The 140127-nt window shown below is 50.4% G+C and overlaps 2 protein-coding genes across 14 annotated transcripts in view; both read left to right on the forward strand.

Annotated features, from left to right (window-relative positions):
- Positions 1–14653: 14653 nt before the first annotated feature.
- CHD6 (chromodomain helicase DNA binding protein 6) lies at positions 14654–113611 on the forward strand. 8 transcript variants are annotated; one of them, XM_039699498.1, is made up of 38 exons: positions 14654–14887; positions 56394–56449; positions 68783–69276; positions 72976–73114; positions 73634–73783; positions 76552–76617; positions 77071–77129; positions 78175–78292; positions 79407–79493; positions 79713–79862; positions 80140–80261; positions 80879–81122; positions 81551–81727; positions 83308–83451; positions 84211–84466; positions 84921–85131; positions 85635–85830; positions 86348–86512; positions 86889–87068; positions 87778–87888; positions 89155–89357; positions 89744–89946; positions 93381–93540; positions 94127–94216; positions 95155–95258; positions 95847–95976; positions 96215–96275; positions 96946–97003; positions 97645–97864; positions 99764–99972; positions 101086–102639; positions 103200–103348; positions 103632–103847; positions 104447–104893; positions 105530–105718; positions 107424–107543; positions 108590–108694; positions 110654–113611. In XM_039699498.1, exons 2-38 carry the CDS (start codon positions 56417–56419, stop codon positions 111539–111541), a joined length of 8208 nt encoding a protein of 2735 aa, XP_039555432.1. In that variant the 5' UTR covers positions 14654–14887; positions 56394–56416; the 3' UTR covers positions 111542–113611. The 8 variants fall into 8 exon arrangements, with proteins under 8 accessions (XP_039555432.1, XP_039555433.1, XP_039555434.1 ...); XM_039699499.1 differs by having other exon boundaries at positions 89744–89943; XM_039699500.1 differs by having other exon boundaries at positions 79713–79847.
- A 3722-nt stretch (positions 113612–117333) lies between these two features.
- RBL1 (RB transcriptional corepressor like 1) overlaps positions 117334–140127 on the forward strand; it is a 25583-nt gene continuing 2789 nt past the window's right edge. For 2 of the 6 annotated variants that reach the window (XM_039699577.1, XM_039699579.1), the window contains exons 1-18: positions 117334–117519; positions 118561–118761; positions 120044–120108; positions 120200–120328; positions 120434–120594; positions 121351–121400; positions 123457–123640; positions 125077–125243; positions 127212–127324; positions 127860–127963; positions 128499–128636; positions 130181–130345; positions 130518–130653; positions 132624–132890; positions 134978–135156; positions 136997–137173; positions 138554–138625; positions 138806–138890. In XM_039699577.1, the coding sequence (XP_039555511.1) occupies positions 117467–117519; positions 118561–118761; positions 120044–120108; positions 120200–120328; positions 120434–120594; positions 121351–121400; positions 123457–123640; positions 125077–125243; positions 127212–127324; positions 127860–127963; positions 128499–128636; positions 130181–130345; positions 130518–130653; positions 132624–132890; positions 134978–135156; positions 136997–137173; positions 138554–138625; positions 138806–138890 (2446 nt within the window). In that variant the 5' untranslated portion in view covers positions 117334–117466. Of the gene's footprint in view, positions 117520–118560; positions 118762–120043; positions 120109–120199; positions 120329–120433; positions 120595–121350; positions 121401–121768; positions 121819–123456; positions 123641–125076; positions 125244–127211; positions 127325–127859; positions 127964–128498; positions 128637–130180; positions 130346–130517; positions 130654–132623; positions 132891–134977; positions 135157–136996; positions 137174–138553; positions 138626–138805; positions 138891–139798 lie in introns of all 6 variants that reach the window. The other 4 variants (XM_039699583.1, XM_039699580.1, XM_039699578.1 and 1 more) reach the window with 4 other exon arrangements.

Genomic DNA, 140127 nt, shown 5'->3' on the forward strand with positions numbered 1-140127 from the left:
ACAAACAAACAAAAAAAACCCCAAAAAAACTAAAAAACAAACAAACAAACAAACAAAACCCACAAAAACCCAAACCAAACAAAAAAAAAACCAACCACAAAAACCACAGGAGAAAGCTAAGTGTCATGCTGGAAGGGGGAAATCAAGGATGTGGAGCAGTTTTCTTTTCAAATCACAGTTTGAAAGTGGCTGTCAGGAACACAGGGCTGCAGGTCCCAGTGGACAGGACGGGTTTCAGCCTTTGGCTTTATGCTTCAAAAGGGACAGGGAGGACACAGGCCAGCCCTGCACAGCCCTGTTCAGCCCTACCCAGGGCAGTGTTTATGGAAACACAGAATCACAGACTGGTTTTGGTAGAAAGGGACATTTGGGTTTGGAGCCCCAGGTTTTTCCCCTGAGGCACCCCAGTAGATGGTGAGGGTCTTTTCCAGTCAGATTGGGATTTAATGAGGCCCCAGTTCACTGGCTGCTCTTTTGAGCTGAGGTTCACCCACGTAAGGAAGAGGCAGTGCCAGGCTGGACTCTGCAGTGACAGCAAATTCTCTCGTGGTAGCAGCAACTCAACCATTCCCCTCCAATCCCAAGAGTGAGAGAGAGTGAGTGAGAAGCTGAGCCCAGCCCCTCACCCCCCAGCCAAAAATGTCATGGTATCTCTGCCCTTCCCAAGAGAAAAGCCCCTGGCTAAGTGGCCGCAGCCAGCTGCACTCCTTCCCCCATCTTGGCCACTTCTTTAGTCTCTCTTTAGTACTGGTTATTATCATCTCTGAGGCAACATATGGGAGAAGAGTCCCTGACAGAAAGGAAAAATTCTAGCTTCCAACAGGACTCACTCCAGCAGCTCCATGTGCTCAGTGTTGGGGACTCCAAATCTGGAGGCAGCTCTGCAGGTGGGGTCTCACCTGAGTAGGGCCGAGAGGGAGAATCCCCCCTGACCTGATGCTTATGCTGCTGGGAAAGAAGTCCAGAACACGGTTGGTTTTCTGGGAGGTCAGCATATTCTGCCAGGAGCTGTTTTCCCTTAAAAATACCAGAGTTCTTCTGTCTTAAATCTCGCATCCACCACAAGTGTGGCTGGTGCTGCTGTTCCTGTTCATTCCAGAATAATTCCAGGCTGGGTTACCCTGGGGATGAGATTAGTTATTTGGTCCAGAGCCATCATGCACATCCATCTTATGCAGGTTTCTTGCAAGGCTGGGGACACTGGGGACATGGGGACCACCCAGAGCAGCTGTTTACAACCCACAGACCTGTCCTCATTCTGCAGAAACTTGTTGCAGCAAAACTCTGCTGAGATGTGTCCTGGTGCCAGCATAAACCCAGCACCAAAGCAGCTCCCTTTTCCAGGGAGAATAATACCCCAGTGAGGAGGAATTCACATCAGACCAGACCTGCTATACTCTAAAAATAAATTGTTGTATTGCACTAAATAGCTTATTTATTTGTTGTTTTGCACTGGGTGATTAAGGGTTTGCACTGACCAGTCTTTATATGGCACTGAATAGTTTGTTATATCATGTGGTTTGTTATTCCCCTCTCCCATCACATGGCCTCTCCCTCACCTCCCACCCCCTCCTTCTCATCTTTTGCTTTCATCCATGTAAGATCGTGTGGACTGGGGTCCACAGCTAGCCAGATTGGACCCAAACAGCCCATCTGAGACATAATCCTACAATAAATTTCTTAGTAATTTTGTCTAATTAAGTATTAATTCCCTCCCTAAGCAGTTGTTGGCCACTGGGATACAAAGCAACATTTATGGCTGATGACTGCCATGAAAGGAGCAGAGCCAGCGTGGTGGGGATGGGGAGGGGACAGCGGGGCTGGTGGGGGGTGGCTGGTGCCAGGCTGCCCTGGGCATTGTGGATGTCCCAAGGGGCTGCTCCTGCTTGCTGAGGTGCCCCAGTGCACCAACTCCCGCGGCCACAGGAGCCCCAGTGTGCAGCCAGGCAGTGCCTGTAAAAGCCACCAGTGTTTGGGGGCAGGGGAGCAGCAGCTGACAAGCCAATATTGATTCAGAGAGTGCTGCATGCCACTCCCTCCTGCACATCACAGAAGCCAGGGTCACTCGGTGTTAGGGGGACAGAGAAGATGGGGGCATCTTTGGCAAGTGGTGGGGCAGGGTGACAGCTGGGGACAATGCCAAGAATCACTTCCCTCACAGTGTTGCATGGTGTTCTCCTGCATGTGCTACAGCCCTGGGCTGAGGCTGGGGTCATCCTTCTGGGCCTCTCAGCCTGAAAGGATACTGGAGGCTCCCCAAAGCACACTCACATTCCAAGACCCTCCCTCCCACTCCCCTGAAGTTTGTACTTGCTGAAACTTGCTGAAAATGGCTGCTCCTCATGCCCCTATTCCTTCCCAGCTGCCTGACCCTTCCTGCAGGAAACTCACATTTTTTGCCCCAAAAAGATGTGCCTGAAGTTTTTCTTGTTGGCTCCTGTCTTGCCCTGTCCCTTTTTTCTTCTTCCCCCACAACTTGCCTGCTTTGGGCCTGAATAAATCTTGTCTGCCCCCTGGTGCAGCAAGAGACAAATCAGGGCGAGTGGGGCCCTTCCTCCATGCCAGCACCAGGCTCAGTAATGAACTGACACGCTGCTGGTTCTTGTGTTTGGGCTGTTTCATTGTCAGTGTTTCAGGAACAGCAGCACCAGCCCTTGATGTGGTGGATACAAAATTTAGTGACACCTGGCTGCTGCCTGACTCAGTTTCCTCATCAGTGACATCCAGCTGATGCCTCAGGGCCACATCACACACCTGCCAGGGCTGCACAGTGCCAAGAAGCCTTGGGGTGCTGCTCTAGGGACTGTCTGTTGTGGGACCCACCCTTCTGCCCACATAAGGGACTGGAAATAGTAACATTAATTCCCACTAAATAATTGTGCTGGGCTTGTAACAAAATGGTAAGGACTGGATTTTTTTTAGTTCCCCGAGTATTGCTCTGATATATCCAAATGTAGGAAATTATTTCATTGTGTCAAGGAAAATGAAACTGAGTTTTGCTTTCAAAAAGGAAACTTCCCTATTCCCACAGTATTCAGCTCCAGCATAGACCTTAAAAAATTCCTTTGTTTCCTTCTCTGTTCATCTTCAGTAGAGACCCTCATTTGGAACATTGCAGGATGACTCATGGGACACTGAAATCTGCCAGCCCCAGCCTGAGCTTTGTTGTCCCAGTGTCTGCCCCTTGTCCCTTATCCCCTCACTGTGGAGCAAAGAACTTTGTTCTGCCTCTGCTCCTGCAGCCCTGGGTGCTCCTGGCCAAGGCACCCACTCCTTCCAGCTCCCTCCTCCCACCCCTATTAACTCACATCCCCTGGGAAAAAAACAATTCCCCAGAAAGCTGTGGAAACAGCCTGGCTGGGGTGATGCTCAGGGAAACTGTGTTCCTCTCCTGGCGGGCCACCGTGTCCCAAAAGCTTTGTGCTTCTCTGCGAGGTGCTGGTCAAAAAGGGGCATTGGCAGCCACAGCCCCTGTGGTGGGAAGATGCTGCTTGTGTCTGGGGGTCTGGCAGGGCAAGTGGCAACTCTTGTGCCTGGTGCCCAGCCCTGACCCTCGTCCTGGACTGCTCCAGATGAACAGCTCCCAGAAGCTGCCCCACTCAGCCCTGGCAGGCCCACATGGGAGCTGGGAATACGGGGCAGCCCAGCATGCACAGCTCTTCCTGCTGCCAGCCTGGCAGCTGGGCTTGGCTCTGGCCAGATCCAGGCAACAGCTGGATGGATGCAGCAGGAAGACAGGAGGATCCTCGCATTGAGCTGATGCCGGTTTAATGAGCTCATTTTCCTTAGCACTATTGATTTCCCTGGGCTCTGCTGTGAGTTGGTTTGCCTCCAGGAAACAAGGACTTGGCACCTCTGAGCAAGGCTGTGCCTTAAATCCGCAGGATGCGCTGGAGTGGTGTGGGCAGGGAGCATCCTGCTGGTTGAGGCTGCTCCAAGCAGCACTGAGTGGGCTTGTTTTTCCACCCAGTGTTGATGACAAAGCACAAAGCTCCAGGAGAGGGTTCACACCCTTGGGAAGTATGCCTAGAATTTGGATTTACACCAGATATTGACAATGTCCAAGCACAGCCTTCAGCTGGAATAACTCAAACATGGCTTTTCTTGCCTCTGGTGCTCTGCTGCTGACTGAACTCACATGCACATGAACACATGGACCCCTTTCTCACACACCACGGGCTCTGCATCCAGCACAGAGGAGCCTGGGAGTCCCATCCCTCCCACCAGCCCCTTGCCTCGATGCCTGCAGTGCAGACCATTCCCAGCCAGTGGCACCCCTGCCCAAAGCTACCTCCAGCAGCTCTGGGGCTGCTGCATGGAGACGGAGGCTGTTCAGAGCCCAGCTTGGGTACTCACTGCTCCCCCATGCCCTGTTTCCTCCCTGGCCACCCTAGCTCACCCCCTGGCACCTGGGTGGAAGGGGAAGGGGTGCTAGCCTGCCCAGCCCCAGCACCACAGGCTGCCCCAGCACATGGATAAGTATGGAGATGCACACCTGCAGCCTGCAAAAGCCACGGGAGACCTGGGAGGGAGGTAGCATGCCCAGCACAGCCCTTGGGTACAGAGGAGAACAGAGGTCAGCCTACTGCATGCCCACCCTGTTGGAGCACTCCAGAGGGATAAACAAAAGGAGCTGGAAGTCTAAATGTGCAATCATGATTACGATTTAATTGGCATAACAAAGGCTTGGTGGGCTCGGGCTCATGACTGGAATATTAATATAGAAGGATGAAGCTTGCTCTGGGAAGACAGGCAGCGGATTAAGGGGAAATGTATTGTTTTGTATAGGAAGGCTGGATACATTTGGCTTGCAATCCAATGGGAACCTGGATGCTGTCCTGCCAAGCTGAGGGGCTTTCCATGAGCAATTGCCAGGCTCACCCAAAACCTGGGACATCAGGATGAGGGAGAGTGTCCCTATCCAAGCAGCTGGTGTGATACCAGAACAGCAGGGACAGACTGTCCAGAAAACACTCCCAAGGCTTTAAAACGGATTTTTTTTTTCTTTGAGAAAAGGCCAGTAGAAGAGAAAGGCTATGACTTTGCTTCTAACCTTAGGGCGTGGATGTGGATTGTGGGGGGAAATCAGTGGGATGAATGCCATCCAGACATGAAAGAATTCCTTGTCTGGCAGAGGGGAAAGGGCTAGAGCTTGGGACTGGGAACAGGAACCTCTGGGGTGTGGGAGCAGGATGCTCGGGGCTTTGTTTAGATATGGTTCAAATAGCTCCACATATGGACAGCCCAAAGCTCTATGAGCCCAGGGCCAAGGTCTAGCCACCCTCATGGGGAAAACCTTGTCCTTAGAGCAATTTCCCAATCCTGCTGGTGCTGCCCTGCCCCTCTCTGCACCTCAGGCATCTCCACCCCTCCAATACTGGCCATGTGTGCTGTTCACAGCTCACTAGCCCAGCTGAAGAGAAGCTGCAGGACACCACAGCAATGGCCACACCAAAGGCCATGTCAGGATGGGGAATGTCTCGTGCTGTTTCCAAACTCCAGAGCAACTGGGAAGCAGACAGGCAGCTTTGAGAGTAAAGGCATCTACTCAGACTGCAAGATCAAGAAGGCCAAAAGGAACAGAGAAAGGATTCAGCAGGCAAGGCAGTTGAGAGCACATGGAGAGGAAAGGGACAAGAAAAGCCAGGGCTAATGCTCTGGGGTGGAAAGGGGAATGATGGATACTGTGGTGCCAAGAGCACACAAAGTCCAAGTGCTTTAGCCTGAACCAGCCAGGGTGTGCAGTCAGCACCAGTGAGAGGCAACAATCCTGCCAGGAGCAGGGCTGGGGAGCCTGGAGAGACAGAGCAGCGCAGGCAGGCCAGGTCTGGCAGCCCTGTGTGGATAGAGGCACAGAGACAGCAGGAAAGCTGGGAGCAGGAGGGCAAAACTGGGGAGCTGGGACAGCAGAAGGGTGTGTGACTTTTTAAAAAGAGGAGAAACCTGGGTGCTCATTGCTGCTTTGGACTTCTGGGAAACACAAGGATAAGCAGCAAAGCAGCCTGGAACCCTGCAGGCAGGCACACTGGGGAGCAATTGCCAACTCCAGCTTCTCAGGGCAAATTGTGGCAAACATGGTCTGGTTCTCTCCTCTGACTGAAAACACAAAACACAGTGTGTATGCTTGATGTTCAAAAGACTTTGACACAGGTCCACAAAATCATCTCAGCAGCAAGCAGCAGATCATATCCAGCCTAACCCTGGTGTGAAATGAGTGCTGGTCCCAGCTCAGTCTCCAGGCTGTGGCTGTCAGCAGGTGAGATCATGAGATAGATACACAACTGCAGGCACAGTAGGAAGATAGGAAGTGTGGAGATTATGTTGGAAGGCAGATTCCTAACCCCAAACTCTCCCTACACACCACCTCACTGAGAAATTAGATAAACAAGCTTGGGGAGCAGGACACCATGGAGCACAGTTCCATACCAGCACATCCCAGCAGCAGCACAGCCAGCACATTGTATAAACAAAGAAATTACTCACTTGCAAGAAGCAATTTTTGGGGGAGGGACTGATATGCTAATTAATTACTGCAGAGCAGGGGGCTAACAGCAAAAAAAAGGGCAAGCACAATGCTGGGATGTGTAAGTGTGAAAGGGCTGCAGGGTTGCTCGAGGCAGCTCTGCCCTTCTCCACAGCATCTGGGAGCAGTGGCTGGAGAAGACAGCTATGTGTGGACATTGCCCTTTGGGCTGGTTGGAGAGGATCCAGATAAGGATGTCAGAGACCTGGAAAACATGACTGCAAAAAAACACAGCAAATGTGGAACTGTTTAATTGGTAGGAGGGAGTGAAGGGGGCTGCAGCAGCAGTCTGCTGGAATGTAAGTGATTCCTGCAACAAGGAATCTGCCCATGCCAGACAACACAAATAGAATCAGGCTCAGATTATGACAGGGAAAATCAAGATAGGCAGTGGGAATAATCTTCCCAGTCATAAGAAGGAGGGGCTGGAGACTCCATTGCTGAGGTTTCTGAGAGAGCTGGGTCCACAACAGCATGGTATTACCTGGTATTAGCATTAGCTGATCCCAAAGGCTCCCTTGTTTACAGAATTTAACCATTTCTGGGTACAAACATGTGGAAAGCACTTACAGCAGGAGGCTGGCTGTCCTTATGGCCTGTGAAGAAGCAAAGGTAGAACTGGACAAGAGACCTAAATGGTTAAATGGGTCTGTATGGGCCATGGGAGCATAGTCACCATCCCACAGAGCCACAGAGGTTGGTGCTGGGGACATCAAACCAGCTTCCCCCAGGAACTGACAGACAGAGAAGCCATAGGAATGAAATGTTGTGGTAAAACAAAGCAGATGAAGCTCATGAAGGCAGCAGAACTCCTGCCATACTGGGTGCTCAATGTGAGCCTGGGGAAAGAGGGGCCTGGTGAGAAAACCTATCTGGAAACAAAATCAATTGGGGACAGTGAGAGGAAAATGTGCCAGGTGAGAAAGAGTGTTTATAGAGACAAGGGCTGTGTAATTTGAATTTGTGAAATAATTTCTGTTGTCTCAGTCCAGGGGCGGTGATGGCTGATGCCTCTGCTTTAGTTGCACACACTGGATGAGCAGAGCTCATGCAGAGATGAGCAATAGATGGTCAGGGACCTGGCTAATGAAAAGCAGCATGTTAATCACCCTTCACTCTCACTAACTGGAGGGGTGCTCAGACCACCTCTGAGCTGGCAGCTCCGAAGTCATAATGGCCACAAAACTCAAACAAAAAATTAAATCCAGGGGATGTCACTGGGAAACTGCTGGTGATGGATCTTCCTCCACCCAGCTAAAGCTGCTGTGCACAAGGTGCCCCTGGGATTAGGTCTGACCAGATGAAGATGATAACTTTTGCCACCACAGCTGACCTTGGTAGCACCACGTGGGGTCCACAGGGCTGGTACAGCACAGGGCAGGAGGATGCAGAACACCACAGCTGCCTGCTCAGCCCTCTTCCTCTGTCCAGGACTGCAGCTGCAGAAGAGCAGCAGTAAAAGAAGATTAGGTATAAATTCTTCATAGATTTAAAGTTTTATGTGTAATTTTTGCTCCATACTTGCCTGCAGGATAAAGTGGGCTGTGATATTATGTTCTGGGGACAGCCTTGCAGCACTGTCTCCCCTGGCAGGGGTCCTGTGGGGAAGGAGTCCTCTCTGTGAGAGCCATCACAATCTTACACCCATGCCGTGAGCAGGATGCAGTGTTGGACAGACCCCAGGTTTACAGCACTGACAAAGCACAGAGCTTACATAGGGACAGGGTGAGCGACAGCCCTGTGCACAGCACCCCACCTTCCCTGACATCAATTATCTGCAGCAGCAAAACCCAGGAGACCATTTAATAATCCCAAATAATCCCACAGGATAATAAACAACAATGATCAGATAATTTACCTGATAGAAGCTCTTGAGGACAAGGGAATTTCCTCAAATAACCACATCCACAGAAACCTCTGTCCTTGAATGAGGAGTTTCCAGCTGCAGCCTACCTTGCCAACTCCCTAGACCAAGGCCAAGGTAACACCGGGGTCTCGTGCACAGGCTGGAGATTGACTGCTTCTGCCACAGCTGGGCAGCAGGAACACAGGCAGGATAACCCCACAGGCAACAAGCAAAACTGGGGCCAAGAGGCCTCTGGGCTGGAGGACCTCCAATCCTATGCACAGTTTGGTCACCCCTTCACCTGCCCATGGAGGAGCCTTCCAGTTCCTCACTGTTGGCTCCACTGAAGGGCACTTGACACATGAAAGTTTTCACAAACATCAAGCCATGATGACCCCTAGAGCTGGGGAGTCCTGTGGTGCCCCAAATGTGTCCAAGCATCTCACCTGGGTTTGGAGTGCTTTTCAGATCTCACACTGGACCTCACTCTGCCCTAATTCACTCTGCCACACCAGTCTGGAACATGTTGTATTCTGTCTTGATGGCATGGTTAATTACTCATGGCTGCTCACAGCTTCACAGCAGCTTTAAAACCTGATCCCTCCCCTCCAGCTGCCTGCAGGCTCTGTGTTTCACAGGGGCATAGGTGTGCTCCAACAGCAGAGAAGGGAAGGAGAGGTGCTGCAGCATCAGAGGAACTCCCTCTCCTTCCTGCTGTGTTGGATCTGACTGGAACTGTGGCTGAAGCTGGTGGAAAAGGGCAGCAAGAGCAGTTCTATCCTCTAGTTTGCATCACCACAGGCATTTGGCTGTTGAGCTCTGTTTCTTACCTGCTTTGCAGTGTGGCAGGGTTTGGGCTGGCACCCAGCCAGACCTGGTGGCTGGACCTACATGTCCCCCTTGACTAGGCAGCTGGGGGTCACTGCCCACTGTCAAGTGGTCCCAAGCAAATCCTCCCAAAAGCCCTTTGTAAATATAACTGATGCTTTCACTGCTGGTGTGACTACAGCCTCCATCTCCATTTCCTGGCTCCCATCTCTGAAATGGCCCTGACTCCTCCACTGCTGACGTGGACCTATGACAACAGCCAAGGGGCCTGTGCAGAGGGAGGGCAAGCAGCACAAGCAGCAGGGGTGCATCTCTTCCTGGGATGCAGCAGCATGAGCAACGAGGGCTGGTAAATGTTCGTGAAGCCTGTCTGCAGAGCCATGGCCAAGCCTTGCTGGGTGCTGGGTCACAAGTAGTTCTCCCTGTGTCTGACACTGGGCCATGGGCCCATGGATGCCCAGCTTTAGAAAACATCCCCTTCAAAGGTGTGAGATGGTTGATGCAGGCAGGGGTGGGTTTAGCCAAAGCATTTTCCAAAGGAATTGACCTTCACTTCTAGCAGAGCAAATCTTTCCCAAATCAAATGACTTCTGTGATACTCCTAAATCACCTTCACGGGGCTTGTTTGAGCAGGGAGCCAGATACATTGGGTTTTGCTCTAAAGGACATGATTTTATGTGACCACTGGTAATTACTCCTCATGCCCCTGTTTGAACCCCAGGCCAGAGACCATGTGCATCTCCAGACCCCGAAATGGTTCTGCACTGTCTGGTTCCCAGACACAGGACTCTTGTACTGGGGTATGTGCACAAAGCCCCTGGCCCACATGGAGGTAGCAGACAAGCAGAGGCTGAGCAGCCCAACAGCCCTGTCACACACAAACTCCAGTCTGCAGTGACAGATTGGAACTTGCTTATTGTGCCTGTGCTGTGTATGGGGAGAGTATGCTCAAGGACGCTTGAGCTGACCTGACTGCCAGCTGCAGCATGCTGGGGCTGGCTGTGACCCCATGCTCTGATGACCCCAGCACAATAACTCCAGTCATTTTGCCCATGTTTTTATCAGCATAAGCAATCTCTACTGAAATCTGAATCTAGAGAAGAAGCACACAGTAAAACCAGCACTGTGTGCTGGTGTACATCTTAACATATCTTATTTATGGTCCATTCAGAAACTATTGTGTGTGTCCACTGTAAAGTCTGCAGGACAGCTTCTGGACAAATGTACCCTTCTGCCTCGCTTACAAATGAATCATCAAAGATGGATGGGAGAACTGGAGCTCCTGGTCCTTAGTTCCTTCTGACCTTCATTTGGAAAACCAGGATGGAGACAGAGCACCTTGGTGGCAATGAGAGCCAAGATTCCCCTCCAGCCTGGACCTGGTGCTGTGTGGCCATTCATTGGCATGGGAAGATGCCCAGTAGAAAGGAGATGAGGGATCCTTATGCTGGGACAAACGTCACAGCCTGGCAAGACTACTCTTTATGTAAAAGCTCCACAGCTCCAACAATGCAACCGGCTTGTAAGGAGACCAGTGGAGACACACCAGCCTCCCCAGAACTGGACAAGAGAAGGATGCTCTGAAATGTGCAAACATATGGAAGGCCCAACAAGCCAGGGGTTCCTACATCAGCAGCTGAGACAAATTTACTGAGTTGGAAAGAACCCTGCATCCCTCTACCACAAGGTGCCTATGGCTAACAGCAGTTAGCTGCTTGTCTCTTCAGCCAGCTTCCAAAACCTGCCCTGATCCCAGGTGAGAGCTGCTACCACAGAGAAACCTTTGTCCCCCTGGGTTTGTGTCACAGGGTGGGAGATCAGTCAGAGGGGACACCTCTCATTCTGCCTGCCCTTGTAGAAACCCAGCCTGCCCTGCACGCATATCTGGAGCATCCCTCTCTGTAAGGGAATGAGACTAGCTTGGAAACACTTGGCATTTCTTCAGCCTTGAGGGACTCTGTCTTTCTGCTGCCAAAGCTGTCCCTGCAGCTGCCAGGGCATGTCCCTGTGGTGGCATGCCCAGCACTCTGCTTGTGGATGCCTGAGGATTGCCCAGACCTGCGTGTGCCAGCTGGGCACATGCACCTGCCTGGCCAAAGTGCTGCAGCCCCGAGGTTTGCCCGGGCAATCCATACTGCTGCTGCATCTTAAGCAGGGATTGGAAGTCTCTGGGGCTCCTGGCCAGGACACAGTGCCTTTGGCACTGTCTGCAGGCACGGCACAGAGCTGCAGTGCCTCTCAACCCAGCGCTCCTGGGGGAGGCTGCACCTTCTGCTGCAAAATACGAGCTTGAAAAAGTCAGTGACATTTGTGAGTGGCATGTGACGTTTGAGGTCCCCTGCCCCTGGTGGCAGCTCATCTCTTGCTGTTCCTCACAGAGCTGCACTCAGGGGCTGCCAGAGCAAAGTCACTGCACCAGTGACACAGGGAACATGATACAAGTCACAGCCACCCAACTGGGTATGGCTGACGCTGTGAGCAACCACCTTTGTTTGCATTTTACTTTTCCTGATTCCAGGTAACATTTGTTTCAAGGGAAGTACATAACAGTAATGAGTTTCTCTTTCAGGGTGGGGAACACCTGTAAATCAGGGCCACAGTGGATGCTTGTGCATGTGGTGGGCAGTAGCATCCACACAGCACATTGCAGGTAAGGATGCATGCTGGTGCAGGGCTGGCTGAGCTCCCTGAAAGGAGGCAGGTTCCATCTGGGCAGTGAGGTATGGAAGTATCCTGAGCCCAGTGGAGTTTTCCCAGGTAAGACTGCCACAATCATCCCTACTTGTAAATGATAAAATGTCAGATTATTATTATTATTATCATCATCATCATCATCATCATCACTACTACTATTACTACTACTATTATTATTTCTTCAAATCAGAAGAGAATTATCCCAAAGACTGTCTACAGTGATGGGTGCTGGCAGCAATGTTGTGTTCCAGGTAATATCTGACCCCAGCTCTGCTCAGCTGCACTCACAGAAGTTACAACCTGAGCCCAGGGGGATTTGGAAACAGCAAAACTCAGGATTTAATCTTGTTTTCCAGAAAGGCTGAGGGAGGCTCTTGTGCTGGCATCAAGGGATGCTGAGGTCACTCAAAACCAAAGCTCATGCTGGTCTTGTGAGGGGATCAGGTGGGAAAGGCCACACATTGGGCACACTCCTTAGTCCTGTGTGGGGGTTGCAAGCACAATGAATTACTGACTCTGGAAGAGTTCTCTAAATCACCTTGTCTAAAACACAGCAATCCCACTCTGTAAATAATAAACAGACATGGCCTGGATTAAGACTGAACTGGCAGATGAGTTTCTGTTATAAAATCATACATTCTTTTTTTTTTTTTTTGTCCAGTGTTGGAACCCACAAAATTGAGAAGCCGAGACAGACAGCAGTGATGGACAACCAAGGTGGGGACAGCGGGCCTTTGAATACAGCTGGAGAAGCTGGGCTGCTTTTTCCTGGTGAAGAGGTAGCAGGACCTGACCCAACATCAGTCTACTAGTACTGATAAAGCAATTTCAAAGATGATGGACTCCAAACCTTCTTGGCAGTGCCTGGTGGAGCAGTAACGACAAAGTTCTGAAAGCTTAAGGTGGAATATTGGGATGGTGTAGCCTTGTCAGAGGTCACTGGACGTGTGGGGGGATGTCTGGGCCATGGAAGGTGCTGTGGCTCAGGGAGGCAGAGCTGATCTCATCTTGTGCTGATCATCAATGTGGTGCTGGGAAGGGACCTCTTGCATAACCTCCTGTGGTCCCGTTCCATCAAAACTTTTGCAATTCTGTAAGAAAGGTGCTACAATGTCTTTCCAAATGATATTTGCCATGTGAATCTGGCAAGGGAACTTGTTTGTGCCTTGCTTCATTGGTCCCTAACCTCTAGCCAGCCCATTTTACTTGTACAGCAATGAGCCACACCTTTTGAGACCAACTGAGCAAAAAGTGGTTGATCAGCGAATAAGGTGTTTGGTTCCCTGGTCATAAAGTGCTAATTAATTCTGTGTTAACAGGCATGCTTCACTCTGAGGTTGAAGTGCTGCTTTGGAGATAGAGAGAAGATACAGCACGGGATGATGCTGATTGCCAAAGGTTGCCTGGTGCAGGATGAACACATCAGGTATAGGCAAGGCTGGCGGCTGGAGAGGGAGCAGGCAGGACCAGGGAAAGGAAAAGGCACTGGAGAGGAATACTTCACATGTGCTGGCCCTCTATAAGCAGAAAGAATTTGAACATGTGAGATCTCAGGAGACTCCACCAGTGCCATCCATGGGCAAGGAGTCAGACTGAGGGAGGAAAAAGGATGGATGGTGGAGATGTGGGTTGAAGCAATCAAGAAACAATAAAGGGGAATGCCATGGAAAAGGAAGACCTGCTTCACTGGGAGAGCACAGTATGCTGGTCTGTGCGGAGGACTTGGAGGAGCCCAGGAATGGAGTGGGTGTAGCTTTGTGATGGAGCCATGTCCCTTGGCTGTGTTTAATGTACAGTGTGCAGTGACAGGGACATGCAGGGGACACCAGCACTGCCCACAGTGTTGCCCAGCGGATCTCCATGACCAGTGGAAGAGCTCTACAGCTCCGGGGAGAGCACCCGGGGAAAGCCAGGAGGCAAGAAGAGAACATGCAAGTCAGATGGCACAAGACATCAGTGCCAGCTGGTGCTGAACAGTCCAGGATTTCAGCACAGGGCTGTGCCAGCTTCCCAAGGGGCCTGGCAAGCAGTATGGCTGCATGAGGACTCCCTTGTACTCAGTTCATCAGTCTGAGTCTCAGCAGAGCTAATTATCTTCAGCAGCATTGCTTTTGGTGCCACAGCACCTCTGCATCGCAGGGACGATGGAGTCAGCCCTGCTCTTCTTCCCCAGCTTTCCCACCTTCCCAGACAGAACAGCAGGCACGGCACTGCAGGCCACCAAAGCAAGAGTGCTGCTGGTCCAGCTGCAGGGTGCTGAGGTGGAGGGACTGTGGCTACTGTGCAAAGCCCTCAACACTGTGACCAGGAACAGGCATCCTAAGGAAGTCTGGCTGTGAGGAATTCCAATGGAAAACCCACCTCGGCGGGCTTGGCTCACCATTAACTGGTGCTGGACCCCAGCCTTGCCAGTTGCTCCACGCCAAGTTTCTCCTTGGAGAGTTGGGTCACGCAGCCCAAGCCCTGAGCCTGCTCCCAGCCCATCTCTCGGAGCACCCCTCTGGGGAGCGGCATTCCCTCCTTCCGGGCCTGCGGCCTCTGAGGCCGCTCCCGCGCTACTCCTCCGTGCGGGGCCGCCCGCGGGCGCCTTCGCACCTCGAGGATTCCGGCGGGCCTGGGCGGCGGCGCCGGCAGGGAGCGCGGCGCGGGGCCGGGCCGTTCACATCCGGGCACCGCTCGGCGGGCGCGGACGTGGAGCGGGCGGGCGGGGCGGCGGCGCGTGGGGGCGGCGGCGCGGCCAATCAGCGCCGCCCTCTCTTCGGTGCAAACAGGAGCACAATGGAGCGAGCGGCGGGCGCGCTGCAGCCAAGCTTGGCGCGAGCGCCGCGCGGCTGACGGGCCGGCCCGCCAATGGGCGGCGGCGCGCGGCTCCGGGCAGCCAATGGGCGCGCTGCGGGGGCGGGCCCGAGCGAGGTTAGGGTGTCCTTGCTGGGTGCTGGGCTAAACTTCACCAAATAAAAGCTGTTTGTGTTGGGGCGGCTGCGGAGCCATTTTGGGTAAGTTCTGCCTCGAACTTTGGGTTCGCCCGCCTGGCGGGGCCGGCGCGGCGGTGGGGCTGCGCTAGGGCGGCGCTATGAATGAACGCGGCGGCGGTGGCGCGGGCCGCGGGGCGGGCGGGGGCCGGGCGCGCCCCCGGCAGCGGCGGCGGGTCCCGGGGAGTGCGGGGCCGGGAGCGGAGGCGGGGCGGGCTCCCCACGGTGCTGCGCCGAAGCTCCTCCCGGCCGGGGAGGGGGCAGCGGATCCCCCCCCGAGCGCGGGGCACCGGAGCCCACCCGCCGGGCACAGTTCCCCTCTGGCATCCCGGCTGCGGTGCTCAAGAATATCAATAATTAAGTCTTTAAACTTGGCGGTCGGGGGGAAGCGGGTCCCTTTGCGCGCTGGAGGGCCCGGGGTGCGGGCCGCCCGCTGCCCGGCTCCGCCGAGCCGGGGTGCGGGGGGGATGCGGTGGAAGGGCCGCTCCCACCGCGCTGGGCCACGGGCCCGTCCCTGTCAGCGCCGTTCCGTCCCGCTGCGCGCGGAGCGGACGCGGATCAGTTGTGACATCGCAGCCATGTCACAGCCGAGGCATCGCGGTCACGGCGGAGCCGCGTCTCGCCGCAGTCAGCGCCCGCTGCGTGCCGGTGGCCGCGCCGCGGGGTTCCCCTGTGCTCGCCAGTGGCTCCACTGGTGATGGAGGTGGATTTTAGCCTTGATCAATGAGGTTTGTAGGGTGAAGGCTGTGAGAGACACGCACACAAATACGGGAGGAGGAAGCAAAATCGTCAGCTCGGGTTGCTGCTGCGAGCGCGCACCCGCCCGAGAGTGGGTCTCCCTCTGGTTATCAATTTGCCTGCTGACAACTACACTGAACTCGCAATGAAGTCGGGGACCGCGGGTCCAGGCCGGCTGCCTCAGCACATGCAGAGCTGCTTCTGCCTGGTCTGCTGCTGGCCTTTGATATGGTAGAGTATTTTGGTAATTTTGCTATGAAAAATGCTTGCTTTGTTTTTTCAGGGAGTCGGGATGCTTCTAGCCAAAAGCCCAGTCTTTTTTCTTGTTTACGTCCTGCTCAGGGAATGCAGCAAATGTTGTTGGTGTTGGAGAATGAGGGGAGACAGATGGAGATGGTTGGCTGTGCTTGTGTAGTGTCCGATGAGACTGGGTAGAAGCCTCCAGCACCCCTCAGCTGGCACTGCCTTCCCTGGCGTGGGGCTCCTGGGGGGCAGAAAGATGCTGTTGTCTTGTTAGATGTTTATTCCTGACCCCTTCATTTGCAGAGTATCTCCTTAAATGCTGTGGAGTCAGTTGGATTAGAGTGTTGCTGGAGGAGGGGAAACACTGAGTTCTCAGAGTGTTTTCTCTGCTGTGAAGTATTGCTGTTGCTTTTGGGCCCTGTTCAGGTGGTGGTATGGGAAGGGGTGCCGTCTTGCCTCTCTTTGTCTTTTGTTTACCTCCTTCATGCAGGAACTGTGCTGTGCTCCTTTGCAGAGGAATTGTAGTTTTGGTCAAACTGTTGAAGTATGAAGCAATAAAGTAATCTTCCTGGAGTAAATAGGTTGTTTCTCTTCCAAGGCTTTTGGCCTTGAGCTGGGTTGGTTTTGGTTTAGGGCTGCTTCAGAAACACTGAGCTCTCAGAGAGTGTTTTCTCTGCTGTGAAGTATTGCTGTTGCTTTTGGGCCCTGTTCAGGTGGTGGTATGGGAAGGGGTGCCGTCTTGCCTCTCTTTGTCTCTTGTTTACCTCCTTCATGCAGGAACTGTGCTGTGCTCCTTTGCAGAGGAATTGTAGTTTTGGTCAAACTGTTGAAGTATGAAGCAATAAAGTAATCTTCCTGGAGTAAATAGGTTGTTTCTCTTCCAAGGCTTTTGGCCTTGAGCTGGGTTGGTTTTGGTTTAGGGCTGCTTCTGGGTTCCTTTCCTGAAAATTGCTTCCTTTTCCACTACAAAGTAGAAATTTGGTTTTGGGAATGCTAATTCAGCCTGTGTCTTTGTATTGGTACAGCTGCCTGCTCTTGCAGGTCCTTCAGGGGTGCTGCACTGCCCTCACTGCAGAGATGGGCAGCATGACAGCAGTGGGGTGAAGCTTATTGAATGTTGCCCCTCAAGTGCTTCAAGCTGAAAAATACAGTAACTAGGAGAGCTGGATTCTGTCAAAATTTATGTGCGTGCCTTGTGCAGCAGAGTTGAAGTACATGTTTTTATTCTTCAAACAAAAGCTGAAGTCAAGGAGAGGACTTAGAGAATGAGTGATCTTGGTTTGTTTGCACTTCGATGAAGTTTGAAGCCCACCCCGCAGGCGTGGCTGTTTATTCCTGGCTGTTCCTTTATTTTCATTCTTCCCAGCAGAAACACAGGCTGCCCTGTCCCTGAGGAGGCAGTTGCAGCCCCTTGCTGCAGGCCACTGTGGGTACCCTGTGTGAATCTGACACTAAGGCAGCTCTTGCAGTCTTTATCCTTGTGAATAATGCACACCTCTAATGGTAGGTGCTGTCAGGCCTTGTTACTGTGTTCTGACTGCTGCTGTCTAGTTTAGTAGTATATGCCTTTTTAATGGCTTGAGTTTGCCTCTTCGTCTGTTGTCCTGCATGGTGGCCTTAGGGACCATGCTGCTTGTCTTTGAGCAGCTGGCCCTAAGTGTTCCAGTGTTAGACCCAGGGGTCAGTACTGTGGGTCTTTTTGGGGTCTGTTGATTTCTAGTGGCTTGGTGAATGAGGCTCTCAGAAGAGTGTCTAGTTTTCCTGATTGCTTTTTATTGCATTTCTTCAGCTGCAATTAAATCTCTACCCCCCCTCTCCACCTCAAAAGTGTAATCACAATAATTTTTAAGATCTAGTCTTCCTTGAGTGATCTTTAATATTTCATCAAGAGTTTCTCCAAACACATACATTTCTACAGGTGGATAATATAAAGAATTTCACTGTAGTGGTTTGTATTATTTCAAGAGGGCTTTGTACAAGCACGTGAACTTGTTTTTTGTTAGCCGAGTGACTTTGTGAGACTTGTTTTTTGAGAGGCTGCCAGAGTGGGCCTTTGTGTTTTGCTGTAGTGTCCTGCCCTGTCTGGGCTTTGCACAGATAAGAGCTGATCCCGTCCTCATCAGTGTGCAGGAGAAGCTTGCCCTCACTAAGGGGGAAGAACTGATCAGCCTGGTGCTGAGAGTGGCGCTTGGTGCGGGAAGGCAGACTCCTGCAAGCAGGCGTGGTGGGGAGGCTGCTCTGAGGGGGTCTTAAAGACACGTTGTCAAGCTCAGTGGTTGGATGTCTCACTGGGCCTTGGGCCGCTTGAGAGGGCTTTTATCATTGCTCCTGCAAGTAGCAGTGAATACATTTCTCCTCGCTTATGCCCGCTTTCCTGCTTGGGACAGTGGAGTTAGCCTCTGGTGTTGGTGGTCCTCCCTGGTCTGTGAAAGCAGAGGCAGAGTGGTTGTTGGAGGCCAACAAGCACTGTCAAGGGGAGAGAAGATGGTCAGGATGAAGGGCCTGTGTGCAGTGGGGCAACAATGTTTGCTATGGCAGAGTGTTCATGACATGCAGGGTTTGTGTGATGGGTTCTCACCACCCTAAAACCCCATGAAAACAGAATTACCCTTGACTATGGGAGAGATGTCAGTGCCTGTGTTGCCAAGTGTGGTGGGACCAAAATCCTCTAAGTAAGTGCTGTGCCCTGCACACCACCTACTACGAGTGCCACACTGGGCAATGCCTGTCCCAGCCTCCAGTGATCATCCAGCCCCAGCCCCTGGTGAAATAACAGAGCTGGGGAAAGCTGACCAATCCAGCGGCAAAAAGGGAAAAATGTGGTTCTCTGGTGTCAGCTTGTGACATGAGGAGACTCTGATTTTGTTCGTAATATCTCAGGCTGGTGTAATATGTTTTCCATGTGATAGGACAATGCCTTCAACTTTCCCTTATATGGAAAAATCTGGGATGCAGCCTAGCAATCCACCAATATGTGGCTAATAATTTTAAGTATTGTTATGTTGGTTGTGTCCAGTCAGACTAAGAATTAGAGTATACCTGAGACCCTCTGGCTGGGCTTTAATATTAAAGACCAGTTCCTGGCAGATGTCTGGGGAAAGGTTATGACTGTGCTCTAGGGAATGCCTGAGCACAACTGGCTGTTTTGGAAGTCAGCTAAAAGCTTGGAGAGTTTGTGCCTGAGTGTAGAGCTCCTGCTCTGTGCTGCCCTTGGGCCCAGTGCTTAGAGAAGTGCTGGGTTGTGTTAGCATCAGTTGGGGGGGTCACTCACAAAGCTTTTGACACATCCTTTGTGTGAGGACCTTCTCTCTGTGGAGGAAATACTGCCTTGAGGTGAAGGGGTGCATGCTGTTTCCGTACTGCAGCCTGTTGTCTCCAAGGTGTTCTCAGCCTGTAGTGAGTATAAATCTTGCTCCAACAGGAGCAAAACAGTCTTTCAATCCAGAAAAGAAAATGAGAAGCATGGGAACCAAGTCCCAGTCCCTCTTAGCTTTTCATGTGGGCACTGAAATGTGCAGAGGTGTGTTGAGTATGGTTCAGGGAGTGCGGGTGTTACTGTGAGGGTGAGATGTTGGCTTGGCCATGGGGTGGCCATCATATTTTCCAGCCCTGGTTTCCCCTTGAGGGATGCTGCTTCATGAGATTATGAATGTCTGCCCTCTGAGGTACAGCATACCTTCTGCAGTCTCACTTTTTCCAAAACTTTATGCTGGTTGTTTTGGGGTGGTTTGTTTTACTGTGGTGTTTGGGAATTTTTTGGTTTGTGTTTTTCCTGGCCAGATTAAGTTTAGATCTCTTCTGAAGCCTTTGGGCACTTGTCTGGTTCTCTCTGCCATTTGGCTCAGTTGTGAAGGGAAGTCTGGGATGAAATGCAGGTAATTCATTGTTTCCTTTTGGTATGACTGTGCTGAAAGCAGAGAAAAGTTATGCTTGGCAGTGTCAATTTTCAGAGTATTTTCTAAATGTTTCTATAAAAGTGGGGGATCTGTGGAGCCCTGCTTTGCATTAGAGTAGGAGACTGTATCAGAGGTCAGGATGGTATTACTCTGGGCACCTGATCTGGCTGCATGTCCTGTTAATGTGCCTGTTGTTGCAAGGGAGGAGCAGGTGGGCAGTGGATGGGCAAGGTTGTTTAATTCACTGTCTAATGTGGTTCTGAATTACGTGTTTGAATTACAGCCTGGGAGCTCTGGCACAGGAAAATAGGTGAGAAGGGCAATGGGCATGTGTGGGGGACCCCAGCCAAAAGCCTGGTGCGGAAGGCTGGGGGAAGCTGTGTCCCTGTGGCTGTCAGTGGACCCGTGTGAGGAAAGAACTTATTGCCTTTGGTGTTAAAACTCCCTGGGAAGTAAGACCCCCATCTCTTCTTCCAGGAGATACCTCATTTCCATTTCTTTGAAAGCAGAAGCAGGACTTTAACTAATTGAGGAACTTTAGGTATCAGGCCCTCCCTGTTAGCAACCACTGCTGGGAGTTGTGCTCCCTCTCTATTGCACTGGAAATAGGTATTTGTTTTGTGGACGTAGTTTCATTTTGCACTTCAACTTAGACAGTATGGCTGCCATGGAAAGTGAGTTCCAACACTTACAATTAGCTACGTGCACGAATGAGGGTGCTGCAAAGGGGAGTTCCACTTCTTTGATGTATAAGTAAGTGAAATATTGGTTCTTTAAGAAACATTAATGCCTTGTTATATATATGCATTGAGGCAGAATTAAAATTAGTCCTAGATACAAGAATAAACATTAGTGCTTTGCTATAGATGTGCTGTGAAAGCTGCTATTTTTATGTGAGCCACTGCCTTGAGTTCTCTGGGTCTTATGCACAGAGCACTTTTAACCCTCAGTCTTTCATCTGCTTTGGTTGAACTTAGAATATACTTTAGATAAAATGAAGTTTAAGTGTTCGATGTCTGTTAATTGAGGATCCAAAAAGAGCCATTTTTGATTACTTAATTAAATGCCTGGCTCATTCTTGCTGTGCACTGTGCTTGCTCAGCCTCGGAAGGAGTGCAGTGGGGTGTGCGATGCACAGCCCATCGCTCCTATTTGTATGCTTCTCTGCTTGTTGCTTTAGGGCAAGCAAAGCCCTGTTTCTCAGTGATCTTTCTCAGTCCCTGCAGGGTGCCCCTCACCAGAGTATCTGAGCCTTTCCCAGCATGCACTTTGGTGCATACATAAAAGCAGGTTTCTCTCCTCCACCGCAGACAGCAGAGACTGTGCTCTGTTTGCAGTGCAGTGATGTTGCGGGGAGGCTGGCTGAAGCAGGCTTGTGCTTTCTGTGAAGGTGCTGAGATTTGCAATTGCAGATTTGTGGGCCAGTCACAGTGACTTCTCCACCTCCTTGCTCTGGAAGGTGAGAGTTTCTATCAGAGAATAAAATTGCTGGTTTGGAGTTAGGTCAGTCCCACACTGTGCTTTGAGTGTGAGAACCAGGGTCCTGAATCCCAAAGGCAAAGGAAGGAGTGTGTCACTATGGGCACAGGCTGCTTGAGGCTTTGGTAGTTGTAATTTCAATTCAGGTGAATTGAGGTGTGACTCTGCAGGTTGTAGGACCTATGTGTTTGAATAGGTACAGCTGTACCCCCATCTGACAGGGCATGCTGTGTGTGGAAATGTGGTTATCTGCAGATACTGCTCTCCAGTTTCTAGACAGGCTCTCCATTGCGTGCTCTGCTGAGTGGAGCAGGGCATTAGGGCTGAGGACAACATTCTTAAACCCTTTCCTGGATCCAGCTCTATTTCCTGCTCTTTCTCTCCCCCTTAGCTGGAAGGAGGAGACAGACACAGAGCAGAATGGGTTTCTGGACCTTGTTGCATGGTTGTTCCTCCAGAGATGCCTGCTGAAGGAAGGGCTCAGAATATGAGTGGCTTATCCAAGTACAGAGGGAGAGAAGATATGGAAACCATTGTGGTTTGGACTTTGGACAGGTATGTGCAGGAAGAGTGGGCTAGGACATGGGTCTGTGGGAGCTGTGTTTTCCTGCTCTATCCAGGGTTTGCTGGCTTCCACGTTGCTGCATGTCAGAGGAGACTGATGTCTACAGACCTGCCAGGCAAACAGGGGCAAGAGTTTCTTGGTAGCTTGATGCAACTGATGCCATGTGCTTGCCTGCTGGCTGGCTGACCCTGTGATGATGGTGCTGGTTGGCCAGATGTGTCCAGGGCATCTCCTGTATCTGTGCCCCGAGTGAATGCAGCTTGAGTCCAGGAGAGATCCACAGCAGCTCTGCCTATGTGCTTTTGGAAGAGGCTTGGTGTGCCCTGGGGTTCCAGTTCTGTTTGGAAAAAAGGACATTGCAAAGATGGGACTTAGCAGTCAGTGTTAGTGACAGTGACTAGGCATCCTCTGGCAGGAAGCCTCCTGCCCGTGTGTTCCCTACTCGTGCAGCTGTGGCTCTCCAGCCTGGCAAGGTTGATGCTCTCTTCACTGTTCCCTGAGCTGGTCTCTGACTAAAGGGCTTTATGAGCTGAGGCAAAAAGGGCCTACCTCTCCATATGTGCTTTTGGTAGTGTTTTACTTGCAGTGTGTCTGGGCAGGTCTTTGTGTGTTCACCATTTAAAAGGGCTAGCCAAGTGTATTAAAGCATTGTCTGTAGCTGAGGAATTGGCATCACTGAACCCCAAGCATTTGCACAAGAGGAATTGAAGACTTTCTATTTGGCACTGCTCTCAGCCTCCCATACTTTAGTCTTTCTTGGGATGGTGTAAAAGATGAATGCAAGGAAACAGAGATGATTGAGATGCATGTCTCATTACGGATGGCATCTGAACTCTGGAGACTGTTCTCTCAAAGTACCTTCTCAGGCCTGGACAAGAGCAGATTTTGTCTGTTGCTATTTTGGAATGAGGTTTGCTAGATTTTGTTAGGATGTGCAGGCAGAACAGATGCCATGAGCTCTGGGACCTCCCTACAACATACAAAAACTCTCAGACTGTGGTTATTTAGGATGTTCTCTTTCTGGGTGCTGAGGAACAGCTTGGCTCCCCCAGTACCTGCCCTTGCTGCAGGCAGGGGTCTGCCAGCCAACCTTTCTGTCCTGCCCTGGAGTGGGTGGCCTGGTTTTGCAATGCTGGTGGGACAGGTACAGCCTGCGTGGGTGCAGGAGCTCTTCTCCAACAGGGCAGCGTCAGTCAGGTGGCCTCTGTAAGCTGGTGTTGGAGCTGTCCTGTGCTTGGGGAGTGAGCAGTGTAGCAAAATGTCCTTTTGCTCCTGGAGATTCCTTCTATGCCCCCCAGCCTTCACTGTGTGTGAGAGCACAGACCAAGCTGAGCTTCCTTTATCACCTGTTTTTTGAGCTCCCTAGGACCAGGATGAAGTGCTGCCTGGCCTGAAGAAGAGCTGCTCACTTTTCACACACTGAGATGCACCTTGGGATCAGCCTTCAAGGCCTGTGCTCATAAGCTGTGGTCTGAGATGTGGCCATGGTAGGCAAAGCAAGGCTGGCACTGTACATCCCTTGCCACTCTGCCACCTGTGCTCAGACGAGGCATTTGGCAAAGCAGAGGTGTCCATCCTGTTGTGAGGGCCTGGAAATTTGTTTGAAATGCTAACTCTGTTCCTGTGGCCCAGCTGCTGGAGTCTTGGCCATGTTTCATTCACTTCCTTGGATGTTTTTCCTTGGACACATTCCTGTGGGGTACTCATTAGATGAAGCAGGAGGTTGGCAGGGGGGCACCAACTTTTTCTTTCACCTTTTTTCTCTGCTGTGGTTATAACAGGAGACCAATGGGGAATTTCTTAGTCAGCAGATAACAGGAGCAAACAGGGATGTGGGGACATCAGGTGAATGACTGGCAGGGGTAAGAGTTATCCAGTGTCAAGGTCTGTGGCAGAGAGCTTCAATTGGAGCAGACTTTCCTGAAGTCTGACAGAAATTCCTGAAGAAATTATTTTCAGCACAATTGGAATCTGCAGTGGGGTCTCCATCACTATGTGGAGCTGTGGCCGGTGTTGCTGTGCCTTCTCAGCACAAAATCTGCTCAGGGTGTCAGATGTGTCTTTTGTATATCTCTACAGCCAAGTCTGGCAGTGCATTGTGTGTTCACTTTCTCAGTAGCCTGGATGTCAATGTTGATTTTTTGTCTCTATTCTAGCAGTAGAAAATAGAGGCACAAAGGGTTATGATTGCCTCTGAGAAGCTGTTTGCAGTGTGGCCAAGCTGTTTTCTGACAGCTGGAGTTCACTGTGGAGGATGTTAACAACAGCAAGAGGAGAAGATCTGTACTTTCAAGAATGCCATCTCATTTTTTGGCCATCTGCCTTGGGGTAGCATGAGTTTGGTGTAAAGCTCTCAAACCTTATAAAATGTTCTTTGAACTGGCTAGCTGTCAAGGCCTACTGGTTGGGCTGGCTTTTGCACACCTTTCTTACTAATAAAGGTTAAATTATGGGCCTGGTGGCTTCTTTGTAGGGACAGTGACCTTGGAGATGGACTTGGGCAGCTAAGTGAAGCTTTGAGCACTTGTGTGTGAGACATAAAAGGCAGCAGGAAAATGTGCAGAGTGCACACAGGTCGCTGGTTTTTGCTGAAACCTCTATATCCCTCCGGGTGGCTGGAGAGCAGCTGGATGTTTTGCCCTGATGCAAGAGGCCTCTGAAGCAGCTGACAATAACCCCTGTGCTCCCTTGAGTCCAGTTATTCATCAGAGGCTTTTTTCTTACACCACTGGGAAGTCTGGCTCCTCATGACTGCTGGTCCAGGAAGCCAGCAGGAGCCAAGCCTAGAATTCTCTGTACCCAGGGGTAACAGCCACGCACTTCAGGGAAGAGAGCCTGCTTCCAGCACTGAGAGTGTGTCCTCGCAGCTTCTCTGCCCATTTCCATCTAAAGTGTAGCTAGGGTTGTGTTGTCACTCTGACCAGAGGCCTTCCACAGCCTCCTTGGCAGCTGAAGCACACCTGCCTTGAGAGGCAAGGCTCTCTGCCTTGTGGAGGAGCAGGTTGGGTGAACTAATTGTCCCAGGCTAAGAGGAGTTGCCCACCAGGCATCTTTTTGGTTGCCAGCAGGCTGGTTATGCCACTGTGTTGAGCTGCTTTGAGCAGTGAGCTTCTGACTCCCACGGGCCAGGAGAGGCTTGTGAGCTGGCTGCTTCTGGCCTGCACGGGGGTGTCAGTGGGGTGGGAGAGTTGTGCAGGCTGCTGTGAAAGTGACACTTGGCCATAGGCTTTATTGGCTTTTGGAACTCGGGACTCCTGTAGCATGGGGGTACAGATATTGCATTTTTCTTATTTTAAAGTAGGAAATTAGGTGCTGGGAGTGTGATGGAAGAAGTGGGAAGGCTTTATGGCCATTGTCACTGTCTGTTCCCTGGACATTCCACTCGTGTCCTTTCTTGTTGGCTTGCTGGTCGGCATGCTGGGGCTGGTGAATAAAGTGGAAGGAAAATTTGGCACTGGTGATGGAGGAATGGCTTGTTAAGATTTGACAGACAGGGCAGTTAATTTGAGCTGTGTGGTGGCCTGGATTGGATGCCACACTGGACCGTGTTTGTGTTCAGTGGGTAGCAGAGGTCTGGAAAATGCTACATCACTGATGTGCAGTGGGCTTTGCTGATGTGTCAGGAGCTTGAGCTGAGGATGCTCTTTACAAGGCACATGAATTGTGCTGGTGGGATACTGCTCTGCAGGGAGCCTCCGTGGACCCCTGTGTGTGCAGGAATGCTGCACATGTTCTTGCACACCAGTGCACCCTTGCCCATGAAGTCCTGCCTCTTGGCACTGAGGGTGGTCAAATGCCTGTCCCTGTGGGAGTCCAGCCTGCTGGGTGCCAGCTATGAGTCTGGGCAAGCTTGGCCTGTCTCCTTTCTCTCTTGACTGTGTAGGTACTGCATTGTAGCGATTTGGTTTGGTTTTCCTCTGTTTTTTTGCCTTGCTGATGTTGAGGATTAAAATACACTGCCTGAGGCTTATGAGCAACTGTTTGGAATCAGACTTTTGGCCAGCAGATCAGAAGGCAACAGCCACAGTAGGTTTGAGAAACCTATCTCGCTCCTGCATACCAGGGTAGCAGGATGATGACGTGGGAAAGAGCACACAGCTGATGCTGAATGCATCCCCATGATGGGGAAGGGGGTACAGCTGACACTGGGTGCATCCCTGCTCTGCAGACAGCCACCTTGCAAGGCCTGTGCCACACGGGAGTAGTGTGTCCCCTCATTTCGGGCTGTTCATGAAGATTATGAGGGAAATACAATTTTTGGTGAGCTCAGATGTGGTTTCCCTCTCTCTAGCAGCAAGCTGGAGTGCTTCTCTTTGTGTGCTTGTGGAATGGCCAGGCATGGCTTTGTGTTCATGACATGCCTTCTCTGAACAAACCGAAGGGGTTTTAGCTGTTCTGCTGCTTTTTCTTCCCTTGTGCTGTTTGTCCCTCTCACTACTGTGTTCATTAGAGTCTGAGTGAGCCCTTGGTGCTCAGCCCTCTGGCACTGTGCAGCTGCTGAAGGTCACTGTAGTTATGGTCTTGGGTTAGAAGCTGCATTTGAAAACCCTCCAAAAAGGAGCTATTGCTGGTTTTGCCACGTGAGCTTGTCATGAGAGTCATGAAATGCAGCTGACTGAAGCTGCATTACCAGGGGCTGTATCCAGCCTGCGTGTGCACTCTTGCTTGTTGGGTGCCAACAGAGCATCCTGTGTGGACAGGCAGCAGCACGAGCCCGGGTGTCTCCCAGGGTCTCTGATGAGGCTGTCGCTGTAGGGCTGAGAGCTTGGGAGCAGAAGGTTGGTATTGAACAGGCTTTTTGGAGGGGAATGCTGTGCAGCATCACCATATTCCTTTCCAAGGGAGCAAGTGGCAAGGAGGTTGTGGTGATGTATTGCCTGCCTGTCAGTCTTGTTGCCTGTTTGCCTGTGGGGTGGCAGAGTTGGGTGTCTTGGGAAGGTACTGCAGGTTTGCCATGGGCTTTTGGTGTCCTTATCAGCAGATCTCTGGGCTCCCCTGGCCCCACAGAGAACACAGTTCATTCCCCCCACCTTCTTTTTTAAAAAATGAGAATATTTTGAGAACAGAAGATTGCTTGCAGCATGGCTGTGTCCCTTGGGCTGGCTGTTGGTGTGATGCTCTGCCTGTCCTGGACATGTGTACCTGCCTGATGGATGTTTGCTCCCTTACTTTGGGTTATTTGGACCTCTATGTTCTCTCCTTTTTCCCCTTGTTTCCTTCATCCTGCTCAGGAGTGTGGGGCCTATGTCCTCTTCCCCCATGGTGGAGTGTTATGGTAGCTCTGAAATGAAGATCACTTGGTGAAGCCTCTCCTGATGGGTTGCTGGAGGAGTCTTGTTTTCTGTAGCTGTGTGAGCAGAGCTGGGAAGCTGCTTCTCCGCAGCCTCTGTTTGGGAAGGAGAATGTGTGCCGTGCTGCCTCGCAGTGAGCTTGCAGACTGCACAGCCCCCTGCATCACTGCTGCTGCTTCTCTCTTGCTAAACTACTGGGTTATTTTTAACTTGGAAAAATTACAACCCGAGATTGGCATTCTCTACCCCCAGCGGAGGGCTGGAGGCAGGATGTGGGGGAGGCACTGCGGAGGCTGGGAATGCGGCTTGCTGCTCCGGCGGGCCCGTTTCCAGGGCTCGTGCCCCCCGCAGCCCCGTGCCTGCCGGGCTGTGCGGCGAGGGGATGGAGCTTCAGCCTGGATTCCCATGGCGAAGGCACAGAGCAGCTGCAGACACATAAACAAATCCTGCTGCAGCAGGCTGTGGGGAGAGAGCTGTGCTCTGCCTGCCAGGCTGCTTGCGTGATAGCCTGCAGACAGGTAGCTGCTGACGGGGACTGGGTACCTCCTTCCGAGAGTACCCTGCAGAGATGCTCTCGGGTGATGGAGTGTGCTGGGGAGGAGCAGCCAGCTGGGTTGCTGTTTCGCCTCCTGGAGGAGGCTTTGCCTAACCATGCAGCCCCCCTCCCTAATTCAACTTGCAGAGAGCTGTTGGGGAGGAGCCAGGGAGAGAAGTGTCACTCTTGCGTCCCTCCCCTAGCTCTGTCCCTAGTGTTTTGCAGGCAGTTGCACTGTCAGTGCGTGTCTCCCTTGCCTGGAACTCCCTGGGTGATGGAAGCACCTCTCTTAATCTGCTGGCAGGGAGATGTTTCTGCAGAGCCTCTTTTCCATGCAGCCCTCAGGAATGTAGTTTTGTATTTTCAAGCTCCAGCAGCTCTGCTGGCTGAGACGTGCCTGTGCAGCCCTGCTTAGGAACAGGAATTGATGAGGTAGTAAGGCTCAAACAGCACCAGAGGACTGCAGATATCTCTTTGCTCTTTGGTCTCAGAGAACACTGTTGGTCAAGACAAGCAGAAGAAGAACAGTGTAGGTTCCAGGTTCTGCTCTTGGTCCTCTGAGTCCTTTACTGCTGCTCACCTGCAATGTGGATGCATCAGGTGAGGAGGGTGGCTGGTGCTTGGGCCCTGCTTGATTGTCCTTGGGCTTTCTGTCTGCCTTACCAACTACAAAGCTGTTGAGGAGGTTCCTGTGATGGGGAGGTGCTGCCAGGGCCTGGGGCCTTCTCTTCCAGCTCACCTGGGAAAGCCTGCCAGTTCCTGTCAGTTCTGATCTGTTGTCTGCTACTCCACAGCTCTCAGTGATTGGCCAGGAGTAGCAGGGGAGCACAGCAAACCAGCAATGGCCAGTCCTTGTGTCCCTTAGCTGACTTCAGGCAGATGCAGGCACCCTTCCCGGCTCCTTTGGGAATGATTCTCATTTCTTTTTGGGGCTGGTCCCATACACCCAGCACTCTGATCCCATTTGGCATGACATGCTTTGGGCAGAAAGCTGGTGTGAGGCTCTCTATGCTGTGGGATGGGGTACACCATGAGATACTGAGGCTGGTCCTCTGCCTCTGAGCTCAAGTCAGGACTCTGAGAGTTCCTGCCAGAGCAGCAGTGCTGGTGTCTCAGCTCTACAAAGGGCCAGTGTGATGCCTGACCCTGACAGAGAAATGACACAGCTCATGTCATCCCTGTGTGGTAGGGCATGGCTACTGGCTACTTCCTTTCCTCAAGGCTGTAGGGTTTGTTATTAGGCATAAGACACTGCTCTGTGTTTGACCAAGGGCTGTTCCCACAATGACAGCAGGTGGTGGAGACCAGAACGACTCTAGGGCAGCCAGGCCTGGAGTAGCATCTCTTCCCCGAGAGAGCTGCTCTGCAGCTTATGTGAGGCAGTGGGGTGTCCCCACCACTCCAGAGTGGTGTGAACACACAAGGACAGTGCTGACACTGGGATTGGTGTGTGAAGCAAAAGACAGACCAGGACTCTGCTTGGAAGACAGGCTTCTGAAAGCTCTCAGTTACCCCATTGCCTGGTGCCCTTTGTTGCTGCCTTTGTCTGCCAGGGCTGAGCAGGACCCTTGTGCTGTGTCTGTGGGAGCTGCCTGCAGTTCTTATTTCTAAGACTTCTCATCAGTCTGTACTGTGACCTCTGCCAGTGTTTGTCAGAGCAGGTTAGTACATCCTCAGGTAACAGAGCAGCAAGGCAGTGCTGAGCCACCCAACTTCCCTGGGCTAGCTGCCATCCACGAGCCTGGCTTGCTACTGGCTTGCAGGCCTGGGCAGCAGGTTTGAACCTGGCACCCCTGACTCATCTCTTTTTCCTTCAAGCTGTGCTTGGCCACTGGGGAATGGAGCACTTCTTGAGAGGCATCAGCAGAGCAGACCTGCATGTCTGAAAATCAGTAATTTCATAGCATGGCTATACAATTCTTTATCTTCCTGCTTGTCCTTCAGGGCTGCATACAAAGTTCTGTGCCTGTTTGAGATCTCTATTTTCAAGGGATTCTTCTCATCAGAACTATAGGAGGAAGGAGAGAGAAGGGCTACATGATGTTGAGGAGGTGAGCGAGGCTTGCATCCCTCACCTTGAAGGAAGTGTGCCCAGAAATCTGCTGATAGATGGAGGTTGGACACTTTTTGATGCATCTATCTCAAAGGAGCTGCTTGCAGTGAGACCTTGTCCTTGGCACTTCCCCTCTCTGAGCTAGCTTTGATTGTGCCAGGTGCTGCTCCTGCACCTGGGAAGGGGAACCCTTTGGCTGCAGGGAGCTGGAAGACAAGGTCCTTCTGGAAAGTGTGTATCTCCAGTGGGCTAGTGCTAGGTAGTTTGGGGGACGAGCAAGCATGTGTGGAGCTAGGTGTACTGTATTAGAGCACTTCTCTGGTTTGTAATAAGCACAGGGGTCTCCAGCCTGAAGTGTGGGGTTCGTGTTCCTCTTAAATGTCACTGATGAGCCACCGAGGGGTGCTTCCATTCTGCCACATAGGAAAATGAGCTGGAAAAGCTGCTGATGTCTAAATCAAAGAATCATAGAATAGAATAAGTTTGAAGTAATCTTAGGTTATCTAGTTCCAATCCCTCTGCCATTGGCAGGGATACTTTCCACTAAATGCACTTTTAGCTCAGGGTGGACAGCTGAGGCATGGACCCCATTGTGTTTGCAGAATGTTGTGTGTCTGTAGTGTCATTTTGTGGTCCTGCCTCGCAGTGTGCCCTTATTTTCCAGGAAAAGTATCTGCTGCAGGACCTTGTCACTTCAGCAGAGGTGCAAGGCAGACTGTCATCCCACTGGACCCAGCTTGTTGTGCTTCAGGGGATCAGGGGCTCTCACTTCTGGCCTGGGACCTGAGTATTCAGGACACCTGCTGAGAAGCAAATTTGATCCCTTTGCTGGATTTTTATCACTTCATTGAGATGTGGAGTGTGTATGTGCAGGGTGCTGAGTGGCCTGGTTGTGTCACTGAATGTTTGCCACAGGTGTGGGCTGAAAATCAGAATTGAAGAGTAGTGAGTAGAGTCTCCTCTGGAGATACCTAAAACCCCCTGATCACAATCCTGTGAGACCTGCTCAAGGTGAAACCTGCTTTATCAGGGGACTTGGCCAAGGTGATCTCAAGAGATCCCTTTGAATTCCAACCATTATGAGATTTTGTGTAGTGGCGTGTGTCTGCTTACAAGTTGGCAGTGTCCAAGACTGTTTCCTGGTTCTGCTCTTTGCTGCAGCAGCTTTGGAGGGACTTGAATGCAAAATTCCTATTTAGCAAGGGCAAAGAAAGAGTGCAAGTTTTCCAAATGGGTTATCACTAGTGTTTTTGGCACATAGGTGGACATGCCCACACAGGCCTGTTGGGTGCCCCTTGTCCTTCCAGAGGTGGCTTGTGAGCTTTGCTTCTTTTAGAGTCCCAGGTCCTGTTGTGCTTGGAGAAAGCCACATGCCCCTTTTTATTTGTCCTTCTGAAGGGAATCATTAAGGGTGTTGATTTTTGTTTGAACTCCACTTGTTTCCTAGCTGCAGCCTATTTCCACAGATAAAATCAGTGCTTTTTCCCCTTTGAGGGAGGCTGTCACCTGCCTCTTGCAGGCAGCTGAACATGGCACTGTGCTGTAGGAATGTGCTCTAATAAAGTAAAAAATATTGCTGTCCTTCTGAATAAGGTGTGTTCTCAGGTAAATGCCATTAGTTTCTGCAGATGCTGAGGCCTCTGCTTTGTATGGGTTTGTGGCCCTTTTGCCTCTTGGTGACGAGCCTATGGACATGACCTGGGGGAACAGAAAGGGCTGTGCTCATGTTGCCCCAGGGCACCTCTGGGGCTGAGCTGCCCTGAGGGAGCTTCTGAGCTGCAGCCAAAGCATGTGGACATGTACACCTGTGCTGTGGCTTGGGGGACCTGGGTCATCTGAACTGTCAGAGAAGAGAAGGGAGGACAGGGCTTGAAGATAATACAGACCCTGGAAGTAAAGGCAAAACAAAATTAGGACTGCATTCAGAGCTGCTGACCCCCAACTTCATCACCATGCTGCAGATGAGATTTCCCTTCAGGAAATGAAAGTTGCTCTTCAGGTAAAAGCTATGAATAAAACTTCCTTTTTGAAGTGCCTTGATGTGTCTGTGACTGAGGGGCTGTTAGGACATCTTGAGACAAAGAATGCTTGAAGGGATATTGGTGGAAGTCTGCAATGGGAGAGTGCCAGAGATTGTGCTCAGAGATTGAACTGTGTGTGTCTGAAGTCATCTGTGAGCCCAGTCCTTGGCAGTGGTTGTGTGGGGAGCACATGTAGGTTTTGGAGAGAGGGAAAGGCTGAGACAAGTCTGAGTGTGTCCCCAGGGAAAAGATGGAGTAGTCCTTGACTGTGCCACATGCCTTACAGGTTTTGGGGGCTGTTTGACAGTTTCCTGTGAACCACAGAATCAAAGTAGTTTGGAAAAGATCATTGAGCCCAGCTGTAAACATAACACTGCCAAGGCCACCACTCAACCATGTCCCCAGGTGCTAAAGCCACATGTCTTGTAAATCCCTCCAGGGATGGTAACTCCAGCACTGCCCTGGACAGCCTGTGCTAGTGCTTGACAACCCTTTTGGTGAAGAAATTTTCCTTAATCTGTAACCTGAACCTCACCTGGTGCAATTTGGGGCCATTTGTTCGTATCCTGCTGCTTGGTAGAAGAGTCCGCTCGATCCGCACTCATGTCAGGGAGCTGTAGAGAGTGAGAAGGTCCTCTGTGAGCCTCCATTTCTCCAGGCTGATCTCCCCCGGCTTCCCCAGCCAGTCCTCATCAGACTTCTGCTCCAGGTCCTTCCCCAGCTCTGCTGCCCTTCTCTGGATTTGTTCCTTGAAGGTCTTTCTTGTTACAAGGGGCCCAACCACTGAATCCAAGCTCCATCTCCCTGCATCATTCCCCCCAAAAGTGGTCATCCTGTTGGGACCTTGGGAACTGGTCCTGTTTGACTGGCCCTCACCGTGTTATATTACAAGGAGTTATATTACCTCTTTGTCAGGTATTTTGGTGATCAATGAACTTACATTGGGGATGTAGCCTTTTTTGGGGATGCACTGCAAAAACCAGGTGGAGTTTGAGATGAGAGCCCACCAGCAGAGTCTTCTAAAAGGCAAGGAGGATGTAGCTTGAATGGTGCAGATGCATCCCCTTTCCTGCTCTTGGAATACATAACCTGTGGGCACAGTCCTCTTTGCTTGTTAACACATGCTATGTTTTCATCTTGCTGACTGGCAGTCTCCAGACTGTTGGATTTGTGGGCCAGTCTAATTTACGGCTCCTTTCCGCAAGATATGTTGTTTTAATGTAATTCAGTCTTAGGTGGTGTTGTGCTCTTTGTGATGAAGCTCCTCTGTGCAGCTGGAATAATCCTTGTCTAGCTCTCACTGTTTTGCAGTGCAAATCTGTGCAGTGCCTCAGGCAGGCTCTTTTTAAGGTTTCCATAAGAATGGTGTTGTTTTTGAGAAAGAGGTTACAGATTTCTGATCTTTTACCCGTCCTTGTAAAAATTCAGCCAGTCTCAGCACACCATCAGCCTCTGAAAACAAACATTTGATTTTTAAAAGTTCTGTTTGTTGCTCTACTCTATTCCCTTTGCACCTGAATGATGAAGGGCAGGAGCCTGACACCATGCTAGAGATGAGGATATTTTTTTTCTCCTCTTAGAGAACTTTCTTTCATTTGTTGTCTAAGAGATGATAACAAGGATACTTTGAGAGACAAAAGAAGTGGCCAAGATGGGGAGGAGGGGTGCAGCTGGCTGTAGGGCTTTCTGTTGGGAAGGGCAGAGGTGCTGGTGAGGGGCTGGGCTCAGCTCTGCTCACTGCCCTGGGATCAGAGGTGAGATGGGCAGGCTGCTGCTGGGCAGAATTTGCTGCCACCATGGAATTCTGTCCTGCGCTGCTTTCTGCTTAGCGGGGGTGAGCTGCTGCTCATGAGAGCAGCTGCTGAACTGGGACCTTTCCCACACCCGACCTCACTGGGACGGGGCCCCCGGCCCCCTCCCCATTCCCGGGGAGCGTCTGTGGGAGAAGGCCGCCCTGGGCTCTGCGTCTGCCCTCGGTGCTGCCGGACTGCTGCTTGTTTCAAAGTGATAATTTGGAGGGAAGGGGTTCATATTCTCTATTCCAAGGGAAATTCCCCCCTTTCCTTGCCAGACACCTGTCTTTGGAACCAAGACGCACCACCACAGGCTTTGTGTTGCCTTAAATGGAGAAATGTTTTTCTCTGATACCTCATCCTCATTCTCCTCCTGAGCCTGAGACATGGACTCCCAGGCATTGCACAGATAAAAACTTCTCCCATCCCAAGTGTTTGGCAGCCACCTTCTTCTACTCCAATGGCAGCTCTCATCCTTCAGTCTGGTCTCTAGCCTTCCTTTTCTTGGGAGTGGGTAGACATGGCCCTGAAGCCATGTAGACAGACCTGAAACTTTTTCTAGTGTGGGTCTCCTACTGTTTCTTTCTGGTAGCCCCTTCCTGGCTCTGCCTGCAGCTCCCGGCTTTCTCTCAAACCTAGCTCTTTCTTTCTGGGGAAGCTCTAGAGAAGGCTGCTGAGCCATTTTTCAGACTAAAGTTTTCTCTAAGCCCTAGTCTTTTTGCAGGCTCCCACTTTGCTTCGGCAGTCCATTGGCATCCCTGTTTCAGTTGTATGTCAAGGCTTCTTCTGTCCATCAATGTTACTCTCTGAACCTAATTTTCTACCTGAACCTTCTGACAAGAGCTGCTGTACAAAAGGTGATTCTCAGACAAGGGCTTCTGACAAACTAAAATAATCTCTGGTGTACCATTTCTAACCTTGTTCCAAATGCAACCCTAAGCTTTCACTTTTTGTCAGCCTCAGCTGTAGTTCTTGATTTCCATCTGAGCCTTAGAGCTGGAAATCCAGATAGAGTTCTTCCAGCCCATGAATCTTGGCAGCCCCCACTTGGTTTTGGCAGCCCTTTTCCTGCCACAGTCCAAGTGCAGCTTTAGGCTTTGTCCCTCTCACAGCCCTAACCCTAATGCTGGTACTGGCTCTCATATTTCCACAGAGCAATTGAAAAGGCCCCACAACCATTGCCTGGATGAAAACTGACCCAGCCCAGCTGTCCTGCCAGCTCCTGCTTGGCTTTTGAAGCCCCAGCTCAGCTGTAAGCTTTGGCTTTCACTCAAGCTTTTTATTTTTTGTGAAGAACTGCAGGGAGGACCCCTAACCCGTGGCTTATACTAAAGCTTTCGCTCATCCTGGGACTCTGAGCTGCTCTCACTTGTCTTTGGCAGCCCCTTTCCAGCTTTGCTCCAACAGTAACAGTAGGCATTCTGCTTCTGAGCCTGACCCTGTGTTTGCCTGTGGACTGTGAGGAAGGGTCCGCAGCCATTTCCTGGCAAAAGGTAATCCACATTGGGTCTCTTGACAGTCCCTCTCCCCAGGTGCTGTGTAACCTTTCCTTTCAGTCCAAGCTCTGACCTGAGCTGTTTTCCAGCTGAACTGTAGGGAGCCTTCTAAACCATTTCCCAGGCTAGCCTCTTTATATTTTGCCATCCCTTTTCAGCCGCACAAAAGTGCTAGACTCTGGATCCTTATTCTGGTTTTCCAGCAGAGCCTTAGCTAAGCTCCCCAGCCTTTTTCCTAATGAAGGCTTTTCCCCAGGTGAGGCTTTTTCAAGTCCTTTGCTCAGGTGAGCTCTGCCACGTCTGCATTTCTGGGTTTTCTTTTTCTTAGCCATAGCCCTTGTTTTCCTGAGAAGCTGTAGAGAAATTTTCTACCAGTTGCCTGGACCAGTGTTTTCTCCCAGCCCAGCATTCTTGGAAGCTGCTATGTACTTTTGCAGCCCCACTGCAGCTCTGGACTTGATTTATCTTAGCATTATCCCAACCCTAATTTTATTGCCAAGGTCATTCTTCAGGAAGGTGTCTGCAAACTCAGATCTGTAGCAGCCCCTACTTCCTTCTAGTGGCCCTTTCTGGCCCCTCTCAAGCTATGAATTTTGGCTTTCCTTCAGCCCAAATCTTAATTTCACATCTGAAGCCCTGCCAAGGGCTGCCAGGGGAGGTTTCTCCCAGGCCAGGTGTTCTGTGCCCTTGCAGTGCTGTTACAGCCCCACTCCCACAGTTGTCCTGTGCACATGGAGGACCTGTTCCCCAGGCTTGCCAGATGCAGAACAGGGTTGAGCTGCGGTTTATTAAAATTTTATGTGCATACTTCTGGATTTTTTTTTTAAGTCAGAAAGCTGCTGTTTCAAAGTCAGTCAGGGATTGGGCAACATTAACTCACTTTTCCCCTTGCTTCTTGTTTGCTCCACGGGGATGCCAGGCAGACGTGCCTTTTGTCAGCAGGGCTGTTGAAGGATGTTAGCACACACTGGCTGCTCCGTTCCAGTTTTGCATCCAACCTTCAGATTTGGATTCTGACGTTGCTACTAGCATGCAACTGTGATGGGCAGGATTATTCCTGTGGAACAGCTGCCTACAGAAGTTCAGTTAATAGTGCTTCTTAGGCCTTCACTGGGGTATTTTCATTTTGAATGTTTCCATCAGTGTCCTTTAAATATCCGCCTGAGATGTGAGATGGTGTGGTTGAAACACTACAAAATCCATGGGCACCCCAGACATCAGGCTTCTGGAGAAAGGGAGAGATGCTGCTTTGAGAGGTGGGCAGCAGATGCTTCTGCTGCTTCCCTGACGTGGAGGCAGTAGAGTCTGGAGCTGGCATTTTGTGCTGCCGTATGAAACTTCTTTATAGACACAAATAGTTTTTCAGCCTGTAAAACCGTTATAGGGATCTCATGCGGCTTTTAAAGGTACCCTGCAAAGATTTGATGGAAAAGGAACCAAGAGCACCTTGCTGAGTGCCTGTGGTGAGGGGTATGAGCTCCGATCCAGGCTGCCCCTTGAGCCTTGGCCAGCAGTGCTGCGTGCCCCCTGCACCGGGGCTGTGCCTGCTCCCCGCTGCTCTGCAGGGAGGGGTGGGACAAGTCAGGATCAAGCCTTGGGTGGAAAATCTGTGTATTTTATATTTTCCTATAAAAGCTGCATGGAAAATGGAAAATGGTTTCAATAAAGCAAATCTGAGGTTTAAACTTCTTGGAAACCTTTTCCTTTCCTTGGGATAAGCAACAATGAAGAGTGTATAACAAGCTGTCAGGCCGTCCTCCCCCCACGCTGGTGGCCAGCACCCTGCCTCCCCTGGCCCAACAGCACTCCCAGAAAACTGAAAATAGTTGGTATTTCCTATCCTCAGGGAAATTACTTGATCCTCTGCAGCTGATATGAGCTATTCTCGGAGCTAACAGCTGGCCTGGGCAGGGTGCTGTGCTGGGGAACCCAGGCTGGATTCTGGAGGGAGCTCGGTTAGCAGCCCTCAGTGCAGGACTGGCTGTGGTGGATACTCTCCTGCAGTTCCCATCCCCACCTCTGCAGGCTCACTTGTGGTGCCATTCCCCAAATGATCTGGATCTGTGCGACCTTCGCACAGAGCTCACTGTTACAGTCACACAAGGAAATAAATATTAGAAATTATTAATTCTTCTGTGGTAATTTAAACACTGGCAGGTTTGGTCGCAGGGTTGTTGGGCTGACGTGTTAGTGTTTGCCTAGGAGCTTTGTGCAGCTGGAGCTGTTCCATCAGGATTTTCTTCTGGCTGCTCTCAGCCTGCAGGCAAGGAGGTGTGTGTTGCAGCATCTTCTCAGCCAGACTGAAGTAGCAAAACAATGAATGCTACTTGCTGTGGTTACAGATTTCTAACTATGTTGTATGTAAATTTAATCAATATTTGAGAGTATTGTTTGAGATTATGTTGTCTTTAATGTTTCAAAACCTGGCCAAGAATATGCGTATCACATTAAATCAGGGGATTTCTTTGAGTTGTGGATTTGAGGCTGCTGTGGGATGTATCTGAGGTTCTGTGAGATCTGTTTGTGGGTCAAGGGGGACCCTGAAGAGCTGTTGTTTCCATGCTGTGACAAGTTGCAGGCACACTAACATTGTAACTATTTTTGCAAAGCACATATTAGGATTTCTTGGTATCCTGTGGCAATTTGTCTTAGGTTTACTGCTTCCAGCACTGTGACTTTACAATGCTTTTTAAAGGCTCATGGTCACAACAGCACTGAGGGTTTCTCTGTGGACCTCACATGCCATGGCAGTGACCGTGTGGGGCACACTGGGACCTGCTCAGAGGGTGCTGCCACAGATGCCTCTCACCCAGCCTGCTGTGGCCCAAGGACTTCTCAGATCAGATCAGAACAGTGATGTTTTGGATATGTTCAGCTCTTGAGGCAAATGTGGGCCTGAGAACAAAGTGTGCTGGATTAGCCTGGTGCTGTGGTAACACTGCGGGATGGTGGTGTGTTCTTCTGGGCTGGTCCTTACTCTGGGCAGGCAGTGTGGCCAGGGAGGCTTGTTAAAAAGACAGGGATACTTCTTCATTGGGAGAGCACAATTGGAGCTCAGCACGATTGGAGAAAAGAGGTTGAAAGCTGTTCTTGGTAGGGCTGGGTACCTCCTCTCAGCAGTGTGCTCTGAAGTGAGGTGCAATGGGTCCCAGCATGCACCCACTGCACCTCATGCTGGACCTCTTGTCTGGAGAGGAGCTCTTCCTTAGGGTACTGCTTATGCTGAGCCTTCCCCAGCCTCCTGAATTTGCCCCATTTGCTCAGTCATGCCAGCCCTTGCAAGCACTGGATGTGCTGTGGAGTGGCGGTCACTCCAAGCAGTTTTGGTTTGGATTTTTCTGAGAATTGAACACAGAAAAGGGCAAGTGCTGTGTTTTTTCCACCTTCAGCCCTCTCTGACCTCAGGCTAGCCTTCCTGAAAGCACAGCCCTCGGTATGCAGAGCAGCAGGAGGGCTGGGGTCCATCTCATGAAGCATTCCACCTGCTTTTGCACTGTGGGGCTGCCTGTCTGCTCGTGTTAGCCGCCTATACAGGGGGCTAATTTTAAAGGCTCATGGTCACAACAGCACTGGGGGTTTCTCTGTGGACCTCACATGCCATGGCAGTGACCGTGTGGGGCACACTGGGACCTGCTCAGAGGGTGCTGCCACAGATGCCTCTCACCCAGCCTGCTGTGGCCCAAGGACTTCTCAGATCAGATCATAACAGTGATTTGGATATGTTCAGCTCTTGAGGCAAATGTGGGCCTGAGAACAAAGTGTGCTGGATTAGCCTGGTGCTGTGGTAACACTGCGGGATGGTGGTGTGTTCTTCTGGGCTGGTCCTTACTCTGGGCAGGCAGTGTGGCCAGGGAGGCTTGTTAAAAAGACAGGGATACTTCTTCATTGGGAGAGCACAATTGGAGCTCAGCACGATTGGAGAAAAGAGGTTGAAAGCTGTTCTTGGTAGGGCTGGGTACCTCCTCTCAGCAGTGTGCTCTGAAGTGAGGTGCAATGGGTCCCAGCATGCACCCACTGCACCTCATGCTGGACCTCTTGTCTGGAGAGGAGCTCTTCCTTAGGGTACTGCTTATGCTGAGCCTTCCCCAGCCTCCTGAATTTGCCCCATTTGCTCAGTCATGCCAGCCCTTGCAAGCACTGGATGTGCTGTGGAGTGGCGGTCACTCCAAGCAGTTTTGGTTTGGTGTGTTTCCAGAGCCTTGTTAAAAAGACAGGGCTACTTCCTCATTGGGAGAGCACAATTGGAGCTCAGCACGATTGGAGAAAAGAGGTTGAAAGCTGTTCTTGGTAGGGCTGGGTACCTCCTCTCAGCAGTGTGCTCTGAAGTGAGGTGCAATGGGTCCCAGCATGCACCCACTGCACCTCATGCTGGACCTCTTGTCTGGAGAGGAGCTCTTCCTTAGGGTACTGCTTATGCTGAGCCTTCCCCAGCCTCCTGAATTTGCCCCATTTGCTCAGTCATGCCAGCCCTTGCAAGCACTGGATGTGCTGTGGAGTGGCGGTCACTCCAAGCAGTTTTGGTTTGGATTTTTCTGAGAATTGAACACAGAAAAGGGCGAGTGCTGTGTTTTTTCCACCTTCAGCCCTCTCTGACCTCAGGCTAGCCTTCCTGAAAGCACAGCCCTCGGTATGCAGAGCAGCAGGAGGGCTGGGGTCCATCTCATGAAGCATTCCACCTGCTTTTGCACTGTGGGGCTGCCTGTCTGCTCGTGTTAGCCGCCTATACAGGGGGCTAAAGCATACAATATAAAATAAAACATAAAGACAGTAGCAAGGTAGATGCAGAAAGCCAGGCTTCCCGTTCCAGCACTGTCCCTCACGGGAGCTTGGGACAGAGCTGGGAGAGTAGGCTTTCTGAAGCAGAGGAGCAGGACCATGCTGCGTAGCCCCAGTAGGAGCTTGGGTGTTGAATGGTGCCATGGCTTGGTTGTTGGAAGATGTCTGAGTAGAAGAATCATGAACTGAGTCTGGGGTGTCACCTGGACAGTAAATTTCAAGAGAACATAATGGTTTAGAACAATGGAGGAAGGTGTGAGGAGAGCTGCAGCTCATGTGAGCTGACCTCTTTGCGGGGGCTTGATGCTGTCAAGGTATTGTCTAAGCACCTCTTGCTTCATTTCTGTGCTTCAGAGCTTTATAGGAGCCAGGAAGGATGTGTTGCCTGTGTAGCTGTCAAATCCTTGCCTGGCATGTGAGGCTGTGTTTGCAGAAGTGTACACTGCTGTGGGTTGCCAGAGGAACCTGTGGGACACCCAGAACAGTGATAGCAAGGGGCAGGTATCAGGGCAGAGCAGGACCCTCTAGGGGCAAGTGAGTCCTACCAGTCATGAGTCCTGCTTGCCAGGATTCTGCACTTGGGGTGTGCATTAGTACCTGTTCGTTGTGCTCTGAACTGAATCCAGCTACTCCTTGGTTGCTGTACACTTGACACCTGCTCCCACCATGTGCAGAAGGGTGCTCAGAACATCTCCTAGCTTCGCTTCCTCTGAGTGCTCTCATTCTGCTGGGTGACTGTTGGAGCACAAGTTTCCTGGTCTAGTACTGGTGTAGTAGCTGCATGTACAAATGGAGTCCTTGGTGCTGTGCTTATGTTGCCCAGCACATGCTGGGCACAGTCGGGTTGCACTCGAGAGTAAGTGCACAAGTTTTGTTTGCTCAGAGCTAGATTTTCAGCAGGTGGTGTTGAGCAAGCAGGAAATTGGATACTTTGGTGTAGAGACATGTTGTATGGTGGAAAGTCTGGAAAGGCACTTTGGGTTTCATGCCAACATCCACCTCTCCTTCTGGCATGCAACAGGATGTAGGCAATGGCAGTCTGTCTTTCCATCAGGTGTGATCTTGAAAAGCATCCTCGGCAGTGGCCCATCTGTGATGGCTTTGTCCTGGACGGTCCTTGGGGCTGTTCACAGCTGTCTGTGACAGTTCCAGAAGGCAGTGCTACCTCCCAAGTGCTGTGGCTTCCCAATGTTATGTTCCTTCATCTCTGCTTTATGTGGATGAGTTAATGTCATGCAGGGGTGCTGGGCAGCACACCCTGGCCAAGGCTCTGCACTCTCAAGGCTCCAGCTCGGATGCCCTGCTAACACTGTGGCTAAGCCAGGCTGGGAGGAGTAGTTTGCACATGCCTTTGGGTATATATCCCTGGTACCCTGTTATCCCTGTTACCACTCTAGAGCTTTATTCCTTTTTCTTCATATGTTGACCTCCTCTCCCAGACTTGGCAAGCATGTTTTTGCATGTTAAAAGTTAAAAGTTCTTCTGTTAAAAGTTAAAAGTTCTTCTCAAGACCTGGAGATCTTGTCCCTTTGCAGGCTGACTAGTCAGAGTCATTGTGGCTTCTCTGTGCCTTTGCTCTCAGCTCATTTTCAGTGCCTGTTTTTCTCTGAAGATCATGTTGAGAAGCTCTTCTCCCATTTCTGAGGGAAAGCAGGTGAACCATTCAGCAGGACGTCTGCTGGATGGAGTGGTGTGTACACATGAGATAGATCACTCCTCCCAGGGAGCTGTGGTTGCTTTCACAGAGTGCTCGTGGTGCTGGTGTTGGGGCTGCATGGCTGGAGTACTGTGCATGTCCAGAGGACACTGGGAGCACATGTTAGTGAGCCTCAGCCTTTGAACTGGGAAAATCAGTCCTCCAGCTGCAGGGGAGACTTTGGCCACTCGTGTGGGAAGGCTGGTAGAAGAGGGAGAACACATGGTCATTTCTTAGTCTTGGATTGGTGTTGACTCAATTGTAGAATTTCAGATGACGTTCTTGGGTTCTGCACAGATGCTGCGACTCCTGGAGGAGCCCAGGCAGGAGCAACAGGAAATAATGGCATGATGTGGACTCAGTCTGGTGTCAGGATGGCTTGTGCTTTCAGAACAATAAAAATAAATCCAAGGGAGGAGGATAGTAACCTAATGTGCCTCAGATTGTGTAACTGAAAACGTCATTGCTAACAGCAGATTCTGTGTAGACGCTGTGCCACTGCAACTTGGGCTGCTCACAGAGAGGGACAAAGCACAGCTTTCAACACTGCTCTGCTTGTCTCTTGAAATGCAACAAGACAGTTCCTAGTGTGTGGTCAGCCTGTGCAGTGTTGGTGTGCTCACTGAGTGTGCGTGGTGCCTGGCACTATGGGCTTGTGAGGAGGTTGTGCCATGACCTCATGGAGGACTTGTCCTTGGCTGCTGAAAGTGCTTGATGCCTGCCTGGTGCAGGGTGTTGCGGGCTGGCAGCATGGGGGTGGGGCACACATCAGTTAAAAGATGTAAAAAACCATAAAAACTTGATCATGGAGAATGAAAACTCCCCACTTGTGCCTGTGGCCATAAACCTGCAGTGCTTGCATGATGTGCTGGTGAGAACATGTTGATCTCTGTATGAAAACCATAAGCTTATTTGGAAAATTGGGCTGTCTCATTTGAGATTAGAGTTCCTCTTTAATCTGCAAATTCTTAATTAGTATGGAAATAGCTTGTTAAGTGGGTTTCTCTGTGCATGTATATCCGCATAGCAGTGCGGTGGTGCTCCTTCGCAGGTGGTGTGCTTCCTTTTAGTATGATGGACAAGTTCCTGGCCCTGAGGCCAGGCAGGATGCTCTGGATGCAGCAGGTAACAGCAGACCAGCACGAGGCAGACATGATGGTGTCCCTTTCCTCCTGTTCAGCTTGTCCCCTAGGAGATGATGGGAAGAGATGCTTGTTCCACAGGATTATCACAGAATCATAGAATATTCTGAGTTGGAAGAAACCCACAAGGATCATTGAGTCCAGCCCTTAAATGAATGGCCTCTATGGGGATTGGACCCACAACCTTGGCATTATTAACACCATGCTTCAACCAGCTGAGCATTATGAATAGTGCAGTGTGTTAAATGCCTCAGGTTCTCTGGTGTCTGGGGTCACAGCTGGCTGCAGTGACTCTGGCCCCTGCAGCACACTTCAAAGGAGCCTTCCACACATCGGAATGGCATGTCATCCTGGGAGCTGGAGCAGGGCCCTGCAAGGACCTGGGGTGCTGCCATCATCTCAGCGTGCCCTCTCAGCAGCCAGCTCTGTATGCAGACAGGAGACCAAGGGCTTTCTCCTGACACCTGCAGGGGCTTTGGAGGGCCTCTTCTTGCATTTGGAAGACTTTACACGTGGTCAGAGTGGATATCCTGGTTAGAATAATTGAATCATCATGGAAGAGACCTTTAACATCATCAAGTCCAATGGTCCACCCAGCACTACCACGGTAACTCCTAAACAGATATCACCCAGTGTCAACCTAGCCCCTTCTTAAATACTTTGGCATGGTGACTCCACCTCTCTCGCAACTTATTCTGGTTCCTGACCACCCTAACAGTGAAAAATTTTCTTCTAATATCTAACCTGAATCTTCCTTGTCTCAACTTAAGGCCATTTACTCTAGTTCTCTCACTGCAGGCACAGCAAAAGAGACCAGCCCCCCTCTCACTACAACCTCCTGTCAGGGACTTGGAGGGAACTGTGAGTTCCCCCTATGAGCCTTCTCTTTTCAAGACTGAACAGACCCAGCTCCCTCAGCTGTTCCTGCTAAAACATTTTTTACAGACCACTCACAAGCTATGTTGCCCTTTGCTGGACATGGTCCAGGACCAAAATGTACTTTTGTCCCCTTTTGAAGTGAGTAGCCCAGAATTGAACATAGTATCAAGGTGCCTCAACCAGTGCCAAGTATAGGGGATTGGTCACTTCCCTAGCCCTGCTGGCCTCCTTGGTTACCTGGGCACACTGCTGGCACCAAGTTCCTTTCTGCCAAATGGTTTTCAAGCCACTCCTCCTCCAGCCTGGAGCTGCAGAGGGTTGCTGTGACCTGAGTAGGACCTGACACTTCACCTTACTGAACCTCATGCAGTTGTCCTCAGCCTGTTGACTGAGCCTGTCCGGGTGTCTCTGTAGAGCCTTCCTACCCTTGAGCAGACTAAGCTGATCTTGAGGTTAAACTGTCTTCTCTCTATCTAGCTGATATCCCAGCCTTATTTTCTCTAGAGAGATGGCTCTAGTTCTGTGGAAATACAGGGGTGCACAGTGGGTGTGATGCTGGCCCAACACCAGGCACCCACAAAAGCCACTCACTCACCTTGCCTGCTTCAGCTGGGCAGAAGAGAGAAAAATTTAACACAGGGTTCACGAGTTGAGATAAGGACCGTGAGAAATACTTCAAGGGCAAAACAGGCTCAGTGTAAAGTTGCAAAGTGAATTTATTGCTAACAGAGTCAGAGGAGGATAATGAGAAGTAAAAGAAACCCTTAAAACACCTTTTCTTCCCTCAACCCCCTCCCTCCTTTCCACCGGCAGTGCAGGGAGACAGGGCATGGGGGTTTGGTCAGTTCATCTCTCAAGGCTTTCTTCCACTGCTCAGGGAGAGAAGTTGTTCCCGTGTGACACCGTGGGGTCCCTCCCACAGGAGACAGTTCTCTGTGAACTTCTCCAGCATGGCTGACCAATGTCACGAGCAGCAGTCTGCCCAAAACTGCTGCAACGTGAGCCCCTCCCACGGGCACACCGTCCTCCCAAAACTGCTGCAGCCTGGTTTTGGGGTGCAGTCCTGCAAGAACAGGCTGCTCCAGCCTGGAAGCAGGGGCCCTCTCTCTCCCCACTGGGTCTCCCACTGGATCACAGCCTCCTCCAGGCATCCACCCACTGCAGGGTGAGCATCCCCCCATGGGCTGCGGCTGGATCTCTGCATCCTCTGTGAATCCCCACGGGCTGCGGGGGCACAGCTGCTTCACCATGGTCCTCACCAGAGCCTGCAGAGGAGCCTTGGCTCTGGCACCTGGAGCACCTCCTCCCCCTCCTTCTCCACTGACCTTGTGTCACCATGTTGTGTCCCTCACATGTTCTGACCTCTTCCTCTTCTTGGAATAAAAGAACAAACTGTGCACCTTTGTTTTGATTTTCTTCTTAAATCTGTTATCACAGAGGCATTACCAGCCTCTCAAATTAGGCTAACTTTGTCCAGCAGCATGTCCATCTTCAGAGCCACCAGGGATTGGCTCTGCCAGACATGGTGGAAGCTTCCAGCAGCTTCTGTGGCAGCCCTGCTACCTCAAACCAGTCCATGCAAAACCAATACACCTGGGAAGAAGAGTGTGAGGCTACAGGCAGAGGCTGCTTTCGAAATGGGCACCTGGCTCTCCTTTCTTCTGGAGAGCTTAGGAACATCCCTATCCCTCACAGCCACTCTTAGGAGCACTGGACGTGGGGCAGAGACCAGCTGCCTGTTCCCTAGCCCGGTGAAAAAGCTGTGCTTGGTCTCCTGCTGCTGCTGCTGAGGCTCATGAAGCAAAGCTAAAGAATATTCCTCTGGGCAGCTGGCTCCTGGCACTGGCTGCTCTTCCCTGCCCACAACCTTTATTCTGCCAGCCCAGTGCCACCTCCTTGGGATCCTACCCTACCTGAGTGCTGGGTGCCTGCGGAGGACCAGGTGGGGTGGTGCCAGAACAGCAGCCCACGGGAGCAGGGGCCAGGGCTGTGTGACAGCACCAGGGCTGGTGGCAGCAGGGCCCTGCAGCCCTTTGCTGGGCTCTGGAGGCAGCAGAGCTGAGCCTCTCACTGCGGCACCAAATGTCTGGGCATCCTCCAGCCCTCGTTCAGCTGCTGCAGCTGCTGAGCTAACACTGTTCAAAAGGCAATGAGCATGCTGGGGCCTAGGCCACTCCATGTGTGTGATGCACAATATATGGACTTTATTTGATTCTTTATTTTTAAAAAAATAAGCACCCTGAAAACCTGGAGTTGAGTGATAGGCCTGTTATGGACTGTGCAATGAGAGACTTCCAGCCTGGGCCAGCCCCATGACGAGGAACTTGCAGCAAGGCATTTATCTTGACCTTATCTTGCCAGACGTTTTGCTGCTGTGCAGACAATGTCTGAGCCCTTCTCCTTCCCTGGCATCTCTTGGGTCTCATTGAAATCTCCTGTGTGCTCCATGTGGGACCTTGGGTCTGCTGGAGAGGAGCAGAGGACTACAGATGCTCCCAGTCTCTCTGGGCTGGCAGGGGCCCTTCCCCAGGCCTTGAGGGTGGACAGAGCTGCACTGGTGAGATGCAGTGGTTCCCAGAGGAGTGCAGGTGAATGCTCCTGCTTTCCTGCTATGGGAGAGTCCTGTGCTGCTGGATTCTGTCCTGGTGCTGTCCCCACAGCTGTATCAGCTGGAGACCTGCACAGGCACCTTAGAGTTGCAATGCTAGGTGCCAGGGCTCAGCCTACAGCCTGGAAGTTGTTTGGGTGGTGTGAAGTTCCTCTCTGGCTCTGGGAGCAGCAGGTTGGCTCGCCTGCAAAAACCCTAGGTTGTGCCAGGTACTTAAAGTGTCACAGAGTGATTCTTTGGGGCAAGGCAGTAGTGGGGAGACCTCTGCTGAGCACAGGAGGCATCCCATGCCTTGTCACAGTTCTGGGGGACTTGACAGTCTTTTGATGATGGAATGAAAACAGAGCAGGAAGAGAATGCTAGTTCCCACAAGAGCTGGGATGTGAGTGCCCCAGATCCATCTTCTGGGTTACTCCAGCAGAAAATTGATTGAGTAGTCAAACAGGCTCCCCAGGGAAGTGGTCACAGCACCAAGCCTATCAGATTTCAAGAAGTATTTGAACAATGCTTTCAGGCACATGATGGGATTCTTGGGGCGACGTGTGCAGGGCCACGAGTTGGACTTGATGATCTTGATGGGTCCGATCCAACTCAGAATATTCTGTGATTTGGTGTTTCTAAAACCTGTGAGGGGAGGGCTGGGAAGTGAGAGCTGGGGTAGAAGTGTCTCAGCTGGATGGGTGATGGCAGGGCCTGCTGGGGGCCAAGCTGAGGCAGGTGGGGGAAGACCAGTGTGCTCATGAGCTGCTGGCAAGGAGGGGTAAGCTGAGCACCTTGGAGCCTCCTGCAGCACAGAGACCACTGTGAAAAATGAACCAAACCCAGGTCTCCTACACATCTGGCTACTTGGGATGGGACTGCTCCCTGTTAGAGCCCAGCAGGATTGTTCTGAGCTGTTGCACCCACTTGATCTGAAATCTCTGTGTGGTCCTCCCTGGAGAGCAGCTCTATTGCAGCTGCATGTGTATTCTAGCTTGACCTAGTGCTGTATTTTCTGGGCCCTCATGGAGCACATTTGCAGCAGTACAGGAGAGGCTGTACAGGACAGGCTTAGTGTCTCGGTTTTGAGACGAATTTCAGGAGAGAACACCCTGAAATGAGCATTTCCTCTGAAGAGAAAGGGCTTCAGTAACTCCCTTTTCTTCTGCCAGTGGGAGAAATGGATACTAGGTGGTGAAACTGAAAAAAAAAGCTGTTTATTAACAAAAAAATAAGGGTGCCTGCAAGGCACAGAAAAAGAACGGCTGTAGCTGGACTGCGGGACCTCCCAGGGGTAAAAAGTGTAGCCAAAAAACCCGCAGCAGTAGCAAGGTCACAGTGGGGCATGCCGAGCAGGGCAAGAGAGAGGCTCTGTGGGATTTTTCACCAGCACTGGCTGGTCCCTAGGTCTGGACTGTGCAGGGAGGCAGCCCTCAGTGGGGAAACAAGGCTGTTCCTACATCCTGGTGCTGCATGCATTGCCTCTCCAGGCTTCCCACAGCAGAGCAGCAGAAAAAGCAAGCCAGCAAGTCCAGTCGGAGTGCCAAAGCAAAAAAAAAAAAAAAAAAAAAAAAGGAACCGAACACAAAAGAAATAGTGGGATTTTTGGTCAGAGACACCAGCTGCATGTTCAGTCCAACAGCTTTCGTGGAAAAGGGAAGCACTGCCCCTCACCTCACCCCCAGCTCCCTCTGGAAACCCCAGCCTGGCTCCCATTCATGGTGGCAGTCCTCGAGCCAGGGAGAATGGGGGTGGGGTCAGGACAGCAGCCACCCCTGAACACTAAACAAAACAGATCAAACCCCCCAAAAAATTACGTAGCATAATAAACCATCCCCAAGACACTTTGTAATGAGAAAGAAGTCCTGTGTCATCATGTTCACAGATGCCATGAAACTCCTCCCTGCTCATGTGGCACTGGGTGCCTTTCCTTGTTCCCACCTAGCTTGACTTAGATGTGGGCCAGGATGGCCATGCAGCCAAGCAGCCAGGATCGGAGTTAGCAGCCTTTGCCTCTTCTTTTCAGAATGGTGACATAAGCCATGGGCCAGCGTCAGCATGCAGAATTGGTCACCTCATGCTGAGCACTGCCCACCTGTAGCACCTGTTGGTTTTGGTGTTCCTGCTTGGGAGGGAGACACCGGGAGGTACGGGGGTGGGTCACTGTGGGCTAGCAGCAGTGCAAACTCTGCCCTTGTGCCAGCGAGTCTGACAGCCCACGCCTCAGGGAGCGGGGTTTGCGTGGTACCGGCGCGAAAGGAGAGGCAGGTGTTTGTGGGATTTCTGTCTTAAAACACTTGTCAAATACTTTTGAGGTCTTTGGCACCTGTTGCTGGTACTGTGGAGTGAACAGCTGCTGATGGCTGGCTGCCCAAAAGGCATCCACTGCTGACAGCTCTGTTGGGTGTGTCATGGCTAGAGCAGCAGTGGAGAGGACCCAGACCACGACCTCACCCTGTCCCCTTGACTGTCACAGCATGTTTACCCTCAGGAGCTACAGCAATACCCCATCCACCCAAGAGTGACACTGATGTGGACCCTGCATGTGGCAGGGCTGCTCCTGGCCTTCCTGCCACCGCAGCACTGGTGGGAGGGAGGCAGTGAAGCCACCTTCCTCTTGCATCTAGCAGTGTGCAACCTGTGCCCAGTACCCAGAGAAACCAGGCCTGGGCAGGTGTGTGTCAGCTCACCATCTTGCCTGGTCCTTCCTAAGAGTGCATGAAGCCTGGGAGGGGGTGCTGGGTGCTGTTTCTCTGTGTTTGGGTTTAGCTGCTCTGACGATGCCTGGGAGCTGTGGCCATTGCAGACACCGGCTATAAAGCTCTGCTGGTTGAGCTGCACCACAGCCACTGTTGCAGAGAGCCTGAGGGAACACTGTCTGCCCCAGAGAGGTGTCAGGGTGTCGCAGTTTTAGAGACAGACACGTGACAGAACACACCAAAGTTCATTGTTGGGTGCCCCCTTTTATAGGGGCTTTAACTTTCCTGTGCTTACCCAGATGATTGGTTGGGATCTTAACACCAGGCAGCTCCCTGGCCAGTGATGTCTGCATTCCTAATGAAATGGGACTGGCTGGGGTCCCCTGTTTGGATTTGAATCTGACCTATCATTATCATACCCAAGGACATGTTTACTTGTGTTCTCTAGCAAACTTAGGCTGGTGGAGTTGGTGTCTGTTATGGCCAGTTTATCTGTGCAGCTTCAGACTAGCTGTAGATGTCACAGTTCCCCCTTTCTGTTTAAAAATGCAAAGTGTTCTTTGTATCCTTCTGCAAGGGCCCTTTGCAGGCAGGATGACAAGACAGCCTGGTGACACAGATGATTCTACCCAACTGGCCGAGCCCAGCCCTTCCCAGCCAGCAGTGTATCCTGTTTACCATTGGAGATGTAGCATTCATATCCAGGAGCTGTCAAACAGGATTACCAGCAATACAAGTTTTCAAAATGGCATGCCGCAGGCTCGTTACTTAGAAGTTACAATTTTACAACTTAACTCTACAAACAGGAAACATTTCAACTTTAGAACCCTGAGAAAACCAACTAACAGGAGAAACAATTTGTCTTAGTTTGGGCTTGCAATTCATTCCTTAAGTACATATCCTGAAGTCCTCATATCTTTAAATATATTTACAAATTACAGCTTTACACTACTAAACAAGAACCTATTCAACTCAAAACCATCTCAATTAAAAACATGCATCCTGCCACTGATGTCTCCCAAATGTTTGAGTCTTGGTGTTCAAGTAAGGTGATAGGTAAATTGTCTTACTGTTGTTGATAATCTTCTATCTCCAAGAAGCTGTTGGCTTGCTAGGTCATATTATTGCTTGATTAAAAAACATGAGAACAGCCAAGCCTTTGAAGGGGGGTGTACATCCACCCCACACTCCCCCTTTCATTTTTACAACTTAACAGGAATATAATTCAATTCAATGCAACAAAACATGCACTTTTGAATGAAATTAACAAGGTGAAACTTAAAACTGCTTATGTGCTTTGTCATCATCCAGGGTCTGAAGAGCCCCCTTTTCACAATGGGGACTTGGAGAGCCTTTCCCAGATTAGGCTTCCAGGTCTACCTCAAAGGAAAGGGGCCCAGCTTCTGCAGAGCCAAAGCAGCTAGTCAGTGACCTGCTTTCACTTTTAGCACAGAAACACCTGCGTTTGTTGGCATACTTTCCCTGCCAGCCTTGGCCAGAGCCAAGACCCAGGCTGGGAGGGCTTCCCTAACATATTCTTAAAAGAAATCTTTCAGCAATAACTCATAGAACAGCCGGGTTTGTCATATATCCTTATCTAAATAACCCATTATATTATAAATAGCCTGTAAGTAACTATAACAGTGCATAAATCTATATATACATATATATATATATATATATATATATATATATATATATATACACACACACATCCCCTTTTGCAAGTGTCATTTACTTTTTTGACATGAACAAACCAACTCAAAACCATCAAAGGAACCATCCCCGTGTCTCGGTTAGGTTTTTCAGGTTGCATTCTGGTTTATTATTAAAAGTGACACATCCTTGTGTTAGTAATGTCTTTAAAATATTCGATTCTAAAGGTTCTTGGGTAAAGTCATAAGTGAATTGTCACTACAGGATTCCCACAGATGCTCCATGGTGTTTATGTGGAGCCCTTGAACTTCCCCTGCGAAGGACTCTTTGCTTGGGTGTGATCTTAGCTGATTATTTGATGAATATATGCAACATTAACAACATTATTTAGCTGTATTTGTACAATCCCTTTGCATAGTCACAATACCAAAAACAAAATCAGTTGGGTTATCTGTCTCTATCAATACAGGTAGTTTGCAGCATTACAGAACAGAGAGGACACCTATGAAGTTGTTTCTTGATGTCAGAGGGAATTAAGTTACTCAGAGCTGTGGTGTGGAGTCATTCACTGTAAGAGATGACACACTGCAGGTTCCCCAGAAGTCAGAGGAATTGGTATTAATTTTAACATAATCCTTGTCATTTGCAGATGTGGTGAACACATTAGTCAAATATGGACAATAATATCTGGTAGAAAAGGTTTCAGATCCCAGCTTCAATCTACCCTAATTAATGGGACCTCATTAAATAAGTGAATATAAAGCGTTCATTTTGGTTTGGGTCTGTTTACTTTTAAATGCTGCAGTACTTAAAATTGTCAAATCAGCACTTCCATGAGCATTCATTTTGCAAAACTACATATTGGGTAATAGTTGTAGACTAAAACAATAACATTCCGCTATATAAATTAAATCATACTTTGAAGGAATGAATAACCTAGGAGTTATGTACAAAGAAAATTAACAATCATTGTTGAAATGAAATGCAAAATGTTACTGCTACTCCTGCTGTCTCAGATACCTTTGAAATAAATTTAACAAGACCCTTAGAATGTATTTATAGGTTTACAAGTCAAGTTTCAGAAAAATCAAATAATGTCAAAGAAGATTCTATAAAGCAATGAAAAGCATATGTACATTTTCCTTATAACCTTGGGATTTTACTCCTTAAAGTTGTTAAGTTTCTATATCAGTCTATTTGCAAGGTAACTGTTTATCCTAATAAATTTAGATACATTTCCCCTTTGATTACAAATAAAGCATTGCACCTTCAAGACATATAATCTTAAACCATGGTGTCAGGTATGCACAGGTCACATTGTGCTCATTGTCTCAAACAAGGTGAGCACAAACATAATAAATCCACACAGACATGTAAACATGCAACCTGTTATCCGACTGCACAAACACCTTCTCTCCTAAATTAGTACCTCTATGTTTGCTTTCATGAACGTAGAGTGTTCTTTTGGGGATGTTTAAAACAAACAGTGTCTTTGAATTCTAAAATGTCATAAATATTAAGAAAGTCTGTGTCTCAGTGAAATTGCCTTCTGTCTGATGCAGGAAGGTAGCAGGAGGCTGTCAGAAAGGGACTGGCAATACTATGTATGCCACCTTTTTTCACTGGGCAATTGGTTGGATCACTCACAGGGTAGATTGAATTTATAAGTAAAGGGCAGTACTTCTGAAACACAGGATATCTGTTCATAGAAGGTCCATCACTGGGAAATATTAGAGATATGGTTGAAAGCAAAGTATTAAAATGTTAGCAATATGGTTGGAATAAAGGCACCATCTTTATTCTTAGCAAGAAAATCTCCTTTAAAGCAACATGTTAGTGTCTTCCCCACTAAAACTTCAAACACTGCAGTCCAGAGATGGCAAGACTGCAGTAAATTATATTTGAACATAATGAATTTTAGTCCCCTATACCAAATATTTGTGTTGTGCAGATAGAAAGAAAAATTCAACAATTTGTGTCCCCTGTGTAATCATCTTATATTCTTAATCATTACTTTGGAATGCTGTGAATTTTACAAGACCTTTAAGGATAATAGCTATAGGAATTGCATAAATATAATAGAAAAGGTTGAATTCAAGAACAAAGCAGTCTTTTCTATTCTGGACTTATTGCAGACTTTCATTCTAGGTTTTTATACTTCCACGATTTATGGTTTTGGGACTCCATACTAGGCTATCTTTGCAGGCTGACATTAGTTGCAGGGGATGTATGGCACAGTACAGGGATTTAGAAATCTGTGCCTTGGGATTTACTTTGCATGGTATATTTTCTTTTTCTTGAAGGTTTATTTATCAAATTGAAGGTGACAAAACTAAGTCTTATGTTGCTGTTATCCAGAGTTATTACAAAGTATGTCCAGTCAGATATCAGGTTTTATCATCTGTATCTTACATCAGTACTGTGAGGTAATGAAGTTCAGGTAAATATTAGCCTGAATATTGTATGAATATAGTGTATGTATCAGTGTGATTCCTTTTTGGAAAGAGTTTACCATGAAGAGTCAGAGAAAAACATTCCAAACTTCTAAGCTTTATAATAAGGCTTTCCACTTACAAGTAAGTATATTCAATAGCTTTCCTTTTGGTGTTGTCTCAATAGCCTTCTAAGCTTTAGGGCTTTATATTGTCAGTTTGGCTGGTCTACTATAGATTTGATAATTGTCATATAAATTAAAAATAGCCAAGAGCTCCCATCCTTGAATAAAATATTTGCACAATTTTAAATGAACCAAACTTAATTTAGGTTTGGAATTCCCATAACTGAAATGGTAAGATTTTTGGAAAAGAAAAATAATACCTTAATGCTTCTTTTTCTTTGAAGGGTAAAAACAACCTGGAAAATTACTGTGAGTTCTATATGGAAGAGAATTATTAAGTTGAACTACAATCCTTAAATATTACAGTTTCCTGCTGAAATTCTAATACACATTTGAAAAGGAAAGAATCCAGTGCTGCCAGTCATAACATGAGGACTAAAGCTGTCGTAGGTATATACAGAAACCAATATTAGAATGGGCACTTGTCTCCATGGCAACCATTTGTCCTGTCCGATTCCTGAAAACCTTACCAAAGGAGCTTTTTAATGTTTCTCAATTCCTTGGGTAGACTTTCTGGGTTTGCTCTGCATGCTGGCCATCTGCACAGCCACGGCGAGTGGCTACAGTGGGCTGTGGTGGCTGGATGGCCCTGCCTGCCGCCCCCCTCAATCTCAGTGTCTCCCCAGCATGGTTGTAACCCTTCAGCTGTGCTGCTGCCTCTTCTTGCTGCTCCAGGTAGCAGCAATGCGGTCGCAGCTGTGGCTGCAGACCCCCCCACCCCGCCCTGGGGCCGTGGCTTTGGTGCTGGGCAGGATGGAGCCCGCAGTCGCAGCACTGGCTCTCAGCAGTGACCGGCTGCAGCGGCGCAGCCCAGGGCCGTGCCTGCCCCCCGAGCGGTGGCGGCACAGCCTCGTGACCGCGACGGCGCGTTCACAGAGGGCAGGAGAAGGTCGCTGTTTCCCGCCCGCTGGGCTCCCCTGATCCCAGTGCAGTGGCGGCTGTTCAGGGCTCCCCAAGATTGCGTCACTCGGTGCAGCTGGACCCGCCAGGGTCCAATGAGAAACTGCAGCACAGCGCTGAGTCGGTAGCAGCAAAGGCGTCATCTCTTGGGTGCGTGTTGAGTCCCTTACCAGTGTGTGTACAAGAGGTGGTTCCAGCTCTGGCAGTGGCGATGGCAACGCTCCTGGCACTGGAACTTTGGGATCCTCCATCCTGCCACTACTTCTGGGAAGGACGTTGGTATGGTGTCCGGGTATCCGTGGTGATGTATCTCCAGGGTCTGCTCACAAGTCGCAGCGGCTAATGGGTGTGCCCAATGGAAGCTGGGTCATAGGCACAGTTTTGGAGCCAAGCCAATCGGCCCTGGGAGGAGACAGTCCACGCACGTGTGTGGTGGTGAAGGACATTTCAGTGTGCGTGTTTGGGGTGGCTGCAGGGCGATTCACTTCTGCAAGGTCTGCACGCCGCTGCAGTGCGGCTGTAGGGCCAGTGCGGTCCGGCGTGGTTGCAGAGTGCTTGCCTGACACAGCGGCACAGACGGCTCAGCAGTAAATGTGGCTCCATGACTTGACGTGGCTTTGCAGCAGCTAGGCACAGCATCGCAGCAGCTTGGCTCGGATGTGGTGCTCTCCACGTTGAGGCCTCCCAGCACAGGCTGGCTTCGCGGTGGGGCATTGTATTGTGACGCAGCTGTCTTGCCTGTCCTCCTGTCCCATGCATCTATGTACCTCGCCCAGTGCCCTGTCTTTGCTGCATGCTTTGGTGGGTGGAGCCTGCAGCATCCCCACCGCTGCCCTTGCATCCCACTCAACTTTTAACTGTCCCAGCAAATCCAATACAAGTCTCCAGGGCTTTATAACGTCCACGGTGTCGGTAGCAGTTTCCAGAGCCTGTTCCACAAGTCTCCCAGAGCTTTGTAACATCCATAACGGCTTCCAGAGCCTGTTCCACAAAATTTACCCCTCGTTCAGATAAAAAGAGAGTGCATACCTTTACCGCAGGGTCTTCTTCCACTAAAGCCCATGCTCCCATATTTCCTGGTGGCTTCTTCCACTTACAAAGGGTCTGGACCAATGAGGCTTTCCCTGTTGCTCTTTGCAGCTTTCCACACTGCTCAAAGCTATGCCTGCTGCTCCAGGGACTACAATGGTTCTGCCCACTGCTCTCCACAGTTCTACAGGCAGCAGGCAGCTTTCCCTGCAGCCCTCTGTCTCCCTGCTCTACCTATGGCAGCTGTTGTATCACGTCAGAGGTCACCGCTTGTCACAGTTTTAGAGACAGGCACGTGACAGAACACACCAAAGTTCACGCAACAGCAGCCAAGGTTCATTGTTGGGCCCCCTTTTATAGGGGCTTCAACTTTCCTGTGCTTACCCAGATGATTGGTTGGGATCTTAACACCAGGCAGCTCCCTGGCCAGTGATGTCTGCATTCCTAAATGAAATGGGACTGGCTGGGGTCCCCTGTTTGGATTTGAATCTGACCTATCATTATCATACCCAAGGACATGTTTACTTGTGTTCTCTAGCAAACTTAGGCTGGTGGAGTTGGTGTCTGTTATGGCCAGTTTATCTGTGCAGCTTCAGACTAGCTGTAGATGTCCCATCATGGTGCTGCATTGCCACAGACCCTCACTGATCCAGTGGGGAGACAAGTGTGGGGACCTGGTCGCCCCTGGCACTAAGGTGCTGCTAAGAGCTGGACTTTCAACTGCAGCCCCTCTGATCAGGCCTGCTGTAGGGGAGCTGCTTGGAAATGACCGCTCCCTCAGCCCATCCTCCCTGTGGGCTGCAAGGTGGGTGCCACTCATGCAGGGTCCTCCCTGCTGCAGGGCACAGGCCTGGGGACAAAACCAGCTCAGCCCCAGCACTGCACCTGAGGCTGCTTGTGGGGAGACATGGTTCTTCCCCTCCTTGCCTGCCCCATCTTTGTCCCTATAGCAGCTCTTCTGTGCTCGTGGTCATAGGGCTTGCAGCCTACATCAAGTTCCCGCATCCTCTCCAGTCTGTTTCTGCTGTCATTGCTGCTTGGCAGAGGCTGGTTTGTTTACTTCCCTCTGCTACTGCAGGGCTGGCAGCATCCAACAAATCTCTTAGCAGGGCCTGGGTTATTCCTGGGGCTCTGAGGAGCTGGAGTGTGTTCTGTGCAAGCCCCAGACATGCCGCTTCTTGCCGAGACTGTGGCTGCCATGTTGGTCTTGGCCGGTGGGTTTCAGGCAGCACTGTGGGGATAACTGTGGCTGGGCTCTTGCCGTGGCTCAGCAGAGCAGATGTCCCTAAGCTTGTCCCTGAGAGTTTAATTCTGGCAGCTTTGTTGCTCTGAGCAGCCCCGGGCTTGGCTCAGCCTTCTGGAGGGGTGAATAGAAGGATGGAGTGCCTCAGATTCAGCAGTCTCGTCATTGTGAATTTTTTTTGTGTTGTGTCTTGCAGAAATAACATTCATCCCAGATTTGATGATAATGAAAATACAGAAAAAAGAAAAGCAGGTTTGTGACCCTTTCTCCTTCTCCCAATTCAGCTGTCAAGGCCTGAGGACCATGTCCCATGTGTAAATTGTTGCAACTGATTGTTGTGATGTGGAAATTGTTGTGGTGGGAAGTAGGCTGGGCAAGTGTCTTGAATTTCCAGGCAGAGGTGCATCTCAGGTCAAATTTCAAGGAGCTGAGCTGCACCCCAGAGTGGGTGAGCCTGATGGGACCATTGAACAAGGTGGGGTTTATCTTCAGCAGTGGAAATGCTCTTGACTTGGTGCTACCCCAGTGGAGGAACAGCCCTTCTTTTTGTCTCAAAGTCCACAGTATTGGTTCTTGCTGTAATCTCATTACAAACCCACACGTTTGCTGTGATTGCTTCTACTAACATGATACACCAGGACTAATACCAGCTGGGAGGTTCAGGAAGATAATGTCTGGGAGCTGTGAGAGCTTGAACAGGGGGGAATTTTCTTCCCTTGCTCAGAAAAAATTCCATCTCACAAAGCTGTCATTTCTGGATTGCTGCATTGGATCATAACAGCCTGCTGCTGTTATGATCCAATGCAGCAATCCAGAGGAGATTTATGAGCCAGTGGTCTCTGTATTAAGTGTGTGCAGGGGAAGAGCCTGACCATTGGCACTCTGTTGAGGGGAAAGGACCCGTTACATGCATGGGGAGCCACTCTGCCTGCGGGGCTGAAATACGGCTGGAGGTGTAAAAGGAACTGGTCTGCCTGGAGCTAATTTGTGTCTGTGCTGCTTTTAATGGGAAACCATTCAAGTGAGCGTTGAGCAAAGGGATAAATCTGCTTGAGAGCACAAGCCTGTGCCATTTCTAACCAGCTCTGAAGCAGCACGTGATACTCAGGGCACCCCAGATCACACTGCCATAGCAGGTTAGTGGGAGGAGGAAGGGAGGGAAGTGTTTTGAAGAGATCAGTGTGCTGTTCTGGGCTTGGAGCAAGGCAAATGCTGCAGATATTGAAAGGTGTGTGTTCAGAGCACCAGTACTGTAGGAAGTAATGAGGTGAGCAGTGTGTCCTGAAGATACTATGAAGAAGCAGAGCCAACCTCAAGGTGAGGAAGAGGAACAAGGGATCATGGAAGGTCTTGTGTACCTGCATGGCTGGATTGCTTCTGATGGGGCAGAGCAAAGGCCTGCAGGAGAGCAGGATGCTTTGGTGTGGGTCAGTGATCTCCCTCCTCTGACAGCAGAGCCCAGATAAGAAATTCATGCCACTCATTGGGCTAATATAGCAGGTTTGGGTGCTCTGGAAATGGGATTACTGAAATGACATGGGGTTTAAGCATGGCAAAGCCATCCTCCTCCACCATTTGGAGATTTTAGAGGGCTCAGCTGAAAATTGTTTTCTGTAGCTGTTGCTGCAGATAATATCTGGGACGGAGATAAAGGCATGTGGTGTGAGGAAGGAGGGGTAGAGATTCAGCTGCTCGACTTCTGAGCTCTCTGAGCCAGCAGCAGTGTAGGACAAACCTTGCAGCATGTCATGGGGTGGGGTGCAGCACTCCCAAACTCAGTGTTTGGAAGAAAGCCTGGTCAAGCAGGGCTCCTGCGGGCATTCTGGGTGCCTGGTTGAGGTGGTGAAGGAGTAGGTGGCTCCCTGTAATGCCCAGATGAGCAGCACTGGGGCAAAACTCACAAGGGGTGGCATTCCACATCACTCTGGACGATATTGAAAGGTGTGTGTTCAGAGCACCAGTACTGTAGGAAGTAATGAGGTTAGCAGTGTGTCCTGAAGATACTGTGAAGAAGCAGAGCCAACCTCAAGGCAAGGAAGAGGAGCAAGGGATCATGGAAGGTCTTGTGTCCCTGCATGGCTGGATTGCTCCTGATGGGGCAGAGCGAAAGCCTGCAGGAGAGCAGGATGCTTTGGTGTGGGTCAGTGATCTCCCTCCTCTGACAGCAGAGCCCAGATAAGAAATTCATGCCACTCATTGGGCTAATATAGCAGGTTTGGGTGCTCTGGAAATGGGATTACTGAAATGACATGGGGTTTAAGCATGGCAAAGCCATCCTCCTCCACCATTTGGAGATTTTAGAGGGCTCAGCTGAAAATTGTTTTCTGTAGCTGTTGCTGCAGATAATATCTGGGACGGAGATAAAGGCATGTGGTGTGAGGAAGGAGGGGTAGAGATTCAGCTGCTCGACTTCTGAGCTCTCTGAGCCAGCAGCAGTGTAGGACAAACCTTGCAGCATGTCATGGGGTGGGGTGCAGCACTCCCAAACTCAGTGTTTGGAAGAAAGCCTGGTCAAGCAGGGCTCCTGCGGGCATTCTGGGTGCCTGGTTGAGGTGGTGAAGGAGTAGGTGGCTCCCTGTAATGCCCAGATGAGCAGCACTGGGGCAAAACTCACAAGGGGTGGCATTCCACATCACTCTGGACGCCTGAGCCCAGGAGTGCCCACACCTTGTAAACTGACTTCTCATGGCCCCAAGAGGGGCTGTTGCCTTCCATTGAACAGTCTCTCTGGAGAAGATGAGATGCTTATGTGGTTCCAAGACTCCCAAGAGTCATGTGTTTCCCTGCCAGCCTCTCACCTGCGGAAGCTCTGTGTTGGTCATCATATACCCATATATGAAGGATGAAAAGATTGGCAAAATGCTGGTACCCTTCGTATTGGTGAGGCATGGCAGGGGAACTGTCAACTGCCTTTGGGAAAAATATTGGATGTGCTCCCTCCTTCATGTTGGTCATCATATGGGTGTAGGATCAGACCCAAGGATGAAAAGATTGGCAAAATGCTGGTACCCTTCGTATTGGTGAGGCATGGCAGGGGAACTGTCAACTGCCTTTGGGAAAAATATTGGATGTGCTCCCTCCTTTCCCTAGTTCTTGGCTGTCCTAGGCCAGTGCTGTGTCTTCTCTATGTCCACTGCCAGTGGATTAAGAAACCTAGGTTGGAGAGATGGGGTCTCAAAGTGGGCTGTCTGGGGAGGAGCTCCTCTCTGTGCTCCCTTGGTGCCCCCTGTATCAGTGCTTCTTTTCCTGTGCAAATTATGATGGGCTGGGTTACAGGGCACTGCCAGCTGTTTCACTCATCTGAGGGGCTGTTGTTAGCAAAGGCAGGGGCTCTGTTTCCACAACTCTTTCCTTAGTGATGCACAAAAATCTGGTACATTTGTCACCAAGCTGTGACTAACTCGTGAAACCTGTCACTTGTCTCATGACTTACAAGTTTTCATGCCAGGGTGCCTTGTCTGCTGGTAGAGGTGGGACAGGAGTGCCTGGTTACCCCTGAAAGCAGTGATAAGTGATGGATTTCCTTTTGAGGGCTCAGCACCATCATTCCCTGGGCTGTCTCCCCTGTCTGTGTCCTGCTTGTCCCTGGCATTGAAGGGTCTTCTACTCTTTATTTCTGCCAAACTCTGACATGTTAAATAAGAGAAGAAATAATGAACTAAAATAAATGCAGTTATCCCACAGTGCCTCTAAATCTCCTTATTCTACAGCCATGGAAGTGCTCCCATCCTTCATGGACTGTGACAGCAGAGCAGAATTGCATTGGAGACAGAGAGGGGGGAAAGTCCTGTGACCCCTTAGCCTTCTCCTGGAGGGGTCTTCTGACTTTCCAGCCTGGGCTTGGAAGTGGCAGGAATAGCTGGATCCCCTGCAGTGTGTGGACAGCGGTGGGAGGCAATGGGGAACAGTCCAGGGCTGCAGGTATTGTGTGGCTGCTGGGCAGCCCTTGCAAGGGGGAGACCCCTGGGAGTGTCTAAGGGAGCTGTGCTTGCCTTTCCTTCAAGCGCTCACGGCATAAAATGAAGGATTTTCCTGAATTTTATGGGTCTGTTTATGTGAAAGTGAGCTTTGCTGTGTTACATACTGCAAATGCAGCTGGGGATTTTGACCAGAGTTCCTCGAGGCTGAAGCAGGCTCCTGAGCAGTGGGAGCAGCATGGGGTGAGACTGTCCAAGCCCGAGGGCACTTGTAGCTCTGTCCCAGGCTGTCTAGGGCCTTTTTTTGGTCATGGTGAGACTGTCAGGTCTGATGAGATCCCGATGCTGGGTGGGTGGAGGAGTTTTGGGCACTCACTCTGTAAGGGTGAAGGGTGGGGGGAGCAGTGAGCTGCCAGGGTGCCCTTCTCCTGCACACATAGCCACAAGTGCTGGGTCTCTCCCAAGCTCCAAGGGCTGCACAGGTTTTCATCCTGAGTGGGGAGGACAGCCTGGACAGCCCAAGGCAGCAGCATTGCCCTCTGCCCCACCCATTCCCTCTGCTGGGGTGGTGGGAGCACGTGTGCCTGCTGCCAGGGCTGGCCCTGTCATTGGACACAGCTTCCGAGCTGTAGTTGTTGAGAGCTGCATTGTGGTGGAGTATCCTGGGAGCAGAGCCAGGCCCCGCCTCCATCATGCACATCCCGTGGTGACTGCAGAGCCTGCTCAGAGACATGATGGAAGGTGGCACTTGTATATTTTTAGCTTCTTGTTCCATTGGATTAAGAGCTGTAAGCAAGGGGTGCAGACACTGGGCAACCAGAGCACAACAGCCCATGCTGTACACACTACTGGTGGGGATGGAGCTGCTGGAGTGTTTGGCTCGCCAGTCTGACAAAACCCTCTGTGTGAAAGGAGCTGCCTGTTCTGCTTCTGTTGGGCTCTACAACCAGCTGTGTGGGTAGACTGGGCTGGTGATGGCCAGCCTGACCTTCTCAGGGAGGCAGAGCTGTGTCGTGGTGCCCATCTTGGGCTGCTGTTGGAGTGGCAGGCTGGCTGGTCTTCGGTTAGTGCTGAGTAGGGAAATGGGCAACGGGGTTGCTGGGCAGCCCCCAGGCATCAGTTTCTGCCTAAAGAGCATGGAAACCATTGATGACCCCTTGCAGTCAGGTTCCTGTGGACACTCCACATACAGAACAGATCTCCGTGGGGTTTAATACATGCCCTAGACCCAAATGCAGGCTTCTGCAGAGCTCTCCTAGTGCAGTACAGGAAAGCTTGGCCAAGCATGCAGTAAACAGGGCTTGAATGGTCCTAGCAGCTGAGAGCAAGGTGTCATGTGCTGCTGGCTGCAGTCACGCTGCCTGGTGAGGCTGTGTTGTGTGGATGTCATCTGAGCCTGGTTGCCAGGGGAGGTGGATCTGCTCTTGGTGTTGTGACCATTGGAAGAGCTCATCTGTGGCCTTCTTACTAGACAGAGCTGCTGTTCAGATCCTGAAGCTGTGGCTGAGCTTTGCTCTGCTGGGAGCGCTGCTCTTGAAGAGGAAAGCCTGCAGGATGGATTATGGGGTGGGCATGAAGCTTTTGGTCTTTTCTCCTTCCCGTACCCAAACTTACGGGATAGTGCAGGGTTTAGATATGGATCAGGCTCCAACACCCAACAGTGTGGATGCAACATGTCCTTCATCCCCATCACATCTCCTGGCAGTGCGGGCATGTGACTTCTGCCTTGTGGGTGGAGAGGAGCTTCTCTGCTCCTGCCTCTCATAGATACTATTATTATTACTCTTATTATAATTATTATTGAAATTATTGAATTGTTGAAAGTGCATAAGCTGTGTAAATCAGCATTTCCTTTATGGGGCAGCAGATGTTGCTTCTTCCCGTCCCCACCTTGTCTTTGCCGTTCCCTCTTTTCCGCTGTTGTTCCCTTTGCAGGTACCTGTTGCAGGCAGGTGAGGCTGTGGGTTTTGTCCCTGGCTCACCACGGGCAGTCCCACTGGTCTTGTCCTAAGCAGGTGTGGGGAAAACACTGCTGAATTTCACTGCTTCTCAGCTCCCATGCCTGTGCCCAGGGGAGTTTGTAAACTGTGCCTTCACATGCCTGCGCACCCAGCTTTACTGGGGGCCTTGCAGAGGGTCCGGGGTGCTGTGTGAGCCTTGTGGGCTGGACAGCCAGTGCATCCCACAGGCTCTGCAGTCTGGGAGAGGGGAGGGAGCCCCTCAAGTAACAGGGGCAGCAGCTGCTTTGCCTCCCACCTCCTGGTGTTGTTTTCCATCAAGTTCTGAATAAAAACTTGGTGTTCAAGTTGAGACTATAAATGAAACAACTCTTTGGGGAGTTTTTAATCATTTTTTTCTCCTGACCTTGTATTTGACAGTAGTTAGACACATGTAACAAGACTTCCTGCTCCAGCTGATGCTGAAGGACTGTATGAAATGTCATTTATAGAAGATTCCTCTGTGAATAAAAAAAACATCACAAAGAAGTGTATTCTGGAAACGTGAAATCATTACAATCATCACCAAAAAAAAAAAAAAAAAGCCAGTTGAGAGACAGTGCAAAGACATAGTTCTAGGGATAAAAAGTGTTCTGGGGAAGCAGAGCATGTTTGGATTGGTTTACCAGAGGTTCAGAGATGGGCATCATCTACCAAAATCTGGAAGTCATCATCTTTACTTCTCCCCCACTCCAAAATACCCAGAAACAACAAAGCTGCTTGCTTAGGTATACATGTAAAAGGATGTGTAGAATGGGCAGTTGAATGGAATATTATGTTTCTATTTAGTTTTAAAAAGTCATAGTAAAAAAAAAAGGACACATAGTCTATGAATTTAAAAGTAACCCTGTAGCAAGGCAGGGCATCACATTAGGAACCTCTGAAGACATGGAGTCTAATAACAGATCTTTTTCCAAATCTCTTGGGATTTAAAAAATCTTTAAGAGGACTTGTTTGTTTTGGCAGAGTGTTGGCAGAACAGTTCAGTTAAATAGGCTCTTTACCCAGAGCCATCTCTGATGCCAGAGGCATCAGAAGGTTGCCCTTAAAGGGTGTGGCAATGACATTTTTGAGCAAAGTCATGTAAGCCACCTGTTTTGAGGGACTTTAAAGGAACACTGTGAGATTTGGGAATTGCTAATAAATAGTGTTGGGGCCATCACCCATTAAGGGCCATGGAAGGGGAAAGGGGAGTAAATGTGAAACTAAAGGTCAATAGATTCTCTTAGGTACTGAGTAAATAGTTAGGAACTATAATAATTAAGCACTTTGTTTCTGAAAATACTACACTGGTGAATAGTCAACATGACTTTTGCAAAGCAGAGTTAGTCCTTGCAATCTCTTGAGGATTTTAAAGATAACTGGCTCACAGGACTGAAGTTGGGCTGGGCTGGTACAAGGCTTATGGGCTCCTAACCAGCAGCTGAGGAAGTTTCTCACCAAATGCTTGTAAACACATGAAGCGTTGTCCTGATGAAAGGTCTTTCTGTAAATTAGTGACTGGTTAAAGGCAAGGAAGCCAAATACAGGGAAGATGTTGCTGCTTTCACAGCACAAGTAGAGGAAGAAAGGTGCTGGCTGATTTCTGCACTTGTCTGAGATGCTGAAATGGAGAGGGAGGCTGAAAAGTTGAGAAAAGTCTCAAAATGCTCCTGGTAAAGTATGGGAGAACCAGCCATGCATGTGTCATCACTGGGGGCAGTCCCTGCTCCTGGAGGAGACTTTAAAGCACTGGCAGAGTTTGGCATGTGCCTACAGGTTATCCAGGGTGCATCCTGTGGTTGTAAAGGGAAAAGGAACAGAGCAGAAGCCCTCCTACTACTCTGTGGTACCTCTGATGCTAGGTGCTTCCTACTGCCACCCCATAGCCAGTGGGGTTGGAAGAAGTGCTGAGCAGGACAAGGCAGGTGGCCTGAGAGCTGGCACAGCCTACCCGTGAGGAGAGGGTGACTTGTCACCTCTGCCTTGGGTGGGCCAAGAGAGCTCTGCAGGGGGAGAATGGCAAAACGGAATTGTACAGAGCCTGTGACAAGGAGACCCCCTCACAGCTTGAGGAGTAGAAACCACTTAGGAGGGCAGCAGGATTTAACCAAAATTAGTAGGTTTCCCCAGTACCTTATGAGTTTGTAGTACTGAATGCCCCCAGGTGCATTGGCACCCAGGGTTACAGGAGGGTTCATCGTGGTGTGGGTGCAGCCTGTCGCTGGACCAGCCTGGCGTGCTGATACTGCCTGCCCTGCCCCACTCCTGCCCCTCAGGGTCAGCATTGCCCACAGCAGCTCCTGGCTGGTCTGGAGCAGCCCAGAGCAGCCTGCCTTGCCCTGCTGCAGCATGTCCTGGCTGGTGGTTTGCCAAGTTTAGGCTCCTGCAGCTACATGTGCTCCTCTCCTGTGAAAGGTGTGAGTGTGGTGGTATGTCAGTGCTGGCCATGGCTGTGCATGCAGTGACTGGTAGCCCAGTCACAGCAGTGGGCAGCCTGTTGGCTCCTGGACACCCTGTTGGCTCCTGGACACGGGTATGTCAGGCCACTCAGGCTGAGGTGGCTGCTGCAGCAGAGTTCCCTGCAGTGAGTGCTGTGTCCCCATCAGTGTGACACGGGCCCTTCAGGCTCTCACCCTTGGGAAGCAGAGGTGATTTCCCTTGTGGCACAGGGACAGCAGCAGCAGCTGCATGGGGACAGTGAGCTCCTGCTGGCATGAGGGACCAGCTGGGCTGCTGCAGGCAAAGCAGTGAGGGTGCTTTGGAGCCAGGCAGGAGCACGAGCTGGTTCTGCTTTCTTTGGCTTTTTCTGTTGATGAGAAGCCAGGATAAATTGAACCTCATCAAGGGGTAGTAGAAAAAACCCATTCTCTGGCTCGTGGCAGTGTGCCAGGCTCTCACTGCAGACTGTACTTGGCAGCAGAGTCCTACATGCATGGCCAGAGCTTGCTGTGGGCTTCAGGAGCGTAACATAAAGCATTCTCCCCTCAAAATAGACCAAGCAGCTTTGGGAGCATGGTTTCTGGGCTGGCAGCACTTGGTGGGAAGCAGCCTGGTCTCCCTGCCTGTCTGTCCATGTGCTCCCTGTGTGAGCCCTGGCTGTGCACCTGGGTCCCACAGGCTGGCATGTGATGGCCCATTCATGGCAGGGCCTGCACCAGAGGCTTCTGATTGCTCCAGATGGAGGCAGTCACTGCTGGCTGGGACCAGCACTGCTCCTGGGACATGGCAGGCTGTGATACCTGAAGCATTCTCCCCTCAAAATAGACCAAGCAGCTTTGGGAGCATGGTTTCTGGGCTGGCAGCACTTGGTGGGAAGCAGCCTAGTCTCCCTGCATTTCTCTCCATGTGCTCCCAGGCCAAGGTGCTGACACTGCGTGTTAGGGAAACAGACTTCCAGCTCTTCAGGGAGATAGTCAGTGGGATTCCCTGGGAGACTGCCCTCTGGGACTAGGGAGTGGAACAGAGCTGGCAAATCTTTAAGGAAGTGTAGATTGGGTATCAGTCCCAGTATTGATCCAGACTGGGGCAGGAACAGGTTGAGAGCAGCCCTCATGAGAAGGATTTGGGGGTGCTGGTGGATGAGAGGCTGCACATGCCTGGACGTGTGTGCTGGCACCCAGACACCAACCATGTCCTGGGCTGCATCAAAAGAAGTGTGGGCAGCAGCTCAAGGGAGGGGATTCTGCCCCTCTGGTCCCCTCAGGCGAGGCCCCACCTGCAGTGCTGCATCCAGCTCTGGAGTCCTCAGTGCCAGACAGACACGAACCTGGTGGAGCCAGTCCAGAGGAGGCCACCAGGCTGATCAGCGGGATGGAGCACCTCTCTTAGGAGCAAAGGCTGAGAGAATTGTGTTTGTTCAGCCTGGAAAACAGGAGGCTTAGGGGTGACATAATTGCAGCCTTCCAATTCCTAGGGGGGACTTACCTAAAACAGTGATACCAGAATTGTGCAGATAGAAACTTTGTAACAGAGTTTTGAGTATTAGGAGCAGGCATTCTTTGTTGCAGCATGCTGGTCACTCAGGGGAATCACTCCTGCATTCCAGTGGGATGAGTGTTTGGTGAACAGGGATTTTATCATGCACACTGATTACATATTCATTAGCTATCCCCAGTTCCTTGGCTTTATTTTACATAGTCACACCTCTTATCAGAAGTCCTTATATGGTTCTTTGGGGTCCATCTTCAACTTCTGGTGTCCATTTTAGGTGGCTGTTCCTCCACCCCTGCTTTTGAGTAAGTGCAGTATCGTTGTTTTGTGTAACTTTTGTTTTGTCAGCCTTGCAGAGCTGAGCTGGCATCCTGCTTGCACTTTGTATGACTTCTGTTTGCCTAAGTTACATCCTTTATCTATTTCTACAAGGCTGTGCTGTTGTGTTCTACTGTCCTTGACAAAAGTAAATATTGTTCTATCCTACTGCTCTTATCAAGTGAGTAAAATGCTGTTCTGTTCTACTGTCTTTATCAGGGGTACTGCCTAAAGGGGACTTACAAGAAAGATGGAGAGGAACTTTTTACAAGAGCATAGGATAATAGGACAAGGAGAAATTGATTCAAACTGAAAGACAGTAGGTTTAGATTAGATATTAGGAGGAAATCCACATATATAGATATATACATAATATTAGATATAAGGAGAAAATTCTTTGCTTTTAGGGTGGTGAGGCACTATAAGGGGTTGACCAGACAAGCTGTGACTACCCCATCCCTGGGGGTGTTCAAGTCAAGGTTGGATGGGGTTCTGAGCAACCTGGTCTAGTGAAAGTTGTATGTGTTGGAAGTAGATAATCTGTAAGGTCCCTTCCAACCCAGGCCAGTCTGTGATTCTAAATTGTTACAGCTGGTCCCCATCTTGTGAGAGCTGAGGAATGCAAAGGCTGGGACTGCTTCTGTTGGGCAGCCAGTGGTCTCAGAAGCAGCATCAATAGTGCTGATTTTCTCCTGGTCCTGAATAGGTTCCCTTTAATTCCTTAAGTGCCCTGTGATGGCTGGTCCATGTGGCAGGATGGCTGCTCCCCCATCCCAGGCTGCTGGTGCATCAGTCTGGAGGTGCTGCACGGTAGGAGGAATGCTGGTGCAGCCTGCTTGATCAGCACCAGCCAAGCCTGCAACTCCGCTCATGGGTGGCTCCATCAGGTGCCTTCCCACTTGCAGTCTGTTTCATTTAATGCTTCCATCTAATCCAAATCAGAAGTCCAAGTGTTACAGAGCACCCTGTGCCTAGACAACCCTGGATGGGCTCCAGCCTTCATCCCATAAGATGCAAAGATTTGCATTCTCTCTCACAGCTCTGAGGTGTCTTGAGGAACTGGATGGTGCCGAGGTTCTGCAGAGCCAGGGCATTGCTGCCAGAGGCACTGGCACCTCCATCTCAGCACCAGGGAAGGAGCTTGTGAAGGAAGCAGTACCCCTGGCCTGGGGCAGCTGTGTGTGTGAGGTGGCAGGGCTAACGCTGCCCCTGTCCCCACAGGCACAGGAGATGCTGCCCAGCACTTCCTGGGCCACTCACCAGCTGCCCCTCAGGTTCCCTAGGGGGAGCTGACACCTCCAGGCTGGTGGGAAGGGCCCATGTCTTGTCTCATGGCACAGCCACCAGCCCGCGGTTGCAGGACCAGCTCTCCAGCCCCAGTCGTGCTGCTGGGCTTGGTCTGGTGCTGCCCTGCCAGCCCCCCAGTGAGGAGCAAGCCCAGCAATGGCCACTGTTGCCCTCTGGTCATGGCTGAACCATGTGTTAGGTGCAGCTGAGGCACTGGGGATGGGAACTGACCAGTAAAGCAGCTGAAATGGAACCTGACATGTTCTTCTCCCCATCTGTGCACTTCTGCCTGCTCCCTTGCTCTCTCTTGCTCTGGCAGCTGATGCAAGGGATGTTTCTGGTTCCCATTGAGAATTGTCCCCCACAGCTCCCTTCCTTGGGCTGTCCCCTGCCAGCCTGGGCTGCTGTCCTGGAGTGAAGGCTGCTGCACATTGAGCTTGGGCCCTCACAACAGGCACTCCTACTGCTGCTTGAGGAGAGTGGGGCCCTTGAGTGCTGCTGTCTGGTCATGCCTGCTGAGGCCAAGTATGCCCAGGAGGCAGCTCAATTCCTTTCAGTGTTCAGTGCTGGAAAGTTCACAGGAAGTGAAGGAAGTACTGAAGGAGGAAGAGCAGTTCTTCCCTCCTGGCTTGGAGGGAGCCCCAGCACACAGCAGCTCCTGTGAACAGTGCTGGTCTAACCCTTCTCTTCTGCCTCAAGCTCTACCCCAGATGGACCTGGGATGGGACCCATTTTTATTTCTGTAGGCTGCTAGGCATCCCTAATTGCCCCTCCTGGCCCTACTGCGACAATGTCTGGCTCAGGACAACAGGCAGGAAGTGCTGTGGATGCACAGGTTGCTCTTGCCTTAGCCAGGTGGAGTCTGGAGTGTTTGATCAAAGGCACAGCAATGCTTGAGGCACGCACTGGGGCCAGCCACCTCTGCTGGGACCTGCATGGGCTAGTGGGGAGCCAAAAGGCCTCTGTGTGTCAGCCTCTGTTGGGCAGAGATGGGAGGTCCTGCTGTTGAGCTGCGTCTGCTCGTGGTGACTGTTAGCCATAGTCCCCGAATGCTGCCATGGGTGGTTGGAGCATCGTGGGGCTGCAGTTCCCTGGGCCACCTGCTGTGCAGCTCTGGCATTTGCTTCACCTGTCCCTCTGTGTTCTCTCCCCAGCCGCCAAGCTTAAAAGCACTGAGCCTCTCCCCAATGTCGTCTGCCTGGGAGTGCAAGACGCAGGACACCTTTGCCAGCAGTGAAGAGCAGGACGAGGTGACTGACCAGGTGACAGTGACAGCCACAAACACAGGTGGTCAGTGCCAGTGCCCGAAGGAGGAGCCCAATGGAGCTGCCCAGAAGCGGACAAGCACCCAGAACGGGATGCAGGACAGCGGGGGCACGGGGGTGAAGAAGAAACGGAAGAAAAAGGATCTGGCAGAGCAGGAAGGGGGAGATAAAGCAGCTGTGGAGGTGAAACCAAAGAGGAGGAGAGAGCCTAAGGAACCAAAAGAGCCTAAAAAGGTGAAGGAGTCTAAGAAGCCCAAGGAGCCCAAGCAGAGGGAGGTGGCTAAGAAGCCCCGGAAACCTCGGGAACCCAAAGCCCCGAAGGAGCCTAAAGACAAGAAGAGTGGCTCTGAGCCAGCCCCCAGATCAAGATCCAGGAAGAGCAGGTGGGTGTTGTGGTTCATTTGAGGCGGGGGGGGACACCCCGGGGAGTCCCCAGAGGGCCCCCTAGGCTGTGAGTGCACTGGCAGCAGCAGGCAGGCAAGGACACTCCACACGGCTTCTGAGGGTGCTGATTAGGTGAGAGTTTATTTGGGGTTCCATCCCCGGGAACAGATGGGTGGTGGTGTGGCTCTTTCCCTGTGCCTGCTGTGGACAGGGCTGTGGGCTTGCATGAGCTGCATCTGGGAGAAAGCAGCACTGGCTGTGCAGGGCACTGGTCTGAAGGCTGGATATGCTGGTTGGGATGCCAGGATGAGCTCTCTGGCCATGCAGAGATGGGACAGGTAGGTGCTCTTTTGGGGTTATGGCCCTGTGAGTCTTGAGATCCATAAGAGGACTGGAGAGTCTTGGCCTCTCCTTGGTCTGGCCTTTGTGCCAAGCGTCGTGGGGCAAAAGGGACTTTAGGGAGATGTCCCACCAGGACAGTGAGTTGCTGTGTGGCAGAGGGCCTGTCATATATGATTTGAGGTGTGGGCAGAGGGTATGTAAGTGAGAAAAACCTGGCCCTGGACTGTGTGCAAATGAGGGTCTGTGCACACCCAGGGCCAGCAGCCTGCCTCCCCTTGGCTTGGGTTTGGGAGGATGGTGGAGCAGACCCCATTCCCTCTCCCTCACCTGGAAGACTTATCCTTTCTGGCAGCTGTGCTGACAGTCAAAGTCACCAGTGGAGGGAGGCCTGAGGACTCCCTTGTGCTGCACAGGCCAGCGCCACTGCCTCTGGTAATTCCTCAGCCTTTTAATTAACAGGCTGGTTGGCCAGAAGCTCTGGTGTCCTTTTAATGGAGAGTGTGTGCAGGGAGCAGAGCAGGTCTCAAGAGCAGTGATTTAGTTTGGTCTTCCACAGCCCTCCTCTTCAGAGCTCACTGACAGCCAGATCCTGGAGAGGCCGTGGCTGCGGAGCTGCCATTGGGGTGCCTTTCGTGCCATTGGTATGGGCTGGTTGTGGACAAGAGGAGGTGTGGGTTGCTCAGCAGGAGAGCTGGGTGCCGTGTCCCCAGCAGATCCCTGAGCCATGCAGTGCTGTCACTGTGTTCTTCCTTGAGCCCAGGGCTCTGCAGATGTTCTTCATTAGCTGGTGAGCCAGAGCAGATGGGGATGGGCAGATCAAGCGGACAGTGCAGAGAGGATGAGGGAAGGGCTCCTCCAGGCCCCAAGGAAGGCTGCAACAGAGGGATAGAGGTGGAGAGGGAAGGAGAGGCACCGCAGGGAAGGATGAAGCCCATGTGAATTCAGCATTGCACCCCAAGAAGGGTCCTAGGATGAGGGATGCAGCAATTTTCCTAATGATACTTCTACTCCACCAGTAAGGACCTGCCATGCAGGCAGTTCACAGAGCTCTGCCCCTGCAGGAGGACCTGTGGGACCAGACCAAAGCAGGGGAACCCAGGGGAAGAGCAAGCCATGGAGGTTTGCGAAGGCATTCCTGGCTCTTGTAGGTCCTTTGGCTGCCAGCAGTGCCTTTGCAGGGTGCTGACCATTACATACAGAGCAACCTGTGACTGTGCAACCTGTTGTGAGTAGCTGGTAGACACATCACCCTGCCAGAGATGGAGCTCGTGGCAGGGTAACCCCAGCTGCAGATTTGGAAACCCTGGCTCTCCTACTTCAGCACAGCAGGTTCTGGGCATACCATGGCAGGCTGAAAGGCAGCCAACTTGCTGTGCTGGGTACCAGCAGAGCCCTGGTGGAGAGGCCACTTCGTGCAAACCACACAATGTAATATATATAGCTCTGTAACACATCATTCAACCAGAAGAAACAGTGTGTGGGAGTCTGGGAGTTTCACAAAGCTCTGTGCATTCCTTATGCTCTATCCCAGTATAGCCTGAGTCTGTGGTGCTTCCTCCCAATCATCTTCAGCTTCCAGGAGGACCTAATTCCAGCTCTGCTGCTTGGAAAGTCCAGCCCGTGGGTCCTCCTTACAACTTCCCTACCTCTGTAGCCCCTCTTTGAGCCATTTTTCAGACTTGCTTTGGGCTCTGGATCAGCTACCAGCAAACCCTGCTGTGTGAGGGATGGCCATGGGTGTCAGGGTGGAAGCTCTGCAGAGAGCAGGGTTGTGTATCCCCCTGTGCCCCCTGGCCACGTGGAGCTGGGGAGGTGCTGGGGGGGCCCTGACAGCACAAGGAGGGGAGAGGTGAGCAGCAGGCTTTAGTTAGTTTGTACTCTGTGCAGATGGAATGCTTGCTGTGAGTCCTCTAAGTGGCAGATAATGGTGGCATAATTTCTTCTAAATTATTTCTAATCATAGTCAATGACTGACTCATGAATGAAGCAGTTGTTAATTGTGACTTACAAATCAATATCTTGGGAGTGACTGCTTAGTGGAAGCACTGCTCACAGAGCATTTTCAGGATCTCTAATTTAGGCATATATGCATGGCCAGGGCATTTTTGGCCTGAACAACAGATTTTTACCTTTATTTTCTGCTAGTTACAGGCAAGCAGAGATTTTTGTTATTAAATGGAGCTAAAATCTTGACATTGCTTTGAAACTAATGGCTCCTCTGCCACTGTGCAGGTCTGGGATGTGGAGGGGACGAATGGTGGGGCTGGAAGTGAGAAAGGAGGCATTGCTCAGCCCTGGACAAGCACCAGCTCTTTGGACCCATTGCCTTAACAGTGTTCCTTGCAGAGGGAAAGGATGGACTGGCATGCTGGGAGCAGTTGTTTTTTTACCGTGGTGCTCCCTGGTCCTGTTTCCCTGTGCAGGCAGGGGTGCAGGTGACCCTTACCCTGAGAACATGACGTGGGACTGGGCTTGTCTTTCCCTGTTTTTCAGGAAGGTGGTGAGATTCATGGGCGCAGAGCCCAAATCCCCTCTGTGACCTGAGCGTGGAGAGCAGTTGTTGTCTGGTGGGACAGAGCTTCCCAGCAGGCCCTTGGAGTGGGCAGTGCCTGCTGTGATGGGCCACTGCATCTGTGGGAGTTGGATCTGCATCCTCCTGTGTTCGTGGTGATGACAGGGCTTAACTCCCTCCAGCTGGAGGCTCACGCCAGTCTGCTCAGCTGCCTCGAGAGGGGCCTCAGTGCTGTGACTCAGGAACGCAAACTGTGAACTGGAGCAGCTTGGGCTTGGTGTAAAGATTTACTGGGGTCTGGCAGGGCTCTGTGGCACAGGCAGGAGGTGGTCAGCAGTGTGGCCAGTGCTCCGAAGACTTGACTTGAAGGTTCTTTTCCAGGGTGCCAGGACATGCATTGCCTCTGAAGCTGCTGAACTTTATTTCTGACTTTGGTTAGCACAGGATGTGTTTGGGAGTGCTGTGATCAGAGCAGGCACCTTGCTGCCTTGGCGTACTGAGTTTGGTGGTGGAGAGATCCTTTTTGTGCCTGTGCTAGACCCCGTGAGCTGAACCCCAGCTCCTACAGCCCCTGTGGGGTTGTTCCCTTGGCTGGTGAGAGCACTCAGCCTCCACACCAGGCAGGGCAGGTGAACCCTTTCATCCCAGTGTTCTGGAGCTGGATGGAGAAACACTGGGTGTGCTTAGAGAGCATCAGTGCCTGGGAATCCCCAGTGCTGGGGGCAGTCCCAGGAGCCTTGAGCTGCCTCTGGGGGATCCAGTGGCAGCAGTGCTCTGCGTGGTGCTTGCTGCCTCTCTCCTGGGATCCCCAGGACATAATCTAACTGTCAGTCTGCCTTGGCAGCAAAGACACCCCTGTGGAGAAGAAGAAGAAGGGGAAGAGGAAAAATGAGATACCAGTGAACAGTTTGGATTTGGATCAGGATCTCCTGAGCCCATCTGTACAGAGCCCAGAGGAGTCTGCAGAGTCAGCTGACAGCCAGGTATGTACAAAGCCCTCAGTGGGCTGCTGGTGGGTGAAATCCTGGCTGCCTCTCAGTAGGACCACAACAAGGGCCTCTGGGCACAGGAATCAGAGAGCATGCTCAGCACTGCGGTCAGCTTCTATCAGCCTGAAGTTCCTGTTGGCCCAGGGTTGCATGCACACTGCTGCCCTGGGCCCTGCGGGTGTCAGCCTTGGGTGTCCTTCTCCACCACAGCTCTGGGCAGCTCCCTTTCCTGGCACAGCACAGGGGGACACATTGGCCCTGCAGCCTGGGAGGCTGCATAGCCTGCATTCTCCAAGGCTCCTCTGCCTCACCTCTTGGGGAGTGGTGGGGCTCTGTGGCTCAGGGTGGAGATCTCAGCACCACAAGGAGTGCCTGTTCTTCCTACCACCCCCATCCAGCTGGGGCTGGAAGGAATTCTGGCAGCCCTGGGGCTTTCTCTCTGCCGCTCAGGCAAGAGGAGGTACTCGGTCTGTCCGTGCCTCCCAGGACTGCCTTTTTTCATCCCATACACAGAAACGACGCTCGGGACGGCAGGTGAAGAGGAGGAAGTACAACGAGGACCTGGATTTCAAGGTTGTGGATGATGATGGCGAGACAATTGCTGTGCTGGGAGCTGGGCGAACCTCCGCGCTCTCCGCCTCTACCCTGGCGTGGCAGGCAGAGGTAGTGCTGGGTGTGGGACTGGGGCTGTGGGGGATCTGCCTCATGCAGGCTATTCCAAAATGTCAGTGCTGAGGCTTGAGGAAGTGGTGGGTCCCAGCTTAAGGATGGGGTGAGAGAATGCCTGTCTGGGAGTGTTCAGGCTGGCTTTTCAGGAGCTGTGAGAAGGACAAGAGGCATGCTGGTCCAGCTGTCCCCCTGCTGCTTGGAGACTAAAGTCTCTGGAATGTGTCATGCAGCTGGACATGTTCTACCCACTGCCCGTGCCCACCTTTGGCTTTGATCTGTGTAGTCCATGATTACTCTATTATTTTGTTCCTGCTGGCTGAGGGCTTTGTAGGTGCCATATCATCATTTTCTGCCCGCGTTGCTGCTCTCCATCAGTGCCTCAGAGCCTGGTGATGCCAGCCTGACCTTTGCCAGCTGAACTGATCTGCTGGGCAGCATGGCAGGGATCTGGGACCCAGTGCCACTGCAGTTTGGGCCTTGCTGTCCTTCTGCCTCTGCCTACTGGTTCAGTGCTGGCTGCTCCTTCCTGCCTGTCTGTGACTATATGTTGGATCCTGCAACTCTTTCCATCTCTCTGGTCACTGACAAAGCTGTCAGATATTAATAATGGTTACTGGTTGTTTTCATGGTGTTTCTGTTACCCTCTCTAGTCCCCTCTTCCCAAGGTTTTGGTGGGTATTAGCTCTGTTAGTAAGCCCTGACCTGATCCATGCCTCACCTGGGGCTGCCACACACCCATAGGACATGCCCCAGTGCTGCTTCAGCTCTGCCTGAAGCTGTGTCCCAGCTGGGCTCCTGGCAGTCATCTCTCCAAGTGACATTTTCAAAGCAGCAGGTGTGAGCTGCCTTTGACATGTGTCCATGCTTCCACCCTGTTCTCCTCTCAGTCCTACACTTCCACCTCAGTTTGTCTTGCTCCAGATGGGTCATTGAAGCTGATGTCCAGAGCAGCCAGGCTGGATGGTTGCTCTGAGGCCTGGCCAGCCTGCTCAGCTGAGCCTGCCTGTTGCTGCTCCCAGGATCTGAACTGACAGGCAGGGCAGGATGTGAGTGCTGTGACCTCAGGGCTGCTCTCTCCATGGCCTGGACTTGCAGCTTTCCCCCTGCATCCTGGCCACAGTCCTTAAACAGCTCTTTGGGCAGTGCAGGGCTCCTCCAGCAGCCTTCACACAGCCAGCAGTGAGCCACAGACCACTGGAAGCCTGTGTAAGGGCTGTGGATGAGCGTGGAGCTCCCAGTGCCAGGACACTGGCCTGCTGTGGTGGCCATGTTCAGACAAACCCTCTGTGGGAGAGTCAAGAAGAGCCCAGCAGTGCCAGGGCAGATACCTGGGCATAGGGAAGCAGATAGTGCACAGTGATTGTGGCAGGAGCACTTCTGCATGCTCCCTTCAGCTGTCTTAACCCAGTTTAGGGCAGAATTCCCCAAATATGGCAGAGATCCTGCTCCTGGCCTCAAGATGGCAGCCAAGGAGCCCAGGCAGACCTGCTGTTCCCTGCTCATTGTGTTGTGCTGCTGGGTTCAACATCCTGCCCTGCACTCAAGGACAGTGCCAAGGCAGCAGTCACCTCTGGGCTGGGGATGGAAGGGTTGTTGTGGCCCTGGGCATGGTCTGGACTTCCCCAGACACATTCAGGTGAGTGGTGTGGGATGCCCTGTCTGTCTGTCCTTCCCTAGCCTGCCCCATGCCATTCTTTGAGAGACTTTCTAGTCTGCAAAGTGACACCTTAGGGCTGCTTTGCCTTGGTCCATACTCTGCCTCTCTCAGAAGGGAATGAACGGAGTCTTTCTGCTTTCTGCTCTGCATTTTGCTCCTCCTTCTGCTGTATTACCTTCTAGCCAAAGCAGAACTGATATTTCTAATGCTCAAGCAGGCTCCATGTTTTTGGTGTCTGTCATCTCCCCTGCATCTCCCTCTGTGGGTCTCCTCTGTAGCACAGACAGGCACAAGCCTGGTTCTCTTGTCCCTTGGCTTTTGGTAGGGCTGATCCTGGCACAGCTGCAGCCAGGAAAGGCTCCACCTCCCCAGAGCTGGCAGCAGGACAGCATTAGGGCCACCTGCAGCAAAGCCTGTGCTCAGTGAGAGGAGCTGTGCTGGAGCCCCTGGGTGCCAGCAGAGGGTATCTGTGGGTAGAAGCCTGCAGAGGGAAGGAGGCAGCACTTCAAGCCTGCCAGGAGGAGCTACGTGGAGAGTGGTGGTGGGCTGAGATGCTGTTGCCCATATCCTGTGGCCATGGGCAGATGACAGCATGTGGGTGACATGTGGCAAAGGCCTGACAGACATGCTGCCTGCACTCCTGAGGCCCTTGCTGCCATACAACACTATGGGAGTGTATAACTGCCAAGGCATGACCAGAATGTGGCATGGAGAGTGCCTTGGAGCAGGAATGCGCATAATTTTGGCATAATTCCTTCCTTGAGTCCATGGGCAGAACTGCCCGAGCTCCCTCCTCTTTTCTGGGAGGCTTTCCACTCTCTCTGGCTGCCCTGGTGTAGCTGGAAGACCCACACAGCAAACCTGACACTGCTGTGGCCTGGTTGATCTGAAGAGGACAGGCAGAGGGTGAGTGTAGCTGGGCTGGCAGCACCTGTACCCTCACACCCAGCAGGGGCTCCCCAAGCACAGCTCTCACAGCTCCCAGTGCCAACTCTGTCTGCCTGGCTGGGGGACTGGGAGAGTAGCAAGCAGCCGTTCAGTGCTGGGAGAGTGCCAGGGGTGTATGATGAGCCAGAAAAACAGAGCTCTCTTTTCCTGTCCCCAGGAGCCTCCCGAAGATGATGCCAACATCATTGAGAAGATCCTTGCCTCCAGGATGGTGCAGAAGGAGGTGAGTGGCAGAGATGTCAGTGGGGCTAGAAGTCCCTGAGCAGAAGATGGATGGGACCTGGCTGCCCTGTGCAGCAGGGACATGAGACATAGCAGCAGTTGGTGCTCTTGCTTCTGTGGTGGGGTGCTGGGGTATGCCCAGCCTGGCACCTTTCTGAGCTGTGGATCAATGTGGTGCCTCTCTTGTCCTGGACACCAGAAAGCTCTGGAGAGGAGTCAGGCCTGGGCTGATGCCCAGAAGGTGTTGTAGTCCCCCATGCTCAAGGGTGGTCTCACGTCGTGTTCCCCAGGACTGCTGTGTCTCTGGAGCAGAGCACAATGAGTGCCTGGCTGTCTTCACCATCCCTGGGGCTCCGTCCCTGGAGCCTGTGGCCAGGCAGGGGATGGCTGAACGTGCCCCCCCAGCTTCTGCACAGGCTCTGACTATCAATGACTCTCCTTCTCTTGCTTTCAGGCTCATCCTGGAGGCCTAGCATTTGAGACAGAGGAGTTCTACGTCAAGTACAGGAACTTGTATGTGCAGAGTTGTACTTGTGCTTTTTTTCTGTGGGCCCTGTGCATGCAGGTGCAAGGACTGTGTGCTCCCACCTCCATCCCATCCCTAGCTGCAGTCCCAGCATCCCTGTTTTCCTGCCCCTGTTGATGCCTTGAGAGGCTACCTAGAACAGAGGGTGGACAGTATTAAAGGAATAAAGTAGGGATTTATTAAAAGGCCTTCAAAGGATACACCTTGGGCAGTACAAGAGCCTGCCTGAGGCTACAAGATGGACGATGGGTCATGAGTTTTCACACCTTTATAAGTATATATATATATATACTTATATATATTTATATATATTTATTTATATATATAATATATATATATATATACTAAACTACAAGATGGACGATGGGTCATGAGTTTTCACACCTTTATAAGTATATATATGTATATACTTATATATATTTTTATATATTTATTTATATATATTATATATATATATACTAAAATATATTTATATATATTTATTTATATATAAATATATATAAATATATATATTTATACATTTGGGTTAATTGTCCAATTACAGCTTCAGATTATGAAGTCCCATCCTCCCAGATTGCTCTCCTCAATTTGCTGTTTGCGCTTTTTGGGCCTGAAGCTTCAATGGTATCATTGGTTCTCAGGCTGGGAAAGGATTGTTTTGTCTAACTAAATTGTGAAGAGAACTTGCTAACAATTTCTGTGAAGTTCAGAGTTATATACTAATGCAGTACAGAATCTGCAGTAAAAAAAAATTAAATAAAATATTGGAAAATATTAAAGCTAAAACTTAAGGCATCATTGTCCTCCTGAGCCAGCTGTGGTGGAAAGCTGGAAATCTGCTGCAGCTTCAGTGCTTGGTCTTGGCCTGGTCCTGGGGCATGGCTTTCCCCAGTTTGGGTTGGCATTGGCACAGGCATAGGCATAGGCTGGGTGTTCTCTGGATCTCTGGGAGATCCATGCTGCTCGGTGGGTGGATGGTTTGGGACCAAAGGCCTCTTGGTCACATGTTGTTGATTTTTTTCCCCCCTGCAGCTCTTACCTCCACTGTAAATGGGCAACGCTGGAGGAGCTGGAGAAGGACCCCAGGATCTCACAGAAGATAAAGCGCTTCCGGAACAAGCAGGCTCAGATGAAACATATTTTTACAGAGGTGAGAGTGGAGCACAGTGAGCAGTGGTGCCTGACTCAGCAGGACAGGAGCTGCCCCTGACACCTTGCTGCCTAGACCAGTCTATCTCCAAGGCCAAAGGCACCAGGGCTGGAGCTGAGGGTCCATGACTGTGCCCTGGACACCTCTAGTGTCACTGGTGGAATTATGAGCCGGGTGACAAGTGTTGCTTGCCAGGCAATGCCAGCTCTGGAAGAGTTGCTTGGTAGGAGGGAGGGCAGCATATAGGGCTGGAGGTTCTTCTGTGATGGAGCAGAGATGCTGTGGGAGAGAGAGAGCTATAAATATCTGGGCTTAAGGCAGCTCCTGCCTGCTCTGCTCCATAAGCAGATTAATCTTGCTTAGTATGAGAGGTGTTCTATAATTTATCTTGCTGCTCCAGAGATAGTTGTTGGATCTCCTCAAACTGCCCCTTACAAGTGTAAATCAGGCCAGTAGGCTATGAAAATTTCTTCTTTGTAGCTGGAAAGCTGGGGGTGTGTGTCAAATTTCTCACTCACGAGTCTGTTTGGGGTCTTTCTCAGGATGCAAAAAAAAAAGCATGTGTTGGAACACTCTGTACCACCAACAGTTCAGCAAGGAGCACATGCTCTTTTCCTGTAACTAAGTGGGGCTTGGGGAGTTGTGAGTGTAGAAGCCTGATTTTTCTCTTTCCCAAGCCCTAGGCCATGTCTCTCCAAGGACTATGCCAGGTGGGGCAAGAGGGAGGCAGAGACAAAGACCAAGATGTCACCCCTTGCAGCCTTGGGGTTCATTGGGTGCTATGCAAAGTGGCAGTCACAGCTCTGGATGCTGCATATCAGCTGAAGTAGCCAGCTTAGGACTTGTACCTTTGGGCCAGATAGGCTGGAGACGACGATTCCTGCCTCCCAGCATGGAGCATGTGACTGCTCTCAAGAAAGAGCTTTGCCTTCTGCCAGGTTCCTGCATCCTCCCTGCCCAGAGACAGATATCTGTACCTGTGTCCAGGGCACTTGGTGTGTTGCGCACAGCAACGTCCTGGGGACAGATGCCCCAAGGCTGTTTATTTGTGCCCATCTGTTTAACCCTGGAATCGCCTTAAACTTACCTCCTGTTTTACTGTTTGCCATCACAGCCTGATGAGGATTTGTTCAACCCTGACTACGTGGAGGTAGATCGAATTCTGGAGGTGGCTCACACAAAGGACCCTGACACTGGGGAGGTGAGAGGCTGCATCTCTTACTTGCCCCATGGAGGGAAGGAGGGAGACTTGGCAGGAGGCCCGGCTCCATGGTGTACATTGTGGGTCATCTCTGAGCACCCTGAGCCTTCCCAGCTTTCCCTTGCACAAGTTTCCCTGTCTCCAACGGCCCTTGGCACAGGGTGGGTGAAGGGCTGCTGACCCTCCCTGTCTCTGAGCCTGTTTGTCTCTGTGCTGCAGGAGGTGACTCACTACTTGGTGAAGTGGTGCTCACTGCCCTATGAGGAGAGCACCTGGGAGCTGGAGGAGGATGTTGATCCAGGGAAGATTAAAGAGTTTGAAGCCCTCCAAATCCCTCCAGAAATCAAGCACATGGTAACGTACCCTGAGGTAACGTACCCGGCTGGCAGCTCTGCCCTGGGCGCAGGGACTGGCTGTGTGTTGCCACAGTCCAGCAGGGTTGACTGTCCCTGGCGCTGCAGTGCAAGCCCTGTATCCTCCCCTCTGGAGGTCGGAGGCTGGGTTCCAGAGGCCAAGCCCTTGCTATGACTCAGCTGTCAGTGACTGCTTTGAAATGTTGTCCCTGATGTGCAGCCCCAGCAGCGGGATTTGGCCTCACTGGGCATTAGCATCTCCCATGGACCTTGCTCCTGCTGTCACCTCCTAGGAGCGCCCAGCGTCTGAGTCCTGGCAGAAGCTGGAGAAGTCCCGGGAGTACAAGAACAGCAACCAGCTGCGGGAATATCAGCTGGAGGGGATGAACTGGCTGCTCTTTAACTGGTATAACAGGTGAGCAGGGGCAGGAGCCTAGTGCTGCCATGAGCAGTCCTACTGGCAGCAAGCCCTGTGTGTGCTGTCATGGGAACAGTGAAGCTGGGGAACAGAGCGGACAAACAGGGGCCTGACAGAGCAGCCACTGGGTCCCTCAAGTGCTGGAGCTGGCAGGCAGCTGCCAGAAACAGTATTTGCTTTAGCTTTGCAACTGAATCTTTAGGAATGTTTCTCCCTGGTACATGCTGATGAAGGTAATAGGGTTTAGCCGTGGTTCTAAGATACACCTGTTATTTTGGTATTGGCCAGGCTATTGGTGACTCATTGTGTGGCAGGCAGGTGGGAATATGCATGTTCTCGGCTGCAGCAGGCCATCAGATGCATCTTTCCCTGGCTCATGTGTACCTGAAAAACAGCATCTTTCATGCTGATTTTGAATCCATGATGTTACAAGAAGTTAGCTGGCTTACCCAGACATATTTGGGCCACTCTACCAAAGTCCCCCCGCGCTCCATGCTGCAGGGTCAGAGAAGTGTGGGCAGAGGTGGTGGGCCTGACATCCCATCCAGGAGTTGGTGACAGAGTGGTTTCTGCCCCCAAGAGCCACACTGACCTGACCCTGTCCATCTCTGCAGGAAGAACTGCATCCTGGCTGATGAGATGGGGTTGGGGAAGACAATCCAGTCAATCACTTTCCTCTCAGAGATATTCCTGATGGGCATCCATGGCCCCTTCCTCATCATCGCACCTCTCTCCACCATCACAAACTGGGAGAGGGAGTTCCGCACCTGGACGGAGATGAACGCCATCGTGTACCACGGCAGCCAGATCAGCCGGCAGATGATCCAGCAGTACGAGATGGTCTACAGGGACACACAGGTGACTGACTGATGCATACAGCCTTCCTAGCGTGCATCCCCCAGCCCTGGCTTCCTTTACTTGGGAAGCACTGAGCTGCCTGCTGAGGTTGTTCATTTGGAGAAGGAAAGGTGATCTTTGCAGCCCCATTTGCTGGCATGGGCTCAGGCTGCACTCTGTGTGAGTGAACAGGCACAGCTCATGTAGAACAGGGAGGATGCAGCATAGCCCTGGTTCCTATGTGCCTGCCCTGGGGCACTGTCTGGTTTGGAGATAACACAGCCTGTGGCCATCAAGGAGGCTTACTGAAACCTGCCCAATGCTTGAGAGAGATTATTCTGGGTAAATTCCAGCTCGGAGTCAGATGCTCCCACTCATACTGTCAGACAGGAGGTCTAACAGTGTGCTGCCATCCCGCAGGACTCAAACTCTGGTTTTTGTTTCCCTAGGGTAACCCTCTCCCTGGGATCTTCAAGTTCCAGGTGGTTATCACCACCTTTGAGATGATCCTTGCTGACTGCCCGGAGCTGAAGAAGATCCAGTGGCGCTGTGTGGTCATTGATGAGGCACATCGCCTGAAGAACAGGAACTGCAAACTCCTGGAGGGGCTGAAGCTCATGGCCCTGGTGAGCATTTCCTGCCCGTGTTCACCTGGGAGCAGGGTGGGCTGGAGATGGTCATGCTGAGCAATCAGATGCCACTGTCAGCAACTTAGGCCCTGTGCCAGGCTGGAAGAAACCATCCAGAGGGCCCCTTGATGGATGGGGCGCTGATGCCCTGCATCCCTCACAAACTTCTTTTTGCCAAAGTGGAATATTACACTTCGGTGTGTACAAAGGTCCCCCTGTGCCTTCCCACCTGGGGGTGCTCCCCACCAGAGCCCTGTCCATCCTTGCAGCACAGTGTAAGCTGCTGCAGCACACGGGGACAGTTGCTGGCCAGCCCTGCACAATACCCCTGGCCATGGTGTGCCTCGTGCTCTGCACTGGGCAGGACTGGGCAGGGCTGTGGTGTTCAAGCTGGTTTCTTACTGCTGTGCAAACATGTTACTCCATGCCAGGGGTGGGTACAAAGGGATCAGTGAGCTGCTCTGAGAAATTATTTGGATGTCCAGCTCTTTTCCAGCCCTGGGAAAAGCAGCACTGCTGTTAGCTGGACCAATGGCTAACAAGCCTTTTGGATCTTCCAGCTGTACTCAGCCTCTGTCACACTCTCTTGTAGCTGGGCCAAGCCTCTGAAAATAATTTGTCTTGTGACTCCCGCAAGTTCCAAAAGACCCTGTTGTTTCCCTGACTTTGTGTCTTGTGTAGGGCCCTGCTGCGTTGTAAGCTTGGGTCCAAGGTACTGGTCTCTCTTCTAAGCCATCACCTTCCTTTGTACAAGTCCTATGGGAGTCTCCCACCTTACAATTGCCCTTCTTTCCTACCAGGCCACTCCTGAGGACGTTTCCTGCACTAGACTGGGCAGGAGGATTAGCCTGAGTAGTGAGCCCAAGTTCTAACAGTGCTGGGATAGAGGAGCTGGTGCACTCGGGACCAGCACCTGGTGGTGCCTAAAGCCCAAGCCCATGTTGTCAGGCATTCTCTTTGAGGGATTGTCTGATCCTCACACCCCCAGGTCTTGGGGGTTGTTTGGACCTCATCTTCTTTTACAGCACATGTACCTGGTGAACCTCTAAGAAAAGCTCCCCTTTGTTCCCAGTGCGCAGTCATACCTGCCCCTGCTAATTTTGGAGCTCCCTGCTGAGACTGTCCCTAGCAGCAGGCCACTGCTGCCCCTCGGTGTCCCATGGCTCTGCATGGTGTTCCCTCTTGCTCTGTCTGAGCCCTGAAGACAAACATCCTGCCCCCAGCTGCACAGAACCTTGGGCTCTCTCAGCATCCCTGTCCAGTGCCAGCACAGCCCTACCCGACACTCTTGTGCCAGGGCAGGGCTGAAGCCTGGGAGCAGTGTGAGATCGTGAGTTTGGCTGTTGTTGCACAGAGCTGGACTGGAACATGGGAGCATTCTGGGAGCCACAAGACAGTGTTGTGTGGCAGTGGGTCAGCCAGGGTTGTCACCAAGGCTGGGGAAGCCTCTCGGTGTGTGGTTCCAGGCCATCCAGAGCGCTTCTTAGGCTGGAAGACATGAAGCATTATGCTTTTAGGACACCTTCAACCCCAGCTAATGGGGTTGAGCCCTCAACCTGTTTTCTGTGTGTCCCCAGGAGCACAAGGTGCTGCTAACAGGGACCCCCCTGCAGAACTCAGTAGAGGAGCTCTTCAGCCTCCTAAATTTTCTGGAGCCACAGCAGTTCCCCTCAGAGACAGCCTTCCTGGAAGAGTTTGGAGACCTGAAAACAGAGGAACAGGTACCTGGAGGAATGATACCAGTGACTTAGCACAGGCCACTGGGACACCTGGTGACCAAACCAGTCATGCTTTCAGACACATGCTTCTTGAAAGTGGATAGGACTCCTCATACCAGGAGAAGCAAAGTTGTGACAGAGCCCCGGTGCTGCTGTGGGGAAAGGAGACCTGCCCCTACCAAGGCAGTGGTCTGCTCCCAACTGACTCCCTGCTGCCCTTGCATGCCTGGGTAGAACAGCTTACCTGTCTCTCCCACCTGGTCTGTCCCTGAGACCAACAAGAGTGGAAGGGGAATGGGGAGGTCAGTAAGTCCATGTGTCAATCACCCCTGTCAGGTTCCCCTGGAGAGCCTTCCTCCAAAGCTCTCCTTGAGTGTGGGTCATGGGAAGCTGCTTAGTTGCCCGGGCTGTCCCATTGCCTTTTGAATGTGGAAATTGTACAAAGATTGTCATTCTGTGGGAGCAGGCACAGCCACATGAAGCAACCACTATCTCAGTTACCATCCAAACTCCCAGCTCTCCTCCTGCATCAGACACATAAGGCTGCTGGCAGCAGAGGCATGTGGAGTTCATAGCCTGGGACTGGTCATGCCTGCCCCAAGGACCTCAGGCCCTGAAGTTGTCCTGGCTGGCTGCTGAGCAGCTGCTTTAGTCACCTGTAGTGGGTTTGCAGTGTGGGGAGGCTCCAGTCTGGCATACCCCTCTGCTGGCCCATGTGCTTCCGTGCAGGGAGGGCAGTGAGTGTCTGTGCTTGTTCTGCAGGTGAAGAAGCTGCAGTCCATCCTGAAGCCCATGATGCTGCGACGGCTGAAGGATGATGTAGAGAAGAATCTGGCACCCAAGCAGGAGACCATCATTGAGGTGGAGCTGACCAATATCCAGAAGAAATACTACCGGGCTATCCTGGAGAAGAATTTCTCCTTCCTCTCTAAGGGTGCCAACCAGCACAACATGCCCAACCTCATCAATACCATGATGGAGCTGCGCAAGTGCTGCAATCACCCATACCTCATCAATGGTGAGGGCTGTGTACAGGAGTTGTGGAGGGGGACACACAGGTATCACTGCAACATTTACTGTTCACTCCCAACAGAACTTACCCAGCTGGGAAGCCAGCTCAGGCCTTGTGCCATCTGCTGATGGTGTGGCAGTGCTCTGTCCTGTTGCCTTCCCAGGCAGCCCAGCTCCCTCCAAGGGCTGCTTGCTGATGGGCACCTTAGGGTCTCCTGAAGCTCACTGTGTTTGGGGGTGTTCCAACACAGGACCAATGTCCCAAGCTGACTTGTTCTGCCAAGAGCTGATGTGAGCCCTAGAGAAGTTTAGTCCCAGGAGTGGAGGATCTGTGGGAGGGCTCTAGCCAGCCTCCCTAGCTCTGCCTGCAGGGTTCTGTTGCTCATGTGGTCCTTTGCTGCTGCCTTGGGCAGCTGCACTGCCAGCCTTTCCAAGAGCTCACATCCCTTTTCACCTGGCAGGGGCAGAGGAGAAGATCCTGGAAGACTTCCGCAAAACACACTGCCCAGAGGCACCAGACTTCCAGCTGCAGGCGATGATCCAGGCAGCTGGGAAGCTGGTGCTCATTGATAAGCTGCTTCCCAAGCTGATTGCTGGTGGGCACAAGGTGCTCATCTTCTCGCAGATGGTGCGCTGCCTTGACATCCTGGAGGACTATCTCATCCAGAGACGGTTAGTACAGGCTCCAGCATTCATCACAGCTCCTCCACAGGACCTCCATGCACTGCACATAGAGTGGCAACAGCACACAGTGGGGATTTGGCCATTCCATGCCCACAATACTGATGGATCTGTTTTACCATGTACTACTGGTGGGTGCAGAGACCCCAGAGCTAAGCACCTCAGACCTTTCATTCTGTGTAGTCTAGGACTAGTCCTCAGAGTGACCAGGTAGAAGTAGATCCTTCCCTTGGTCCTGGTTCCCATGAGCCCCATATCCATGCACCATGCATGGGGTTGTGATGATTTTGTTATCACAAGAGGCACAACTTTTGGGAACAGCCACCGTGCACACAGGCTGATGGGGCCTGGGCCTCTACCTGGGCACAGGTCCTGCCAGTAAATCCTGGCTGGTGTGCCCACAGCCTGGGGGAAGGAGCAGAAAGGGATTTGAAGGCCACGGCCTCTTCAGGCCCTGCTGTGATTCTGCTCTAACGTCTCCCCCTCGTGAGCAGGTACACCTATGAGCGCATCGACGGGCGCGTGCGCGGCAACCTGCGCCAGGCTGCCATCGACCGCTTCTGCAAGCCCGACTCGGATCGCTTTGTCTTTCTCCTGTGCACGCGGGCAGGCGGGTTGGGCATCAACCTGACTGCTGCTGACACCTGCATCATCTTTGATTCCGACTGGAACCCACAGAATGACCTGCAGGTAATGGGTGGGCAGGGCCAGGCTGTCAGGAGGTCCTGAGGCACAGCTTCACTTGTGCCAGGCAGGGAGAACAGGGCAGCAGCACCAGCTGTACTGGGCACGAGGTGCCGTGTCAGGACAGCTGGCAGGAATGTGGGCAGGGGGAACAGGACATGGAAGAGATCACAGTGTGGCTCTGAAAACACAGATGTGCAACAGAGCAGACAACACTGTCCATACCTGTTTTTGGAGTGGGTGCAGTGTTGTGTGCCACATTTGCAGAGAGCCAAGGCTCCAGCCTGCAGCCTGTGTCCTTGCCTGAGGGTGCTGAGATCTCTTATTCCTGCTCCACAGCTGTGCAGGCTGTGCCAGAGCCCTGACAGGTCAGCCACAGGCAGGGAATGAGGGTAATGAGGAGGATGGGAGGTGACTGTGATTTAGGTGGGTGACTGTAGATGCTGATGCAGAGTACCACAAGCCACATGGCCCTCATCCAGCCAGGCTCCCTGCGCTGACACTGTGCCCTCTACACTGACAGGCTCAAGCTCGCTGCCACCGGATCGGGCAAAGCAAGGCCGTGAAGGTCTATCGCCTCATCACCAGGAACTCCTACGAGCGGGAGATGTTCGACAAGGCCAGCCTGAAGCTGGGCCTGGATAAAGCTGTGCTGCAGGACATCAACCGCAAGGGCAGCACCAATGGGGTAGGTTGGCTGCTGAGGCAGTAGGAGATCTCTCCTCCTCCCCTTGCAAGTCACTGCTAGGTCAGAGCAGGGACTCAGCAGGCTTTGGAGAGGGAGAGCCCAGTCCCACATACTTGCACTGCTGCTCTTTGGCCTGCCAGATTGTTCCTGCACTGCCATGGGGATAGGGGACATGTGATGCTGTGTCCAGGGTGGCATGGACTGAATTTCCTGACAGTCCCTCAGTAAGAGTTTTGAAATTACCTCTTTGCTTTAATGGCAGCAAATCTGGGTTGGCTTAGGGCCCTTTTGTCTGAAGCAGGGGGAGGAGCCTTCTCCTGTAGTGCAGTGGTCATGGTTGCTGACCAGGTTGGTGATGCCCCTGTGCTTTGGGCAGGTTCAGCAGCTCTCCAAGATGGAGGTGGAGGACCTCCTGCGGAAGGGTGCCTACGGCGCACTCATGGATGAGGAGGATGAAGGGTCGAAGTTCTGTGAGGAAGACATTGATCAGATCCTCCAGCGCAGGACACAGACCATCACGATCCAGTCTGAAGGAAAGGGCTCCACATTTGCTAAGGTATGCTGTGCTCCAGTGGGAGGGAAAGGGGATTTCCTTTGGGGTTGGAGGAAGGGGAACATGCAGGGGCAGCAGTGGTCAGCCAGCCTCCTACATTTGTGTGGAGACCTGTCCAACCTCCTACTTGTGTATGGAGATATGTCCATGTGGAGACCAAGCTCTGCTGTCTCAGTGTGCCAGTGAGACCTTGGCTGAGCTGGGGCTGGTGTGGTCTCCTGTCTCTCTGGTGGTCAGCAGAGCATTGAGGAGAGGCCACCAGCCTGGCAGGTGGAGGCTGCCTAGGAGGGTTCAGCCATGAGGTCTGGCTCTACAAAGGGACCCCAGGATGGCAGGACCCAGCTGCTGGACTGCATGGTGCCCAAAGCCAGGTGCTGCTGTGCCATGGAAGCTGAGTGCTGTGGGGCCTGACAAAACCCCCAGGTAGAGCTCTGTGCTATGCTCTGGCTGGTGCCTGCTGGGGCCACTACGGGTCCTGTTCCTCTTGCACAGCCCAGCCTCCATTTACAGTGGCTCAGGCATGACTGCAGAACAGAGGGGTTCAGCTCCCTTAGGCAGACAAGGAACACTCTAGCACGTAGCAGCTTAGGGTGTAACATCCCACAGCAGCAAAACTGTGCACTCAGACTGGCACGTGGGGGATCTCTGTATGAGAGAAAGCACACCTGGATGGTGGGTTGCACCCTGTTCACTCCTCTTTTTTCTCTCCTAGGCCAGCTTTGTGGCATCAGGAAACAGAACTGACATTTCCTTAGATGACCCCAACTTCTGGCAGAAGTGGGCCAAGATAGCAGAGCTTGATACAGATGCCAAGAATGAAAAGGTAGGATGCAGTTTGTGGCCCCTGTGCCCTACAAGTGATCTGACACCGTGTGCCCTGGTGTCCAGGTGGGAGCTGCATGCTTCCTCTAGGCTCTGGAAGAGGTTTGTGTTAGGCATCAAGAATCACTGCAAGGGAAGACTGACCCACAAATGCTGGCTAAAGCCCTGATTTATTTAGCCACATGTTGGTCTCTGTCTCCCTGATCTTTCAGGATACTTAGTCTTTCAGGATACTCAATACTCCTAGCTACTCCCAACAATCTCACCCTCTGCTTGAGGCATTGTCCAGATGCTCCTTGAGCTCTGGCAGCCTTGGGGCTGTGCCCATTCCATGGGGAGCCTGTTCAGTGCCTGACCACCCTCGGGGGGAAGAACCTTTTCCTGATGCAGCTCCAGTCATTCATGTGGGTCCCGTCCCTGGTCACAGAGATTGGAGCTGCCCCTCTGCTCTCTCTGACGGCAGACTGGTGCCTCTGCTTGTCAGGAGGTAGGAGGGGACAGATGGGGTCTCAATGCTGTGCTGGCCCTACGGCGGTGATGTGCTCGGCTGCAGCTCAGGTCTCTCTTCCCAGCTCCTCCATCAGACACAGGGTGCTGCTGGCTCCAGTGCGGCCCCAGGGCTGCCATAATTCCAACTGGGGCAGCAGTGCTGTAAGAGATGGTTTTAGAACAGCAGCAGGAGGGAGGTCCTGCAGCTCTGTAGAGCTCACTGCTCAAGCTGGAGCAATGGGAGAGGCTGTGCGTGTGTGTGTGTGTGTCCTATGTGCCTGAATTCCAGGCAGATTTGCATTACATTAATTTGTTCAGCAGGGCCGGGTAAGGAGAGGGAGCAGGTACATGCTATTTAATTTCATATTGCTCCCTCCTGCACCTTTTTGGAAGCTGCCTTTCCTGTTCCAGCCCACCTGTCCCCCTGACACAGAGATTACTGCCTTCAGCACAGCACTTGGCACAGGCACTCCAGATCGGGCCAGGAGTGACTCAGAGCTGAGTCAGCTGCTGGCAGTCAGCAGTTTGGACACAGAGGGGCTGATTTTCAGCCTGCCATCAGTCAGGCTGAATTTTGTGCTGGCCAGGAGTTGTCACTTGTGCAGGCAGAACTGCACACAGATAACTTGAGGTATCCTAGTGGGAAGGTGATGGTCAGCCACAGGACTGGCAAGCCAGGAGCCATAGCCTGAACAGAGCCCAGGTGACAGGGGCCAGAAGAGCACATATGAGTGTTTCTGCCTGTACCTGAGAGTGCCCTCTGCTCTGTCCATCACAGGAGAGCCTGGTCATTGACAGACCCCGGGTGCGGAAGCAAACCAAACACTACAACTCCTTCGAAGAGGACGAGCTGATGGAGTTCTCTGAGCTGGACAGTGACTCGGATGAGCGACCCACACGCTCGCGGCGCTTCAATGAGAAGACGCGGCGGTACCTGCGGGCTGAGTGCTTCCGTGTGGAGAAGAACCTGCTCATATTTGGGTGAGAGCACAGCCACAGCCTCCAGCTGCTCCAGTGCTCATGAGCACCCACTGCCTACACCAGCCACTTCCTCTCTGTCCTGCTTGCTGTGTTGCCTCCTTCCAGCAGTGACCTCGCTGGTGGGACCTGGGCTCTAAGCGAATGTTTGGGATGGAAGAAGAGTTAGCAGGACAAAGCTGGCAGTTGGCACTTCCAGAGTCTGCTCCTGCCTCTTCCCTGTTCAGTCCTGCAAACCTCTCTCCCTCTCTGCTCCTGTAATGTGTGGGCAAAACATCCCTATCCTGGGGATCTGGCAGGGCTATGCCCCCACACGAGCTCCTGGAGAGAGGTGCCAGCAAGGTCTCTAGTTGCACAGGAGTGTTTACTCTGTGTTCCTGCTGTTTCAGCTGGGGACGCTGGAAAGATATCCTGACCCATGGGCGGTTCAAGTGGCACCTGAATGAGAAGGACATGGAGATGATTTGTCGGGCCTTGCTGGTGTATTGCGTCAAACACTACAAGGGGGATGAGAAGATTAAGAGTTTTATCTGGGATCTCATCACGCCGACGAAGGACGGCCAGAACCAGGCTCTGCAGAATCACTCAGGTATTGCGTGTTCTCTCTGCCATTGCATCTGTACCCGTTGCCCTGTGTCAGCCTGAGAGACTGAGGCTGCAGAATGCAAAACAGGAAACAGTCTGCAAGTGTTTGTGCTTCAGCACTGCAATTCTCTCTGCACAGAGAAAGGGGCTTCCATGACTCCACACTGACCCTCAGAGCCAGCAGCAGGGGCTGGCTGAGTGCTGGAGGCTGTTTTCTGGCTTTCAGTGCAGAGAGAGCCTTGTGGTGGGAGCAGAGGTGCTGCTAAGGCTTCTCTGGTCCGTGAATACTGTCGTGGTTCCCCTGCGCAGGGAGATGCTGGGCAGTGAGCTCATGAGCACCAGTGATTGTATGAACATGTTGGGTGTGATAGGGATGAGGGTGCTGATGCCACTCAGGGCATGGGCACGCCTCAGGCTGCTCCTCAGGGCCTCAGAGGGACATGGTGCAGGACCCTGCCTGTGCCTCTGGGCAGCATGGGCAGCTGCACCAGGGAAAGCTGGGGGTGCAGCTGAGCATCCATCTCACAGCAAGGCTGTGGTTTGATCTCCATATAGGCCATTCACTTAAGAGTTGGACTCAGTGATCTTTATGGGTCCCTTTTAACTCAGAATATTCTATGATTTTGTGATTTCCCCCTTTTGTTTCCCCTTGTCATGTTGTTTGTCCCAGACCTACTGGTCTGCAGTGCCTGCCCTGATGGGTGGAGGTGCAGTGTTGGTTTGTCCTGAGACTTATGCAATGCATAAGTGCTTTCCAGGTGATGTTGTCTTCTCTCACTCTGTTTAGCAGGACCCTTGTCCTAGGCCTGGCTGTGCTCTCTCTACTCAGAGGCAGTATGTCTGAGGTTCATGTGTCACATGTCAGATCTGTAATTGCACCTGTTGGCTAGAAGTGTCTGTATTCTGTTGTGTAGAAGCTCCCCAGTGTATCCTCAGCTTCAGACAGGTCGCCCAGAGGTTTCCCAGCCCTGCTCTCCCTCTGGCTCTAGCTCTGCCTCAGTGATGCACATTGCAGATGGCTTCCCCACCTGCAGCACAGTGGCTGCTTTCTGTAGGCTTCCCTGGAACTGGGGCAGCCATAGAGGCCCACCCTGTGCACGAGGCTGCCTTTGTCTTCATCTGTGAGCACAGAATGGCTGCTGGCTCCCTGCATCTGGGCTTGTGGCCTGGGACATGTGGTCACTGCCTGCTGTGCCAGAGGGCTCTGGCTGACCTTGCAGCACAATGCCTGCATCCTGTGGCTCTCAGGACAGGTGACTGGGGCTGGGGGAGACCACAGTGTCCCTCAGGGAGTCAGAGCCCAGCAGCTATGTGCTGCTTGTTCTGTACTTGTGATCTGTGGCACAAGGTGAGTAGTGAGGGGGCTGAAACTCTCCAGATTGCTTTTAACATCAGGGAGGTGGGCTGAAATCTGAGACTTCTGTTCCCAGGTGGTGGAGCACAGGGAAGGCTGTTCTGGAGTGGTGATGCAGCTGAGCACCAAGTGCATCACAGTTGGTGCTTAAAACCCAACATCATCATTTCCTTCTGCTTGGAAGTGTCCAACTTTTGCAGTGTGACATCCAAGGATGTGGCTTTTGGTGCCTGCCATAAGTTATTCCAGTCACCTCCTGCAATGGAAGTCATTTTGACAGTGCTGCTTCCTGCTCTTGCCACACAGCTCTGCCCTGAGAGCAGCTGGGAGTGGGCTTGAGAGTCCTGCTTGTGGGGAGCAGAACAAGAGTCAGAAGCAAATAAACTGCTGTGAGTGGACTTGATTTAGATAATGCCAAATAACGAACAAGCCATGGTTTCAGCAGATGGTCAGGATTGCTTTAGTGCAAGAGCATTGACTATTGACCAGCAAAGCGACCAGGAACTTCTCAATCAACTCTTTAGAATGGCTTTCCCATCTGTTTAACTTCTGTTGTCTGGGTCAGAGGAGCAACAACATCTCAGCCTGACGTCGGGAGCTGGAGAGCTATTGACCAGCAAAGCGACCAGGAATTTCTCAATCAACTCTTTAGAATGGCTTTTCCCATCTGTTTAACTTGTGTTGCCTGGGTCAGAGGAGCAACAACATCTCAGCCTGACGTCGGGAGCTGGAGATGAGCAGAAGAAGCAGAACACTGAGAGCAGAGCAGTGCTCCTTCCTCAGTCAGGAAGGCCTTCAGCAGTAACTGCTGTGGCTCCCCAGGCAGCCTCAGGTACCACTCGTGTCTGCAGAGAGCTGACCAGGCAAGTCATGCCCCATCCCTGACGTGCAGAAAGGAACAACAGCTTTAAGCCCTTGCTAGGGCATCCTGGAGCTCTTCTCAATCCCACATCCATGTGATCACAAGGGGTGAGCACAGCACCCAGACAGTCCAACTCAGAGCTCTGCTCTGATCTAGCACCATCCTACCTTTCATCCTGGAGCAGGCCAAGTTGCCTTGAGTTCATCAGGCCAGTTTGGTGCTGGGGACAGGAGGCCTGGTGCCTGTGCAGGCCTCCAGCAGGCAGCTGGGCCACAGCCCTTGTCCTGGAGCTGCAGACTTTATGCAGGCATTGAGGACATAGTAACTCTTTCTCTTCTTCACTGGTGTCACAAGACCACACAGATGGCATGGGACTGCCCAGGCATCCTTTCCCCTTCATGTTTGCAGCTCTTACCTCAACAGCAGCTGCCTAGGGAGGCAGCTTATCCCTCTCTGGAGATTCCAAACAACAGTGACCCCACCAGGAGTTGTTTCCATGTTCTGCTGTGAAGTCACACCTTATTTCAAGGTTGAATTGTGTTTAATTTTCATCTCCAGCCACTGGATCTCATTTTATCTTTGTCAGGCAGATGCGACTGCATTCTGTTTCCAATTGATACCTTAGCCTCATCTTTGTCAGGCAGATGCGACTGCATTCTGTTTCCAATTGATACCTTAGCACCCTTGCAGGGATGCAGTTCCTCCAGCCCTGCTCCGTGTGCACGGTACAAGAAACAGCCCTTACAGATCAAATCAGCAGGTCTGCTGCTCTTTGATCATTTGGGAGCTTCTTGTTTGAACTCTTGTCCCAAATAACTGTTCCCATAGAGTGATCTTTAGAAGTGCCTGTAGTGTCTTAAGTCTCCAAGGGCTGTGCACAGGACCAAGGTCCCTTCCCTGCTTCATCCCTTCCCTGTGTGATATTTTTACACATCAAGGGGCCATGTTATCATTTGGGCTCAGCATCGCACTGAGAACACACAGCAGTTCAGTTTCTGTGGTGATCCCCAAGTTTTTCACAGAGATGGACTCTCCCATACTCTGCATTTGCCCCGTGCACTTCCTCTCCTTGGCTCTCCAGGCTGCAGCTGGGAGCTCTGCCTGGGCTCCTGCAGATCCCGGCTCTGCTGTCCCACCCAGCCCCCAGTGCCAGAGGTGCCTGGCAGCAGAGCCCAGCCATGCCCGGGTGCCTGTGGTGCTCACTGGCTGCCACTCGCTGTTACAGGCTTGTCAGCACCGGTGCCCAGAGGCAGGAAGGGGAAGAAGACAAAGAACCAGATGCTGCTTCCCGAGATAAAGAACGCAGACTGGCTCGCCACCTGCAACCCCGAGGTGGTGCTGCATGATGACAGCTACAAGAAGCACCTCAAACAACACTGCAACAAGTGAGTCATAGAATCATGGAGTGGTTTGGGTTGGAAGGAGCCTTAAGGTACATCTTATTACATTGCCCTGGCCAAGGACAGGGATACCTTACCTTATCCCAGGTTTCTCCAAGCACTGTCCAACCTGTCCTTGAACAAGGATGGGGCAGCCACTCTTCTCTGGCAACCTGTGTCAGGGTCTCACCACCCTCAGAGTGAATAATATCTTCCTCACATCTAATCGAAATCTCTCCTCTTTTAGTTTAAAACCATTCCCCCTTGCAGGAGCCCACATTGGCTCATGGAGACAGTGGGCTGAGGGCCTTTAGTGTTGGGAGGGTGGGAGGGAGCTGTGAAGGGCTCACAGCCCACAAAGGATCACCATGCTCCCACTGGTGGACTGCCCTCCTTCCCCTCCAGCTCACGGAAGCCTGTCCTGAGCAGTGACCCTCCGGCCAACGGGTCACAGGGCTGGGCAGTGTGGCCTGACACTGCATGGTCACTGCATGGCCCACCCTGCTTTATGGAAGTGGGTCCTTCCACGTGGGAAAACATGGTGTTGAGCAGGTTTCACTGGCTTTGCTGACCTCTCTGCCCCCCGGGACAGGGTTCTGCTGCGGGTGCGAATGCTCTACTACCTGAAGGCTGAAGTACTGGGGGAGGCTGCGGATAAAGCCTTTGAGGGGACCCCTGCCAGGTAGGGACCTAATGGTGGACCCCTGCAAGGCTTCTTGGGCTTGAGAGCTGCCACAGATGTCTAACCCAGCCACATCAGGGCTCTCTGCAGCTCCAGATGAATCAGACCCCAGGTCTTCCTAAGGCAAAACTTCACCCTCAGGCAGCCACCCTGCCTGTGCAGAGACTGCAGGCATAGCAGAGCTGCTGAGGCAACTCTGAGACTGTAGCACCAGCTTGGGGGCGTTGGGGCCTTAGAGGGACACCCTGCAGGAAAATGGTTCTGTGTGCTGCTTGACAAATGGGCCCTTATCCAAAGTGGGAGTCCACAGAGACTGCTCCCAATGTCGGGGACAGGACTCAGAGCAGAGCATGCCCCATCACCGTGGCCTGCAGTCCCTCCCAGCACTGGGAACAGTGGGACCCACAGGCTCTATAATGTCACTGAACCTGCAGCTGCCAGCTGTTGACCTTTCTGCAGACTCAGCCCTCAGTGCTTCTCAGAGAAGCGTGATATGCTGAGCTTAACAGGTTAATTTCCCCAAGTAGGGGCTGCTGCCTTTCCCAACACATTCCATCAGTACCAGTGTATGTGGGGAGACACTGTTCTTTTGGGGTTGGTATGTGTGAAGTTTTACCCCTAGAGATGCTGTTTAGGTCAGATGGGATCTTCAGTCCTCTGGAGACAACTTGGGTGGGGAGGATGGAGAGAGGCTGGGGGCATCCACTGCCCTGGAGGAAGAGGAGCAGGAGGGCGGCTGGTTGTGGTGGAACCAAGGCTCCAGTTCTTTGACCCCAGGGAGATGTGTCATGGTGGGGCCCCAGACCAGGGTTCATTAGCTGTCCCCAAGCCAGCAAGTGGTGGCTTCTGCCTCTCGCTGTCCCTTCTGAGCAGTGCTCAGTGCCCCTCAGTGTCTGCTAAGGCTGGGAGAGGGGTGTTCATACCATGTCTGGCCACAGGGAGCTGGATGTGCTGCTGCCAGACATTGACTACGTGGAGATCCCAGTGGACTGGTGGAATGCTGAAGCCGATAAATCCCTGCTCATCGGCGTCTTCAAGCACGGTGTGTACCCAGCTGTCTGGTGGGTGCTGGTGTGTGGGGGAATGAGGACCTCTGGTGCTGGAGGGGATGTCATGTCAGTGCAAGGGACAGAGCCATAGGCATGCTCCACAGCCACACAGGGCCAGGACAGCTCTACCCAGGTGCCAGCAGCATGTTTGAGTGGGGAACAGGCACCCCACGGTGGCAGTGCCAGATCTCGTGGTAGACCCTGGTTTGCTAGGAGCAGTGTGCAGTTGCTGTGTGAGGGCAAGGAGAAAGGCACAGATCTTTTCTTAGCCTCATCATGGAGTCCCGGTGCAGTTTCCAGCAGACACAGGGCTGTTTGCCCCAGCTGCACCCTGCATGGTGGCTGTGCTGCTGCTGGGTGGGATAGGAAGGCTGACCTTTCCCTTTGCCTGTCGCCCAGGGGCTGCAGAGCCATTAGCAGCTTTTGGGAAAGTCCTGTGAGTTTCTGGGGGTGAGAATTACTCCCATGGTAGCACAGAGGGAGTAAGAGCCAGGTGGGGAGCTGTGTCCCAGGAGCAGGCGGTTTTTGTGAACCAGGCTGAGGCCTTGCTCTGTGCTGTCTGTCTGTCCTGGGCGCGGCAGGTTACGAGCGGTACAACGCCATGCGGGCGGACCCAGCGCTGTGTTTCCTGGAGAAGGTGGGCATGCCAGATGAGAAGCTGCTCTCTGCCGAGCAGGGCGTCAGCGATGGGGCACAGGATGCTGCCGAAAGGTGGGCAGGGGATGGAGTCGAGCTCTCACAGCAACCTGGCTCACTCCTGGGGCAGTGCAGTGGAGGGAGGGAGCAGGCTGTGCTTCTGAGCATGGAGGGGAGGGCAAAAGGGAGCTGGTCCCCAGTATGAGGTGGAGAGATGGCATGAGCACCAGTTCTCCGCTTCTTGGTGCTGAGAACTGGCACAGCCACAGAGGCTGTGCTGCCACTACCAGCGACTGTTAACTCTCTCACCTAGGGGCAGCGTGGAAAAAGAAGACAGCAGTGGAGAAAAGCTGGAGGGGCTGTCAAAACAGGAGGTGAGTGGGATTCATAGCATCAAATACACATCTGATGGTGCCCAGCCTGCCCTGTGGTGCGGGCTTGGCTCCATCAGCTCTGCTGTGTGGCAGTAAGGAGCTAGCATGGCTGGTCTGCCTTGTCTGTGTCCCATCTTGTGTGCATTGCTTCTGCTCTCTGGAGCACAGCTTCTGCTGTGCTTCTCTGTGTTACCTGTGGACATGGGCAGCATCTTCTTCATGGGGAGCTGAGGGGTATTGAGGCTGGAGATGCCCAGGAATGCTATTTCTCAGTCTTGGTTGGCTTCAGGAGCCACATGGGGCCCTGGCAGAGGAGTCAGGGATGTCCCAAAAGAAATGACCTTCGGGGAGAGGAAGATCAGGAAACGAGGCAGCACAGGAGAGTGCAGGGGTTGTTTGAACAGTGGAGGCAGTCGCACTGCAACTGTCCTGAGCAGTGGCACTACAGCCTCTGTCACTGTGGTGATCTTTCCCTCCAGGGCCAAAACGGCCTCTCTGAGCTGTCACCTCTGCTCAGGTGTGCTGAGCACAGGCAGCATATGCAGCCCAAGGGCACTGGACACACTACCCTGCCCTTCCCACCACCCTGCACCCTGCCAAGGATGGGTAGGCTGTGGGTGCCGGGGGTTCTGTGTGGGGTTGAGCCCTCTCTGATCGTTTCCTTTTGCAGGACACCGTGGCTGCTGGGGTGGGTGAAGCCAGTGAGAAGCGGGACGAGCCAGCGGCAGGTGAGGCCATGTCTCCTGTAGTGTGGTCCATGGCTTCCCAGGGTTTGGTGTGGCACAGCCAAGGCTGAGTGCTACCCCAGGCACTGCTTGGTGGGAGGAACACATTGCTGGGCTGGAGGGACATGCTGCTCTGTGTTAGTGGGTGAGGCAGTTCAACTGGGATTGGGGCCCTCATGCACAGACTCATAGGTGACCCATGGATAGGCCCTGTGGCAGGGCAGACAGGGTTCTGAGTGATTCCAGCCAAAGCTACCCAGGGTGACTGGAAGCCATTAGTCTGCTCTTCTTCATGCAGTCGCCTGCATGAGATGAGCACGTGCGGTCTCTGCAGTGGGCAGTGTTGGCACATGCCGTGGGCTGGCTGGCCCCACTGCTGAGCAGGGAGCTGTAGTCTTCTCCCGTGCATGGCCTGGCCTGGAGCCATCATTCGTACCCTGATCTCAGCCTCTGGACTCTCTCTGAAGGCAGCTAAGACATGGTGAGGCTGTGAGCCACCATGGTCCCCTACTCATGACTGTGACCACCCATGCTCCCCATGGAAGGCAGAAGTGGGGAGGAAGCTCTTAAAGCTTGTCAGAGGAGGTGGGAACCTGAGACTTTTCTTGTGTGCTAAATACTAATGTCCTTGCTGATGTTTGAAGCCCAGGATGGCTCCGACTCAGACAGATCCTGCTGGCCTGTCTCCTCTGCTCTCACGGCCAGACTGCGGCGACTCGTCACCGTCTACCAGCGCTGCAACCGCAAGGAGCTGCCTGCCCGCACCGAGATGCTGGTGCCTGGTAACCATGGCTACTGGCTGCAGGATGAGATGTTCCGGAGAGCCTCTGAGATGGACTCGGTGAACAAAGAAATGCAGAAAAGGTAACGCAGCAGAGGAGCCTTTACAAAGCTGATTTAGCCCACTTGAATTCCTTGACCCCCATAACTGACCCAGGTAAATGTCACCAGAGCTGATTGTGCTGCCAGCACTTAGGACATGGAGTCACATGGGTCCTTGCCGGTCAGGGAATATGCTCGGAGTCATGGGAGCCTTGCTGCTCCAGCAGCCAGCCCAGCCAGGGAGCAGCCTCCACTGCAAACTGGAGTTTGTGGGTAGCAGGTGGTGACACTGAAAGGACATGAGAGGACAGCTTTTCAGGGTCAAGTCAGCCTCAGCAGAGGAGAGTTGTGTCCCTGGAACACTGTGGATGAAGGTGACAAATGAGCACTGTCACAGCCCATGAGCAGTGCCCTTCCAACCCTTGTGGCTCCCACATCACTGGCTTTGCCCCCTGCTCATGGCCTCTGGAGCCCAGTGGTAACATACCCTGGTTGTGCTGTGCTCCCATTTCATTTGTGTCCTAGTAAGTGGGAGGGAGTTGGGGCTGTCCCAGCACCCAGAGTGGCTCTCTGCAGCCATCGGGAGGGTGTGCACAGGGTGATGCTGCTGCTGTTGCTGCCAGTATCCCATGCCACTCTGGGATTGGGACTCTCTGTGGTCACCAGCCCTCAAAGGCTTTGCCTTCTGTGAACCTGTCCCTGCAGCAGGACCCCACGTAACCACATGGCATGTGTGCTGCCTTGTGCTCTGTTCTTGGCCTCCTTGTGTAGAAGCTGCTCCAGCCACCATCCCTTTCCTCTTTTTCTGGACTTCTTCTAGTCATACCATCCTCTCTGTGAGGTGGGGGCTAGTATCTCCTGCTCCTTAATTGTCTGGGCTTTTTGTAGAAGAGATTGTCTTACAGGAGTTTTCCACTGGCCTTTAATTTTGACAAATTCACCACTGAGCTTCTTTATTTGGATCATTAATATATTTATTAATTAACTTTCTTCTTGTTCTCATTTTTGAAATGAAACATGCCTGCAGCCCCTGGGAACAGGGGTGGCAATGCTGGCCCAGCTGTATTTTGGGCAGTTGGAGAGTGCTGTGGGTGTTGTCACCCTGTCTATTTCCCTTTGACATGTCTCAGCTGCTTGCTGCTGCTGGTTCAGAGCTGCAATTCAGAGGCTGAGATTTGACTGGAAGCTTTCTTCAGGCCTCAGTGCTCCCTTTTCTGCCCTTGCCCTGCTGTGTGCACCCAGGTCTGTTCTCTGTGGCTGTTTCTCTGGGCTCTGCCTGGGCCAGTGTTTACCCAGGACACTTCACCGTCTGTGTCCTTTGAGTGGTCCCTACAAGGTGAAAGCTCAGAGGGTCCAAACCAGCATGAAAATTGTGTTCTAAGAGTGCTGTAGCTGAACTCCTCCCTCACCACTGCTGCTCTCCTCTGCTGGGGAGGGGGTGACACTCAGGAATCCACAGGAGTCAGTAAGGTAGGTGGTGTTTATTACTGGGACCCTTACAGCAGCAAGTCCCAATCTCAGTTTCCCTCTGGAAGAGGCTGGATGAGAACTGTGTCCGTGTATCTTTCCTTTGTAATTCCTGGTACAGAAACTGACCTTTCTATGGAAGTCAGACAGCTTGAGGTAGCAGAGGGGAATAGATGGAATAGATTTGTGCCTCCCTGTTGGCAGCACAGCCCAGAGCTGCACTCAGGGATTTATTGAAGCAGCCAAGAGGGTTTTTTTCAGCAATTAGTTGAGAGCCAGAGGGCCTGTGGCCTCTGCTCCTCCTCCCTGTGCACCATAGGGCAGAGCATCTAGTGATGTGGTGGTCTCTCCAGTGTGCTCCTCCTGACAGCTCCCTGTTGGTCAGTAACTAGACAGTGCTCTCTGAGCCTCTCTGCTTGGTGCTTTGCCTGTTCTGGGCCCAGAATGTGTTTCAGTGGTGTTCCTGCTCTACAGGTGGACCAGGAGGGAGCAGGCAGATTTCTACCGCACTGTCTCCTCCTTTGGGGTTATCTATGACCAAGAGAAAAAAATCTTTGACTGGGCCCAGTTCCGAGCCATCTCTCGACTGGAGAAGAAGACAGATGAGAGCCTGGAGAAATACTTCTACAGCTTTGTGGCCATGTGCAAGAATGTCTGTGGTCTCCCTTTGTGGAAAGAGGATGGTGAGTATAAATTGCATGGCCTATAGAGGGATACTGGTAGGTCATGTAGAAGGGATCCCACTGCTCTCATGGAGCAGGAGAATAAGGGAGGAGCTTCAGAGATAGTTGGAAGCAGTGAGATGCCAGGCAGGCCATGGGCTTGCAGCAGTCATGCATTTCTGGCTGCCTTGTCCCCACCATTAGTGCCTCCCTGGCACAGTGGGAGGGTAGAACAGCCCTGTGGACTCCTGCCCCTGCTCTCACAAATCTCTTAGAGTTCTCACAGGAAATCGCAACCGGTTTTATCCAAGACAGCAACCTCTGTATGTGAGAGACAAGTTGAGAAGTAGCACACACAAAGCAAAGCTACATACTGGAGCTGGGGGTTGTTTGGGTGAGCTGTATTGCTGCTCTCCAAGCATCCCTCTGCTGCCATTGGACACAGTCCTCTCCATCTATACCTGTACTGACTGTGGAGCTCTGCTGTACAGTGAATGGAGCCTGGATCCACTGCAGGAGGCTCGGGAAGCCTGGCCAATACACAGGGCATTTGTTTTCATTGAGTGCTCTGCAGAGGTCCTACGTTGCCACCAGACAGGACATGACAGATGTAAAGCTCCTTGGAGGTTACTTAGGCACAAAGTGATTTGTTTCAAACAACAGCAGAAAATATTTTGCCTCACATCTGTCATGGAGCCTGGTCTTAGGCACAGTTCCTTGTGTGTATGTGTGTGTTGTGCCTTAGGTAGGTGTTCCTCATCAGAAGAGCTGCACAAGCTGCCCTTCCCTGACAATGGGCTGAAGGGCTACCAGAGGCTCAGCATGCTGGGAGCCCCTCCGCCTGCAGCTCCAGCACTGCTGGTGATGATGGAGCAGAGCTCAGAGAAGGCTCTGAAATCCTCTGCAGCTGGTTCTGCTCTTGATCCAGCTGCTCAAGTCAGGGGGTTTTACTCCCTGGGATATGACTGGAAGGTACAGAGACTGGAAAAACAGGCCTCAACGGCGGCTGCAGGCACTGGTCCTACATCACCTTGCAGTATGAGCAAGGTTAAAACTCAGCTTGTTTGTCACTGCCTCTGAGGAATTCGTGCCAGCCCAAACAATGTGTCCTTGGCTTTGCTGTCCCTGCTGCAGGTCCTCCAGACCCTGACATCTACGTGGAGCCCATCACGGAGGAGCGTGCTGCCAGGACCCTGTACCGCATTGAGCTGCTGCGGAAGGTGCGCGAGCAGGTGCTCAAGTGCCCCCAGCTCCACGAGCGCCTCAAGCTGTGCCAGCCCAGCCTCTACCTGCCCGTGTGGTGGGAGTGTGGCAAACACGACCGGGACCTGCTGATCGGCACCGCCAAGCACGGCCTGAACCGCACTGACTACTACATCATGAATGACCCCCAGCTGTCTTTTTTAGATGCCTACAGAAACTATGCCCAGCATAAAAGAACAGGGCTCCCAGGCCCAGAAACCCTGTGCTGCCTTTACCAGTCTAACTCCAAACTCTACAGTTCCCCCGTGTACAGCCAGCTGGACCAGTCCTGTGAAACCCTGGAGAACGAAGCCGAGAGTCACATCAAGCTAGAAACCATGGACAGCACCATGTCCCAGGCTGGGGGCAGCCCACTGGATGCAAACTGTGAAACGTTCATGTCCGAGGTCCGGGACATCATTTCCAGCAATTACGACGAGAGCTCGCTGCCAGAGTCACTGGTGTGCATGATGTACGAGGAGAAGGCCTGTCCCAGCGAGCAGAGCTCCCTGGCCAGAGACAGCCCAAGCTGCACAGATGTCGGAAGCAGCGTTGCCAAACTCTCTGAGGGCAAGCTGGAGGGGGATGAGGATCCATCCAGCTGTGATGCAGATGCCATGAGAGAGGCTCCCTTCCTAGAGGGTTTGCAGGTGGGCTCTGACCAAATGGACAGTCAGAACGAGGAGGCTGAGCCTTCACCTTCTACCCCCGAGAGCAATCCTTCACAGAGTACCCCAGCCAAACTCAGCAAAGGCTTGGAACAGAAAGGAGCACTTGCCAGCCCCATGGCAGGGCTGCCTGAACATGGCACTATGGAAAGGGTCCTAAGTGTGGGGCTCTACAGTCCCAGTCTCCATAACTATGAACTAAAGGTTCCTCCTGAGCAGAGGTTCATCAGTCTGCTGCAGGAGAAAGGATTGGAGGCAAAGGCAGGGCCAAGTCAGAGCCACAGTGAAGAAGATGAGGAGGAAGAAGAGGACGATGATAACTCTGAGGCAGCAGCAGATGCTGTGGAAGGCTTGAATGGTCCCAGGACCAGGGCTGATTTTGACCCTGAGCCTCATGAACTGGGGGGTGAAGAGCAGAGTTCTGGTCTCCCCACACCTGAGGACACTTGCCCAGAAGATGTAAATGGCGAGAGGGAGTCCTTGGGTCCAGGGGAGCCGGGGGCAGAGGTCAGGGAGGACTGTGGCTTGAATGAGGAGAGCACCCAGCAGCACTCACCAGGCCAGGCTCAGAGCCAGCCCTTCAACCTGCCCACACCTCTGCCTCAGGGGGGGCCTCGGGGGGAAGAGGCCCCCTGTGTCACAGGGGAGCCCTTGGGCCAAGATGCTGAGGAGCAGACAAGCTGCACAGAGGCGCTGCCCCCTGAGCCTCAGGGCATAAAGCAGGAAGAGTGTGAGAACAGAGATGATGGGGAGAAAGCCAGCAGCAACCAGAGCCAAGGTAATGTCCTGAGAGCTCCCTCAGGTTGACAGTCACCTCTGGCTATGGTGGGAGGGACCCCAAACCTTGGGGCTGGCCAACCCGTGGAGTGGCGTCCCATCTGTAGGATCTGAGGTCCCTTTAGCTGCTACAGCTGGGAGCAGAAGGTGTTGGGGGCTACATTTGCTGGTAGAGCTGACCAGAACTCTCCACCCTGAGCCCCAGTAGCCCTTCTGCTAAGAGCATGCCATGGAATGCAGGATGCCTTTCCCTTTCTGGCACAGGGCACTGCCTGTTGAGCAGCTCCCTTTGGAAAAGCATATGCCCTCCCTGAGAATGGCCACACATGGGGGCTCCTGCAATTCAAGCCCCCCAAACTCAGCTCAGGGGAATAATGGTCCTTCCTGAGCAGCTTGGGCTGCCTGCCCTGGTCCAAGTCTGCTGCCTTCTCTTGGGGGCTGTTTGGGACCTTTGTGGAGCTAGCTGGGAATTGGGGTGGGAAGTGTGAGGTGATACACCCCACCTCTAGACCAGAAGAGAGGGAGGGTGGTGGTGGGTTCTATTCTCCCTTGCTTTTTTAGATGGTCCAGAGAAGTACTTGGAGGAAGAGAGCAAGAATTCTGCTTCTGTCCTGCCTGGGGAGATTGATGATCTTCAGGATGCCCGGGCACCGACCATTGCCCAGCTGCTGCAGGAGAAAACACTTTACTCCTTCTCTGAGTGGCCTAAGGTGAGGTTAAAATGAACACAGTTTGTATCAATGTGTTCCTGGGTAGCCCTGGCCAGCACTGGCTCACACAGCTCCAGCTCTGCCTCGTGCTCCTCTGCACACCCCATTGGCTGCTCTGGCCAAGGTGCTCTTCTCAAGCACCTGTGCCGTGGAGATGCTTGCTCCCAAAGCAGTTCCCTGCTGAGCTGAGATCACCTGGGCTGGGCTTGACTTTAATCCTGAGCTGTCATACACTGGTCACTCATTCCAGTTTTAGCTTGCCACCATCCAGTTCTGTTTGCAGGACCGTGTGATCATCAGCCGCATTGACAACATCTGCCACGCCGTCCTGAAGGGCAAGTGGCCTTCCTCCAGCCAGCAGTTTGAGGCACAGAGCCTGCTGACAGCCCCAGCCATGGCCAGCAGCACCGGCAGCAGGAGCAGCTTTACCGAGTCAGAAGCCCCTGATCCCACGGGGGATCCCTTCAATAACGGGGTCTTAATGTCACGGGTACAAAAGGTGAGGAGGGCCCTCAGGCAGTGAAAGGCTCAGGGCTCTGGGGTGAGACATTGCCCAGAAGTACTCAGGAGTTTCCCAGGTGGGGCCCCTTGGTGCCAGTTGGGGTGTGTAACACATGGCTTAAGCCACCTGGTCCCCTGGTTCTGGAGAGTGCCCCGTGCTCTCAGCCCTGCTGGCCTCCTTGGAAGGCAACTGCTGTTGGCAGCTCCACAGCTCCTGTGGCTGTAAAGGTGCTTCCAGAGTCAGCGCTGGAGTGCCTGGCATGGTCAAAGGGGACATCCCACTGGTATCCCAGCTCCCAACTTCCAGTGGCCCAGTCCCCAACAGTCACATTGGACAGAAAGGAGCTGGTGGCCTGGGGCCCCAGCAGCTGTCAGAGCAGCCATGGTTATAGCACCTTGGGATATCTGAGTGTGTGCAAGGGTGCTCCTGCACCACCCCCACACAGGGAACGAGATGTGCTATGCCCAGGGAAGGGACATCTCTCAGGGCTCCTTGGAGAGGCAGGGATGACCATCAGCTCAGTGCTGGTATGAGGAGCTGTGGTCCCTGGGCAGGGCAGGAACAGCTGTAACCCTCTGTGGCTTTGGTACACACAGGAAGGTTTCCTGAGCCCTGCCTTCATAAAAGATGAACGGAAGCACAGGAGACCCTATGAATTCGAGATGGAGAGAGATGCCAAACAGAGGAGCCTGGAGCAGCTGGCAGCAGCCCATGTCCATCCACCCATCGTGCTGAACGGCTGGCGCGAGGCAGCAGTGGACTTGTCCAGAGGCTCTGATGGGTCCCCAGGGAACGCCTCTCCTTTCCCCCTGAACACAAACATGCCCAAACTGGGGACCATGAATGCCCTTCAGAGCTCCCTGGGCATGGACTTGTCTGGCATCCTGCAGGCAGGGTTAATCCATCCTGTCACTGGACAGATTGTAAATGGCAGCCTCCGAAGAGATGATGCTGCCATGAGGAGGAGACGGGGCAGGAGGAAAAATGTTGAAGGGATGGACCTCATCTTCTTGAAGGAGAGGCCTCTTCCAAGCAGGCTGCAGGTGGGTTGATGCTCCTTCCTTTCACATGAACCCAGTGGAGTCAGCACAGTTTGTTTCATGGCCCAGTTCCCCCCTCCAAGCTCTGCTGCCCATGACACTGCACAGCTTCCTCCAGGACAGCTTGGTTTGTGCAGCACCAGGCAGGAGTAGATACTACAGGGAGGAAGTTATCCCTCTGGTTTACAGCATTCTGGAGTGCTGGAATCCTTCTAAACATTATCAAAAGCAGCTGTCCCACCTCAGGGAATGTTTAGGTTCAGGGAAGATGAGGAATACAAGATCCTACTACACCCTTTCTCCTTCTGTCCTGGGATCCACTGAAAGAATGGAGCAAGACCAGTGCCCCTAGACCACTTTTAGGAGTGATCTGAGGGGAAGTTGGTCTTCCTGGTGATTGGAATGTTTCCTTGTGAGTTCAGAAACATCTCTCAGTTCTCTCTGCCCTTCCTGCCACCAGTGCTGGGAATGGAGTGGAAATGTGGTGGTGGGTGGTGATTTAAGGGAGCGGTACTGGGAGTATCTGGATTAGTCTGTGTGATGGGAGCAGATGACCTGCGTTGGGAGCTGTGCTTCTCGGGGTGCACATGCATCACTGCATCTGCTGATGGGCTGTCCCTGCTCCTCCTTCCGTGGCAGGATGTTCAGGAAGACCAGCCGCAGCCCCCTCAGAACAGTCCCCTCCCTGATGGGCCGGTTGCTGCTACCTCAACTCCACAGCCAGCCCCAGCTGCAGGCAGCCAAGAGAAGGCTGTCCCGAATAAGAGTCTCCTTGACTGGCTCCGGCAGCAGTCTGACTACACACTCGATGTCCCCAGCTTTGGCACAGTAAGGGTGGCCTTCAGTGGCACATGTGTGTATGTGTGTGCCTGCCTTGTGTGTTGCCCTTTGTGTTATGTTTTTTCTTATAACATGATTTGTGGTGTTCATTGGGGCTGTTCAGGGACTCATGACATGTTTAAGAGGTGAGCACTGTTCCCCTGTACAGCAACAAAAAGCACTTGCTGCTGGAGAACCCCTCTCCTTTCCCCCAGGACACAAACATGCCCAGGTGGGGGACTGTCAGTACCCTCAGGGTTCCCTGGGCATGGACCTGTCTGGCATCCTCCAGGAGCCAAGCCCTGTTACCCAAGGTCACTTTTCCAGTTGCAGTGCATCTATCTGCCCAATGCACAATTTGTTGCAGAAGGGCATGGGGTGGATGGCGACAGAAATGAGAAAACAGATTTGAGGTGCTCGAGGTCTGTCTATGTTGTTCTTTTCCACGGGGTCATTATAGGCAGTGCTGTTGTACTAAATAAGGTTCCCAGGCAAGAGAAAACCTGCTCTCTTAAGAGCTAGACTGAAGAGGCTGTGTTGGAGGCTGACAGGCTGTGGCCATGGATGCTCTCAGAAAGCAGTGGCTCAGAGTGAGGTGCACAGTCTGTCTGATTCTTCCTGCTCTCTCATAAACCTCCACCTCTTGGTTTCACAGGTTGATTTTCTACAGATTTCATCTTATTTAGGCTGTTAGACCATGTGGTAGGCAGAGCACAGGCCATGAAACAGAGCAGGAAGAAATGTGATGGTAAAACAGAAAAGACTCTGCATCTTGGTCCTGGAGGATCATGTGCCTTACAGGCAAGACATTAGCATTTTAAAGCTTGTTAGAGGTGAGAGGTGAGGAGCCCAGCATCTGCTCAGCAGGATGGCGTTTGCTTTTCAAAGTCCAGAGACATATCCAGCTGTGTGCCCAGGGCTACACTCGCTGGAGCAGGTGTGGAGGTGCCTTGCCACTCCTTCCCAGCACCCTTGCCTTCTGGGGAGGTACTGGAGCCTGCCCAGTCTGACCATACCTCTGGTGAAACTCTGGCTCCCAGAAAGCCCCTGGTGCCTCAGGCCAGCCCTGCAGGATTTCTTCTCTCCGTGTAGGAAGGATTGAGAGAGGCTTTGGGGTACTGCAGTAGCTCAGTTCAAAGGATGAACTGCGCTCAGGGTTTTTTTCTGACTCTCAGGAATCCGTGCTGTCCAAGTTGTTCATTATAATGCTCCATCCCTGCAGGCACATCAGCAGTGGGTGTGCAGTGACTTGGCTGTAACTCGGTAGGTTGTGGTTCCAGAGGGCTCTGATCCCAAAGAAACATGGTGCAGCATCTCTGTGGTGAAAATAGCTGGTGAGAAGCAGGTGGCTGTATGAGAGTGACACAAGTGGCACACACAGACCTGTTCTCTCTTTACTGGATGCAGTGTCCTGTTTACAGATGCATGTATAAGAACCTGCAGTGTCAGGGGTGGAGGAAAGTTAGAAAGGGCGAGGGTGCTCTAAATGGGGTACAATGGAGACCCCTCTCTGTCTACAAAAATCAGTTTTTCTCATTTGAGAACTGGTCCTGTGGCAGGGACCAGTTTGTGCTGCTGGTGCTGCTCCTGCCCCAGCTTGCAGGGATTCTCTGTCCCTTGGGAGCCCATCCATGCTGCTCTCCTGCAGGGCTTGTAGCCAGCCAGGCTCATTAAGCCATCTAGTCTCATTAACATTGTCTTGTTTGCACTCCAGAATTTTTCAGACAAGCCCAAGCAGAGGAGGCAGCGCTGCAAGGACCCCAACAAACTGGACATTAGCTCTCTGACGGGAGAGGAGCGGGTGCCGGTGGTACATAAGGGTACCGGACGGCGGGTAAGCAAAGGCTGTTCTGTGCTCTGCCCTCAGTGTCCCAAAATGCTTAGCAGACTTTGAGCTCACCTGTGGGGGAGATTTAATCCACAGAAGCCTATGGATGAGACAAGTCTGGAAGAGGTCTCTAATCTACATTGTCCTGTGACACATGTGTGCCCGGGGACATGCAGACCTGTGAAATAAGTGACTACCTGTGTGAAGTAAGGGATGTGGGACTGTTGTCCCTTGCCTGGGGGCACAGACCCCTCAGTGGCAATGAGATACAGCCTTTGGCTTTAAAGCCACCCTCAGCACAGTCCTGTCTTGTGCTTTCCATCCTGGATTTGATCTTTCCCCTTAAGTTCATTAAAATATGCCACAAATTGTAACATTGCCATGCAAATACCTTTGGTTTGTTCCTCCTTATGAGGTACAGGCCAGAGCACACCAATACCCATCCCACTGCTGGGCTTGTAGAAAGTCGAGGGTTGGAAGGGGCTTTTTCTTGCTTTCTGAGCAAGGAGCTTGGATTTAATTGTCTGCAGTTTAATCTCCAGGGGACTGGGGTTCACCTCTCTGAACAAGAAGGGGTGTTCAGGAGTACTTTGCACCGAAATTAGTTCTTAAGCACACCCCGGACTGTACAAGGTCAGAAGGTGATGTGACACTGATCACATCTAAAAGCAAAACTAAATGGTGAGGCAGAAAGGTTGTTTCAGCCACATCTGTGTTCCCCTTTGTTGCTCCCATGCTGGCCTTTCCTGGGTGAGCGTGGGACTTTGCCAGTTCTAACTATGGCTTTTACAGAAGCTCTGTCCCTATCACTGGTCCCTGGGAGGGCAGTGGGCTGGGCCACAGAGGCTGAACCTGCCTTTTCTCCCTGAGCTGTGTGTTTGGAGGCAGCAGGCACACACCAAATCCTGCAGAAAGGCAAGTGTAGCAAGGCAAGAGTCTCCACCCCAGCCAAACTGCAGCCATAAGAAGCTAGGGGAAGTGTAATCATTTTTTTGTATTATTTTACATAACTCTCTCTGCAATAGAGGTCATCCTTCTGCTGTGTTTTATAGTTAGGGGGAGCCACAGCACCAGCATTGAAGGAATTGCCAAGGTGGCTTGATGCAAACTTGGAGTATGCTGTTGCAGCTGACTGGGCTGACATTGTTAAGCTTTCAGTAAGTTAGAGCTTTTGGAGAAATCTGTATCATGTCATCTTTTTTTTTCCCCTCCCCATCCCCACAACCTTTCTCCAGTGAGGATCTGGGAGCGAGGCAGGCCCTGGGCTGGGCGTGTGGGAGGGGATGGCTGCAGAGCGGGAGGCTGGGCTGTGCCAGCGCCGTGGCCAGGCCACAGAGAGAGGGGCCAGCTCCGGGAGCGGGGCTCAGCATGCCTGGCTGCAGAGCCTTGGCATGCTGAGGGTAGCAGGGGCAGGAGGAGCACCCTAGGAGCTGGACGGAAGGATGTAGACAAAACATTCTCATGGGTCAAATTTTCAAAGCCACCTCTAGTTGATGCTTTTCATCTGCTCCTGTGAGCTCTGCCTGCGCAGCCGTGGGCCCACCAAAGGCCCCGCAGGTCACCAGGCCTGAAGGGTCAGGCACAGGCAGGGAGAGGGGCAGGATGGAGTCACCTGTGCCACATTCATCCACCCTCTCCATCCACCAATCCCTGTCCCGGAGTGTGGCAGAGCCTGGGGTGAAGGAGTGCTCTCCCCTCTGGCATGCCAGATCACCCTGCCCTGCCCCATGGCTGGCCTGATCCAGACTTCTCCCTGCAGTTCCTCTCACCTGCTGCCTGGTTTTGGGCTGCAGTGGTTTGTGTGATAACCTTGCAGAGGGCTGGATGGTGAATCTGTTGGTGAATCTTAGAGGCTTGTACTGCTCTCAAATTGGTTTTTCCTTAGTGCTGGCATGGTCTGTCCCACTGCCCAGGAAGTGGCTTCATGTCCAGGCTGGCATCAGGGCCCCATCTGGGCAGCCAGCCCCAGTGAGCTGACAGCTCTTCCTTCCCCTGACTTGAGGGGACCATCGTCCCTTTGCCACAGAAACCACTGTGTGCCTGGCCCTGCCTGGGCACCTCCCCTGTGCCCTGCTCCAGTGGCTGCATCCCATGATCATTCCCACCCCATGGACACTAAGCTTTTGGAGAATGCATACCCATCCTGGTAGGAGAGGGATGCAGAAAGATGGCTGGCAGCTCTGGGTGCTCAGGCCAGCAGGAGCTGGGGCTGGCTGCCCCACAGAGCCCGGGGACATTCATGGCCTGTGTAGCTACTCCCACATGCCAGTGGGAGGTGCTCCCAGAAGGTTCTCCCTCCTTGGGCAGGTGCTGTGTTGAGCAGACTGCCAGGCACATCTAATTCACGTTTCTGCACTACAGGTGTCAATAGGAAATACTTTTCCTACCTAAATTTTATTATTCAAAATGTTTCAAACAGTGGAGCTATTGATACCCAAGGGAACCATGAAGGGAAATGTTTAAATGTCTGTGTTGAGGATGCTGAAAAAGGGAGTGTTAAGCTGTGTGTGGATCTCCCTGCACTGCTCTGTGTAACCAAATCGTCTCACCCACTTCTGGCTGCTGGGTTTTGGTCCCATGTCTCTTCCATCAGAAGACCTTTCTGAATGCTCCCTGGCATCTCCGTGAAGCTCTGACCAGGAGCTCCTCAGACAGCATGCTCACTCTCTGTGTCATCCCATGAGCTTTGCTGTCCTGCAGAGCATTGAAAATTTGGCCCTTCCCATCTCAAAGAGGATTTTTTCACCTGTTGCTGAAGGCACAGTTAGAGCTGGGCAGGGAGCTGAGTGGACAGTTGACACCACGCTGCCCTGGTGCTTCTTGTGCTGTGAGCAGCTGGTGCTGAGGGCTGGGGTGAAAAACAGGGTAAAAACATGCTTCCTCCTCCCCTCCCTGAGCATTAGAGAGTGCAGGATCCTGCCAGGGCAGAGCAAGGGTGTTTTGCATTTGGCAGCATCTCTTGGGGAAAAGTTGTGTGTACCTCTCAAATTCCATATCATGTAGGCAAATATTTCTGTGCCAACACCATCTGGGACACAGATGTGGGCATGGACAAGCCAGATTCCCTTTGCTGCAGTAGTAACTGTCGGGTGTTCTCTGTTATGTCTCATTTTCAGGGCTACTTACCCGAAAACAAATTCAATCGCATCCTCACCGAGCCTGTGCTCCGGGACACCGGGTCACGCCGGAGAGGGAGGAGGCCCCGGAATGAGCTCCTTAAAGGCCCTGGTGTTGTAGCAGATTCTTCTTCTGGAATGGGACCACTGTTCATGAACGGACTAATCGCAGGGATGGATCTAGTGGGACTTCAGAACATGAGAAATATGCAAGGGATCCCTCTGACCGGGCTGGTCGGGTTTCCTGCTGGCTTTGCAGCAGTGCCCTCCGGTGAGGATGTGAAGAGCACCCTGAGCATGTTGCCCATGATGCTCCCGGGCATGGCGACCGTACCCCAGATGTTCGGTGTGGGAGGGCTCCTCAACTCCCCGATGACCACAACTTGCACCGCGACTGCTCCGACTTCTCTAACAAGCACAACGAAAGGTGGCACAGCCAGCGCCGAGAAAGCCAGTGAGGAGAAACAGGGCAGCCAGGATGGGAAAAAGGAACCTCTCACTGAAGATAAGCCTGGTCCTAGTTCATTTTCTAATCAGTCAGAATCTGCAATAACTACCAGTAGTCCTGTAGCTTTTAACCCATTTCTTATCCCAGGGATGTCTCCTGGACTGATCTATCCCTCCATGTTCCTTTCCCCTGGCATCGGCATGGCGCTGCCTGGCATCCAGCAAACCAGGCACTCAGAGGCGGCGAACCTGGAGAGCCAGAAGCGGAAGAGGAAGAAAGCAAAAGGGGAATTGGCAAATCCAGAGCCAGAAACTGTCTCACTGCCGGAAAAAGAAGCTGCAAACAGTCAAAACTGTGTGCAGCAGAGCCTGCCAGCGGTGGCAGAGAAGGAGCAGGACGGACCAGCAGAGGAGCGCCAAGCAGCTCACGATACCGATTAGACCTTTTGTTTCATTGAAAGAAAAACACAAAAAGATTGTGGCTTGTGAGTTTCTTATCCCATAAACTCTTTGTTACTTCCCCTCCCACCCTGCTCCACCTTCATAAACCTGTGTTTCCATGAGTAATATTATCTACCTAATTCCCTGTCAGAAAAAACTGGTGACATACTACATGTTAATAGTTGCAGGGTCTTGCCACTTTATTAGATAAACAGTGTTGTCTAGCTAGTATGGGAGGCACCGAATTCTCATTCTGTTTTTCCAGTCAATCATCCCAGCTGACAATAGCAAATCCAGTACTTGGTCACCCCCCGCAAATTGCTCACTCCTTTGAGAAGAAAAAGCAGCAAAAAATCAAAAGCAGAAGAAAAGTGTTTGTCTCTTGGTCTAACACACAGACAAGGGTATTTCTGTCTACAGCAACACTGAACGAAAAAGCCTATATTTGGGCTAAAAGCACAGCTATAATAAGTGCTAATGTGTATTTTTGATTTAAAGTATTTCCCTATTTTATCATGGTTACTAGAATAGTAGTATAGACAGAAGTATATAACTAATAATTGAAAATGCATATATTCATTTCTTTGAAAGGAAAAGCATAACTGGTAGTGATATAATTTCTTGATCACCCCCACCTCAAAGGTTTGGAGACAAACTGCAGAGAGTGAAAAAATGATGTAGACATTCTTTTGTGTTTTTTAAAACCAACGTTTGGTTTTATGTTATGTGGAATTTAGTTGCCCTTTCCTTGGTAGTTACAAGAACTTTCCAGCTTGAGCTGGAAAGGTTTTGCACACTTGCATGACTTTTCTGGGGTTACTGTATCTGTAGCAGCCAGTTCCTTCATCATTCTGCTTGTCTTCAGTTCTCCTCTCTGGCGTTAGTTCTCAGCTATGGCATTACAGGTGCTCTAAAGGTTTTGGTTTTTTTCCAGCCATGAACAGACCACACCGATTTCAATGCTCTTATATGAACACTTAGGCTTTCTGAGTTTTTATATTTCCCACTCCTTACCCCAGAAGTGGCGTTCTTTCAACAAACACAGAGAAGGCTGTAGGCCAGCTTCCCTCCATGGGGAGTCCTCTGAGAAGGACCCTTGAGACTTTCAGAGCCTGAGTTTCTTACTTTGTAGTGGTGGACTGTGAAGAGATGACTTTGGCTTCTTCCCATTCCGTTTGCTGTTGAACAGTATTTCCAGTCCTCCAAATGATTTCAGCATCTGCATTTCAAATGGACAGGTTTTAATGCTGCCAGCGCCCTGCTCCAGCTCTGAGTACTGAGACTCCTCCACAGGCAACTCTTCTGATTTCTCCTTCCCCTCACTCCTTTAATTCTTCTTTCTCTTGGGGTTGTTCTTACTTGCAGCTCATGGTCTGAGAATTGAATAAAGCCACAGTGGTGCAGCAGTAAGTGAAGGGCAGGCGGGGAGGGAGTTGGAGTGTGCTACTCATCAGTTTCACACTTGGTTGTCACAATTTACTGTATTTTTTACTTTTTTTTTCTGTTGCAGTTTTGCTAATTTATCGGATGGTCCAAATGTTTTGACATAACTATTTCAGTTTGCATTATTTATTTATGATGCTTTTTGTCATTGTCTTTTATACATTTGGGATTATAAATTATGTACATGTTAAAATTAGCATCTCAAAGAAGTCTGTTACCCGTGGTCAAAAAACCAGTTGGTTTATTTTCACAGAATTTATTCCCAGTTTACTGGATTGGATGATTTTTTTAAAGGATTTAGCCAATCATAATGCAATCCTCCTCTCCCCCAATAATTGTGTTCTATTTAATAACATTCTTGTAGCATAGATACTGTATCACTATCGACAGATTTCTTAGAAATGCTGCTATCTCTATTTAACTAACATTTTGTTCAGTTTTTGCCTCCAGTGGAAGCAGAAAGGGTTTTTTCAGCTGTTAAATCCAAAATCAATATAATTTATTTATGTAAAAAAAAAGTCACGATTGATATATTTTTGAACCTTTTAAGTACTAACTTTGTTTTTATTCAGTGGAAGAACATGTACTTGCCCTAAATCCTTAAAATACAAATGCTATAAAACTTCATATATCTTCAAAGCCTTACTGTGAATGGATACAGAAATCTCTTCCGAGTCCATTTCTTGTTATGGGATGATTTTTCCAGGGTTACATGCGTAAGGAACAGGGTCTAAAGTGAAATTTATTTAAGTAGCCAGCATGCTCTATACCTTGTTCTTCCTTAGCAGACATGTATGCTACGTCTCTGGGTGTTTAGGCTTCTCTTTGCTACTTTGTGACCTTTTTGCAACCCGATATACTCTGTGGATTATTTAGACTGTAAGGCGTTAAATGGCTGCTTCTTCTTTTCCATCATATCCCAAACAAACACCAAATTTTCACTGGTTTTCATGGCTATTCACACACATACATCCTTCACGAAATGTGCTAACAAAATAAACTGTCTGTGCTCTTGAACATGGATAAAAAGAAAAATATTTAAAAGTCAGATTTTTATTTTTTTAATTTAGTGACTAGATGATGCTTATCTTTCAGACTTGGGAGAGCCTTGCTACAGATGTATATAATTTTTTCAGCAAATATATGTGAATGTTTAATTCACCTGACTCAGTGATAAACGTGACTTGCCTTTTTCTCAGCATGATCCCATTGAGAAGCTGTTGAAAACAGGGGCCTGGTGGCTGCTCTAGGCTGCTCCTGGTGCCCTGTGTGTTACTCTGCTGTTGCTGTGAGGGGCCAAGCCCGCAGCTCCCACAACGCCCTGCATGAACTCACCAGCCTGAGGGAACTCGTGTTCCACATGGTTTGCAAGATGCCACGAGCAGCCCAAGCTCCAGGGACAGTTTATGCACAGAGGATGCACAAGGGCTCTCTGCTGACCCACTTTTCCCACAAGAGGGAGTGGAAGCCCAGAGACCTCCGCAGTCATCACACACCCCCACCCTGCAGGCACTTACAGCCCTTGGCGTGTGCACAGCCCCTCCCAGCAGATGGGGTGCTGGGGGTGCTGGGCTCCTCTCCCTGCGCTTCCTGCACCTCCACGTTTTGTGAAATGCTTGTCCTAAATCTCTGTGTAAGAATCTCAGCCTTTAGCAAAGCAGGCATTCATCATTGTTTCATCAGAATGATGTGCAGAACCAGCTCCACTCTTTCAAGATCCAGAAAAAAGACACGGAGTAAAACCAATGCTTTTATTGCTCCACCTGCTCTGTATAAGCATCTTGTCCTGGTATTTTGTTGCTCCTTTGGGGAAGAAAAAGAGAGAAATACCCCACCGAAAAGACTGGCAAATTGGTAGTGTGAACTATGAATTTCCAGAGTTCCAGAGCCTCTCTTTAAAATCTGGCTCCACACAGTGCAGCCTTGCACCTCGGCATCCATAATGCAGGATATTTACTGGCAGAAGCTGCAGCAGGAGGGCCATGGAGGAGCATGTGCTGGCTTTGGGCTGTCACATCAGTGGTGGCTGTAGTGTCTGTGTCTCTTCAGACAGGGTGTGCTGTCTGCTGGTGGCAGTGAGTGGATGTGGTGGAGGATGGGCACTGTGTGCACAGCTTGCTCCCTGTTGTGTTTTACAGGATACAAGTGCCCCTTCCCAAAGAGAGTGAGTAAAACAGGCACAGCTGCACATCCCTGCTGTCCTTGCCTGATTTTTATCATACAGGACACAGAGAAGTCTCATCACACATTTAGACAGGATCTCTTAATTCTCTTTATGGTCACAAAAAGGGGGGAAGAATTTTCCTCAGCACTGAGCCATGGTTAGGGGAGCTTTACCTAACCTAGGTGCAGATGTCTCCAATCTGGGCTCTTGAGATTTACAAGAAAGTATTTGCAGCTGGAAATCTTGGCCAGCAGTGAGCAGAAGGCAGTTTCTCTGATGACATCTGGTTTGCATTGGAACTTGAGCTTTTCAGTGCAGTTTTGCCCCTCACCTCTTCAGGAGCCACTTCAGCCCCAGGGATGTGGAGCGTGGACTGAGTCACGAGATGAAATGTGAGGAATCTCCTCACATTTTACAACCTCAAAGCAGTTTCTGGGCACTACACTACAGGTAAAGTTCCCAAATGCGTCACACCCCATGTAGCAGTGCCCAGCTGCCAATGGCACCCATGCTCAGCCATGGGCACCAGACAGTGCTGCCAGGAAAGAGTGCTGCCAGTGCCACAGAGCAGCAGCTCTGGAAAAGTAGAGGGAAAAAAATGAAAATTCTCTCTCAATCCCCTTCCCATCAATCTGCATCAAGTGTGCCCTGTACATTTGGACAGCAGGCCTAGGAACGTCATCCTCACCCTCCCATGTGGCTTTTAGGGATGCTGGTTGTTTCATGGTGCTCCCAGGCATGGCTGGAGACCATAGGTGCAGTGCCATAGGTTGGCACTAATTCCTGAAGAATCAAGATTTCATCTCAAGAGGTATAAAACAATGCAAGATATTCAACCCTGCAGAAAATCAGTCCCACTCCCCATGTGGCATTGTTCTTCCCGTGGGATTTTAATTCATTAACAACTCCATACAGCACCACTACCTGGCTCCATTTGCCAGTGGCCTGGATGGGATGTGACATCACTGGTTTAGCTTGGAACTCAGTGCCAGCCTGCCTGAACACATCAGTTCAGGCAAGCCCAGCATGAGCCTTCAGAGGGTTTCAAGAAGTTGCAGTGTCCTGGACCTGTTGCAGGAGCAGCTGTGGGGAGTGAAAGCCAAGGCAGATGCTCCAGCCTCTCCTGTCTCTGGGCTCCTGCCAAACATTGGTTGTCAAGTTTCTCAGCTGGCTGTGCTATAGCACAGGTAGACATTTTACAGGAATTGCCTGTACTCTTTGGAAAAACAAAATTTTAAAGGAAAACCTCATAGTGACTTTCTTTTCCTCCAGAAAAGGACAGAGATTTCTGATAGAGGAATAGATGCACAAAGAACAAAGCTCGGCTCACCTTGAGGAAGACACACGTCTGGTCCAGAAGGAATAAATAAGTCTGTGGGACCCAAAGCCTCAATACCCCAAATGAAACATATTTCTTGCCTGCTTGACAGGCAGTTTTCCATGCTTTTATGGCCAATCTTTCCCCAAACAGATTTAGATGTTGGATTAAGGCTGGTTTTTATGGAAGTAATGTTTTGGAAAGCACGGAGCTGATCTGATTCTCGGTAAAGGACCGGCCCCACCAGCCCGCGGATCCCACAAACTGATCCCTGCACTTTGCAGAAGGGCATTTTCAAGAAACCCAACCCCACGATGTGTGAGTGGGTGGGAGGTCGGGCAGGGCAGGGGCTGCCAAGCGAGCGGGTGCGGCGGGGCCGGTGCTGAGCGCGCCCCGAGCACCGCCGGGCGGGGATCGGCTGCGCCGGCCGCGCTCCGTGTGCTCTCCGTGTGCTCTCCGTGTGCTCTCCGTGTGCGCTCCGTCCCACGCCCTCCAGCAGCAGGGAGGCGGTTCAGGTATCCTCCAGCGCCAGGCGGGGCAGAGCCCCGTTCCCTGTCCCCGAACCGGAGCTGCGGACGCTGCGGGACTCGAGCCCCTCAGAGGTGCGGGAGCCGCTTCCTGCCCGCGGGGCCGGCCGCTGTCCCCACAGCCGCGAGTGCTCCCAAGGGGGCTGCGTCCTCAGCGCGGCTTCCAGCGAAACCGGCACCGGCACACGGCTCCGAGCGCCCGGCATCGAGCCGCGAGTGCCGGGGAGCGCGGCGCGGCCCGGGAGCGGGCGGCTCCCCGGCCCTGCAGGGGGATGCGCGGGGCCCGGAGCCGCCGAGAGGATGCTGCACCGGCGCGTGTGCCAGGGCGCTGGGGGCCGCGGGCGCCGCGGGGCGCGGCGCTGCCCCGGTGACCGCGGCGCCCGTGCCCGCAGGGCGAGGCGCTGCACTGGCTGGCCTGCGCGCTGTACGTCGCCTGCCGCCGGAGCCGCGTGCCCACCGTGGGGAGCAGCCCGATGGAGGGGAACGGCGTCTCCCTGACCCGCATCCTGCGCTCCGCACGCCTCAGGTGAGCGCCCCGCGCCGGGACTGCCCAGGACCGCCCTGCCCGGGACCGCCCTGCCCTGCCCTGCCCTGCCCGGGACTACCCTGCCCTGCCCGGGACCGCCCTGCCCGGGACCGCCCTGCCCGGGACTACCCTGCCCTGCCCGGGACTGCCCTGTCCGGGACTGCCCTGCCCTGCCTTGCCCTGCGGGAGCCGCTGGCCCAGCTGCCGCCCTTGCCGCTGCTGCTCCGTGCGCTGCCAGCCACGGCGGGGTTAAAGCAGTAAATCCGCTGCTATTACAGATGGAAATTAGATGCAAATACATAATTTCCAACTTCAAGCCTTTAGGAAACCACCTGTGTGGGACCAGCAGCTGTTCTGCACACGCCAGTTGTTTGTCTCCGTAGTTAATTTCACCACAAACATCTCAGCGCGTGCCATCCCGGTACAGCGTGTGTCTGACTCGGGATTCAGGCCAAATCCCCACGAGTGCTGGCAGCCGCTGGTTTTTCTGGGAGCACAGCACTGGTGATCACAGAACCCACCTGCACGGCCCCGGCAGCAGCTGCCCTGTCGCTGTGGTTCTGACCTGGGCACCTGGAGCCCGGAATGTTGCTCTTGCTTGTTCCATTTAAAGACCCCACTCCCCGCTGAGCTGCTGGAGGTGTCAGTTGTTTGCAGCCCCAGCTGACAGGTTCTTGTGCAGGTAACTTTGACAGGCATCAACTCCTTGTTTTGTTGCCTGTCTTACCTCCACCTCAGCACACACAGAGCTGTGCCTGCACTTTGCTGTGTGCCACTGCCCTGCTCTGCACAGCTGTGCTGGCAGCCTCCACATCAAGTTAATGTTTCTGTGCCTTAAAGAGGGTCAAGGAGAAACCCCAGAGTGATAAAAGGCAAAAAGCTGATAACATACAGTTTGGGAATCTTAGCAAAATAAATTGTAAACCCACATAGTAATAATGTCCATCTTTAAAGGAGCGAATATGTTGCATTTTGGCTTTTAAATATTTTAGAAAGGAGGTTAGTTAAAGCTCAAAACAGACTTTTCTTTTTTCTTTTAAGCTTAATTCAGTTTTTTAGCAAAATGAAGAAGTGGATGGACATGTCAAACCTTCCCCAGGAATTCCGAGAGCGAGTTGAGAGGCTGGAGAGAAATTTTGAAGTGTCAACCGTGATTTTCAAAAAGTTTGAACCAATATTTTTTGATATATTTCAAAACCCTTATGAAGAAAGTTCCAAACCGCATCGAAGCCGGAAGCAGAGGTATTTTTTAGATTTGATGTGACTTTTCCCTGGAAAGAGTTATACACAATATAAGTATATGAAAATTAATTTCCAAAGTGATGGGGTCTGTTTGACTCTGAAATGCAGCCAGTGCTCAGGTCAGCTGGGCTTCATGTGCAGCTGCTGTAACACAGGAACTGTCCCACAGTGAAAATGTCAGGATGTGCTGGGGAGAGGTACCATGAGTGTGAGTTAGCTCCAAGCTGCAGTGAGATCAACACTTGAGATGTTTAGCAGCAATAGCTGAAGTAGCACAGGCGTGTTTTGTCTTGGCACAGTGCTGGCAGGGGGTTGGTGTCACACCAGATCCCTCTGCTCGGGGGCTGTCACGGCCCTGTGACGCTGCTGGCTGTCTGCCATGGTTGCCAGATGAGTGGAAACACCAAATGGGAAGAAGTTACAGCTGATGTGCTTATTTTTATGACAAATTTGGGAACGTGTGGTGTCATCTTCAAGACAAACATGGAATGTCTGCCTTATTGAAAGGAGTTTGTCCATACTCCCTGCAAGAATATGTGGCTGAGACAGCTTTGTAGTGAGATTGTAACCTTGGGGGTGAGGGAGCAAGCTGTGGGTCTGCAAGGTGTTTTTGTCAGTTCGTGTGGGTTCTCTGGATTTGAGGGGGGATAATTGTTCTGGTGCAGTGCTCCAGTGTAGCTCCACATCCAGGTGGAGTGCAGGGGGAGGTGCTCTGTTGGTGTTCCTTTCTCAGAGCAGTGTTGGTTGGTGCCACTGCAGCTTTGGCTGCTCTGTGGGTTGAGTCATGTCTTCCTTGGTCTTCCAGCTCCGTGGCCTTGGATAGTTCTGCTCCAAACAGGAGTCAGCAGCTGAGCTGTAGTACAAGCTATAATTGCCTGTTCTAAAGGGATGGCTTTTAGTAAAATATTTTGGAAAAGCCGTCACTGGAATATATATAGCCTTTGTCACCTCCCCACCTGTGGCTGGAGGATGGTTCTGTGCGAGGTGTGACACCAGCAGAATAGTGTAGCAGGGTCAGAGGCCAGAGGCAGCTTTGGCTTGGGAAGAGCTCTGGGAAGTTGTCGATGTGTGCAGGACACTCTGGAGCCAGGTCAGGCATCTTCTGTCAGGCAGTGAGAGCTGAACTCAGGACATGTAGCTTAGACTGTGCCTCGGTATGGAATTAAGACAGCAGCTTATTGTTGTTTTGAGCAGGGAAATTGAATGAAATTTGAACTGTAGAACAAGATTTGGCTTCTTGGAACTGAAGAGTAACTTCTCCCCCTATTTTTCTTGTTGACAGGCGGGTGCCATGCAGCGTCAAAGATCTCTTCAACTTCTGCTGGACTCTCTTTGTGTACACTAAGGGTAGGCTGCTTGCTTTGCCTGCATGGTTTGTATACATTCCCAGCTGTGAACTGCTGTTGTGTTGCTTGACGTGATGTGCTGTCTCTTAAAGGTAATTTCCGTATGATTGGAGATGATTTAGTAAATTCCTATCATTTACTTCTGTGCTGCTTGGACCTGATTTTTGCCAATGCCCTTCTGTGTCCAAACAGAAGAGATTTGCTAAATCCATCGTTTAAAGGTATGGTGGGGATAGATTATTTACAATCAACTGTGCTTTGTTCTCTTGGCTCATTTGAAATAAAGTTGAAGGTTGGTTGTCTTCCCCCCTCCTCCTGGTTCCCAGGCTTACCAGTGGAGTTCCACACTCTGGAGATCAAAGCCTCCAAGGAGCCTCCCTGCATCATTGCCATGCTCTGCGAGCTGCACGACGGGCTCCTTGTGGAAGCGAAGGGCATAAAGGAGCACTACTTCAAACCATACATTGCAAAGCTGTTTGACAGAAAGGTACATCTTGTGACTTTTATGAGCACTTGGTGGTGCTCTGTGGTGGTCTCGAGATCATTTAATCCTGCAGGTTCCCCAGGGGAGAGCAAAGGAACTTGTTAATGAGCAAAGGAACTCAGAGTGGCTCAGGTTTTCTTTGTATTTTAGCAGGAGCAGAATTCCCTCACACTTTTAATGCTGTGTGCTGTAAGGTCTCTATTTCAGCTTTTTATGTCAGTGAAGAATCTTTCCTTTCTTGACAGTGTGAAACTGAATCATGAAGGATGATGTTTTCTGCAGGCAGAAAAAAGCAATCTCCTTGTGAAATAATTGTATGGGATGGGTGTCAATGGATTGTGGATCCTGCTGCTTTTCTTGAAGTTGAGCAAAATGCTTTGGAAGGAGAGGTTGAGGTTGCAGATGTACAAATTGTCCTGTTCAGTTCTGATCCTGGAAATGTTTTCCAAGCTCTGTGAAACCTTCTTTGTAGTTGTTCACTGAGCCAGTCCCTAAGCCAGCAGTGAGCAGATGTCACATTGCAGGGCTGGCTCTGAGCAGTGAATTTGTCTGGAGCTTGGATCCAATGGGCTTTGTGCTCTGTCTTGATATGATTATATATATGATTATATATTATGTAGCCCTTTGGTCTAGGCCAAAAAAAAAGAGTCCAGTTCTGCACCTAAATCTCATTTTCTTTTTGATTAAGACTATTGTGCTGTCACACTTGAGACAGTTTTGATTTTATTGTCTAAGATACTTCTGGTTTTTTATTCTTAGATCTTAAAAGGAGATTGTCTGTTGGATCTTTGCAACTTTACAGAAAATAGGTAAGTTACAGCTTTTGTTCTCAATCACAGGACTTGGTTCATGTCTAAAGCACAGGCCTTTGTGTACTGAATCTCAGTTTTCCCGTTCCTTTGTCTTTCCATATTTAATGGGTTTTGATTATTTGACCACCAAAGCTGCTCTCTGGCTGAAGCACTTTCTGTATCAGAGGTGTGGCCAATGTCAGAGGTTCAAACTGCAGTTTTTTTCCTTGATATCAATATATTATGTAGCCCTTTGGTCTAGGCCAAAAAAAAAGAGTCCAGTTCTGCACCTAAATCTCATTTTCTTTTTGATTAAGACTATTGTGCTGTCACACTTGAGACAGTTTTGGTTTTATTATCTAAGATACTTCTGTTTTTATTCTTAGATCTTAAAAGGAGATTGTCTGTTGGATCTTTGCAACTTTACAGAAAATAGGTAAGTTACAGTTTTTGTTCTCAATCATAGGACTTGGTTCATGTCTAAAGCACAGGCCTTTGTGTACTGAATCTCAGTTTTCCCGTTCCTTTGTCTTTCCATATTTAATGGGTTTTGATTATTTGACCACCAAAGCTGCTCTCTGGCTGAAGCACTTTCTGTATCAGAGGTGTGGCCAATGTCAGAGGTTCAAACTGCAGTTTTTTTCCTTGATATCAGGTTTTTTTGTGCTTGCTCTGATTTTCTGGCAACTGTAATCTTTGAATAATGTAATGCAAGCTAAAACCTTGGCTCTGAAGGTTACAGATGTGTTTCTATACACATTTTATTCCCAAGCAGGGAAATCCCTAAATTTATTTCTCTGAGTGTATAAATCTGTGGATACTGCTGATGGACTAGAAAGAAAAGGAAGCAACAATTGCCAAACCACAAAAAAGAGGTGAACAATTTCTGTGGGAGGGAAGTGTAGTTGTTTCAGAAACTGTAAATTCACTCCACAGTGAATGCAGACTATAAAAAATCCTTGTCAATTTTTTTTGCCTTTTGCAAAAATACCTATTAATTTGTTTCTGTCTTTTGTTTGTGAGCTTTTAACTTGTTGGTTTGCTTTGGGAACTTTGAGCAAAGACTCAATTATTTTAATGTAGATAACACCTCAGTTTAGATATAAACTCATTTCTTTGATCATTGAACATTGAATTTCTCCTAGTATTTCTGTTTAAGATTAATAGTGTTCCTATTACTTCCTTTCCCTCAATAACACTGTCATATGAAGTGATACAGTAGTCCCTGTTCTTTTGCAAGTAGTCTGACATCTCAAAGACTCTTGTAAGTGGTCTCTGTGTTGGTTTTTTTTGTCCAGATTTCTACGGATCTTTACATTTTCCTAAAAGACATGGGGCAGACCTCTGATACAGTCAGGTTTCCCGTGGGATCACAGAGTTAGTTGTGTCATGAATACGTTGTTATATTCCATTATTATACATGCTGGAACTGCACTCCTGGCCCAGCTGCAGGCAAGATTATTGGTGCAAACCATTTCTGATTTTCATCCAGAAGTTCCATTTTGCTTCTCAAGTATATCTTTAAAGCTTGCAGCCTTGGTGGGATTAAACGTTCCTTTTTTCCAATTAGGTTTGCTGGAATAAAGAAAATGAAGGATTTGTTTGGTATCACATGTCAGTGGTGGTTTTAGAAATAAAACCCAGGCAGGTAACTCCTCACACTTTCCCCTCCTCTGCACCATTAGGAAAATTATGGGCCACAGAGTGGCAAAGCCAGAAATGCAGTGGAGCAAGTTGGGTGCAGTTCTCCCTGGTGCACACATTTAACCTCTGACCAGCTGAGCACTTCCAGATTGCTTTATTCACAACTGGTGTGAAAGCAAAGTTGGTTTTTCCCTCTTCTTACTGAAATCCAGGAAGAGTGATGCCTGCAGTGATCCTGGAGAGGTTTTGGGTCCATGGGCAGGCAGTGATGACCAGAGGCAGGTTGCTCAGGAGATGGAAGCAGCACTGCTGTCCAGAGCATGAAACTCTGACCCTGTGTTGGTTTGGGGCTGTACCTGAGCTCCTGGGGCACCTTCTTGGTTTCTTCAGCAGTTAAACCTTTGGTATAAAACCTGGGCTTCTCTTTCAGCAAAGCACTGAATAAAGAGTATGAAGAGTATGTTCTCACTGTGGGTGACTTTGATGAGAGAGTTTTCCTGGGAGCTGATGCTGAAGAAGAAATTGGCACTCGAAAGTTCTCTGCAGATGTGCCAGGAGAGAAAACAACAGCAAGAGCTCACATGGAGTGTCATCTGCAGCAGCATTTTGAAAAGGTGATTCATTTAACATGGCAGGCTCACTTGAAGAGCTCCTTCAAGTTTTCTCACCCTTATGCACTCTTTGAATTATTGAGGTGACTTGAAATTTCTTCTTCCTGAGAGGAAGATGGTGAACACAGGCTTCAATGCTGTCTTGCTATAAGGAGAAAAGATGGTATCTTTTTTTCCTGTGGAATTTTTGAAATAACTATTCCTTAAACAGAATGAGTGCACTTCCATGTGTAGAGTTTGGTTTTGTCCAAGGAAAATAAGTAAGTAATTAGTACCCAAATATGTAAGTCTTAGTTTTGATCAAGCTTCATTTATACCCATAATCACCACAAAACCTTGACACTGAATTAGTTTTCCCATTGTTTCATTTCTTAGGAAAGGAAAAGTCAACTTTCCTACTCTTCTGTGGAAAATAAGTTTCACTCATAAGCCTCAGCAAAGTCTCTCTTCATTACAAAAAGTAGCCTATAAACAGAGTTAATGTTTTACTGTATTTAAAAACGTAAAATGTATTTAATGAAGTTGACATGCAGGAAAACAGTTGCTTGATGACTTTTTAATCTTGGATAAGGGGGAAAAATAATATTGGCTGTGTGAACGAACCATATACTGTTTGACTTACATGTCAGTTAAAAAATAAGAATTCTTATTCTAAGATGCTGGTGCAAGTGTAAATGAATCATATGTCTTAGCTTTTTCTCCCAAATATAAGTGTATTCTGTGATCAGGAACATTAAAGATGGGAGTTGGAAAGGGTTTTATGAATTCTGAGCTTCTGTTTCTGTAGTATAATATCACTGTTTATGCATAACGACTGCAGGCTTCACCTTTACTATTTGCCTTGTATCTTCAGAATGTTTTCAGTTCAGGTAATTAAATCCAAAAACTTTCTTGTATCACTTTCAGAGAGCAGGATACAAATAGGTGAGTGCAGTCCACACTGCTCCATCTGCTCAGTGCCACTTCATCCTTTGGATGCTGGATGAAGGGAGGCCCATTTCCCAAGGAATGTTGTCCTGTGAATCTCTCCTGGGCAGCTCTGCCTCCCATTCTTTGTGTCGCCCAGCTAATGCAGTCAGGGACTGAGAATGGAAGCATGTGCTTCCTCTTCCTCGCCCAGTATTTTCAATGTTCAGATGAGCCTAAAAATTTACAGGTTTAAAAATTTTAGGTTTTGTTTTACTGTGTTTTAGTTGTAAAATCCCTTTGAGTTAATTTTTGTCTGCTTGAAGATTTGTTACATTTTCTATTTATGGAGTCCTGAGAAAACTTTGGCTCATTTTTAGTCACTTCTGAGCTCACAGGTGAAGCCTTCACGTGGTTCTGCTAGTGGTGTAATTTTAATCTTTGAAGGAATTTTGCAGGAGATGCTCATTTGGAAGGTAATTGAAACTGTTTTGTTGGCTGATTTATATTTGTTATTTTTCTCTATCTGACAGAAAAGGTCATTTGCACCTTCAACTCCACTGACTGGCAGAAGATACCTGCGAGAAAAGGAAACTGCCATCACTCCAGTGGCTTCAGCCACACAGAGTGTGAGCCGTTTGCAGAGCATGGTGGCTGGGTTGAAAAATGCACCTAGTGAACAACTTACAGCTATTTTTGAGTGAGTATGTCCACTTCAGCTGCTTTCATTGGCACAGAAACTCATCTTTTGGCTTTTTTTTTTTTTTTTTTTTTTTTTGGCGGGGGGGGGCAGAATATTTTGGTCTGTGTTTCTGTATTATTTCTTGTTGAAGGATCTTCTGTTTTCTTGATGATCTCATCTGGAGAAGGATGGCTGCACACACACATCCCCCGTCTGACTTGTCATCACCATTGTGTTAATGGAGCTTCAGCTTTTGCTGATGGTGATTTGTCTGTCTGCTTGAAAGCCAAATGCCTTTTTTGTTTGTTTACAAATTAAACAAGTACAATCAATTAAAAGATGTAACCATATTGGCAGAGGTTTTGGCGAAGGGCTTGTTCAGGTGAACAAGCTGCAGTCTTCACCCTCAGCTGGGAAGATAAAACTTAGAGCACCCACAGGCTGCCCATTTTTCCTGCACACTACTGCAGGGTGTGTTGGTCTTGCCCCATGGCACAAGGAGGAGCCTTGCAGTGACCCTGGTCTGTCAGTGCTGACCTGGAATAGCAGCAGCTGTGTTTCCCACTCGGGATGTTCAGGTGGCTGTTCCCTGAGCACACTTCAGATTTCTGCCTTCCTTCCTGAGCACAGCTCAGAAAAAGCAGTGATTGAATAGTAAATACCTGTGAAGATGCTGAGTGTTTGCCTAATATCTTTCCAAGTTAAGGTCCTGCTGTGTTACAGTGTAAGGTCTCCATATGTATTTTTACAAATCAGAATGGACATTTAGTATTAGCACTGATTTTTGACTATTTCAATCCTTTCATCACCTATCCGTATGCCTCCAGTTTTTGCTGGGTGCCTAGCAGCATACTGGGGTTAGTTCTGAATAAATCCAAGTTCTTTTTAAAGTAACTATCATAACTAGGTGAAAAGTATTACTTACTGTTCTCATCTTTGGAGTTACGTATATTTGAAAGTTTTGCTAGCACTAGTTCCTAAAAGTTTAGAGCTGTGCTCTGTGGGATGCATTTGGTTTGAATGTTTCTTTGATTGTTTTTATAAGGACTGATACTATTTATACTCTACAATTAAGACATCAATGTGTCTGTAATCTCTAATAAAACACGTCTTTGCTCCAAATGATAAACCAGACTGTCAATAGAGAGGTAAATATTAAAATGGGAACAAGAATTGAATAAGCCTTTGGCAAGAGCTGTGATGAGTACTTTGCTCATCCTGGATGTGAGTTCAGCAGGCTCTCAGGTATATATACTGTGTCCCTGGAAGACGTGGAGAAACTATAGTTTGGACTGTGTAATGTTCTATGCTCTTCAGTATATTTTTTTTTTCAAATTAAAATTCCATGGGAAAGCTTTGAAGTTAATTAGAAGGCTTTGTTCAAAGAGAAACCTTAGCTGATTTTAGTTCTAGCTTTTCTGAGTAATTCAGTGTCTTCATTTGACACCAGCCATGGGCCACTGTCCTCTAAAACAGAGTTGCTGGAAAATTCAGAAGCATTCAGAAAGAGCATCTCCAGCCAGACATACTGTGGCCCCTTTTTATGGCAGTGACAGTGTGGAGTTCATCAGTTCTCCCAGTCTTGGTAGGAAATGGGAAGATGTTGCTCTCTTCCCTCTAAGTTTGTCAGTGCTGCCTCAAACTGAGCCTGGCCTCTGTGGTGTCATGGGTGCCTTTGGTTGGTTGGCTGTTGTATCCTCACTCCTGGCAGGTTCATCTTTCTCCTCACTGCTGCTGTGGTTCTTGCTTTCTCCTGCGTTTGTTCAAGATCTGCAGATCCTCCCTGGCCCTTTTAGGAAGAGAGGACACAATACTTGTGTAGGTTTTATGTTTTCCTCTGTCTGCGTAATACAGGTTCTTGCTGATGAGGAGTGCTTGGTGTAATTTGCTTTTTATTTTGGTTTTATGGTTGTTGTTTCTTGGTATTTATTTTTTAAACCGGATATTAATTTATATAAACAAGGCTTTCTTTGCCTTTGGCTTCAGGTCTTGTGCCCGCAGCCCCTTGGAAAGCATCATGAGCAGAGTGAAGGAAATCGGTGAGACATTCTGTTGCCACTACACTCAGTCAACAGATGAGCAGCCAGGATCTCACATAGGTATGGACTGAAAGGCATGGGGTGTTTAAAAATACTAAACCAGGGCAAACAGATTGCATACCTATACTGTTTTCTGTATTTAATATAGTGGAGCTGGTTTTATCCCAGGATACACCCAAGCAGAAAACTGCTGCTGTCAAACAGTACACTGTAAAGAATAAAAATTTCTGGCAGAGTAAATCCAAGGCTGCAGTTCAAACTGGGATAAGCAAGAAATCATGGAAAAGCAACTCTTAACAAGTGTAAACTTGCATTATTGTTAGCTTTATAATTTAAAGGAAACTGAAAGCAAATAGGAAATTATTGCAAAATTACATCACAAGAAATATTACAGTAAATAATCCTTTAAAGTGTTTATGGAATTTCATGCTGTACCTGGAACTAGTGGATTTCTGAACTTTTCTATTTGTTTGCAAAGTATGTATGTACTCACATGAACTATTGTTTTGGGTGACAACAGGTCCTGGTCAGTTTAATCTTAACCCCGTTTGTGCCAGTGGTATTTGGTTTAATCTCTGTTGATTTTTAATTTCAGATTTTGCTGTAAACAGATTAAAACTGGCAGAGATCTTGTACTATAAAATCTTGGAGACCATAATGGTGCAAGAAACACGGAGACTGCATGGGAAGGATCTGACTGTAAGTAAAGAACCAGTGAAAGATTAGAACGCTTTTTGTAGCTGTTTCTTGGAGTTTGTCTTTGGGCAGTTCCAGAATAAACCACTGTAAAGCACTCTGTATATGTTGTTAATACTAAAAAGGGAAAATACATGGGAGCTGCCAAAATGTATTTTTCTTCTACTATTTAAACCAGTATAACTACCAAACTAAACATTTGAATTTTTGTTGCCTTCTAGAATTACCAATTTATGGACAGATAATGTTTATTATTTTCTTTACCCAATGAACACTACCAATACTTCATGTTAGACAGCACTGCATTTATGATGCACAGCAAGGAGGCCAGTTCATTTGTCCATAGCATGCAAAATGTGATAGTTTTGGTGTTGTTACTCTACTTCTGGTCTCCTCAACTTCCCTGTAAAAAGGAGGTTGTGGATGGGAGAAGTAGCCAGCTTTTTTCCAACAATAAGCTGTGTAGTGTTAGTGCCACAAAATTCCAACTTCTGTTTCCCACATCTGAGGCCAATGCCATTTTGTGTGCTCTCTCCAGGCTCTCCTGGAACAGGATCTCTTCCACCGCTCCCTGCTGGCGTGCTGCTTGGAGATTGTGCTCTTTGCTTACAGCTCCCCTCGCACCTTCCCCTGGATCATTGAAGTTCTTGACCTCAGGCCATTCTATTTCTATAAGGTAAATAAACCCTGGCTTGGGACAGGATCTGTATTAAAAATGGCATGTTCCTGGATGGAGAGTCATAGAGGATGATGCTCTTCCTCCCTAGGGAGTCAGGTAAGACAAGGACTGATGCTGAGTGTGCATTAGGCCTGTTCTAAATGCTGGCTGTCCTGAAATGTATTACTTGGGAGGTGTAATGCCAGAGCTGAATCTGAAATATAAAGAAAAAAACCCATTTTGTAGATTGTACTGGTCCGTATCATACTGCCAATCAACTTTTACTAGACTAAAGCCTTTAAGCATGTATTTTGTTGATATTTATATTTATTGACTACAATGTAGTTCTAAAATAGCAAATACAGATCTGAAATGTTGCCTTTGGCTGCTGCTACTTAGCACAGGCTTGCTTTGCTAAGTTTGGGGGCTCTTCCTTTATGTAACAGAACATAGAGTATCTTTTCCAGGGTTTTCTCTGGTTTTGGTCTTCATTTAACTACATTTTCCCCACTTCCAGTGTAACTTGGTTTTTGACTACTTCAATCCTTTTATCACCTATCCATATGCCTCCAGTTTTTGTTGGATGCCTAGCAGCTTGCTGGGGTTAGTTCTGAATAAATCAAGTAGTTCTGTTCAGATGACAGCAACCAAAAAGTTGAGGTCTTTGAGAAAGCTGGTTCATTATCTGTCCTTCCTTTTTCCTTTACTACTCATCTGCAGGGCAGTACTGGAACTGTAACAAATCAGTCAATATTGCTGTGGCTGTTGGTAGCCTCCATCAAAACTGGTACAGACCCAACTTTATGGAACAGATTTATGTTTGATTTGAATTTTCTCAGCTATTTAGTATATATTCTTGCAGCACTTTTATTTGGACAAAAATTGCCATTGCAGAGGTCTCACACAAGAAAGACTTGTGACATTTGTAACTTTGTTCTCTGGGTGTAGCTTCTGTAGCAGGAATAACCAAACATATCCATAGGTCTTCCAGGGAACTTTTGTGGCATTTCCATCTTTGGAGCTTTAGCAAAACAGGCTGAAAGCTCCTCTGATAGGGGTAACACAGGGTGGATCTTGTGTTGGAGTATGATACTGCAGTCAGCTCTGTTCAGCCCCCATTTGTCCTTGTTAAGGGTTCTGAATGCTTCTTGAATGAAACTTTAAAGCAGTGGTTTTCATCTCCTCGTGTTATGGGCTGCTTGTTTGCAAGAGCTGAAATGCTGGGGCTGTCCCATCCCCTTCTGAGCAGCTGTGCCTGATCACATCTCCCAGCTCAGTGCTGCCCAGTGCTTTCACTTGTGCACAGTTAGCAGTGGTGAGAGAGGCCCTAAAAACCCCTGCAGTGGATTGTTCTGCACTAATGGCATATCTGCTGTCCTCTTCCAGCCCCCAGGTTGCTTTGGGAAAGGGGCTTAAACGAAGAGGGTTGGGGAAGATGAAGATGTGTGGAGGAGGCTGGAGCACTCTGTGTTGATGTTTTGAACAGGAGCCTGAAATAAATGACAGATGGTGTTAAACATGAGCAGTGTGACATCGCTGTGTGTGTGTGTCATTGCCATCAGGTTATTGAAGTGCTGATTCGCTCTGAGGAAGGACTTTCCAGAGACATGGTGAAGCACCTCAATAGCATCGAGGAACAGATTCTGGAGAGTCTGGCCTGGACTCGGAACTCAGCACTGTGGAATGCACTCGAGGCCTCAGAAAACAAAGTCCCAACCTGTGAAGAAGTATGTGATCTCATTCCTGTTACTAGGAAGTTCATGGGTTTTTTCTCACTTGTTTTTTTATTCAGAAAACTGTTCAAATGAGATTATTACTGCAGAAGACCTTCTATTAATAGATTGTCACAAAGAAGGGAAATTAATTTGTTTTCTTATACTGACATTTCTTATTGCTCAGGTAATATTTCCCAGTAATTTTGAGGCCAGCAATGGAGGAAGTGGCTTTGGGCACTTGCCCATGATGCCATTATCTCCCATAATTCATCCTCGAGTGAAAGAGGTTCGGACAGATCTTGGTGGGAGTTTAAGACGAGGTAAGTTCAAGGCTTCTGATATTATTTGAATGTGTGAATTTGGGGAGAGGGTTACAATTCTTTGTAATTGGAAAAAGCATCCTTGAATCTGAATTGAGAGTTTGGAATTGTGAAGTTTATTTGATCAAGAGTAGGTCTAGATGCACTCAGTCAAACCTGTGCTGTGAGTAACTGGCAGCAGACAGTGCTCAGACAGTGCTTCCATTCTGGACTGGAGCAGCTTTTGCTGCTGGCTTAATGCCAGGGTGACCTTACTCTGAGGTGGGTTGTCATCAATCACTTATTGTTCATTGATGTTCAAATTTTTCCTTTTTTTTTTTTTTTGCTTAGTTTATGGTCAGTGAGTTTGACTGGATTTTTAGATATAATGACAGAGCTACACTTACTCCAGCTTCCTGCAGAACTGTTTCTGGTTTCTGTGCAGGGGTGGAGGACAATGCTTGGCTACAGTGTTCTGTCCTCTGAAGCTGATCTTTGCAGATTCCTGGATCTCACACAGAACTGTCTCCTGACAGTGAGGGTGCAGAAGCAGTGCCAGCACTGCTGTTTCCTTTGCATGCTTCTCCAGTTAAGAATTGCTGCTTTTGTTGTATCCCAGACACTGGTCCGTATGTTCTTGCACGTGCTCCATGGACTGGTGGTTGTGTAATGTCTCTCCTTCGGTGTTTGTCCGGCAGCAAACAAGGCTGTTGGGTGTTTTTTTGAATACTCCTTAGAAAGATGTAGAAGCAGTTTCTGTGTTAGGGTTCGCTGATGGAAGAGGAACCAAACTGGAGAGGGTGTCTTATATATGGGGAAGGCTGTGTGAGACACAGCTTTGTATATGAGAATCTGGTGCTGGAGGCTTCTCCTAAATTCAGTTGGGAGGATGGTGGGGATAGGAAATGTTTATTTGTCTTTGGTGCCAAGAGAACCATCTTGGCAGAGTTAGAAGTAAGGTCTCCTGTGGAAGGTCAAGCAGCTACAGAAGCTGAGCTGGGTGGCACCACCGACCTCCTGGCCCTGGTGCAGGGGAAGCCGTGGGAGAGATAAACTCAAGGCAAAATCAAAAGTGAGGACATCAGTCTGGTCACTGACTGCTCTAAGGAGAGAAGATGTAACAAGGACATTGCTGGTGCACAGGAATATAACAGGGACCTGCTGAGTGAAAAGATTGTGTTGCTACAGTAGCAGGGGCAAAGGGTTCTGAGTGTAAAATTTTGTACAGAACTTAGAGAACTATAAATGCTGGTGACAGTGTAATAAATGGGCTTTGCTTGCATAGCATGGTCCGTGTCTCTCAATCCCTGCAGTCTCCAATCAATCTTACCTGGCCAGTTATCCAGGTAATTTCTGATTGATGGGAAATAGGAAATTCTTGTCACTGTTATTGTCACAGACTGCAGCAGAAATGCAAAAAGCCTGTGAACAGAAACCTGGTACATTAATGCTGTGTACTTCAGGCTTATTACTGGAGCAAATGTTTGAAAGCAACAGAAAAGCCTGAGAGGAACTGGGGCTATGTGAGGGTGGAGTCACCTTATTACTGGGGGCAGTTTAGAGAGAGTTTGAAAGCCAGAGCATAGGGAAGACAGCATGTCTGAGGATTGTGGTCTCAGGGTTCCTGTAGAAGAGTGTGTTCACAGGAGTAGCACTTACAAATATTCCTAATTGCTAGACTGATGGGAGTAAGTACCTGTGATCCCCTGTGTTCCTCAGTCTCTGTGGATCAGAGTGGCTGCTCAGCTTCCATGTGGTACCTCATGGCAGAACTGCGCTGTCTGGGGTGACTGCAAAACTAAATGAAGTCAGACTACAGGTCTTGTTCTTAGCACTTCAGAGCAGTGAACTCTGAGAGCAGGCCTGAGCTATAAGTGATCTCTGCTGGTGTAGTTGGAAGGTATCCTTTCACCTTCTGTGCAAAAGTATTTCCATTAAGCTGCTGTTGTTAAGGTTTTGTTGCATTTATTTTTTCTTCCTTGACATGCCAGACATGCAGCCATTGTCTCCAATCTCCGTTCACGAGCGCTACAGCTCTCCTACAGCTGGAAGTGCTAAGAGAAGGCTCTTTGGAGATGACAGCCCCAAAGAAATGCAGATGGAAAAAATCTTAACGAAAGGAACTAAGCTGACAATTGCTCCAGCATCAAGCATTGGTGCTGAAAACATGTCATCATCTCCTGCCCAGACAATGCTGACGATGACAACCACTACAGTACCAGGACAAGCAGGACAGAAGGTCACTATCCCACTGCATGGTAGGAATTCCTGCTGTTTTTCTTCTCTACTAGGATGTTTTCTTTAGTCTTATGTTATGCTTAGACCAGCCATGCATCTTGAAAGTGTGTTGCTTTTTCTTTCTGAAAAAACAGTTACTTTGTCAACAACAGCTGTCCTGGTTTGAAGGACAGGTGTCTGCCAAGGAAGGTGGGAACCTCCCTTGGAAAGGAGAATATGACCCCCTTCCCTCCGAATTATTAGCACTTTGAAATTGCAGGGCTTTCAGGCAAAGACATGAGAAAAGGAGCAGCAGTTCCTTACTAGCATGTGTGTGTAAGAAGGCAAACAAGCAGCAGCCCGGCAGCACCGAGGGCAGACGCAGAGCCCAGGGCGGCCTTCTCCCGGCCCAGCCCCTTCCCTGCGCTGCAGTTCCGCGCGCAGCCAGCAGGGGCGCTGCTGGCTCCCGGCCGGGCGGGGCGGGGCCATGATTCCCCCGCGGCTGCAGGGGGCGCTGTGGCGCAGCTCGGCCGCCCCTCTGCGCACGGCAATGGCGGCGCGCTGGGGCAGCGATGGAGAAGGGGCTTCCTCTGGAGCCTCAGGGACAGCCGGTCCCGCTGCACCTCCGGGTGCTGAAACGCACTGCAGCAGGAACCTCGGAAGCAGCTGGAACGGCAGAGGCGAGCTCATCCCGGAATAATAAATGAGATGTAGCAGAAACTGCACAGCTGCGGCCCTGCGGGGCGTCCCGGCAGGCAGGGGTACAGGGCTGCAGCACAGCGAAAACTCAGAGCAGCGGCAGAAGAACGGCTGGGGCAGGCAGGGGTCTCCTCTGCAGCAGCAAGGGAAATGTGCCCTCTGGGAGCAGCCGGGGGTTGGGGTCCCGGTCTTTTCCCCTGAGGCACCCAGCAGAGGGCAGGGGTCCTTTCCAATGAGGCCGGGCGCCAGGGAGGCCCCGGTTCGGTGGCTGCCTCATGAGCAAACGCTCACTGGGGGCACAGCAGCAGGCCGGGGCTGGGCTCGGGCAGGGGCAGCAAGCGCCCACCACGAGCAGCAGCAGCACCACGCTCCTCCAAACCCAACAGCGAGAGAGGGCGAGGAGCCGGGCCCAGCCTCTCACTACCCGCCGGAAGTTTCGAGGTATCTTTTACCTTCCAAAGAGAAAATCCCCCAGGTAAAGACAGTAGCCAGCTGAACCCTTCCCCATCCTTACCCTGAGCTGTGGCAACTTCTTTTGTCTCTTTAGTTTTTGTCTCTTAGAAATGTATGGAGAAAATTCCCTTAGACAAAACAAAAGGAGCAATCCTAAGCTCCAACAGCAACTAAAATAGTTAAGTTTATGTTAACAGCACATCCTCAGAGACATGTGATCCCTGGCAAACACACCGAGGATTCCTCCTCTTGAAAAGATCATGTTTGTGCTCCTTCCAGTTATACCAGTTATACCTCATGCACTAAGCAGTATTTCGCTTTTCAGCTCCGTTAATGATTTACTGCAATTTGTCTTAATCTGGTCTGTTAAAATCTCAAAAGGCTCTGGAACTTCTCAATAAGAGTTACGTGCTAACATTAGCAAAATACTGTGAGACTTCTGTTTTGTGGAAGTGGGGTGATAATTGGATATTTCTGAAAATGACACATGAGCAATGAGTTATAGCCATTTCTTAATTTAAAAATTGGGTCTATAGTTAAAGATTAAAACAAAAATTCCGCACTACTCATGTTTAAGGACATTTTCAGCAAAATAATTTGATTACTGAGGAAACTAATGATGACTGTGTAGGATATGCTGCCAGTTTTGCAGAATAAAAATAAAAAATAAAGAATGCCCACCTTCTCCCTGTAGAGTGGAAAACCAAGTTCAGAAATTGTGATTGCTTGTAAACTTTCTAGTTTAAGATTACCTTCAGAAAAGATCATTCACATTCAGATTCTCCTTTTAAGTTTTACCAGAAATGTAATTTTTACTATTTCTGAAGACTCCAAGGGACAGAGTATTTTCAGACTGTAGTACAGAGGATGAGATGTCTTCAGTATCAAATGTTCATAAATGAGATTGATTTGCTGTTTGACTCCGCAGCATGAAGAGAGCAACCAGTTTATTTCTGGGTATGTGTATCCTCTCCAGGCATTGCAAATGACATGGGTGGAATCACCTTGATCCCCATTTCGATTAATTTAGGCCAGCCATGTAAAGTGGATGCTCAGGCTCCCTGCCACCCTCCTGGGAACCAGGCACAAGAAGTGCAGCTGCCAGCGGCCAGTAAACCGAAGAGAACGGGCTCCTTGGCACTGTTCTACAGGAAGGTGAGTGCCCTTTCTCAGAAGGGGAGCTGTTCTTGTGCTCCTGGCCGTGCTGGAGCCTCCCTCCCTGTGCAGCTCCCATACCTTCAGTCTTCAGTGCCTTAAGCTGGGCACATGCAGTTCTCACGTACCTTGAAGAAGAAGGAAGAAGATGTTGAGTGTTGCAGAGAGTCCAGTTTCCTCCTTTCCACCCATGAGATTTTTTTTTTCTTTTTCATTAGAAGCTTCTATAAATAAATATCAAAGGCATACTTTACTTCAGATTTTACTTCTCTTGGCTATTTTGGTTGCCCCTACATTTGCAAGGGTTGGACAGATCTGACATGAGAGGATTTTCCTGTGTCTCACTCATTGAAAGCTGCACTGCTGTGGATCCAGCATCTGGAGATGCTCCTTTGACACTTTTTAAGTCTGCCCAGCAGTGCTGATCTTGCTGGGCTGGAGACTCACAAAGCAGTGATGAATAACACAGTAGCTTAAGGTTTCTAGAAAGAATGAGTTTGAAATCATGCAGGATTTAAAGATTAAGTTAAGAACTGGGTGTCCTTCAGAGAAACTTCTGATGACTTAATTATAGTTGCTTTCATTTTCAGTGTGAATTTTGTGAAGGGTCTTTGGAGGAAGTAGGGTAACTTGGTCTAGGTTGACTACAAAGAGACTATCCATAAATTAGTCTCTCTCAAAAATATTAGAAGGTTTTTCTTTGCTGTTATTTTCTTACTAGGTAAGTTATTTTCAGAGGTTTTCCCCTTTGAGGGTATCTGTATAGATACAATGGAACTTAAGAAGTTCTACCATGAACAATCTTTAAGGTACATCTTAATACAAAAAATAATTCCTGGAAACACTTGTAAGTCGCATCCTTTGTCTGAACTATCAGTTTTCTAATTTTGCCAGTGACAGGCGGTTTCTCTGAAGAAGGATTAATAATTGATCAGCCACCTGCCAGCTGGGAATGTTGCATTTTGGAAGTTTTACTCTCAGCTGGGGAGAACTTCAGGCGTAGCTGTGTCTTTGACTAACCATGTCATAGGCAACATAATTCCTCTTCGTTATGAAGAACTAAAACCTTGACTTATATTTGTTTTCAAATTTTGACCTTCCATTTACAGTGATCATTGTACTCACAATGATAATTTCCCCTACTTTCCTTTCTTGCTCCTGTTCAGTAGAGCAAGTGAAAATGACACTACCCCTTCCTGCTTTCCAGCATAAAGAAAGGGTCTAATTAGTTAGTGAGGGATATGGAAGCTATAGGCATAATGTTTTTAGGTGCATTTTCTGCAAGTGTTAGAGATTCAGCAGTTGAAGAGTGGATAGCTTGGTTTTTGAATCCCAGAATTCCAGAATGATTTTGGTTGGAAAGGACCTAAAAGATTGAATCATTCCACCCCCTGCCATGGGCAGGGAGACTTTCAAGCTAGAGCACGCCCCATCCAGTCTGGCCTTGAACACTCCAGGAATGGAGCAACACCAGCTTCTCTGGGCACCCTGTGCCAGGGCTTCACCGCCCTCACAGGGAAGAGTTGCCTTCCAGTATCCCATCTAACTCTGCCCTGTGGCAGCAGGAAGCCATTGGCACCCAGGCCCTTGTTCCAAGTCCCTCTCCAGCTCTCCTAGAGCCCCCTTAGGCAGTGGAAAAGGCTCTAAGGCCTCTCTGCAGCCTTTTCTTCTCCAGGCTCAACAACTCCCACCCTCCCAGATCTCTCATGGGAGAGGTGTTCCTCTCCTCTAATCATCTTGGTGGCCCTTATAGAATATCTCTGCTTTGATGTCTTTTATTTCTGCAGGCCGGGATGAGCTTGTTTGGCTTCACTCTTTAGTGTGTGTCTTTTCCTTCCAGGTGTATCATCTGGCAAGCGTGCGCTTGCGTGATCTGTGCTTGAAACTGGATGTTTCCAATGACCTGCGCAGGAAGATATGGACATGTTTTGAATTCACATTGGTTCATTGTGCTGATCTTATGAAAGACAGGCATTTGGACCAGCTCCTTCTCTGTGCTTTTTATATCATGGCAAAGGTAACGTGTAGTTTTAAGAAATTAATGGAATTTTATGTTCAATTTTGTGTTCAAAATAGCAGGTGTGTTCAGCATTTGCAGTTTGACTGATTCATTGGTGTCATTACTGGAGGGAGGGGGAAGGTCCTTTCAGGAAGTGGATGAAGTCTCAGTATGTTTTTTTCCTTGTTTTGCATATCTTAGCTCACTGGTTTGTTGATGGAAGTTCTTGACAGAGTTTTTCTTCTCTTCTTGAGTGTGTTCACAGTAGCACTGGTTGACACAGACAAAGCACTGTGTGGTCTTACTGCCCTGTATTTGTTTTCTGCCCCATTTGTCATCTTGACAATCTGTCAATCTGAACTAAAAATTCCATTACAATCACAGAATTAGGCAGGTGCATAAATTTGCAGGAACGAATTTGTGTAATGTGGTTTCTATTCCCAAAAAATCCTTTTAGCTTTTGATGATTCAGGCTGAGGAATTGAGGTGGTTCCTATTGTACTTCATTTCTTATTTCATTTGCCAGCTTTAAGGTGGTGTTAAATTGGATTTTGAAACTAGACTATTGGTTTGACTAAAACTTGAGCTGATGGTTACAGTGTCCATCAAGCCTAATTCAGACACAGAGTTCAGGAGGCTAGATTATGTTTTCTTGAGGGCAAATGAAGAGGAGCACTGTGTGGAGAAAAACTGATGTATAAATTGTGACTACCTGTGCTCTTAACTGCAGCATGGGTTAGGCTCACCTGATGTCAACACTGATAGCAAAGCCATTTAATAGTCAGTGCTCTGTGTTTTATCGTGTAATTTGTCCATTGTTTTGGGTTTTTTATAATACAGGCTTTTGAATGCTGTCTCCAGTGCAGTGTGAGACCTGACAGCTTAGCCAGAGACCTTGACACGTTGTCTCTTGGCTCCTACTACAAAAATTGTTGCTTTGTCTGCTCTTAAAATTACAGATGTGTGGCTGAAAAACAAAGCGCTTTAAGAAATGAGCTATTTTGAAATAAAAAAGCAAAGTGAAATTGCATGTGTGTACCTGCCTAATGTCTTGTTCAGGATTTCCCCACTTTCTGTTTAGAAAAGTTAGGGATCCAGTTTCCAAATTCGCAAAACACATTTTTTACTTAATATTTCCTTTCTTTAATTTTAAGTGTCCCTGGAAGAAAAGTCTGGAAAGGGGTAATGCCTAAGCATCATAAGCAACAAAAACTTTAGTGGCTAAGAAACAAGGAATTCCTGAACCAGAAGAATCTTTGTTGTTTCATGCTCTCATCACTAGAGATAATTTTTTTTATTATGTATTGATAGTAATGCTCCTCAGAAAGTTACATACTGGACCTAAGCAGCCTGGCCTTCATGCTTGCACTTGATCTTCAACAGCCTTTTCTTTTCCAGGTAACCAAAGAGGAAAGAACTTTTCAGGACATAATGAAAAGTTACAGAAATCAGCCACAGGCAAACAGCCATGTAAGTCCATAGCACTGGCTTTACTTTCTGTGAAGCTCAGAAGTGGCTTTTCAAGTTTTTATGCTTATAAGAGAAGTCATATCCTCTGCAGTGTAATACTTGTTCCTGTTCAGTTGGATTTCATCTCATCTGACTTCCTTGCTTTCCTCAACAAGAGTGTTTTTCCCTGGTGTCTTGTAGGTTTATAGGAGTGTCTTGTTGAGAAGTACATCTGATGATGGTCCATTGGACAAAAATGCAAACCCAGATATGGAGATGACAGAAGGTGAGTACAGCAAAGGAATGTGCTCTTTCAATAACATACTTGGGGCTTTTAAAGAACTGGACTGTCAAGTAATAAGAAGCAGAACAAGTTTTACAGTTTTAAGTGTATTAAAGAAAAATAAATATATTGTTGAAAAAGAAACCATCTTGTAAGTAGTTCTCCTGTGTATTAGGTATGGAAAATACACTTCCTAGTTGGAAAGAATGTTTAATTTCATTTACTTGAATTTAGTTGCTCAGGGTGGAAGTCTTTTATTAGTGTTAATGATATTGTAGTTCTTCCTGGATGGCAATACTGATAACAAAGAAGAACGAAGATAAACAGTACCTGCAATATTATGGTGGGGTTTTTTTAATATTGTCTATTCTGAAGACTGCAGTAGGAAGAACTTGTTTCAGAAAATAAAAATGCTAACTCTCCAGGACTACCATTTTCTAATATTCAGGTTTCTTTTAAATAGGTAATGCTTTCTTTGCTCTGGTTTAGAGAAGAAAAGGGATAAGAGTAGTATTTGAGAAAAGCATGGAACTGTGCCATACCTGTTTTGAGTGACAGGAAGGTGAGAGATCACAAGCCCATGTATGAACCCATGAGCAGAGCAGGTCATATAGGAACCCATGAGCTGATCTGTAGCCAGACACGTGGAATTTAGTTTGTTCTTTGTGGAAAATTCCCTCTGGGTGGGATTCATCTACCTTAATGAATATTAGAGCCATTTTTAAAGGCCTGTTGAGGATTCTGTCAGGATCATGGAAAGTACTGATCTCTAAATCATGTCTGACACCTCCACAGTTACTGGATGACTTGGAGTATCTGAAGGGACACTGGGCTCTGGTATTTTGTCAGACTTCAGTCTATGGACTCGTGTCTCCTTTACGCAGTATTAACTCCAGGTCTTTTGACGCCAGTTCACAGGAGCTGTGCTTGTGTCGTGAGAGAAGGAAGGCAGATGAACAAAGGAGTCACTTATGGGTGTCAGCTGGAGCTTTGGATGTTTGTCTCAGTGCACTGATTGCCAGAGACTTTGTGTGCTGCTCTATTTTACTTGGCAGACAGCAGAATGCAGGAGACATAGAAGGTTGTATTCACTAGCACTTTGGCTTAATTAGGGAAGAGCAGACATCAACAGAAATGCACTTGCTGTGTGGCTGCAGCTTTTCCCACTTAACAGAACATGCCTGAAGAAATGATGTCCCAACTTCCTTGGTGCAGATCTAAGTTGAGCACCAAGTTTTTT

Source organism: Passer montanus, unplaced genomic scaffold (genome assembly GCF_014805655.1).
Source record: "Passer montanus isolate IOZ18808 unplaced genomic scaffold, ASM1480565v1 scaffold136, whole genome shotgun sequence".
In the NCBI taxonomy this organism is placed as follows: Eukaryota; Metazoa; Chordata; class Aves; order Passeriformes; family Passeridae; genus Passer; species Passer montanus.

What these genes read in the sequence shown, in the direction of transcription:
- CHD6 (XM_039699498.1), top strand. Translation starts at nt 56,417, where the DNA reads ATGATAATGAAAATACAGAAAAAAGAAAAGCAG. An exon ending in CTCAAACAACACTGCAACAA is followed by an intron (nt 93,541 to 94,126) that starts GTGAGTCATAGA and finishes CCCCCGGGACAG; the next exon opens with GGTTCTGCTGCGGGTGCGAA. An exon ending in ATGTCCCCAGCTTTGGCACA is followed by an intron (nt 105,719 to 107,423) that starts GTAAGGGTGGCC and finishes TTTGCACTCCAG; the next exon opens with AATTTTTCAGACAAGCCCAA.